This window comes from Achroia grisella, unplaced genomic scaffold (genome assembly GCF_030625045.1).
Source record: "Achroia grisella isolate CSIRO2021 unplaced genomic scaffold, CSIRO_AGI_Agris_v1 utg146, whole genome shotgun sequence".
Lineage (NCBI taxonomy): Eukaryota > Metazoa > Arthropoda > Insecta > Lepidoptera > Pyralidae > Achroia > Achroia grisella.
Genome location: NW_026712636.1, coordinates 5,352,869 through 5,478,095, shown reverse-complemented (window position 1 = coordinate 5,478,095; position 125,227 = coordinate 5,352,869). Strand labels below are relative to the sequence as shown.

General features: G+C 40.2%; 8 protein-coding genes and 1 long non-coding RNA gene across 9 annotated transcripts; 4 read left to right on the top strand and 5 right to left on the bottom strand.

The window, feature by feature from the left end:
- Positions 1-1,546: 1,546 nt before the first annotated feature.
- On the bottom strand, positions 1,547-3,742 carry LOC131855568 (uncharacterized). Its single transcript, XM_059206843.1, has one exon. It carries the CDS (start codon positions 3,740-3,742, stop codon positions 1,547-1,549), a length of 2,196 nt encoding a protein of 731 aa, XP_059062826.1.
- An 838-nt stretch (positions 3,743-4,580) lies between these two features.
- On the bottom strand, positions 4,581-4,877 carry LOC131855567 (uncharacterized). Its single transcript, XM_059206842.1, has one exon. It carries the CDS (start codon positions 4,875-4,877, stop codon positions 4,581-4,583), a length of 297 nt encoding a protein of 98 aa, XP_059062825.1.
- An 18,896-nt stretch (positions 4,878-23,773) lies between these two features.
- Positions 23,774-27,923, top strand: LOC131855638 (uncharacterized). The gene is made up of 2 exons (XM_059206933.1): positions 23,774-24,147; positions 27,454-27,923. Exons 1-2 carry the CDS (start codon positions 23,788-23,790, stop codon positions 27,583-27,585), a joined length of 492 nt encoding a protein of 163 aa, XP_059062916.1. The 5' UTR covers positions 23,774-23,787; the 3' UTR covers positions 27,586-27,923.
- A 4,036-nt stretch (positions 27,924-31,959) lies between these two features.
- LOC131855583 (26S proteasome non-ATPase regulatory subunit 8-like) lies at positions 31,960-35,129 on the top strand. Its single transcript, XM_059206861.1, has 5 exons — positions 31,960-32,125; positions 32,308-32,483; positions 33,025-33,232; positions 33,940-34,110; positions 34,908-35,129. Exons 1-5 carry the CDS (start codon positions 32,018-32,020, stop codon positions 35,049-35,051), a joined length of 807 nt encoding a protein of 268 aa, XP_059062844.1. The 5' UTR covers positions 31,960-32,017; the 3' UTR covers positions 35,052-35,129.
- A 6-nt stretch (positions 35,130-35,135) lies between these two features.
- Positions 35,136-56,443, bottom strand: LOC131855566 (nuclear RNA export factor 2-like; the record flags this gene model as incomplete). The annotated part of the gene is made up of 14 exons (XM_059206840.1): positions 35,136-35,289; positions 35,372-35,487; positions 40,492-40,636; positions 40,669-40,712; positions 42,174-42,337; positions 42,658-42,847; positions 43,644-43,780; positions 44,421-44,641; positions 48,261-48,384; positions 51,172-51,424; positions 52,034-52,129; positions 52,572-52,643; positions 53,957-54,188; positions 56,328-56,443. Coding segments are annotated over 14 exons (2,004 nt in total), but the record flags the coding sequence as incomplete, so codon positions are not given.
- On the top strand, positions 36,060-39,175 carry LOC131855581 (nuclear valosin-containing protein-like). The gene has a single exon (XM_059206860.1). The coding sequence runs from the start codon at positions 36,149-36,151 to the stop codon at positions 38,750-38,752; it is 2,604 nt and encodes an 867-aa protein (XP_059062843.1). The 5' UTR covers positions 36,060-36,148; the 3' UTR covers positions 38,753-39,175.
- Positions 56,444-57,466: 1,023 nt separating the features above from the next.
- LOC131855655 (uncharacterized) lies at positions 57,467-60,583 on the bottom strand. The gene is made up of 4 exons (XR_009358116.1): positions 60,498-60,583; positions 59,223-59,240; positions 58,386-58,457; positions 57,467-57,526 (listed from the first exon to the last, which is right to left on the bottom strand). It is a non-coding gene; the product is annotated as an uncharacterized LOC131855655 (long non-coding RNA).
- A 540-nt stretch (positions 60,584-61,123) lies between these two features.
- On the bottom strand, positions 61,124-63,482 carry LOC131855660 (uncharacterized). Its single transcript, XM_059206958.1, has 4 exons — positions 63,365-63,482; positions 62,908-63,225; positions 62,221-62,333; positions 61,124-61,450 (listed from the first exon to the last, which is right to left on the bottom strand). Exons 1-4 carry the CDS (start codon positions 63,418-63,420, stop codon positions 61,227-61,229), a joined length of 711 nt encoding a protein of 236 aa, XP_059062941.1. The 5' UTR covers positions 63,421-63,482; the 3' UTR covers positions 61,124-61,226.
- Positions 63,483-67,038: 3,556 nt separating this feature from the next.
- Positions 67,039-74,090, top strand: LOC131855591 (insulin receptor-like). The gene is made up of 8 exons (XM_059206872.1): positions 67,039-67,117; positions 68,008-68,255; positions 69,601-69,814; positions 69,992-70,132; positions 70,498-70,703; positions 71,121-71,267; positions 71,757-71,919; positions 72,122-74,090. The coding sequence occupies exons 2-8, from the start codon at positions 68,230-68,232 to the stop codon at positions 73,967-73,969; spliced, it is 2,745 nt and encodes a 914-aa protein (XP_059062855.1). The 5' UTR covers positions 67,039-67,117; positions 68,008-68,229; the 3' UTR covers positions 73,970-74,090.
- Positions 74,091-125,227: the final 51,137 nt, after the last annotated feature.

Genomic DNA, 125,227 nt, shown 5'->3' with positions numbered 1-125,227 from the left:
TGGCGATGGCGTCCTTGATCTCCTTTATAATAGTGCCCTTCAGGTTGCCGGATACTTTGACCGCGGCAAGAACCTTCCGGGCACTATCCTCGATGGTGGCGCCGAGTTCATCAGCGCGACGGACCTCTGTTACTGAGGCGGAGACGGCTCTGGAGGGCCCAGCGTCAGACGCCGAACCCTCTGTCTCCATTCGGGTGGCACGCTTGCTCTTCCCTTTCCCCAGTTCGGCTTTCGGGCTCGGGACCCGTTTCGCCACCTCTACAACCTCGACGTCGTCGTCGGAGTCCAGGTCTTGCGGCCTCTCGACGACGCGCCTCTTCCGCCGAACACGTTTGGGCGAAGTGCTCACCCTTACGTTGAGGCAGTCCTCAGATGTTACGGACATGGAATTGAGGCAGTCCTCCGACGCAGCCGACAATCCGGACTCCGTGCACTCGGAGTCCATGCCGGCCACGTGGATCTCAAACTCCTCAATCCCTTTCACGGCCTCAACGCACCTCCTAACTTCATCCTCCCACTCCTTTCTCCGGCTGTCCGCGTCCCCCCCAGAATACTTGGGACGGCCCACCCCCGGCAAACCCGGTGCGGTGGGGGAGGATTCTCCGGCCGCAGAGCGACCGGTACCTCCCTGGGGTATCCTTTTACGTTCAGCCATTCATTTTTGTCCTTTTTACGGGTGTGGTCCCGACCTCCTGCCACGAACGACGAAAAAAAAGAAAACGAAGAAACAAAACCAAAAAGACAGAAAAGACAAACAGACAGACAAAGACAGATAAAAACCAAAGACAAACTAAAACCCGAATAAATTAAAACAAAACAATAAAAGAAGTAAAAACCCAAACAAAACAAAGAAGAAGAAACGAACAAAAAGAAGACTAAAACAAGAAGTTGGGCGGGTTCCTAACTCCGGGATCCTCGACTTTTGTCGAGGCATAGGAATCCTAAACCCGCCCAACCTGCCGGGCTACTGGCCGACATAGTAGCCGTATCCCGAAGGAACGACTACTATCCCGCCCGGGGCGTACCAGAACCAAACCATTGCTCGGCCACCGTTCCCCGCGGACGTATCCACGAGGATGGGGAAGCCCCCCAATGGCAGGCCCATACTAGGAGGTTGCCCGACCCACGCCCCAACCTAACCTAACCTAACCTAACCTAACCTAACCTAACCTAACCTAACCTAACCTAACCTAACCTAACCTAACCTAACCTTTTTTTTTTTTTTTTTTTTTTTTTTTTTTTCACGTCAGGAAAATCCATCATGGAGAACCATTCCCTTAGGGAAGAATGGATACTGCCGGACTCCTACCTGCTAAAAACCTGACGACTGTTCCTCCTCGACATAATCGCCGTGGCCATGGGATACGCAAAGCATTCACCAAGACCACCGGCATGGTTCCCATCGAAGGGACCTCCATCTAGGCGTGCAGGGAACAGTCTCTGCACGCCACCTCCAGACCCTAAAACCTCCCCGGCGAGCTTCGGATTGCCCTAACAATCCTCCACCCTAGGGTCAATTTTGGAGTCGATGCACACCTGATTTTACTCAAGTGTCCATCGACTCCCCCCCCCCACCTGTGGCCCGTGCCGCGGCTCGGGCCTTCGGCGGGCGACACAAATTTGTGACGCCCACTCTATGGTCGGACTTGCGACCCGCCGCGGCACAGTACCGGCAGTGCGGTGATGGCGCGGCGCACCGTGCGGCCTTGTGGCCGGGCTCGCTGCAGCGGAAACAAATTCCGCTGCAGTCTTCCCCGGCGGTGCATCGGATGCCCACATGGCCTGTAAGAAGGCACCGATAACACCGCTGAGGACGCGGGTCCAGCGACTGTACCCGCGCCATCATCCACCCGATCTTCAGCCGGCCGGCCTCGGCCAACTTCTTGGCGGCGGCCACAGGACACCGCACCCAAATTGAGCCCGTACCCTGCGGGTTGCGCCGGATTTCCCCGGTTTTCACCGAGGACTCCCGGCACTCCCCGTCCCGCATGATCGCGACTACCACGTCGGCCACCGACACCGAGTCGTCCAGGTCAACGAGCCTAAGTTCAGCCGTTTTGACCGGTCTCGAGACCCGGACGTCCTCGGGTAGGACCTCCTCTATCTTGGCGGCCAACGCGTCCGCCTTGTCGCCTGTGTCTTTGCCGGGAATCTCCAGGATACGGGCCCCAGTTCTTCCTACCCTGTACCTAAGGTCGGTGATACCGAGCTGGGCCAATGAGATATTGGCCTTCGCATCGGTGAGCACCGACCTATAGGTGACGCCCCTCTCCTCGGCTCCCGGACTTATGGTTAAAACCACTGCCGATGACCGAGGGGGACGTGCCTTCACTTTACGCGCGGGCTTACGCTGCGGTTCCTTCTTTTGGCCGCTTGGCCCCTTCGTTGGTGGCGTATTGGCAGCGGCTGCCTTACGCCTCTTGCGTCTCACGACCGTCGACCAGCCCTCCTTGTTTTCCGACGACGTCGACGGCTGTGGAACGTGTCCACCACTGGGCTCCCGTTGCGGGGCCCTGTCATTCCTTGGACCGGATGATCCGGCAGTAGGCACACTCCTAATCTTTGGAGACCGTTTCCTCTTCGCCGAGATCCGCTCTTCCATCTCGGCGAAGCGGCTCTCCATCATTTCGCCTACTCGCCGGATGATCCGGTCTTCGGCGTCCTCCTTCTGTATTCGAGGTGAGGCGCCTTCCGGCGCAGCCTCCGTTGTTCCCGCTATGACGACTGGCGGGAGGTCCGCCGCGGTCTTAAGCTCCTCCACTGTCTGTAGGGCTCTTTGGAGGGCAAGGCGGTCTAGAGCGTTCTGTTTCCTCATATCCTCTAGTTTTTGGACGCTCTCCCGCCTTTGCCTCTCCCACCCCTCTCTCTCCGCCTTCAGCGCTGCTAGTTCGTCAGCAAGCGCGGCGGAGGACTGTGACGCCATTTGTAGCTGTCGGAATTTCTTCCGCTCTTCGATTGATTCCTTCAGCATGGCCGACTTTATCTCCTTCACTTCGTCCAGCTCGGAGCGAAGCTTTCGGACCTCCCTCCTGAGGGCGTCCTCCTCTGAGGAGCCAGACCTCATTTTCAGGGTTCTGGAGGCCGAGCGGATGGTGCCAACAGCTATCTTGATGTCCCTGATTATTGTGCCCTTCAGGTTGCCGGACTTTTTCACGGCGGCTAGAACCTGAAGGGCACCGTCCTCCACCTTGTCTCCGAGTTCGTCGGAGCCCAGCATATAGTCCTCCTCGGTAGCTTGGCAGACAGCAGCCACAGTACCGGGGGATTCCGCCTCTGACGCCGACGCCTCGGTCTCCATTCGGGCCACGGGTTTCCCCTTCCGTTTCCCCTTTCCCTTCCCCTTCCCAACACTCGGGCTCGTGTTTCGCTCTGACGAAACCTCCACTACATCGACGTCGTCATCGTCGGAGTCCAGTTGTTGGTGGATCTCGACTATTCGCCTCTTCCGATACTTTTTCGGCGAAGTACTCCTACGAAGTGCGAAGAAATCGTCCGAACGCATCGACAATGAGGAACCCGTCCGCTCCGAGTCCATCAATGCCTCATCCTCGATCGCGCTCAGAAGTCGCAACTCCTCTTGCGTTCTCCTAACCCTCTCCTCCATCTCCAAATGACATACCGTGTCCCCCCCAGAAAACGTGGGACAGCCCACCCCCGGCAAATCCGGTGCGGTGGAGGAGGATTCTCCGGCCGCTGAGCGACCGGTACCTCCCTGGGGTAGTTTGCTTTTGCGATCTGTCATTTTCATTTTGTTCCTTTTTACGGGTGTGGTCCCGAACTCCCGCCAACGACGAAACAGAAATAGAAATAAAACCAAAATGATAGAAAAGGACAAAGACAGAGAAAGACAGACAAAACCCAAGACAAACTAAAAACAAATAAATTAAACCAAAACAAAAGAAGAAAAAAAACAAACCAAACAAAGAAGATGAAACAAACAAAACGAAGACAAAAGAGAAAGTTGGGCGGGTTCCTAACTCCGGGAACCTCGACTTTTGTCGAGGTATAGGAATCCTAAACCCGCCCAACCTGCCGGGCTACTGGCCGACATAGTAGCCGTATCCCGAAGGAACGACTACTATCCCGCCCGGGGCGTACCAGAACCAAACCATTGCTCGGCCACCGTTCCCCGCGGACGTATCCACGAGGATGGGGAAGCTTCCCAATGGCAGGCCCATACTAGGAGGTTGCCCGACCACACGCCCCAACCTAACCTAACCTAACCTAACCTAACCTAACCTAACCTAACCTAACCTTTTTTTTTTTTTTTTTTTTAACGTCAGGAAAATCCATCATGGAGAACCATTCCCTTAGGGAAGAATGGATACTGCCGGACTCCTACCTGCTAAAAACCTGACGACTGTTCCTCCTCGACATAATCGCCGTGGCCATGGGATACGCATAAGCATTCACCAAGACCACCGGCATGGTTCCCATCGAAGGGACCTCCATCTAGGCGTGCAGGGAACAGTCTCTGCACGCCACCTCCAGACCCTAATGCCTCCCCGGTGAGCTTCGGATTGCCCTAACAATCCTCCACCCTAGGGTCAATTTTGGAGTCGATGCACACCTGATTTTACTCAAGTGTCCATCGACTCCCCCCCCCCGCGTGTGGCCCGTGCCGCGGCTCGGGCCTTAGGCGGGCGACACAAATTTGTGACGCCCACTCTATGGTCGGATTTCCGACCCGCCGCGGCACAATACCGACACTTCGGCGATGGCGCGGCGCAGCGCGCGGCCTTATGGCCGGGCTCGCTGCAGCGGAAACATATTCCGCTGCTGTCCTCCGTAGCGGTGCATCGCACTCCCACGTGTCCCGTAAGGAGGCAGCGATAGCACCGCTGGGGACGCGGGTCCAGCGACTGCACCCGCGCCATCACCCACCCTATCTTAAGCCGGCCGGCCTCGGCCAACTTCTTTGCGGCGGCCACAGGGCACCGCACCCACACGGATCCCGTTCCCTGGGTGTTGCGCCGGATCTCCCCGGTTTTCACCGAGGATTCCAGGCAACCCCCTCACGCATCACGGCTACGACCACGTCGGCCACCATTACCGAGTCGTCCAGATCTCCAATGCGCAGCTCGGCCGACTTCACTGGCCTGGAGACCCGGACGGTGTCCTCGGGCAGGACCTCCTCGATTTTGGCGGCCAACGCGTCTGCCGCCTCGCCTGTGTGCGTTCCGGGGATCTCCAGGATACGGGACCCGGTTCTCCCTACTTTGAACCTCAGGTCGGTGATACCGAGCTGGGCCAAGGAAATCTTGGCCTTCGCTTCGGTGAGCACCGACCTGTAGGTGACGCCCCTCTCCTCGGCTCCCGGCCTCATGGTTAACACCACTGCCGATGAGCGAGGGGGGCGTGCGTTAACCTTCCGCGCGGATGCCTTCCGCTGCGGGGGTGCCTCTGTTGGCCGCCGCGTGGCCCCTTCGCGGCGGACGCGCATTGGCGGGAGCCGTCTGGCTTGCGCCAGCGCCCTTGCGCTTCCCGCGCCGTACCACCGTCGACCATCCCTCCTGGTTGGCTGAGGTCGACGGCTGCGGGTCTCCTCCCCGGCTGGGTTTCCCGGTCTGTGGGACCCCATCGGTCGCCGGCCCGGACGATCCGGGAGCAGGCGCACTCTTAGCAGCCTTTGGTGGCCGCTGACGCTTCGCCGAGATCCGCTCCTCCATCTCGGCGAAGCGGGCGTCCATCATCTCGCCTACTCGCCGGATCATCCGGTCTTCGGCGTCTTCCGATGGGGTCCGGGGTGCGGCACCTTCCGGGGCTTCCGCTGTTGTTCCCGTGATGGTCACGGCGGGGAGCTCAATGGCATTCCTCGCCTCCTCCAGCTCAACCTGGACCTTCCGCAGGGTGGCACGATCCAGAGCATTGGCCTTCTTCAGCTCCTCTAAAAGCCGCCTGTTCTCCTGTGCCTCCCGCTTCAAGACCTCATTCTCAGCCTTGAGCTGAGCTACTTCCTCGGCCAAGTTGGTGGAGGAGCGCGCCGATTTGCGGAGGGCGAGGATCTCCCTCTTATCCGCCAATGCCTCGTCCAGTGCTCCCGCGGACATCTCCTTCGCATGAGCAAGGTCGTCTCTTAGGCGGGCGTTCTCCCTTGTGAGAGTCGCCACTTCGGAGCTGACCGTCCTCTCCTTCAGAACCTCCGACGCTGACCGAATGGCGGCGACGGAGTTCTTTATCGCCTTGACGATGGTGCCCTTCAGGTTGCCGGACACCCGCACCGCGGCAAGAACCTGGAGGGCACCCTCCTCAATCGAAGCACCCAATTCGTCAGCGCCCATCTCTTCGACGCGCCGCACCTCACCGCCGCCAAATGTTCCGCGGGTGGCAGTCGCCGGGGCGGAGACGGATCTGGAGGAACCGGCTTCAGACGCCGATCCCTCTGTCTCCATTCGGGCGGTTCGCGCCCCCTTCCCTCTTTGCGATGGGCTCATAGCCCCTCCTGTCCTGGGTGTGGACACCTCTATTAAATCGACGTCGTCGTCGGAGTCCAGGTCTTGCGGCCTCTCGACGACGCGCCTCTTTCTCCGGAACCTTTTGGGCGAAGTGCTCACCCTTTGGCACTGTTCCTCTGATCCCAACGATAGCGAGGACCCCGTGAATTCGGAGTCCATGTTCGCCACGTGGACCTCATAATCGGATATGTCCGCCACCGTCCGACATATCGCCTTCACCTTCTCTTCCCACTCCCTCCTAAGACTGAGCGTGTCCCCCCCAGAAGACGCGGGACAGTCCACCCCCAGCTGATCTGGTGCGGTGGAGGAGGATTCTCCGGCCGCAGAGCGACCGGTACCTCCCTGGGGTATATTCTTCTTTCGTTCAGCCATTTCATATTTTTCCTTTTTACGGGTGTGGTCCCGATCTCCCGCCAACAACGACGAAAAAGAAACAGAAAAGAAAACCAAAAAAAAAAAAAAAAAAAAATAGGACAGACAAAAGACAGAAAAAAGACAGACAAAAACCAAAGACTAACTAAAACCCAAATAAATTAAAACAAAACAAAAAGAAGTAAAAACCCAAACAAAACAAAGAAGAAGAAACAAACAAAACGAAGATTAAAACAAGAAGTTGGGCGGGTTCCTGACTCCGGGATCCTCGACTTTTGTCGAGGCATAGGAATCCGCAACCCGCCCAACCTGCCGGGCTACTGGCCGACATAGTAGCCGTATCCCGAAGGAACGACTACTATCCCGCCCGGGGCGTACCAGAACCAAACCATTGCTCGGCCACCGTTCCCCGCGGACGTATCCACGAGGATGGGGAAGCCTCCCAATGGCAGGCCCATACTAGGAGGTTGCCCGACCCACGCCCCAACCTAACCTAACCTAACCTAACCTAACCTAACCTAACCTAACCTTTTTTTTTTTTTTTTTTTTTTTTTTTTTTTTTTTTTTTTTTTTTAACGTGTGGAAAATCTTCAAAAGACCGTCACCCCGCCGGAGGGATGGCGAGGTGGTGTGTGAGACTTGACTCACTAAAAACCACACGGTATACCTCGAGGTGCCTTTGAGCCGAGGACAGGGGTTCGCATTTGCATTCCACCCTGACCCCGGCGGCATGGCCCGTCCTGTAGATGTTGTAGGACGGGCCCCTCTCTCTGGTTAGGGTGCTCTGGACGCACCCTACCTACTCTTGGAGGCGCGTGGGTACACGCGCGCACCTCCAGGGGCCTGGCTATGGGGCAACGCCTCCCTCAAGGCATCGCCCCGGCCCCTGTGGGGGGTAGAGTCAGGACGGAGTTGGGCTCGTCCCGACGTCTACGCCTGGTCCTCCGGCGGCGGATCACTGGGGCGGATGGGTCGTTCTCACGCTCCCTCTCCGCCGCCTCCTTCTGCGACATCACTGCTTCGCAGAAGGCCACCATTGCCAGCCACGACCTCTCGCTCCTGACCATTTCCCGAACTACATTCGGCAGCGAGAGGTCGTCCCCCACATCCGCGACCAAGACGCGGCGCTCCTCTGCAAAAGCAGGGCACTCCTCCAGCACGTGCTGCGCCGTGTCCTGGTCGCATCCACACTGGTGACAGCAAGTTGTCGGCTCTCTCCTCGCGACGTTACACAGGTACCGCCCGAAACAGCCATGTCCGGACAGCACCTGTGTAAGTCGGTAGGTCAGCGGTCCACGCCGCCTGCCCATCCACTTCTTGAGTACAGGACGGACAGCTTCGACGGTCCTCAGGCCAGCCGTTGGATATGCCAGCCTCTCCTGCCATTTCTCCCTGAGGACTCGCCGAAGATGGGATTTCCGTTCCGCGATTTCCACTCCAGAAGGCTCCCCTCCCTGGGCCTTGGCCTCCGCGCGCCAATGATAGAGAGACGCGCGGGATTCTGCCTCTAAGTCCCAGGGCGGAGAGCCCGCAAGCAAGCACGCCGCCTCACCCGAGATGGTGCGGTACCCTCGGATGGCCCTCACAGCCATCGCTCGCTGCGGACGCAGGAGCGTGGCTGTGTTTTCCCTGGACAGGGCCCCATGCCAAATGGGGGCCCCGTATAGGGCCATCGACTGCACCACATTCAGGTAGAGACGGCGGCAATTGCCACCCGGCCCCCCGATATTGGGCAACAACCAGCTTAGAGCGCCGGCCGTCGCCATAAGACGAGGAGCCAGGTTCCTGAAGTGGAACCGGAAATCCCAGCGACTGTCGAGGTCAAGCCCGAGGTACCTGATGTACGGCCTGACCTCCAGACTGTGGCCGCTGACCACGAGACGGGCTCCTGGCGGCGGCGCTCTACGGGGCCCATGAAAACACAGGACCTCCGTCTTGTCGAGCGCCACCTCGAGCCCCAATCTCCTTATTCTGCCGACAACTTGCGTCACACTGGCGGTAGCCAACCGGGCAGCCTCCCGGTAGTCCTGGCCCCGAGAGGTGACCAGCGTGTCGTCCGCGTAACATACGACGCTGGTACCCCGGAGCAGAGCGCCCCGCAGATTCCAATCGTAGCCGATGTTCCACAGGACCGGACCCAGAACCGATCCCTGTGGAACACCGCGCTGCATCTCCCTCTCTACCATCGCGCCATTCCGCCCGATGCACACCACCTTCCGCTCTTGAAGGTAGGCCCCGATCACGTCCCTCAGGTAGGGAGGCACTCTATGATGTTTTAGTGCCTCCCTTATACACTCGAAGGGGAGGGTGTTGAAGGCATTTTTGATATCCAAGGATACCGCCAACAACACCCCCTCTTTGGAAACCACATTCTCCGAGAGGGCACGGACTTGCGCGATCGCATCTATTGTGGACCGGCCCTCTCGGAAACCAAACTGATTCGGGGAAAGATCGGGACCCACTTCGACCAGGTGCTTGACGAGGCGGCTCACTATAACCCTCTCAAACAGTTTGCCGACCTCGTCAAGGAGCACAATCGGGCGGAACGCCGAGGGAGAGATGGAATCTACGGGGCGTCCCTCCTTACGGAGCAGGACTACCCTGCCCGTTTTCCATTTGTTGGGAAATCGTCCCGACTCCATGCACTCGTTAAAGAGGCTATGGAGTCGGTCCCCAAGGGCACCGAGGGCCAAGTAGAGAGCGAGGCCGGGAACACCATCGGGTCCCGGGGCGGTGTTTTTGCCCCGGAGCCTGTCCACGGCCGTGGAGAACTCCGCCGTCGTTATTACCGGCACCCCAGCATCTACGGGGCCGCCGCCGTCTTGTTGACGACCGCGCGGCCCCATTGGGGGGGGTGTGAACTCCGGCTGCTCTGGAAACAGAGCTGTCAACACCCCCTCCAATTGCTGGGGCTGGAGGCTCTCTGCCACGGGGGGCGTCCAGGGGCGTAGTTTGCCCCTTACGCTCCTGTATGGGCGCCCCCATGGATCTTTGTTGAGAGTCTCCAGGAGTTCCTCCTTGGCTCTCTCTTTGGCCCTGCTGATGGCGAGCTGCAGCGTCTTCTTCTTCTGCGTGTATTGCGCGTGCAGCTCAGCTTCTATAGCGGCGTCGCGGCCCCGCCTGAGACGGCGGTGCCTAGTGTACTGGCGTCTAGCGGCCATGCTTTCAACTCGCATGGCCGCTATCTCTTCGGACCACCAGTACACTTGACGTCTCGGAGGGGGAGGGCGGGCCCGGGGCATGGCCGCATCACAGATGCGAGCCATGGCTTCCCCAAGCCAATTAGCTTCCTCCTCTACCTCCACAGGCCTGGATGGAGATGGTGACCAGGCCTGCACTATAGAAGCCTCCACCAGCAAGTCTCTATTGAGACGCTTCAGTGCCCATTTGGGGAACGTCGGAGCGTTTCTCTCCGGGCGATCCGGGTGCGGAGCTCCGGACGGGGGGAGAATGTCGAACCTGATATAACGATGGTCCGACAGGGTCTCCACCTCGTCCATCACCTGCCAGCTCTGCACCCGACGTGCGATGGATGGAGTGGCAAGGGAGACATCCACTATAGATTCCCCCTGCCATCGCACGCATGTGGCGACCGACCCAACATTTAAACTGCGAGATCGGACGCCACCGCCCAATCCTCCAGGACCGCGCCTCGCGCACTAGTACTGGGGGAACCCCAAGCCATGGATTTGGCATTGAGGTCCCCCATGACGAGCACTGAACGGGCCGAATGGACACTTATAACGGTGGCCAGCCCGTTCAGATACTGTTCGAATTCGGCGACGGTCCTGTTGGGAGAGAAGTACACTCCGACGACGACGATTTCCCCCCAACTCACACCTACGTAGCCCCGGCCCCTGAAAAGGGGCGAACAGGGAGGGGAGGCAGAACTCCCCCCGACTCGGATGACGGCAACCAGGCCGTCGGAGTCGCCGAACCAATTTACAGATGGCGGAACTCTGTATGGTTCGGCGACTACGACCAGATCCACGAGCCACTCAGCCGCACTCTGGAGGAGAAGATCCTGAGCTGCGGCTGCGTGGTTCGCGTTTGCCTGAAGGAGACGGAGGGACCTGGGAGCCATTAAGCGGCCGTCTCCTCTTCCAACCCTGCGTAACTATTCGTGGTTACGGCGGCGGCGGTCGCAGGAGGTGCGGGTGCCGGCCCCTTCTTGGCGATCTGCTTCCGTGAGGAGCAGCTTTTGCTCCCCAGCCAGTGGCCCGCCGGTTTTCCTGCTTCGGAGCAGATCGCACACCCCGGTGCAGCAGTGCAGTCAGCAGCCTTATGACCTGGCTTGCTGCACCGGTAGCAAAGGCCGCTACGGTCCCCCTCGTGCGGGCACCGAGTTCTTACGTGCCCGTTTTGGAGGCACTTGTAGCAACGTAGCGGCCTCTGCTTGAGGAGCTCCGCGGGGGCCGACACCCACCCAATGCGGATGCGGGCTGCCGTGGTGATTTTCTTTATCACCAGGATGGGAGCCCGCACCCAGCAAGTGCCGAGACCCGAGGCGTTAACGCGGATTTCTCCTGTTTTCACGTCCTCGGGTCTGCATTGTCCATCCCTGGTGACCGCCTCCACCACGTCCTCTGTTGTAACAGAGTCGTCCAGGCCCATGATTCGCATTTCTGCTGATTTAGTGGGCCTGGAGACCTGTACGGGATTGTCCCCCAGAACTTCGCGGAGCCTCGCTGCAAGGGCGTCCGCTTTCCCCCCGCTCTCGGAGCCAGGAATTTCCAAGATCCTGGCCCCCGTTGCGGCGGATTTAAACCGCACCTCCGTAATTCCCAGAGATGGGAGGTCAATGTTGGATTTGGCCTCCCTGAGAATGTTGGCATAGCTTGCCCCTGAGTTTTCTGCTTCTGGGGAGGGCGAGTATTACCGCCGCAGAGCGGGGAGCCCGAAGTTTACTGGGGGACGGGACCCCCTTCTTCTTCTGGGACCCGCCAGTCTTCTTGGATTGGGCCGCCGGATGGGCCCGCTTTGGTCTCAGGTCGAACCGTGATGCGTCCGTTTTTCTTCACTACGGTCGCCCACTTGTTCCTGTAGGGGCGGATTTCTGCGATCCGGTCCCCGGCCTGGTTTCTTTGAGGCAGACGGCTCCGATTGGGCCACCTTTTGGCCTTCTTGGTTTTCTTAGCCCTGTTCTTCTTCGCTGCAGGCGCAGAGAGCAGATGAAGCGGGTGGTTCCGATGTTTCGGGATGAGTTCCATCCATCGGCGCCGGGATCATTTCGCCATCTACCACTCTGCTTCTGCGGTCGACTGCCTGATGGTAGGCTGTCTTGCCTCCCAAGCGTCGAACCTGAGCTGCATGACTCGGATGACCTCATCCGCAATGGTGCGTTTAAGGTCATCAGACCCGCTTGAGCTCGTCTGCCGGGTCTGAGTCTGCAGCGCTTGGGAGGCCGCTCATTCTCCGCTTTCAATTGGGCGACTTCAGTTCTTAGGTCCTCGAGCTGTTTGCGGAGAACTTGCACCTCTTCTCGAGACGGGAATTAATTCTTTAGGCGCTCGTTCTCCTCATTGGCAGTTCTTTTGGCCAGGACCTGGGCCGCCTCACTGATGGAGGCCGCCGACTCCTTCAGGGCATTGACAAAAGTGCCCTTCAGGTTTTTCGACTTGGAGGCCACGCTGAGCACCACCTGTATGTTTTGTAACACCTGCCTCTGCAGGCCTTCCACCGTCACATCGTCGGGGTTGGTGTTTCCCCCATCTAATGTTACCTTGCTCAGCCTGGCCGCCCTTGTCTCCGCCAGCAGCTCCTTCTCCGCTTCGTTCTGAAGCATTTGGCGTTGGACCTCTGCCAGTTCTTTTTTGGCCTTAGCCAACCCTACATAGTCCCCGGTTGTTGGTGGTCTGCCTCTCGCTCTACGCAGCGGCCTGGTCTTATTTGGCTGCGAATCATGTATCGGCGATTCCGGCTCAGAGCGAGCCGACACCAAACTTGACTCGGAATCATCCGAATCCTCCTCTAACATCTGATGTTTTGTTGTTTTTACTTTTTCCATTTTGTTCCCACGAGCGTGGGGGATAGGTTGCGTAGGCAGCGTGGCCCCCTGCTACTACCTGTACTACGGTCTTGTACGCCGGGAGGGCGACAGGTGCTCCCGGGTTTTACGCTAGCGACAGGTTTAACGCCCCTGCCACCACTAGGCACTCCTCGGCACGTAGACCTTAGAGTGGACGGATTTTTTAAAGAGGTTGTCTCCTCGCGGCCCGGGCGGTTAAGCCAAGGCCCCCGTTCCTGACTAACTAGGCTGATAGACATGACATCAACACCTAGCGTCAGGGTTACGGTTTGCGATCGGGGGCACGATTGTGCCTGCCCGGCTGCGCAGTGAAGCACCCGCCGGGCCCGACCATGTCTCACTCAACGATGTCCCTCTAACTTGTAGAGGGCATGAAGAGGAGAACAATCGACGACGCCAGACGGCGACGACGAAAACACAACAGTGTCGACGAGGACTCAAGAACGGAACGTAGACGACGACATAAAATGTCGACAGAAAACAACACGAACGATGCCAACGACGACGGACAAACACTATATATACAACACAACATTAATTTCACATATAACAAATATGGACAACACAGTCTATGTACAGTTATGTACAAGGTGGAGATGTGCCAGAGATGACACTCACACCCCACTCGACGGACCATTCGGGGCTCCGGTGTCCTCGGCTGAACCGAGGTATGGGAGCCCGCGAACTACCGACACCTCTGCCTGGATGGACATCGATGGTATTGTCCATCCCCTTCTCGCCGGACTATCGGCCGACATAGTAGCAGTATCCCGAAGGAACGTCTACTATCCCGCCCGGGGCGTACCAGAACCAAACCATTGCTCGGCCACCGTTCCCCGCGGACGTATCCACGAGGATGGGGAAGCCTCCCAATGGCAGGCCCATACTAGGAGGTTGCCCGACCCACGCCCCAACACGCCCCAACCTAACCTAACCTAACCTAACCTTTTTTTTTTTTTTTTTTTTTTTTTTTTTTTACGTGTGGAAAATCTTCAAAAGACCGTCACCCCGCCGGAGGGATGGCGAGGTGGTGTGTGAGACTTGACTCACTAAAAACCACACGGTATCTCGAGGTGCCTTTGAGCCGAGGACAGGGGTTCGCATTTGCATTCCACCCTGACCCCGGCGGCATGGCCCGTCCTGTAGATGTTGTAGGACGGGCCCCCTCTCTGGTTAGGGTGCTCTGGACGCACCCTACCTACTCTTGGAGGCGCGTGGGTACACGCGCGCACCTCCAGGGGCCTGGCTATGGGGCAACGCCTCCCTCAAGGCATCGCCCCGGCCCCTGTGGGGGGTAGAGTCAGGACGGAGTTGGGCTCGTCCCGACGTCTACGCCTGGTCCTCCGGCGGCGGATCACTGGGGCGGATGGGTCGTTCTCACGCTCCCTCTCCGCCGCCTCCTTCTGCGACATCACTGCTTCGCAGAAGGCCACCATTGCCAGCCACGACCTCTCGCTCCTGACCATTTCCCGAACTACATTCGGCAGCGAGAGGTCGTCCCCCACATCCGCGACCAAGACGCGGCGCTCCTCTGCAAAAGCAGGGCACTCCTCCAGCACGTGCTGCGCCGTGTCCTGGTCGCATCCACACTGGTGACAGCAAGTTGTCGGCTCTCTTCTCGCGACGTTACACAGGTACCGCCCGAAACAGCCATGTCCGGACAGCACCTGTGTAAGTCGGTAGGTCAGCGGTCCACGCCGCCTGCCCATCCACTTCTTCAGTACGGGACGGACAGCTTCGACGGTCCTCAGGCCAGCCGTAGGATATGCCAGCCTCTGCTGCCATTTCTCCCTGAGGACTCGCCGAAGATGGGATTTCCGTTCCGCGATTTCCACTCCAGAAGGCTCTCCTCCCTGGGCCTTGGCCTCCGCGCGCCAGTGATATAGAGACGCGCGGGATTCTGCCTCTAGGTCCCAGGGCGGAGAGCCCGCAAGCAAGCACGCCGCCTCACCCGAGATGGTGCGGTACCCTCGGATGGCCCTCACAGCCATCGCTCGCTGCGGACGCAGGAGCGTGGCTGTGTTTTCTCTGGACAGGGCCCCATGCCAAATGGGGGCCCCGTATAGGGCCATCGACTGCACCACGTTCAGATAGAGACGACGGCAATTGCCACCCGGCCCCCCGATATTGGGCAGCAACCAGCTTAGAGCACCGGCCGCCGCCATGAGACGAGGAGCCAGGTTCCTGAAGTGGAACCGGAAATCCCAGCGACTGTCGAGGTCAAGCCCGAGGTACCTGATGTACGGCCTGACCTCCAGACTGTGGCCGCTGACCACGAGACGGGCCCCTGGCGGCGGCGCTCTACGGGGCCCATGAAAACACAGGACCTCCGTCTTGTCGAGCGCCACCTCGAGCCCCAATCTCCTTATTCTGCCGACAACTTGCGTCACACTGGCGGTAGCCAACCGGGCAGCCTCCCGGTAGTCCTGGCCCCGGGATGTGACCAGCGTGTCATCCGCGTAGCATACAACGCTGGTACCCCGGAGCAGAGCGCCCCGCAGATTCCAATCGTAGCCGATGTTCCACAGGACCGGACCCAGAACCGATCCCTGTGGAACACCGCGCTGCATCTCCCTCTCTACCATCGCGCCATTCCGCCCGATGCACACCACCTTCCGCTCCTGAAGGTAGGCCCCGATCACGTCCCTCAGGTAGGGAGGCACTCTATGATGTTTTAGTGCCTCCCTTATACATTCGAAGGGGAGGGTGTTGAAGGCATTTTTGATATCCAAGGATACCGCCAACAACACCCCCTTTGGCAACCACATTCTCCGAGAGGGCACGGACTTGCGCGATCGCATCTATTGTGGACCGGCCCTCTCGGAAACCGAACTGATTCGGGGAAAGATCGGGACCCACTTCGACCAGGTGCTTGACGAGGCGGCTCACTATAACCCTCTCAAACAGTTTGCCGACCTCGTCAAGGAGCACAATCGGGCGGAACGCCGAGGGAGAGATGGAATCTACGGGGCGTCCCTCCTTACGGAGCAGGACTACCCTGCCCGTTTTCCATTTTTTGGGAAATCGTCCCGACTCCATACACTCGTTAAAGAGGCTATGGAGTCGATCCCCAAGGGCACCAAGGGCCAAGTAGAGAGCGAGGCCGGGAACACCATCGGGTCCCGGGGCGGTGTTTTTGCCCCGGAGCCTGTCCACGGCCGTGGAGAACTCCGCCGTCGTTATTACTGGCACCCCAGCATCTACGGGACCGCCGTCGTCTTGTTGACGACCGCGCGGCCCCATTGGGGGGGGTGTGAACTCCGGCTGCTCTGGGAATAGAGCTGTCAACACCCCCTCCAATTGCTGGGGCTGGAGACTCTCTGCCACGGGGGGCGTCCAGGGGCGTAGTTTGCCCCTTACGCTCCGGTATGGGCGCCCCCATGGATCTTTGTTGAGAGTCTCCAGGAGTTCCTCCTTGGCTCTCTCTTTGGCCCTGCTGATGGCGAGCTGCAGCGTCTTCTTCTTCAGCGTGTATTGCGCATGCAGCTCGGCTTCTATAGCGGCGTCGCGGCCCCGCCTAAGACGGCGGTGCCTAGTGTACTGGCGTCTAGCGGCCATGCTTTCAACTCGCAAGGCCGCTATCTCTTCGGACCACCAGTACACTTGACGTCTCGGAGGGGGTGGGCGGGCCCGGGGCATGGCCGCATCGCAGATGCGGGTCATAGCCTCCCCGAGCCAATTAGCTTCCTCCTCTACCTCCACAGGCCTGGATAGAGATGGTGACCAGGCCTGCACTATAGAAGCCTCCACCAGCAAGTCTCTATTGAGACGCTTCAGTGCCCATTTGGGGAACGTCGGAGCGTTTCTCTCCGGGCGATCCGGGTGCGGAGCTCCGGACGGGGGGAGAATGTCGAACCTGATAAAACGATGGTCCGACAGGGTCTCCACCTCGTCCATCACCTGCCAGCTCTGCACCCGACGTGCGATGGATGGAGTGGCAAGGGAGATGTCCACTATGGATTCCCCCTGCCATCGCACGCATGTGGCGACCGACCCCACGTTTAAGACAGCGAGATCAGAAGCCACCGCCCAATCCTCCAGGACCGCGCCTCGCGCACTAGTACTGGGGGAACCCCAAGCCATGGATTTGGCATTGAGGTCCCCCATGACGAGCACTGAACGGGCCGAGTGGACACTTATGACGGTGGCCAGCCCGTTCAGATACTGTTCAAATTCGGCGACGGTCCTGTTGGGAGAGAAGTACACTCCGACGACGACGATTTCCCCCCAACTCACACCAACAAATCCCCTGCCCCTGAAGAGGGGCAAACAGGGAGGGGAGGCAGAACTCTCCCCGACTCGAACGACGGCAGCGAGGCCGTCAGAGTCGCCGAACCAATTTGCAGATGACGGAACTCTGTATGGTTCGGCGACTGCGACCACATCCACGAGCCACTCAGCCGCACTCTGGAGGAGTAGGTCTTGTGCAGCGGCCGAGTGGTTCGTATTCGCCTGTAGGAGACGGAGGGGACGAGGAGCCATTTAGGTGGCCGTTTCTTCTCCCAACCCCTCGTAACTGTTCGATGTTACGGTGGCGGCAGCCGCGGGAGGTGCGGGTGCCGGCCCCTTCTTCGCTTTTTGCCTTCCCTGGGAGCAGTTCTTACTACCCAGCCAATGTTCCGCCGGTTTCCCTGCGTCGCGGCAGATCGCGCAGTTGGGCGCCGCTGTACAGCCGACGGATTTATGGCCGGGCTTGCTACATCTGTAGCAGAGGCCACTGCGGTCCCCCCTCGTGCGGGCACCTTGTTCTCACGTGCCCGTTTTGTAGGCACTTAAAGCATCGCAGTGGCCTCTGTTTGAGGAGCTCCACCGGGGCCGACACCCAGCCAATGCGGATGCGGGCTGCCGTTGTGATCTTTTTGACCACAAGGACCGGAGCCCGCACCCAACATGTACCGACACCCGAGGGGTTAATTCGGATTTCTCCTGCTTTAACGTCCCCGGGTGCACAATCACCATCTCTAGCTACTGCCTCCGTAACGTCGTCCAGGGTGACTGAGTCATCCAAGCCCATTATCCGCATTTCTGCAGACTTTGTGGGCCTGGAGACCTGTACCCTGTTTTCCCCCAGCACTTCGCGGAGTTTAGCTGCAAGGGCATCCGCTCTATCCCCGCTCTGGGCACCTGGGATTTCCAAAATCCTCGCCCCAGTCGCCGCTGATTTGAAGCGGACTTCAGCTATTCCCAGGGAGGGAAGGTCTATTTTAGACTTTGCCTCCCTGAGAATGGCGGCATAATTTGTTCCCGCCTTTTCCGCTTCCGGTGGCAGGGCGAGAACCACTGCAGCAGAGCGAGGAGCTTTAAGTTTACTGGGGGAGGGAGCCCCTTTCTTTCTTTGAGCACCGCCTCCTGTTTTCCCTTGAACTCCAGGGGCCTTTGTCTGGGCTACACCCTTCGTTCGTCCGTTCTTTTTGACGACGGTCGCCCAGGTGTTCGCCGTGGAAGTGGAGTTTCGAGATCCAGTCTCGGGCCTAGTCTTTTTGGGATGGGCAGCCTGTGTTTGTGCAGCCTTTGATCCCTTCTTTTTCTTTGGCTTGCCTTGCTTAGCAGTAGCTAAAGAGGAAGAGGCGGTTGGTTCTAAGGCTCCTGCATCTTGCATTGGGACCTCTTCGACCTCTTCCACGCTTGCCGTCACTATCGTCGGGACAACAGCAGGCTGTTTTGCTTCCCAGGCATCAAATCGCAGCTGGATGATACGTGCCACTTCTTCCGCAATTGTGCGTTTCAACTCTGCAGGCTCTATTGAGTTGGCCTGCTGCGATTGTGGTGCCCGGGAGGCCTGCTCGTACTCCACCTTAATATGGGCAACTTCGGCCTTAAGTTCTTCGACCTGTTTCCTTAGAGTTTGGACCTCTTCCTCAAGACGGGAATTTATTGTCCTGAGGTGCTCATTCTCCTCGTTTGCCGTTCTTTTGGCCAGGACTGAGGCAGCCTCGCTGATGGACGCCGCCGCCTCTTTTAGGGCGTTGACAAAAGTGCCCTTGAGGTTTTTCGATTTTGAGGCCACACTGAGTACCACCTGTATATTTTTCAGGACTTGCCTGTTCAGGGCCTCAACCGTTACGTCACTGGGGTTGGTGTTATTCCCGTCTAGAGTGACCTTACTCAGTCTGGCCGCCCTCGCCTCTGCCAGTAGCTCCTTCTCAGCTTCCGTCTGGAGCATCTGTCTTTGGGCTTCTACCAGAGCCCTTTTGGCGCTGGCCAGCCCCACGTAGTCCCCAGTTGTAGGGGGCCTACCTCTCCCTCTCCGCGCTGGTTTTGGCTGTGTAGCCCGCGCTCCTTTCATCGGTGATCCCGCTTCCGAGCGAGCCGATTCCATGCTACTCGATTCGGAATCCTCCGAATCCCTCACCTGCACTACCTGTTTAGTTGTTTTCAGATTTTCCATTTTGTTCCCACGAGAATGGGGGATATGTTGCGTAGACAGCGTGGCCCCCTGCTACTGCCTACGGTCTTGTACGCCGGGAGGGCGACAGGTACTCCCGGGTTTTACGCTAGCGACAGGTTTAACGCCCCTGCCACCACTAGGCACTCCCTCGGCACGTAGACCTTAGAGTGGACGAATTTTTTAAAGAGGTTGTCTCCTCGCGGCCCGGGCGGTTAAGCCAAGGCCCCCGTTCCTGACTAACTAGGCTGATAGACATGACACCAACACCTAGCGTCAGGGTTACGGTTTGCGATCGGTGGCACGAGTGTGCCTGCCCGGCTGCGCAGTGAAGCACCCACCGGGCCCGACCAGTCTCACTCCTTCGTGTCCCTCTAGCTAGTAGAGGGCATGAGGAGGAGGCAAGCTACGTCGCAGACGACGACGAACACACAACATAAATACGTCATCGTCGAAACATGTGACGTAGACGACGACAGAGTTGCCGACGAAAACTAATACAAGAACGACGATGACGATAAACACAGGACTATTTACAACACTGAACATTTAGACGTCACAATATTTACAACGCAGAATGTACGTTTATGTACACGGGCATGTGCCAGAGACGGCACACACCCCCTGCTGAGCGGTTTGTTCGGGCTCCGGTGTCCTCGGCTGAACCGAGGCTTAGGAGCTTCCGAAGTACCGACACCTTTTGGATGGACGCCGATGGTAATTGTCCATCCCCTACTCGCCGGGCTACTGGCCGACATAGTAGCCGTATCCCGAAGGAACGACTACTATCCCGCCCGGGGCGTACCAGAACCAAACCATTGCTCGGCCACCGTTCCCCGCGGACGTATCCACGAGGATGGGGAAGCCTCCCAATGGCAGGCCCATACTAGGAGGTTGCCCGACCCACGCCCCAACCTAACCTAACCTAACCTAACCTAACCTAACCAACCTAACCTAACCTAACCTAACCTAACCTAACCTAACCTAACCTAACCTAACCTAACCTTTTTTTTTTTTTTTTTACGTCAGGAAAATCCATCATGGAGAACCATTCCCTTAGGGAGGAATGGATACTGCCGGACTCCTACCTGCTAAAAAAAAAAAAAAACCTGACGACTATTCCTCCTTGAATCATATCGCCCGGGCCATGGGAACGCAAAGCATTCGCCCAAGACCCCGGCATGGTACCCATCGAAGGGACCTCCATCTAGGCGTGCAGGGAATAGTGTCTGCACGCCACCGCCAGACCCTAAAACCTCCCCGGCGAGCTTCGGATTGCCCTAACAATCCTCCACCCTAGGGTCAATTTTGGAGTCGATGCACACCTGATTTTACTCAAGCGTCCATCGACTCCCCCCCCCCACCTGTGGCCCGCGCCGCGGCTCGGGCCTTAGGCGGGCGACACAAATTAGTGACGCCCACTCTATGGTCGGATTTCCGACCCGCCGCGGCACAGTACCGACAGTTCGGTGATGGCGCGGCGCACCGTGCGGCCTTATGGCCGGGCTCGCTGCAGCGGAAACAGATTCCGCTGCAGTCTTCCCCGGCGGTGCATCGGACGCCCACATGGCCTGTAAGAAGGCACCGATAACACCGCTGAGGTCGCGGGTCCAGAGCCTGTACCCGCGCCATCACCCACCCGATCCTAAGCCGGCCGACCTCGGCCAACTTCTTAGCGGCGGCCACTGGGCACCGCACCCACACGGAGCCCGTACCCTGGGAGTTGCGCCGGATTTCCCCGGTTTTAACCGCGGACTCCAGGCAACCCCTCGCGCATCACGGCGACGACAACGTCAGCCACCAGTGTCGAGTCGTCCAGGTCTCCGATCCTCAGTTCGGCCGACTTAACTGGCCTGGAGACCCGGACGACGTCCTCGGGCAGGACCTCCTCGATCCTGGCGGCTAACGCGTCTGCCGCCTCGCCTGTGTTCGCGCCGGGTATTTCTAAAATACGGGCTCCGGTCCTTCCCAAACCTAACCTAACCTAACCTAACCTAACCGGAGGTTTTGTTTGTTCTCTAGGTTTTATATCACATTGTCAGATCGAAATATAATCGCCTTCTTCATTTTCTAGTGGCGCCATCTACCGTGTAATGGTGCGGGTGTAGTACTGTGTAGTCCTCTATGTTTTCTAGTGGTGCCATCTACCGTGCAGTAGTGTAGTTATAGTGCTGTAGTAGTACTCTACATTCTTTGGTGGCGTCATCTACCGTGCGCCCGGTTGTATATATGTGTACAGTGTATGTGTACTCATCTTCGGAAATGGGCCGCAGCCATGTAAATAAATAAATAACGATTATTAGTTTTTACGCCACGCAATCTTAACAACTTACGTAGGCACATAAGCATTTGTCCATATTCGCAGGCATCAAATAATCCAGTGCTGACGCGATAACTATTTTTTTTTTTTTTTTTTTTATACGATACGTCAATAGCTGTCTTTAATTACATGTCAATGGCTGCCTTTATCTGGCACGTCAATGACTACCTTTATTTGGCATGTCAATACTTGTCTCTAACTGTATTAACATATTATTACCAGTGTGTATAACATATTAAAAAAAAAAAAAAAAAGAATAGAAACTAGAGAGATGAGATCATCTCTATATTGGCTAGTCGATTCGCGTTGCTACGGATGCAAGTGCACTAGGTTACGGTACGGTTTTTGTTTTTTTTTTTTTTAGGGTAGTAACTATCTGCAGCGCCCTGAAAATTACACGAGGATCTCTTGCCTAGGGTAGTGCGCTGGTGAATGTGCCTACAGGATCGTGATTTGACGTTTGAATATCGTAAAGGTTAATTCATATCTCACGCATCGAAATCCTTTTAATAACCTCACGAATCGTAGTAGCATATGCTGCTGATGAGGAAACTACTTGTACAAGGGCAGTTGAATAGTTTGCGATATATAAAGAAAATAAATCTTAAAGAAAATAATTATTAATATATCTCTATAGGAAAAAGTCGCGATTATTGTTATATTTCTAAAGACTACGTGTTGACCATATTGACGTGGAAACGTTGTCGAGTTCAAATTAGTTGACGGTTTCAAAGTAGGGTCCATCTTGTAAAGAAATATTATAGGGCACGGAATTGTTTGTTTAATGTGTAAACATGTTACCTTATACCTTATATCACGTTCCTCTCCATCCAATGTCCAGGTCTACTATACTTTCAATACCTTAGGATGCAATACATAAAATGTAACAAATACAACATTAATTGAGAAATGTTTACGTAAGCATGGGGGGAGGGGTAAGAGCTTTGCTTACTTTTGCTGACAACGGGGGATGAGGGGTAAATAATTGTGATAAATCTGCTTACGTAATACTTGAACAGCCCCAAAGCATTATGTGGCTTCTATGTATACATGCTTAGATCAGATTTAGATTAGTCCTTGTGAGGCAACGTGATCCTACTTCCAAAATAAAATGCTTACCACTAACTTATGGTTCACAGGTTGTGAAGAGTCACTGTTGACTCGTCTCCGAGCAATAGCCCTGAGAATACCTTCAGCCTGGACAGAGCGCATAAGATTAGCAGTCGGACCAGACGACGCGCCCTACCCAGAAAGCATCGGGGACGATGCTCCGTCAGGAGAGGCCGTGTTAGGTGTAACTTCCTGTGGTGGCGCCACCGTCGTGCGGCGCGTCTATAAAAGGCTGCGAAACCCGGTGTGCGGCCTCTTTTGGTCGACAGACGTGCTCTCGAACGAATCTCCGTATCATACCGTATTTGCTTTATAAATTCTTGTACCGATTTTGTTAAAATTAAATATACAATTTGTTATAAATTTCTTTTATTTAATAAAATTTAGAGCATATTCCTAACAGTACCTTAAATACACATTGTCCATTTGATATAGATGAATATGGCCCTTTACAGCATGTAATTTAAAAGAATATTTCCGAAGATATTACAGATTTAAAATGCAAGACATACCGGTGCGGCCCGGCAGACGATATGTTTATCAAACGTAGTTTATAAGGATATTCTGTAGTAGGAACGTATATTTAGTATCGGCATTGCAACCGTGCGAGGCCGGGGTGGGTCGCTAGTAATTAAAACAATTGAAAAGGTTCTGGACCAATACATTACAGCCACAATCCTCGAAAAGGCTTCCCTACACATGAATCAACATACCTACCGCAAGGGACATTAGAATGTTAACATTAGAATCTCTGTAGACAGACACCGCTGTTGCAAACTCTTTGCACATTTTTATATATTCATTTTTCTACCAATTTTAAATGTATTTTCTTTTAGAATTGTCATATATTTTTATTGTCACTTTTTGCCTACAACCGTTTGTAAACGTATCTATCTTCATTATAAGTATTTTCCATTTTCTATCCATTGTTTGATTTACATTACACATACAGTCCACTCATTCTATCACCTACATTTTGGTCCTTCGAGGCAAACAAAAAAAAAAAAAAAACCATCCCAATATTTTCATTTATTGTTTCATTCGTAGTACATAGTTTCATACATATATTGTAATGCCATATCATTCATTTATGATCACTCGCAGTAGAAGTAAAATCATGGCATCACATAACGTTCCTACTACATCTCAGGCCGAATCATTATGTCATAGTCGCGGTTCATCGATTGTAGACGTAGTTGATAGGATTTGTGTAGACGACGGCGACGCCGCGTGTAGTTTGCGTTCAGCACAATCCAAATCTCGGGTTTCATCTTCATCCGTAAAGGCGCGTAGGGCTGCTGTTGAAGCCGCTTACAAACGACGGCAGTACGAGCGCGAGGCTATGCTTGCACAACGTCTTTCGGAAGTTGAAGATGCCGAATTTCGTGCCGAGATCGAACAAATCAATGCGGATGCGGACTGTGAAGGTAGCAGGCGAAGTAGGAGCACATGTACTCGTATGAGAACACAGCAATGGGTAAAGAACAATTTAAATACTAAGGTACGTGACAACAGTGAGGAACAACGCGAGGTCCCACAGCCTAGCTATCTGGCACCTACGGTACCGGTAGCCTCTCAGGCTGCTGCTTCACAAATAGCAGCACACCTCTCGTATCCGACACATGTAGGTTCTGTTCCCCATACATCCAGACAGGCGGCCATGCCACGACCGACCTCACACTCCATGGCAAATGTAGCGGGTGAACAACAGCATGTGCCAATATTAGGCAATAACGATGGTAATTCACATTTATTCTTACAAATTACCGCCAACATGGCTGATGCAGCCAATGCTTTAGCCACAGCTCAGGGCATGCGGAAGCACTGTAGGACAGAATTATTTCCGTTTACAGGGAACGCATTGCAGTGGCTACAGTTTAAAAAATTATTCAATGTTTCTAAACCGTCTTATTCTCCTGTAGAGAACGTTGCACGTTTACAAAACGTGCTCCCTGGCCCCGCACGAGAAGCCGTCTCATCACTTCTCGTCTCTGCAGAAGATCCCGAAGAGATCATGTGCGCACTCGAACGTAGTTTTGCGTCACCCGAGATGATCGTCTTCGGCGAAGTACAATCGTTGAAATCACTACCGCGGTTGGGTAACGAACTTAAAGAATTAAGTAGTATTGCTAACAAGGTACGAAATAGTATTTCTACTATAAAATTGTTAAATCGTAGGGAGTATTTACATTCTCCAGAATTATTTTACTCTATTTTAGGAAAATTAAATCCTAACATTAAATTAAGATGGACAGATTACGCGTCTGAGTTTAGTCAAGCGAACCCGGACCTATCTAAGTTAGAGGTACTGTCTGAATTTTTGACAAGAGAACACGAGCGTCATATTAGTTTCTGTCTATCTCCTGAAGGGGCACTTTCTTTAGCAACACAACAGACGCACATAAGTCATTTTGCTAATAAACAATTTAAACGTGAAAATATACATTCTACGTCTCATTCCAAATTAAAAAAATAAATAAGGTCGAATGCGTTTATTGTAAAAGAAGTCACAACATTAAATCTTGTGACGAATTTAAGTCACTGTCACTCGACGACAGATGGAGTTGGCTACGAAAATGTAAGGTTTGTTACAAATGTCTTCGACAGAGTTCACATTTATGGAAGTCATGCAAGGTAAATCCTTGTGGAATAAACGGCTGTTCCTTTCGGCATCATCCTCTTCTCCATGGTAGACAGGATACGTTAGTGTAGTCCCAGGCACCCGATACACTGCTCACAAATAATACAGTGTGTGCCACTGCAACTCAAAATGAGATGCTCACGGCAACGTCTCCTGACGTCATAGAGGAAGATACGGTTTTCATTAGCAACACCGGTATTTCGCAAACCAAACGAACCCTGTCAACGTATACAAATGTTTTATTAAAAATTGTACCTGTCACTGTTTTCGGATTAACTGGTAGTTATGACACATACGCACTGTTAGACGATGGTAGTACGGCCACATTAATTGATTCAGTCGTTGCCACTCAAATCGGACTAACTGGACCCAAGGAACCTATAACTGTCAATGGTATAGGTGGCCTACATAAAAACACTACCATTAGTTATGTAGATTTTTATATAAAAGGTAAGTATGCAACTAATATTTATTTTATAAAACATGCTAGGGCTATAACATCTCTTGGTTTACATGCGCAGTCATTGCACAAAGAGACATTGACAAGTTATAACCACTTACGCGATTTATCCGAGTTTTTGTCACATAATAATGCTACACCTACTATACTCATTGGTGCCGAAGACTGGCATTTGTCAATCTCTCGTGAAGTTCGTACAGGTAAGCGCAATGAACCTGTAGCCTGTCGTACGTTATTGGGTTGGACTTCATACGGAGTGGATTGTAGTAAAAGTAAACCTACTGAACGTATTAATTATTGTCAATTTTCGACTAGTGTGTTGTCCAATAACACAAGTAAACACCGATGCTATACGGAGCCGTCAATACAGTCTCCTAAAAAGTGGCCTATAAAACCACCTGTTCAGCCCGTTATTCAAACTGAACATGAACAACGCATTTATTCATTGGCTGTTCATCGGGTCATTACATCTAACTCTGCTCCATTCCATCACTGGTCACTTTTATATCGTGCCACTTCTCGTATTTTTGATCTTTTTAAATTTCGCTCGTTTATAGATAGCGTGATTCCTGGCTCAAAAATAGTGGCTCGAACCCGTCAACGTAAGACTTCTACGTCCACCACTTTATCAACTACGACAGCAGAACTGATAAAAACCACAGAAAGGCATATCTTACATCGCGTTCAACAAGATAGCTTCGAAGAAGATATCCAGCGTATCACGAGACCACAACCAACCGCGAAAACGAGTGACTTAATTAAACTTTTCATTTGTGATAGGAGAAGACAATGTCTTGCGCTCAGATGGAAGCATCAAGCTAATAACTTACGTGATACCGTCCGAAACGTAGTCTGTCGCTATCACTATCATAGAAGACGAGAAAAGACAGAGCCTAATGACTGGAGATGTTCTTCCACAACGGCCTGCTCATCATCGTCGATCTTTTCCATTCACTGGACAAGAATACTTCAGCCCAATGATTACTACTGTCGGCCGAAGACATAAAAACATATTGCTCTATCCACCTGATTAACATCTAGAGCTATTTATTTATTTATTGTTCGTCCACAACCTGTCTGCAGATTCAGCCACCATGAGTTGGTCTCCCGTTCCTAATTTTACTACCAACAGTGCTGTATACCAACAGCTGCCCAGTCTTTTGGAGGTTGTTGGGAGAGACTCGTCCTGCTGTACAAAAGTCGCTTCAAATTGACCGTCTATTGACGAAGCATAAGCCATAGTCACTCATCCTCAGTCATGGCTTAGTGGAAAATGATGACGAAGAAATCCCAACAGGTTTTATTTGGATCATCATTTACGGTACCGGTAGCCTCTCAGGCTGCTGCTTCACAAATAGCAGCACACCTCTCGTATCCGACACATGTAGGTTCTGTTCCCCATACATCCAGACAGGCGGCCATGCCACGACCGACCTCACACTCCATGGCAAATGTAGCGGGTGAACAACAGCATGTGCCAATATTAGGCAATAACGATGGTAATTCACATTTATTCTTACAAATTACCGCCAACATGGCTGATGCAGCCAATGCTTTAGCCACAGCTCAGGGCATGCGGAAGCACTGTAGGACAGAATTATTTCCGTTTACAGGGAACGCATTGCAGTGGCTACAGTTTAAAAAATTATTCAATGTTTCTAAACCGTCTTATTCTCCTGTAGAGAACGTTGCACGTTTACAAAACGTGCTCCGTGGCCCCGCACGAGAAGCCGTCTCATCACTTCTCGTCTCTGCAGAAGATCCCGAAGAGATCATGTGCGCACTCGAACGTAGTTTTGCGTCACCCGAGATGATCGTCTTCGGCGAAGTACAATCGTTGAAATCACTACCGCGGTTGGGTAACGAACTTAAAGAATTAAGTAGTATTGCTAACAAGGTACGAAATAGTATTTCTACTATAAAATTGTTAAATCGTAGGGAGTATTTACATTCTCCAGAATTATTTTACTCTATTTTAGGAAAATTAAATCCTAACATTAAATTAAGATGGACAGATTACGCGTCTGAGTTTAGTCAAGCGAACCCGGACCTATCTAAGTTAGAGGTACTGTCTGAATTTTTGACAAGAGAACACGAGCGTCATATTAGTTTCTGTCTATCTCCTGAAGGGGCACTTTCTTTAGCAACACAACAGACGCACATAAGTCATTTTGCTAATAAACAATTTAAACGTGAAAATATACATTCTACGTCTCATTCCAAATTAAAAAAATAAATAAGGTCGAATGCGTTTATTGTAAAAGAAGTCACAACATTAAATCTTGTGACGAATTTAAGTCACTGTCACTCGACGACAGATGGAGTTGGCTACGAAAATGTAAGGTTTGTTACAAATGTCTTCGACAGAGTTCACATTTATGGAAGTCATGCAAGGTAAATCCTTGTGGAATAAACGGCTGTTCCTTTCGGCATCATCCTCTTCTCCATGGTAGACAGGATACGTTAGTGTAGTCCCAGGCACCCGATACACTGCTCACAAATAATACAGTGTGTGCCACTGCAACTCAAAATGAGATGCTCACGGCAACGTCTCCTGACGTCATAGAGGAAGATACGGTTTTCATTAGCAACACCGGTATTTCGCAAACCAAACGAACCCTGTCAACGTATACAAATGTTTTATTAAAAATTGTACCTGTCACTGTTTTCGGATTAACTGGTAGTTATGACACATACGCACTGTTAGACGATGGTAGTACGGCCACATTAATTGATTCAGTCGTTGCCACTCAAATCGGACTAACTGGACCCAAGGAACCTATAACTGTCAATGGTATAGGTGGCCTACATAAAAACACTACCATTAGTTATGTAGATTTTTATATAAAAGGTAAGTATGCAACTAATATTTATTTTATAAAACATGCTAGGGCTATAAAACATCTCTTGGTTTACATGCGCAGTCATTGCACAAAGAGACATTGACAAGTTATAACCACTTACGCGATTTATCCGAGTTTTTGTCACATAATAATGCTACACCTACTATACTCATTGGTGCCGAAGACTGGCATTTGTCAATCTCTCGTGAAGTTCGTACAGGTAAGCGCAATGAACCTGTAGCCTGTCGTACGTTATTGGGTTGGACTTCATACGGAGTGGATTGTAGTAAAAGTAAACCTACTGAACGTATTAATTATTGTCAATTTTCGACTAGTGTGTTGTCCAATAACACAAGTAAACACCGATGCTATACGGAGCCGTCAATACAGTCTCCTAAAAAGTGGCCTATAAAACCACCTGTTCAGCCCGTTATTCAAACTGAACATGAACAACGCATTTATTCATTGGCTGTTCATCGGGTCATTACATCTAACTCTGCTCCATTCCATCACTGGTCACTTTTATATCGTGCCACTTCTCGTATTTTTGATCTTTTTAAATTTCGCTCGTTTATAGATAGCGTGATTCCTGTTTCAAAAATAGTGGCTCGAACCCGTCAACGTAAGATGTCTGCGTCCACCACTTTATCAACTACGACAGCAGAACTGATAAAAACCACAGAAAGGCATATCTTACATCGCGTTCAACAAGATAGCTTCGAAGAAGATATCCAGCGTATCACGAGACCACAACCAACCGCGAAAACGAGTGACTTAATTAAACTTTTCATTTGTGATAGGAGAAGACAATGTCTTGCGCTCAGATGGAAGCATCAAGCTAATAACTTACGTGATACCGTCCGAAACGTAGTCTGTCGCTATCACTATCATAGAAGACGAGAAAAGACAGAGCCTAATGTCTGGAGATGTTCTTCCACAACGGCCTGCTCATCATCGTCGATCTTTTCCATTCACTGGACAAGAATACTTCAGCCCAATGATTACTACTGTCGGCCGAAGACATAAAAACATATTGCTCTATCCACCTGATTAACATCTAGAGCTATTTATTTATTTATTGTTCGTCCACAACCTGTCTGCAGATTCAGCCACCATGAGTTGGTCTCCCGTTCCTAATTTTACTACCAACAGTGCTGTATACCAACAGCTGCCCAGTCTTTTGGAGGTTGTTGGGAGAGACTCGTCCTGCTGTACAAAAGTCGCTTCAAATTGACCGTCTATTGACGAAGCATAAGCCATAGTCACTCATCCTCAGTCATGGCTTAGTGGAAAATGATGACGAAGAAATCCCAACAGGTTTTATTTGGATCATCATTTAACCGAACTAAAACTGAAGCCTTACATGACAGAGACTCGTACGGTAAGCTAAAGAAGATATCAGATTCCATGTAACCATGTCTAAATAATAATAAAGAGCGCAATGCTAGACACTAGCGATTTGGTTGTGATCGTGGACGAAAACCTACCGAGAGTAACTTCGTGGATCCAGTACAGCGACTTTTCCAATGAAACAAAAGTGTTGTTAGGGTGGTGGACGTAGTAGAACTACTGCAGGGGTTTGCTTCGCCGCCTCTTCAAAAAGTCATATCAAACTCTTAGATTTCGGTTTCTCCTTATTTTGGCTAGTTTGTGCAGTTCTGCACCAGGGGTCGGTATGTTGCAAACTCTTTGCACATTTTTATATATTCATTTTTCTACCAATTTTAAATGTATTTTCTTTTAGAATTGTCATATATTTTTATTGTCACTTTTTGCCTACAACCGTTTGTAAACGTATCTATCTTCATTATAAGTATTTTCCATTTTCTATCCATTGTTTGATTTACATTACACATACAGTCCACTCATTCTATCACCTACAACCGCCTTGCTCGAACTCAGCGACGAGGTAGAGAAGGCCTATTTCATATATATGTAAAATCTTATTCGAAAAGATTTAAAAAAAAAAAATCTTTGTCAGTCATTTCTCATTTTCAAGTCTCTCTATTTAGGTAAAATAATAACTAAATTTAAGATAAAATAAATGCCACTGGGAAAGTAATAAATAGCAAAACTGGAAAAGTTAATGTTTAAAAAATAACAAAAATATTCATAACGACTTGGGAAATTCCGATACAGAGATCGCGGATACTTTCGAATCTTATTTCTACTAATCTAACAGACAGTGGTAAGAAGTTATCAGCTGTATTTAACTTCAGACATATAACATCCAGTGGCGGCGTTAGGCGTCGCGCGTCGCCAACGTTCACAAAGTCTCACAAAGTTTTTAATTATTTAAAATTTTGTTACTTATTTTCATACAGTTGAGAGAGTAAAAAGTGTGAATAGAACTTTACAGGATTTAAATATATCCAAATGTTTATATAACAATTAGAATCATGGTCACAGTTCCCGTCAGTACAATTTCTGCTGAGAGAAGCTTCCGAAAGTTATAATTGATTATGACCTACTTGAGAGGCACGATGAGTCAAGAGAGAATATCTGCGTTATCAGTTGTATCAATTGAAGCTGAAATAGCGACTAGTGTTAGCTATTACATAATGCTGAAAAAGTTTAGTATTTCCAAAAGCGTAAAAGTTCGTCTATTTTAATAATTGTCATCATGAGTTTGTCATTAGCAATAAATTTCGTTTACTCATACATTAGTTTAAGTATAATTCGGCTTATGTAATTTAACGTTCTTGACTTGAAAAGGAGGCCTCGCGAACCCTAATTTATCTAATTCGTCTAGCACCACTGATAACATCAGTAGAAGGAATGAAAATGTTTAAGAAAAAGAAAAAAAAAAAAAATGCCAGGGAGTATCGATATGGGTCTATCATTTCTTGGGTCACTCCTATTTCCAAATTTCAAAAGTGGTATGATTTTACCAATTTTCATTATGCAGTCGTTACAGCTTAAGATGCATGTTTTCCAAATTTACATGATGGTAACTTTTTACCATCAGATGACGTATACTTGTCTCCCACCATCGTAGTATATGGGCACTTTTTTTAATAAATTTACAGTACATTTTACAACTCAAAGGAATGTTAATTGTTTTCTAAATAATGTGTACACAAATATTTAAATAAATAAGTAAACATATTTTTAAAATTTCTAGTAATTTATCTATCTATTATTATTAGTAATTAATCTATCTATTAATTTATTGTCTAATTATTTACAAAAATAGAAATGTTGCTGTACGACTATTGTCAACTTAAAACTTTTTAAGGTTGGCAACCCTGACACTTTCTCTATTTAGTCTGTGTTCGCGTTACTGTTTCTGTGATTAATACTGATCAAATTGTATCTGTGCCAATCACGGTTTAAAAAAAAAATATATATCATTGTTACAATTTTCCTACAAGATTTTATTAACAAAATATAAAACAATAAAATGGCTTCGGTAAAAGACGTAGCATCTCTGTATCAAAATTTGAAAACGGAATGGGGAAAGAAACCTCGCAAACTTGACAAATGTGCAGAGTTGTTAAATAAAATCAAGGTACGTACAACTGTACTGTTACGATGACTGGACAAAATTTCTAAGCGTCTGTTTCATTAGATTATTTTTTAGTAATTACTTCCATTCATCGTTAATTGCTGATAACTCTCATACTGTTTCTTATGAGCATAATTATCTACATGGGTATTGTTTCTCTAACAAGTTATTGTTCCGTTTCCCAGGTCGCCCTTACGCAGTTGACGTTTCTCCCCAGTAATAACACTGCTGCTAATCAAAAGGAATTAATTTTGGCGAGAGATGTTCTAGAAATAGGTGCTCAATGGGCCGTGGCTGCGAAAGACGTGAAAGCTTTCGAGCGTTACATGTCACAGTTAAAATGCTATTATTTTGATTACAAGTAAGTTGAATTGTATCATTTTCTTTTGATTTTTTATTATAATGTACAGATCTAGCTTCAATTTTCTATCACTTTTGTAAATCTTATATATTGGCGTTAGTTAGATTAGAATTAATGGCAAAGTGGCAAATCATCTATACATATAAAATAAAATTGGAGTGTCTGTTTGTAATTTTGAAATAATCGTTTTATACTACATGCACATGTATGCATATGAATATAAATATGGTACTTACACCAAATTCACATTTTTACAATTTTTGTCTGTCTGTCTCTTTGTTCCGCCTAATCTCTGAAATGGCTGGACCTATTATGACAGGACTTTTATTGGCAGGTAGCTGATGTAATAAGGAGTAACTTAGACTACTTTTATTTTAGAAACATAAAGTTAAATTCCACAGTGACAGTCGGGTGTACAGCTAGTTGTCAATATAATTGATGTTCGTGTATGTTGATGCCAGGGTATGGCGCTTGGTTGTTCTTGTTTAGGTGTTAATTTAAGTCACAGGTACAATAAAATGCATACCATTTTTAATTTCAGAGATCACCTCCCAGAATCGGCCTTCATGTATCAACTGTTAGGTTTGAACCTGCTGTTCCTTCTGTCACAGAACAGAGTAGCCGAGTTCCACACTGAATTGGAGCGTCTGTCAGTGGATGTGATCAGAGCCGACCCGTATGTGAGGCATCCACTTGCATTGGAGCAGTACCTTATGGAGGGTAGTTACAATAAGATCTTTTTAGCAAAGGTACATGTCATTTGTGTTACTCACATGTTTTTTTTTTTTTTGCCGATCAGACATTGTCATTTATCAGATACTAGCCAGTCTTTGTACAAAGTAATAACGATACCATGTTCTATTTGTTTGCACATGATTTGTTCACAGTAACGTTATAATTTTGTGACATACAGCCCCTGTTGCTCATTTAGATTCGAATAAAATAATAATATTAATACATTCATGGAGGTTCCCTCACTGCTGCAGTGCTTGCAGCTGTAGTGTAATCTGCCATTTCACCTGTTTGATATATTCTGTGTAAAAAAAAAAATAACTCACAATTAAACCCTATATGTGCAGCTTTGTGAATATGTTCATATTCACCTGTCTACTGCTGTACAATGAATCACTTTTATTTTAAAAACATAACTTATAATATTTTATCTACGACCACAACCCCACATTATGTCTGTATTGTGGAAGTCAAAGCAGGTGAACTTAACATTTGTGCAGAATACAATGCATCTATGTTTAATGGGTATAAATAATATAGCTTTGGTTTCCATATTCCCTTTGGCAAACACATTCTCCATTTACTACCATTATAATCCTGTCTAGAACATTACCATGGTGTTACTTATGCCATTTTGACACATTTGTGACTAGCATCTTCTCTTCTAAATTATTTATTTAAAAACATAATGTATGATTGTTACTTATGCTGTTTTAATATTCAGGGTAATGTACCAGCTGAGAGTTACACACTATTCATGGACACATTACTGGAGACTGTGAGGGGAGAGATCGCTGCATGTATTGAGAAGGCATATTTAAGTATCCCTTGTGCCGAAGCTGCCAGGAGACTGAATTTACCGTCACAGCAAGCTGTGCTTGACTATGGGAAGAGAGTAAGTATCTTTCTATTTATTAATTTATAAAAAAAATATAGTTATTATTAGGGCTACTGTTTTTATACAATCAGAGACCCTACTAATATAGTCTCATTAAACAATAAACTCAATATATTGTCTATATCTAAGCAAAGCCTATTCCTTACTAAACAATTACTTGAATGACGAGTGTGCATGGCAATAGTTGTTCATGCACTGGATTTTCATTTAATGTTAGACATAGACTATATAAAAAGTAATTCAATTGAGTTTCTTGCTAGTTCTTCTCAATCGGATCTATATACCGAACTGGATGAAATAATCCCATACCGAGGGAAGAAATAAAAATTATAATGTAAAAATTTGATGTTCATAAGCAACTAAAATGTCCTACATAAATAAATGCTTTTTTAATTGTATTTATCTGAGACTACATTATTTAACACTTGTTGATTTTAACAGAAAAGTAACTAGGTTTGTAATTGTACATTATGGTTCACAGTTATTCACAGTTCCTTACATAATCGAAATACATTGGATTTTATTGTTCAATAAAATTTATTATTAGCAATGTTTTTATATGATTAACTTACTGCATTCATACTCCATCCGAATCAACAAAAGAAATTAAGCTTATCAACAAAAACTAAAAAGATTACTAGGTAGGTAGGATGTACATTTTCGTAATTAATTTCATATTAATCTGCAAAAATAGTATTGCAATATCCTAATGTAAAATCAGGGTGCACCTATACACAATAATATTACTGTTAAAATACTTTGTGTACTAATCAATGATATGGTTTCTGTTTCAGCGCAATTGGGTTTTAGGTCCAGATAATTGTTATCATTTCAATGCCGCCGAAGAGAGCTGCGCCGCTGCAGCTGGAGTGTTGCCGTCTTCCGAACTTGCGGAACAAACGATCGAGTATGCGAAGCATTTGGAGATGATTGTTTAGATTACATAAATATTTTTAACTTCATACCCTTTGTCCATATTATTAAATAAATAAATAAAAAAAAACAGTATAAAATTATTTTGCATAAAGTTGTTTTATTACATTACTGTTGCGGTACATAATTAATGTAGGTACTAATTACAATCAATTGTACAAAGATGAGAGATCATCCAGTTTTAATAATTGTATAAAATGTTCTAAGGCAGTCTGCAAGTTCCAACTTTTTATTTCTAAGCATCTGAAAAAAGATAGCAATGAATAATATTTAAAAAAACACATTAGGATATACCGTAAGACAATGGATGTACTAAAAAAACTACCTTTCACTTGCTTTCTTGTCTAACTCGGTCAAATTAATAAATATTTCCATCAATTTTTCTTTAAGATAATCGTCTGGGGCCTCATCCAATTTAAGACTTAATGCATTGGATGGAATCTGAAAAAGAAAATCAAAATTAATAAGAGTCTCATTGATTTCTTTATTAGTGTCGTAGTGGTGAATGTAACAACAGACCATTTGCGCGAAGCATATTAAATTCTCGCGGGAATAATGAGTATTCACGTCCTAGTGTTGTACCGGCTCTGTTACAGAGTAGCATTTGCATATTATGGGTACGGTCGTAGCGTAATAAAAAAAAGAGTAGTAATTAATACTTATAATTATATTATGTAATGTAGATGCTTTTAAATGTAAATAGTGTTATAATTTTCGTGCATATTGATTAAGTTTTCTTTACTTTGTCAAAACGTATGTAGCTCAATTTTTTATTAATTAGTCTATGAAACAGTACTAGGAAAATGATCACGATGATTATAGTGTTATATTCTTACGTTTCTATTATAAAATATTTAATATAAGGAACATACGAATATTACAAAAACAGTAAGTTACTGTTATAATCTAAAAATATATATTTTTAAAAAGTTTTATGCGATTCCATTCATAGAATGGAAACAAAGACAATATTTATTTTTGGTACTGGAAACATTTCATTGATTTACCGACGCCGCTGTCAAAAACACTGCATTGCTATATTGCTATTTCCGATTTATTAGAAAATCAACATAAATATAATTATTACGTCGTACAAGTTAAAATGAAGAAACATCAAACGCGGCAGAAGACGTTGAACGATCCAGTGATAGTATCTCGTGTTAAAAACTACTTGGCTGAGAATGTGGACAAAACGTTCGTCGATGTGAGCCAAATGGCGCGTTCTCTCAAAGAGCGCTATCGCGAATATAATAATCGGAGTGATACTGCATTCTGCCAGATGGTCGAGGGCGCCTATAAAGTCGTACTACAGAGCTACGGCCTCGACGGGGCCTCTACTTCTGATGGTTCAGAGGAAGAATCCGATTTGGAGTTACTAGATGAAAACAACACCGCCCTAAACGACCGATTGCTCGCTATGTACAAATTACAAGACAAGAAACGGCCTGCTGCGTCTCGCCGAGCCACTGACAAGTCGGGGGAGCCGATAGACATCCTTAGCAGTGATGAAGATGGTTCTGCCGCACCCAAATTACCGAAAATCAATGATCAGATTACTATAACCCCACATATACCGACGCGGAATACAAGCAGCACACCAATGGAGAATCCTAAAATGCAGCTAGGAGTACACATAGCTGACAAAAGACGAAAGCTGGAGAGTAATAAACATGCAAGTACAAAGAAAAAATATGATACTCCACCAAAAAATGTAAAGGTTAGTTTTGAAGACATCGGTGGCATATCAGAAATTATAACCCAAATATGTGATCTGATACTGCATATGAAACATCCTGAAGTGTACAGTCAGTTAGGTATTAAGGCACCTCGAGGTGCACTGCTGCACGGCCCGCCCGGCACAGGTAAAACACTGTTGGCACATGCTATTGCGGGTAAGCTGCAGTTACCACTTATTGCTGTTTCGGGCACAGAGTTAGTTGGTGGTATGTCTGGAGAGTCAGAGGAAAGGATCAGAGAACTATTTGAAAGAGCAGTGTCAGTTGCACCGTGTGTTTTATTCATAGATGAAATAGATGCAGTCTGTGGCAACAGAGTGCATGCTCAGAAAGACATGGAGAAACGGATGGTCGCCCAGCTATTGGCTAGTTTAGATGGTTTAAATGACAGTAGTGCTTCAGTCCTTATTCTCGCAGCAACAAATAATCCAGATGCCTTAGATCCTGCTTTAAGACGAGCAGGACGCCTTGAACAAGAACTCACCTTAGGTATTCCGTCATTAAAATCTAGAAAAGAAATCCTCTCAATCTTATGTAAAAATATATCTCTAAGTGAAGATGTTGACCTGAATGCTGTTGCTCAAATAACACCAGGTTTTGTTGGTGCAGATTTACAAGCTCTTGTTAATAAGGCAAGCACTTATGCCGTTAAAAGAATTTTTGCTGAAATGCGTGCGGAATCTTTAAAACAAGAAAATTCTGGAAAATTGAAAAATGATGCACCTCCTGCTGTAACTAATGGAGAAAAAGTACCTGAAGAAACAGCTCCTGAGAGTGACACCTCTGATCAACAACCAGAGGGATCAGTTCCGCAACCAGAACAAAACAGAGAATCTCCAGCCCAAGAGGCACCTATTGAAAATTCTGTTGTTGTGGACACTAATCATATAGAAATAAAAAATAATGTAAAAACTGTTGTATTAGATCCTGTAGATGAAGTACTTGGCCTTTTGGAAGACACCATGCCATACACTCAAGAAGAATTGAAGGGACTCGCAATCAGACAAGAAGACTTCCTAAAAGCTCTCAAAACAATTAAACCATGTGCTGTGAAAGAAGGTATTGTAACTGTACCCGATGTTACATGGGACGATGTAGGATCATTAAATCAAGTTCGCAAAGATTTACAATTAGCTGTGTTAGCACCTGTAAAGTATCCAGAGCAACTTAAAAAACTTGGTTTGTCCGCATCAAGTGGGGTTTTACTTTGTGGCCCACCAGGTTGTGGTAAAACATTGCTAGCAAAAGCAGTCGCAAACGAAGCAGGTGTGAATTTCATTTCAGTTAAAGGCCCGGAATTGCTCAATATGTATGTTGGTGAAAGTGAAAGAGCCGTGCGAACATGTTTCAGACGCGCGCGTAATTCGGCCCCATGCGTTATATTCTTTGATGAGTTTGATGCTCTGTGTCCTAGGCGAACCTCACAAGATCACAATGGAGCAGCCAGAGTTGTCAATCAATTGCTCACTGAAATGGACGGCATTGAAAGTCGGGAAGGGGTATTCGTGTTGGCTGCATCCAATAGGCCAGATATTATAGATCCAGCTGTACTGAGACCTGGCCGTTTAGACCGTGTTATGTATGTTGGAATGCCAGAGAGGGAAGACAGATTTGATATACTTAAAAAACTTACAAAAAATGGCACACAGCCTCAACTGGGGCCAGAAGTTGATCTGCAAGTTATTGCAGAGCTGACTGCGGGCTATACAGGAGCTGACCTGGCGGGTTTGGTGAAGTCCGCAGCCACTAATTCATTAACGATTCACATTTCAAACGGAACCATAAATGAAGATATTTTTGTTTCATTTGAAGATTTTAGAACGGCTCTGACTAAGTGCAAACCTTCAGTTTCATCAAAAGAACAATTGCATTATGAAAAACTGAGATTAAAGTACGCGTCCGGGGCGGACGACAAAGACATGGAAATGGAGACCGAGCCTACAAACGAGGAATCCATGGACACTGTTTGAGAATCATTTGAGCTTTGGTTTCTATGTTAGTATTTGTTTCTGTAATATCATGTCCCTTAATATTGTAAGTGTGTGTATTCTATAGTGCCAAGTTGTACTCTCAAACAGACGATCAGAGAAATTGCTAGATTAATAGATATTATTTTTTAGCTGGTCCTTGAGTACTGTGAACTGTTCCGGTCACAGTCCAGTACTATGAGGTATTAAATTAAACTGTACTCTGATATCCCAGGAACATAATGTGACATGCAATGTAGGAACAATTATAATGGGATAACATATGTATGCTCCTAAGGCCATTTATAATTACTGCACATTTTTTGCACATTGAATTTGAATGAGAAATAAAAATATTTTACTTATTGTGTTGTTTTCTCTGTAGCCTGTTGCAGCCGGCACCTACTATTACTATTTTTGTATTATTAATATTCTACTACTATAATATTATATATATAAATAAATAGTTTACAATCGTTGTGTTTGGAAATATTATTTTCAACCAACTTCAAAACGTAGGTGGGTCTCAAACCTTTCAAAGGACTTACATACAAACCAAATTATGTGTAGGTCATTTGATAACTTTGTCATTTCTGCGCCAATTATGATGATTCTTTCATATTGGCTGATTCATCATGATTCATGAAAGAATCAATATAATTGGTGTATAAATGATAAAGTTAAGGACAGACTTTGTACAAGGTTGTGAGCCTCCAAACAACTTGCTATTGTATGCAGTGTGTCGGTTAAAGGGTGAGATAGGGTAGTGAACAGGCCGGACAGGTGTTTTCATTATAATTAAATAAAAAAATAATGATTGCATTCGATAAAATAAATATTATGTTCTAGCAGGCATTACTTTATCTATTACAATATATACCACACTTGTCCACTTCGAGGTAAATGGAGACTACTTGAACTAATCCATTAATAGAACATAATAAATATGCTATTCTTAATAAATATATAGTCGGCAAATAGAAGATGTTCCGCCATTTATATTTGGTTGCAAATAATCTTAATGTATATTAAAATGTAATTATACACTTTTTTAAAATTTAACGTGAAGCGTAGAACCTCGACATTGTTTTTTTTTCCTTTTATAAATTTATATACTGTTCTCGAATATTCCATTGAATATATTAAGTGTACAAAATGATTCTGTCAACTTTTAATTATCATAACTACAAACATTACACATATTTTTCCAATGTTTGGTGACTAGTTCAGAAATTTCAAAACCTGTCAATGCCGAGAAACAATTCGGTAAAGACCGAGTTGGACATGTACACCGAAGGTGCCGAACAAATAATATAAATAGGTTTTATTTTCTTTATACTATAATATATCACATCATAATTATATTTATATATAGCCTGTGGGCGTTAGGATTTCTTAGATAAAGGACACATCAAAAATAAAGTAGTTTTTTTCTAAATTATTTAGGTGTAGTAGTATATACATGTACCTTGGTGAGGGTGAAGGCGGTGGCTAATAATATATTTATATATAGGGTGAAGGCCTGTGGGCCCGGAACTGACCTTGTTAGGATTTCGGTGGCTGCGAGGGGCCCGGAACTTGTTGTGAGATAAAGGAGGCCCTGACCTAGGGTGAAGGCGCATTTAATCCGAAAAATAAAGTAGTTTTTCTCGTTCTCCTCGTTTACATTTATAGGCACATTCTTTTTTGCATGAAATTCGATTCGTGTATGATAGAGCGTACAAGTATGGTATGGTATGTACCTTGGTGAGGGTGAAGGCGGTGGCTGCGAGCTGTGGTGCGGGCTCGTCCCATACTGCCAGTTCTCCGGCGATGCGGTACTCGCCTCCGGCCGCATGTCGCAGTACTATCGTTTTGGCGAACGACACCTTGGTGAGGGTGTTCCTCCTCCGACAGGGTGACTCTCCGACGTCCCATACTGCCAGTTGGCGACGCCCACAATGTTTAATATGGTCGTTGAGTCCTAATGCAAACGAAAATTACTTCTTAGTGATAAATAGCCACCCAATAACAATTTATATAATCGATATAGGTATCGTATCCGAAGGAGTGGAGGAGTGTGGGGTGGGGCCGCACTCACCGCGTGGTGGAGGACGTCCACGCTGCACGCGTGGGGGTCGTGTGTGGGGTGGGGCCGCACTCACCGCGTGGTGGAGGACGTCCACGCTGCACGAGTGGGGGTCGTGTGTGGGGTGGGGCCGCACTCACCGCGTGGTGGAGGACGTCCACGCTGCACGAGTGGGGGTCGTGTGTGGGGTGGGGCCGCACTCACCGCGTGGTGGAGGACGTCCACGCTGCACGAGTGGGGGTCGTGTGTGGGGTGGGGTCGCACTCACCGTGTGGTGGAGGACGTCCACGCTGCACGAGTGGGGGTCGTGTGTGGGGTGGGGCCGCACTCACCGTGTGGTGGAGGACGTCCACGCTGCACGAGTGGGGGTCGTGTGTGGGTTTGGGCCGCACTCACCGTGTGGTGGAGGACGTCCACGCTGCACGAGTGGGGGTCGTGTGTGGGGTGGGGCCGCACTCACCGCGTGGTGGAGGACGTCCACGCTGCACGAGTGGGGGTCGTGTGTGGGGTGGGGTCGCACTCACCGTGTGGTGGAGGACGTCCACGCTGCACGAGTGGGGGTCGTGTGTGGGGTGGGGCCGCACTCACCGTGTGGTGGAGGACGTCCACGCTGCACGAGTGGGGGTCGTGTGTGGGGTGGGGCCGCACTCACCGTGTGGTGGAGGACGTCCACGCTGCACGAGTGGGGGTCGTGTGTGGGGTGGGGCCGCACTCACCGCGTGGTGGAGGACGTCCACGCTGCACGAGTGGGGGTCGTGTGTGGGGTGGGGTCGCACTCACCGTGTGGTGGAGGACGTCCACGCTGCACGAGTGGGGGTCGTGTGTGGGGTGGGGCCGCACTCACCGTGTGGTGGAGGACGTCCACGCTGCACGAGTGGGGGTCGTGTGTGGGGTGGGGCCGCACTCACCGCGTGGTGGAGGACGTCCACGCTGCACGAGTGGGGGTCGTGTGTGGGGTGGGGTCGCACTCACCGTGTGGTGGAGGACGTCCACGCTGCACGAGTGGGGGTCGTGTGTGGGGTGGGGCCGCACTCACCGTGTGGTGGAGGACGTCCACGCTGCACGAGTGGGGGTCGTGTGTGGGGTGGGGCCGCACTCACCGTGTGGTGGAGGACGTCCACGCTGCACGAGTGGGGGTCGTGTGTGGGGTGGGGTCGCACTCACCGTGTGGTGGAGGACGTCCACGCTGCACGAGTGGGGGTCGTGTGTGGGGTGGGGCCGCACTCACCGTGTGGTGGAGGACGTCCACGCTGCACGAGTGGGGGTCGTGTGTGGGGTGGGGTCGCACTCACCGTGTGGTGGAGGACGTCCACGCTGCACGAGTGGGGGTCGTGTGTGGGGTGGGGCCGCACTCACCGTGTGGTGGAGGACGTCCACGCTGCACGAGTGGGGGTCGTGTCTGAGTTGGGGCCAGCAGCTGAGGGCGCGTGCTGCTGCTGCTGCTCCCTGTATGGTGTCTTTGTCGTCGTCGTCGTCAGAGCTGCGGTCGCGGGGCGCCATCTTGCGGAAGTATCTGTACACTGGGAAGTCGATGCGTTCTCGTTACTCGCATTTCGTCACCTCAAATACTGGCAGGGCTGGTTTTAAATTGTTGTACACATTACTCAAATAGACATAGTAAACACTGCGTGAGTGACGCGCCTCGGCGTCTTCCGTTTCGATCGTCAAACAATTTGCTTTTGTAAATTTTTTTGGCTGTAGGGTGATGAGTTATAATTACAGGATATAGAGGCGTAACATCTCAGTTCTCTGGAATGATGCATGAGAGTTATCAGCGAGCACGTATTCTACGAACTGTGTACGTGTGTGTGCGTGGGTACGTACATATATTCATACTTACAGTATTTATGTTTGTATGTGACAGTGACCAACGTGTTCTTGTCATAGAGGCGTTTGATGGAAAGGCGGCGAGCCTCCAGCAGCGGGAAGTACACCTCCAGGAACTTCTCCACCAGCGGATGCGCCTCCTCGGGGCAGTAGTTCTTTACGGACGGAGGCAGGTCGCCTTTCAGCGTTATGGGAACATCGTCCTGGTGGGAAATAAAGTTTGTTTAGAGAGTTCGGGCCGAGGGTTGATGTTCTAGATGAGAGGAACGCGGAAACTTTGTAAAGTTAAATATGTAAAATAAAATATATAATATAAAGTGATATCAATATACATGTTTTACAAGTAACATAATTTATAAAACAATAGTATATTTCGTCAAATAGGTATTTGAGTATAAAGTTGTGTTCAGTTTGCGATTAGGTGTCGTCTTATTTAATTATTTGTTCTTATTTATATTTCTTGTCGTGTCGGATTATTTACAGAAAATTTAAATATGATTTCTTTATAGATGTATAATAAATATACAGAGTGTGCACCTCAGACCAGCGAAATCTACTCGCGTATCGTGCTGGAATTGAAAGCGCGAAAGTCGGACGCACGGCCCGGACCGGGACGACGGACACGACTGCGACACAGTCCGATGTAGGGGTCGGCGATTAACGTCGTTTGTATCGGTGTTTTCTATGTATAATATACATATGTATGTATTTAAGAAAAAAAAATTATGTACGTATTTCCCGTCCGACGGATACGACTTCAGTCTGAGGGTGCCGCTAGGGGTGGGAACTTCGGTTCGGGCCGTCGCGGTCGGGCTCCTCGCGATCGTTTCCGACGGTCGTCGTGTTAAAATTCGTCAATATTTTCTACGTCGAGTCGACGTCGTCAATTTCATCACTACGGTGTCGGACATTCGAGAGCGGCACTCACGAGGAGGGCCAGCTCGGAGAACCGCGTCCGCACGAGGCGCAGGTAGCGGCGGGGGTGGGTGCGGTACTCACGAGGAGGGCCAGCTCGGAGAACAGCGTCCGCACGAGGCGCAGGTAGCGGCGGGGGTGGGTGCGGTACTCACGAGGAGGGCCAGCTCGGAGAACAGCGTCCGCACGAGGCGCAGGTAGCGGCGGGGGTGGGTGCGGTACTCACGAGGAGGGCCAGCTCGGAGAACAGCGTCCGCACGAGGCGCAGGTAGCGGCGGGGGTCGGTGCGGTACTCACGAGGAGGGCCAGCTCGGAGAACAGCGTCCGCACGAGGCGCAGGTAGCGGCGGGGGTCGGTGCGGTACTCACGAGGAGGGCCAGCTCTGAGAACAGCGTCCGCACGAGGCGCAGGTAGCGGCGGGGGTGGGTGCGGTACTCACGAGGAGGGCCAGCTCTGAGAACAGCGTCCGCACGAGGCGCAGGTAGCGGCGGGGGTGGGTGCGGTACTCACGAGGAGGGCCAGCTCTGAGAACAGCGTCCGCACGAGGCGCAGGTAGCGGCGGGGGTGGGTGCGGTACTCACGAGGAGGGCCAGCTCTGAGAACAGCGTCCGCACGAGGCGCAGGTAGCGGCGGGGGTGGGTGCGGTACTCACGAGGAGGGCCAGCTCTGAGAACAGCGTCCGCACGAGGCGCAGGTAGCGGCGGGGGTGGGTGCGGTACTCACGAGGAGGGCCAGCTCTGAGAACAGCGTCCGCACGAGGCGCAGGTAGCGGCGGGGGTGGGTGCGGTACTCACGAGGAGGGCCAGCTCTGAGAACAGCGTCCGCACGAGGCGCAGGTAGCGGCGGGGGTGGGTGCGGTACTCACGAGGAGGGCCAGCTCTGAGAACAGCGTCCGCACGAGGCGCAGGTAGCGGCGGGGGTCGGTGCAGGCCGCACAGAGGGGGTTCCCGTGGAGGCGCAGCGCGCGGAGGGGCAGGCCGCGCGCGGGGGTGAGGGCGGCGAGGGAGGGGAGCGCGTTGTGCGCGGCGTCCAGCGAGCGGAGCCGCGGGGCGGCGCGGGGCAGCTCCAGCCCCTCCAGGCTCCTGCGACAGCGACCGCCTTTAATGTTTACCCGTAGACTCTTATATCGAAGTAAAATGTGTATAGACTGACTTTAAACGAAACGGTTGAATTTCTTCTCGATTCGTCTCTATTGTCGACCCCATGTGACCCTTTCTCTCTATTTATATTTAAGGGAGTCTTCCTATGTGATGGGTTGAAAAAATCGATTTTTTTTTTTCATAAATTGCTCCCTTAACATGTCTAGAATACGGTAGTAAAGCGATTTTAGAAAATTCGAAGTCGTTTTAAAGATACAGCAGGTAAAAGAAAGAGCGGTTCGGAGCGGTGAGTTGGCAGTTAGAGACCGGGCCTATTGTGTACCGTCGGCTTTATACCTGGCCTCCCTTTTATTAATATATTTGTTTATACAAGTTTAGACACGTTTCTACAGACTTAAACAGAAATTTCTATTGTTATAATATTTTACCGAAGTTATTTTAGTCTTGGTTGAACTTCGAAGAGAGCAACAGCTACAAATTATTTTTTTTCATAATGAGTGGACGGAAAGGAAGTACGAGTGGAAATGTTCATCCTGGTCGTATGAATTTTGTCCAGAAGGCGAAGACAGTTGGTGTAAATGGCGTAAGGCTGAAGCTAATAATGAACTGGACCAATTTCATCACGATAAACCACCTCTAATTCCGCAAGTCCAAGAAGCTATCAAACCGGTTTTCGAAGATTTATCGAAAGACGAATTATTAATTCGTTGTTTAGGAGCAGAGACACAAAACAATAACGAATCTTTGAATTCTTTGATTTGGACTTTCGCTCCTAAACATCTTCATTCTGGTCCCAAAGTTGTTGAAATTGCTAGCTACTTAGCAGTTATTATCTTTAATGAAGGTTTTCAAGGTATTTTAAAAGTTATGTCGATTATGGGATGCCCTGTTGGTCGTGAAGCCCAAGCGTATGTTGAGAAACGGGATGAAAAGCGAATCTTACGCTCTGAGCGGCGCGTAAGTGATGTCGTTAAACAAGCCAGGATTGACTCAAGAGCTGAACAATCTGCTTTAAAAGAGTTTCACGAGGAAGAGGAAGGAATACTCTATGGACCAGGCATCGCCGATTGAGAGTAAGTTGATATTTTAATAGTTTTTAACGATAAACTTTTAATTTTGCAGTTTTTAAAAGGATACATAAATTATAATTTTTAAAATCTTGTAAACCACTTTTCAGGCAAAATAAAGATTTTGTATTTGTATTATTTGTATTTCTCAAAACTGTGTTTTTCAAACTTTCCTCCATTGTATCTCAGAAACGGCTGGACCGAATTACTTGAAATTTACAGGGCACACTCAATATATGTAAACGCATGGAATGAACTATTATCAATCGAAAATTTTCAAAACTTCGATTTTTTTATAGCAAAAAACAAAAAAAAAAACGCCTAATTTGCAACTTTTATTTCAAATGTCTATCAAAAATCCAATTTTTTTTATATTCATTTGATTATAGGTCATTCCGTGCTTTTAAGCCTACAATTTTTTTTTTTTTTTTTTTTTTTTTTTTTCAGATAAGCCGATCAGCCGGAATCGTGGAGGAAGTGGGAGCTCTTTTTTTCGAGGCGGGGGTGTTCAGAGCGCTGTAACTCTAGTTTGACTGAATATTTTTAGCTGAAATTTTATATTTATACTGTCCAAATATGTGTTAATAAATGATAAAAAACTTGAAGCTCTAAATATTTACTGGTCGTAGAAAAAAAATCCTAAAATATCCCTAAAAAACAGGCCGTCACATAGGAAGACCCCCTTAATCGACAGCTTAAAATGTAAACATCGACCTCTCAACTTTCAAAACGACTATATTTTTATACAAACTTTCATCTCCTCTTTCAACTCCTCGCGAATTTTAATTACCATTATGAAATAGTCACCGTCCTTTCTTAGAATCTAAACTATCTGTATACTAAATTTCATTTTAATCAGTTCAGTAATTTTAACATAGAAACGAGACAAGCAGACAGACAAAGTTACTTTCACATTTATAATATTAGCGAGGACGACACCGTACTAAAGTAATTCATTTTATATATATTTTTTTTTATTTCATTTTAACCTGCAATCGGCTTACCAAGCCTTTAACAAATTGGTTGTGGGACTGTTGACGGGAGAGAACTATACCTCCAGTGAGGAAACTATCTCATCGGTGAATAAGATCCCATGCATGGAGTCTCTATTTCTTCTCTGATTGTTCTCATTCCTGTGTACTCATGCAATTCTGTTGTTCTAATGAATAGAGGTACAGCAGTTATGGTTTTGAGTGCTTTATTCTGAAACCGTTGCAAAATCTCTATGTTGGAATTCTTTGCTGATCCCCATAACTCGATACCGTATTGGCTTTATTATGGTTTTATAAATGAGTATCTTGTTTTCCATGGTTACATATGATCCTCTGCCCGTCAGCCAGTTCAGGTTTCTGAGCCGTGCATTTCATCGCGTTTTTTTTGGATGTGTGTTTTCCACGTTTGCTTGCTATCAAGATGTATGCCCAAATATTTTGCCGAGTCTTGATGGGGTAAAATGTCATCTCCAAGTTTAATCGGTGGGCAGTTGTCTTTTCTCAGGGTAAAGGTGACATGTACTGATTTGCTGGAGCTCACTTTAATGCGCCACTTTTCCATCCATTCATGTACCTTATTCAGGTGACTGCAAAACCATGGACGCAATGTTCGGATTTTCATTGTTGCAAAGTGCGGCAGTGTCATCGGCAAACGTAGCAAATAATATATTATCCGATCTTGGTATGTCTGCAGTGTACATAAGATACAGAATGGGACCCAAAGTGGAACCCTGCGGTACTCCGGCTTTTATATCTTGAAAGGTAGAGTAGGTGTCATTGATTTTGACTCTAAACAATCTGTCCTTTAAATAAGATTTTAAAAGTATGTAAAAGTTATGTGGAAGGTGTTTCTTCAGTTTGAATAGCAGTCCCGGGTGCCAAACCTTGTCAAATGCCTGTTGTACGTCAAGAAAAATAGCAGAGCAGTATTGCTTCTTCTCTAGAGCTTCTCTCATTTTGTTGACAACTCTATTGACTTGTTCAATTGTTGAATGGCCAACTCTGAATCCAAACTGATGTTGAAGGATAATTTCTTTTTTATTTAATACCTGTGTTAACCTTCGTAAAATTATCTTCTCAAATAATTTCGATAAGGTTGGAAGTAAGCTTATTGGTCTGTACGAAGACACAAGGTGTGGAGGTTTGCCAGGCTTGGGAATCATGACTATCTCTGAAACTTTCCATAGCTTTGGCACATGTCCAATCCTAATTATAATATTGAACAGTTGTGTTATACCGATAAAAAATATAATTAAATTTTAATACAACAATCTTATACTTGTTAATAGCTACAGTTTATGAAGTCTGTGATGATGCGATTTAAATAAAAATCCACACATTACTACTGGAGTAACTTTGTATATTACTTAGAAATGAATCGGTAATTGATATTAATCTTTGCTAGAGTTACAATATTATTTCATTTTTTAAATTAGCAATTTCACTAATATGTAATCCTATAGACTAATTTCACATCAGTCTACGGAGTGCAAAACTGAGTAGGGTGGTGGTGGTGGTGGTGGTGGTGGTGGTGGGACTCACGTGATCCGGTTGTGCGAGATGTCGAGGTGCGTGAGTCGCTCCCACCGCACGTGTCCGGCGACCTGCATCAGCTCGGCCTGGTTGGTGAGGCGTCGCAGCGGGAAGTAGATGAAGTGGCTCACGTCTGCAGCACGTGAATACAAACTACCGATTAGCACTAATTCATTAATAAGAGGAAATAAATCATAGTGATTAGAGCAGACCAGTCTCTACAAGCAGCACCCGTTCACGAGTATGACGGACGAGCCAGCCACCACTGCGCTCGACCATATTTTAGGGAGCCCAATGACCCGGCCCACCACGTCGCCACATGTCTGGACATTGTAGTGAGCGTGACTACTCAAACCAATACCTTTACCGCGGCGGTCCCCGAATGCCACATGTTTTTTATTTATTTACTCTTTTACACACAAATGTATACATGGCGGACTTAATGCCTCATTCTCTACCGATCAAGCGCCTTGTTGATCAGAAATAGTAAGGCGGTGCACTTTAATAATTAATTAAAAAAACATTAAACAAATAAATATTTATTATATAGATGATAATGGAATGATGCTCCCGCCTGCGCTAAGGATGGGGCACCAGTGGAGGATGAGTATATAATGAATATAAATTTAAGTCAGTTAGCCCATCGTGACGAATTCATTAAGAATGAATGGTTTCCAGGGAGGACCGCGTGCAGGTCCACCTAACATGGTAAATTGTTAACAATACCACCCATGAAGACAGCGGTGTTCCGTGTAAAGCAATCGAGAAGCTTAGTTCAGAAATTTAGTTTCGCAATTAATATGGAGTGTCATTTTAAAATAAAATAAAAAATGAGTACCGCTGCATGTACGGATTATTTTTGAAACTTCCGTATATAGTGTAGTAAATGAAACACGTCCGTAACCAGTGATATCTTATTTTAATGAGAGCGTCACACAAACCTACATATTTAGTTACAAAAAGGAATCACAATTACCAATATTACATCTCCACCAATATCTAATACTACATACTAGACTTATATACTATAACATCTAAGTACACAATTTACATAATAACACTTACCAAAAAGATACATCATGTATTTATAGGTAATGCTTATAAATAACCTTTATATTTAATATTTACTTCAACAGACATAAACATAACTAATCGAATTCAATGCCATATCTGCGAGTCGGTGTAGGGTTACGGTGCGGCCTGCGCCTGGGCATCTCCGAAGCGGAGGGTGAGGTCGCCGCGTCCGCGTCCGCGCCGCCGCCCGCTTAAATTCCGCACTCGAAAATCCGGATGGTAAGGGGACCCATTGTCGCTAACGATTTTTTTTTTTTTGGAATCCCAAAACGTGCCCACATTGTTCTTAATATGCCTATAACACAGTTCGCTGAGGTAGAGGAAACTTTTGATATTTCTATCCACTTAGAGTAAGAATCGACCGTAACAAGGTAAGTAGCTCCCTCTAGCGGGCCTAAAAAATCCAAATGTAAACGAGTCCAAGGTCACTCTGGCCACGGCCAAGAGCGTGGCGTATGCCGCTCTGGCGCATCAGCCACGCTCGCAGGCGCGGCATACCTCCACGGCCTCGTCCACGCCGGGCCACCGCACATAGCTGCGAGCTAACTGCTTACTTTTATTTATGCCCATATGAGCATCATGCAGTTCGTTTAAAACTCTTTCTGTACACGCTTTTGGAATCACAACCCTGCGGCCCCACATTATACAACCCAGTTCCTCATAAAGTTCGTGAGGTCTATTAAAAAAGGGTTTCAATTCTTTTATTTCAACCTCAGACGGCCGGCCGTCTTTTAAGTAACTTAAGACTCTGCTCAGTGTCGAGTCTCTTGCCGTCTCAATTTTTAATCGATTATAATCAAGCAACAGAGCCTCAGATGCGAAATGTAGATAAGTTTGTTCTGGACACTCCTGCCCGTCTCCTGAGCCGATTTCCTTGTAGGTCATTATCATTCTAGACAAGGCATCAGTCACATTTTCACTAGAACGGACATATTCAATATCAAAATCATAAGCGGTCAGTATGAGCGCCCATCGCTGTAATCTGCTCGCAGTCATGCTAGGTATATCGTGCTGTAGTCCAAAAATAGTAACTAATGGCTTGTGATTCGCAATTTAAACGGGCGACCATACAGATATTGATGAAATTTGTTAGCAGCGAACACTACGGCCAAGGCTTCTCTCTGATCTCTGGAGCTGAGTGTAGTCGAGGTCGGCTGGCGTGAGCGCCAGCACCGCGGCCGCAGCTCGCCGCCACTACGAGCGCGGCCTCCGGTCCTAGTGCGTTTTACTTCATCGAATGCGTACTGTTGCCGTTTACCCCACTCCCATAAAATATCTTTTTTTAACAAATAATAAAGTGGATGTAAGTCCATACTTAAATTCTTAATGAAACGGCTGTAAAAATTAACCATACCTATAAACGATCTCAATTCCGATATATCCCTCGGGATAGCCATATTTAATATAGGGGTCACCTCGTCCGGATCTGCATGTATACCGTCTTTATCAATTATATATACCAAATATTTAACTTTGTTGACAAAAAATGAGCACTTTTCTTTTTTTAATTTTAATCCGTGCCCTTTTTGACCTACTTAATACTTTATGCAATGTAAATGCAATAGGTGACTTTCTATTGAGTCCTCTCGAGTAGCTATCGACACATCGTCCAGGAAAGTTACGACACCCGGTATATCCTTGAATAGTTTTGCCATAATACGTTGAAATATTCCCGGGCTAGAGGAAAGGCCATAAACTAAATCTATCATAAACAAACAGCCCCCTATGTGTGTTTATTACCGTGTATTTTTTTGTATCATCTAATTCGATTTGAATATACGCTTGAGATAGGTCAATTTTGCTAAAATATTTGTACATAATTACTGTAGGGTGCGTTCTCACTCACCGGGCTGCAGAGTGAACGCCTGGAGGTTGAGGGTGACGTCTCCGTTGTCGTCGCCGTCGTGATAGCCGAGGGCGAGCCTCTTCCTCAGCATCATCTTGGGGACGAAGTCGAGCTGATACAGCGTGAGTGTGGTCACGGAGATGGACACGGCGAGCTGTACGCCGTCCACGTGTACCCTGAAGGCCAGCTTGTGTAGAGCCACCAGCGCCGCAAGGGACCGCACCACCAGGAACTTGCACTCCGCCGCCGAGAACTGACCGCACAGACACACACAACTCATGTCCACCAATTATATCATTATGATAACAGATCGGGATGATTTCAATATATATCATATCAGTACAGTAAAAAAACATTGAATCGTGTTTCCAGTGTATCAGTCGCTCCTTCAGATAGTGCTGCAAAGGCAATTCGCGCACCGGTGAAATGAATTAGTTATTATGTAAGAACGTATGTGGCAAGTAAGTATATAAGTATTGATTATGACAGTAAACAAGCAGTACCTATACACGGAAATGTCGTGGCTATCATTTACCTAACGAGAATGGCGACCCTGCATATATAATACATACAGTTCATAAAACATACAGTATGGATAGTAATGTAGGCCATGAGATCTCTAAAAAATATTTTAATAAAAAAAAGAGATATTTAGAGCTATAATTAACGCTTAGGAACCAGACAAAGAAAAAAGTAAAACAGACAACTAAGTGTGTTTAAGAAGTATTGTAGTGGTGTTACAATACTTCTTAAATATACTTAGCTGTCACATGTGGACACAATACTTAAATTAAACAGCAAATGAACCAGCGGGGTACTGCTAACAGCATACAACTACGTCGACACCGTCGGCAACTCTCACCTCTATAAAGCACGGTATAAAGCTCTTCCCCTCCAGATTGTCCAGAAGTCCGTCGAGCACCATTTCCTTGGTCCACGTGGGAGGGTAACCCTGCACCTGCAAACAAAGCAATACATAATCACTATTCACTATGTAACTTACTACACATCTTTATAACATTGTAAACGCGAAAGTTACGTATCCGTTTCTGTCGTATCCTTACATTTCAACGCTAGTTCCTTTAAACTGATTTCTTTATACTTCTTTATTTTTAATTAAATCCACAATTATAATCTCGATTGTTTATTTGATTCTTCACACAATAAGGACCGCTGTGGCCTCATGGTTTAGTACAATGCCTCAGTTCTGAAGGTAGCGGGTTCGCACGGTACAAACATTTGTATTCAAGAGTACGACTGTTTGTATCGGCTTCATTTATTTTATAATTGATACATTTCATTATTTATTTGTTTATTATTAATTTATTGAGATAATATTATTACTCAAACGGAGTCTGTTGTCACACGTCGCTATTTAGTGTTCACTTCTTAATACTTACAGTGACTTGAATGAAAAGGTTTTCCCGCTCGTAGTACTCCTCCATTTGTTCTTGTTCCAATATCATAACCGACTGTCAAAAATAACAATAACAAGATTAAGATATCATTGAGACAATATTAAAAACCAAATAATTAAGACGCAGGAAATTGATTGTACAGTATAAAACTATTACATCGTAACTGAATACTAATATGTCATTCAGTGTAGTCCAGTAAAATATTAAATTTAACATCATGTGACCAGGTTTGGCGCCATGTAAAAAAATAAGGCCGCAAATAAGATTTTTATTCTCTACAACTTTTATTTAATACTAGAGATGTACAAACATAACTCGAGTTGAAATTGAGGTAACTCGAGTTGAAACGAAATAGTTTATTTTTTTAATTTTTCGAACACTTCTAATGTTTTTGGCCGCATCAAGCCTTGAAAGTTTCACCGCACTTTAAGGGGCGAGTAGAAATGACACTTCAAAGCCGCGGAAGGTCTTATACAACGCATAATCATTTTAATAATAAAATAACCGGACGAATATGCGAAAAAAAAAATGATAACGATCTCAAATCAATATTGTGACGAGTGAAAATTGTATGATACGAAATGATTGGAAAATTTCATGTCATTATCAGTTCGATGACAGAATCATGCTCTCGCTCTTTCACTCGATTCGTTCATTTACCAGTTGAATACTTCCAACTCGAGTTGGCAGAAATCAACTCGAGTTAACTCGAATTCACCGCAACTCGAGTTAACTCGAGATAGTAACTCGAGTTGACACATCTCTATTTAAAACATTTTTCATATTTTTTACCGTTATTTTGAAATGAGGCGTTTTTCAACCATTTTTATTTTTTCATGCCTTTCTCGTCAACTTAAATCGAAATTTCTTTCTGAATATTATTATTTACGTATTTGCGGATTTATTTTTATATATTGCGCCAAAACTGGTCACATAATTACTAGATTGTAGACTGCCTGCTATTTCTGATATACATAAAAGTTTTGAACGTTAAATCAAATCAAAATATCTTCACTCATGTAGGTCTATTAGACTCTTATGATATGTTAAACCAACCGTCGATTCGGAATTGAAAAAGACGTTAGTGTCGTTTTAAAGATTTCTTTGAAAAGTGATTTTAAAGAAATCTTTATTCAAATAAACTCATTACAAGCACTTTCGAATAGTCATATGTTTGATTCTACCACTCATTCGCAACGCAGATTCGTTACAAGAAGAATGAGCGAGAAACTCGTGTGTTGCTCTTTTGAATAAAAGTGGGATTCAATAAACTCACAGGGAGATATATCATAGAAAGTAATATGGGAAACGAGATGTTGAAGCGATTTCCGAGAAGCCGTAGTGTTGGTATGGTGCAGAGCGGTGACCTTGGAGCTCCTGGCGGTGACCGTCTTCCGCAGCTGCATCGGCTTCTTCCAGGGCCACAGCGCCAGCTTCCGCACCACCATCTCGTCCGTGCTGGTCGTCAGCTCGGGCCGCTCGTGCACCGGCAGCTCCTCACGCTCGCCACTCTCACCACGCTCACCACTTTCCTCACGCTCGCCACGTTCCTCACGCTCACCACGTTCGCCACGCTCTCCTGCACCCGCCACCACCTCCCTGTAACAGTCAATTTCTGATATAATACCACATGCCGTGACGTAGTCTACTAACTCGGATGTAGATATATATAGATTAGGGTTCATGATTTCTCGAGCTTTTCAATTTCTCGGGTCTCGAGAATTCTCGAGGTCAATTTCTCGGGTCTTCTCGGGTTGTCGTGAAATTTACATTTACGTACGTTTTCTCATATTATTTGGATCCAATAACGTCAAAAAATTCAGTGGTTTTCCTCACAAATAAAAGTATCAAATTAAACTTTTATTGAGTATATTTAAAAACCTTAATATTACATATGAATATTTTTTTTTTAAATAGAGAAATAATATTAGATCCTTACATATGAAATTGGCGATTTGTCGTACTGGCCACTTTGATCTCAAATATCTCCTCTTTGGTTAGGATTTCCATTTCCAAATTTATACAGCTATTCACTTTGGGTCACTCACAGCATACAAAATGAAAAAACTTAAAATATCGCGTTATTTACGAGTACGAGTTCCGCTGTGGCACCAGAGCTACCCGGTGCTAAACGGCTCGAAGTATTAATGATGTGTATGGCAGTGGTCTCGCAAAAGAAAACACGTGCATTTTTGGTTCCAACGTTTTCGTTTTGGAAATTTCGACGAACCAACCAAATCCTGCCCCAAGCGAAATATGGCTCAAAAAATGTTACTTGTAAACGTTTGGTGGACTATTTACGGTGTTGTTCACTTCGGCTTTCTTAAATCTGGCCAGACGATTACGGCAAATGTGTATTGTCAGCAATTGAGAAACCATGATGGAAAAGCTAGCTGCTAAACAACCGAGGCTGGTCAATCGCCAAGAACGCTTAACCACATATTGCACAACAGACAGTTACCAAATTAAAAGAGCTTCAATTGGAATGTCTAAGACAACCACCGTTCTTTCCGGACCTTGCACCTACAGATTACCATTTTTTTTCGAAATTTGGATAACTACTTGCAAGGGAAAAAATTACACTCCGATGGGATAGTCCAAAGTGCAAAAACAAAAGGCAAAAGTGCATAAATAGAAATGGTACATACTTTGATTAAATAAATATATTTTATATATTATTTACTTTGATATATTTTGAAAAAAAAAAAACTTTATTTATATTCCCTTACAAAACGCCAATTTAAATTTTTTAGGACCTAATTATTCAGACTTATATTTATAATAATAGCACCATTTTTGGCTGCTTATTTAGATAAAAAAAAAAACAATGTAAACAAAAATAGTTTCTACAAAATAAAAAAATAACACGAAAGAAAACAAAAACGTTAATATCTTAAATTATTGCGCCGCCACGCAACAAAACAAAGGGCAATTTAATTTCTATATAGGTACATGATTTCTCGAGTTCTCGACTTTTCTCGAGCTTGATTTCCCGGGAACAAAACCCATGAATTTCCCGGGAATTCTCGAACCGAGAATTCCCGGGAATGAACCCTAATATAGATACACGAATTTCTTAGCATTCTTTGACTGAAGGGGCTACATTCATATTACACTGATAAATGTAATTATGGGAAGACGGTTTTGAAGAAAGAATTGTATATCAAAATGTATTTAAAGTATATAGGAGGTAAAAAAAGAAGAATAACAATGGTAACATACAATGTTTTTCTATATAAAATAATAGGCAATATAAAACATCATTATATAGTATAAAACAAAGTTGCTCGTCTCTAGTTGATTGTCTGTCTCTATGTATGCTGAAATCTTTAAAACTAAGCAAAAGTTTTTTTAAGTAGATTGATTTAAGAGGAAGATTTATATATACAATACATGTACGCCCGTACCAAGTCGGGGCGAGTGGCTAGTAAATAATACGTCATATTCTCTCGAGCGGCAGTGTGCCTGCACGCGGCCTGTGTCCCTAGCGACTTACTGGTGCGAGTCTGCTGGTGCAGCTTTACATTCATATTCTAGTATGGAACTTACTGCAGTCGTTTAGAACGTACTAGAAACAATTCGCTGGTATACCTCTCGCTCCCGTTGAAATCGCATATAAATAAATCATATAACTAACGGAATTAACGAAAAACGTATAATACATATATCGTTACCGGCCGATAGATATAAATGAAATATTAATGTATAGAAATAAGAGAGCCCCGCTCACGACCCCACCTGACGGAGTCCTCGTGGTCGCACAGCAGGTTGATGGTGAGCCGCGGCTGCTTGTGGGGGGCGTCCGCGGGGAGGCCGCCCCCTGCCGCGCCCCCTGCCGCGCCCCCTCCCGCTCCCCCTCCACCCCCACCACCCCCGGGGGGTCCGAGCCGTGAGAAGGCGCTGGGTCTCTTGCGGCCCCGCTCCACTCCCGCGCCGCACTCTGCACGCACACACTAAGTATATAAAACATATAATAATGTGACGTTTTAAGCAAGTAACAAACAAAACATTAATTACACGGCCTCGATGACGACTTCGCTGGTCTCTCAAATTAGCTCGTATGATGTACACATTTGAGTACGACTGTTTTGATTGCTTTGGTTCTTTTCTGTGTGTATGTATTTACAAAAACAAATGTATTGATGTATAGTAATTAGTAGTTGTGTAGTACTCGTAGCATAAGCTCTACTCAATTCGGGGCTTTGCTAGACGACGCTGTATGAATTGTTCAAGGTTGTTATTATAACAAAAGCAAAAACTATAACTATCGGCCAAATGTACCAAGTTTAATTCTATTTATTTTAGTATTAGTTTTTATTTCAATTAAAATATAAGTACAAATAATGCTGTGAAGGTTGGATCTCGGAGCGAGCCCTTTTATCCGGTACATCAACTCCGAGTAACTAGACTAACAACCAACCTCCTGGTGCGGGTGAATAAAAACGACTTCAATTAAATTACGAATTATTATAAGACAGTTTATATTATAAGAAATAAACATTATATTAACTCCAGAAGTACTCATACTTGAAGATTGATAATTTTATTTTCTATATTCTTTTGCCTGTTTCTTTGCGATAATATACTTTTGATAGTCCTTCAAGTATGAAATTTTCATATTTACTTAAGCTTTTTAATTTCCTGCCTGTCTATTTCAGTAACATGAGTACATAAGTGACCTGCGTGGTGGTCGTCGTCGTGGTTGTCATAGAGGTCTGAGGGCGAGTACGGACGCGACACGTCACCGAGCGGAGCGGCCACGGGCTGCGGAGACATCATCACACCATCACCGCCACCATCACCGCCACCTCCACCGCCACCACCATCACCACCACCGGCGGCAGGCGGGAGCGGCTGCCACAGCTCCGCCGCCGCTCCGGGCTGGGATCCCCAAGCGAACGAATGCTGGTACGGTTGCGGGACTTGTGTGTATTGTTCTAGAAATAAACAAGAAATTAATAAACCTAGACAATTAACACAGCGTCAAATTAAAAAATAATTTATTCATGTAGGACATTTTAGCCGCTTATGAACGTCAAATTTTTTATATTATAATTTTTTCCCTACAGTCCAGCTCATAGATCCAATTAAAAAGAATTGGCAACGAGTTTGTTGCCTATAGAATTTTTTTTTTAAAGCCATTTTATTTACAATGTTAGGTGTCTCTCTCTGTCTAATATAAAATGAAAATCCCGTGCATGAACAACTATTGCCATGTACGCTATCATGGTATGGGCATGTAATGCGTAGGAATGAAGATCATATCTTAAGAAAATGTGGATAAGGGCAGAGGAAGGCCGAAAAAGAGATGAATAGACTGTGTGAAAGATGATATGGTAAGAAAGGGAGTAAGTAACGAGATGACTGCGAACAGAGCAAAACATATTACGCCGACCCCAAATATAATATATTACAACACAACACCACGGTCACATACATCCACTGGTGCCTCGCCAGCGTATCAAATTGCTATTAATTAATACCTATATTATATTATAGTTTTATCTTCGAATCTTGGACTTTGTATTAAAACAAAATCTTAAAAATGTAATTAATTTATGTAAGCGAACAATGCGCAAGTTACTTGTTCGTTCTTCTTATGATGAGTCTGTTTTCCAAATAAGTGGTCGATAAAAAAAGAGTTAATATTAAGTCTACTAAAATAAAATAAATTTCTATTTGCATATATTTAGGATTATCTAGCCGTCGCTCACAGCCGAGCGAGAACTCAGTTGGTTGAAATTATCGAAATCTTTGTTAGCACTTTTTAGCTAAAATCAGACATAATAGTCTCACCGTGCGACTGCGGCAGGGGCGGGCGGGTCAACGACTCGTGTTTCTGAGCCACCAGGAAGCTCCTCGGGATGCCTGCAAGCAAACCATTTGAAAAAAACATCATTCATAATGTTGCACGACAATTCACACAGTGCCATCTAGTCCGAAGTTAAGCTAGCTAAAGCTTGTGTTATGGGTACTAGACAACTGATACAAATACATAGTTTTTTTCCCCGTAAATACATACATATTATACATAGATAGAATAAGACCCAGACCCATACAAACAATCATTCTCATGAATACAAATGTGTGCCATGCGAGGAATTGAACTTGCGACCATCGGAAGTAAAATGGTGTGCTAAACAAGGTCGCTTATGTGTGATGATGATGGTCTAGTGGTATAACATACAGCTTCACTATCCGATGGTCGCGGGTTCGAATCCTCGCACGGTACAAACATTTGTATTCATGAGTATGATTGTTTGTATCAGTCTGGTATCATCTATGTATAATATGTATTTATTTAAAAAAAAATGTATTTATGTATTTAAATCAGTTGTCTAGTATCCATAACACAAGCTCTGCTTAGCTTGAGACTACATGGCGCTGTGTGATGTTTTCTGTATTCGTTGTCTTGCATGTAGCTGGTGTGGTAAATAGACCGACTGTCCACTTCCAAGTAAGTGACGACTACGTCACCTATTGTAATACCTCAATATCCTGTAATTTCACTAACTCGTCTCATTCTTCGACCCGAAAATAGCTACAAAGCAAGTTGCTTGTCGACTAAAATAGGAGAGACTGTGGTTTAGTAGTTTTAGTCGATGCATCTATTTAATAAAATTAGTTACTCACCTTTAGGGATTGCCATCTCTAAAACAGAAAAAAAGACATGATTATTATCAATAACATTGTACGGGCAACCGCGCATGTCTGCTTACTGTGCAGTACACAATTGTCGACACATGCAATTTCACCTCATTACATTTCTTTTAGCTTAAAAGTAACACTCAAGCGAGGCTGTTTTATTTAGCAAAACCCCCTCATCATCAATCAATATATCAACTAATATCATTATCACGAAACTGTGGGCTTACCCCCACAAATATACTAGCTAAAATACCAGCAGTGCCTGTTTGAATTCGAAATAAAATCATATGCACTAATATTAAAATGGTAAAGTTCTGCATGTTACGTTTACACGATTAAATACCTGAACGGATGTCAAAGAAAGGCATGCAAATATATTGTGTTATGACCTATAAAGCAGATGAATTGGTGTGAAACAACCACTAGGTTCAAATATCCTGTTTGCCACGTTCTGTTTTATTTTCTTTTGCTAAGTCACTGAAAATCTGTTTTTGGCGTTCTCTAGATATGTACTGTTGATTAATGTATTAGATTGTAAGCTGTTGGTTTTCTAATAAATAAATAAATAAATATTCAATTTGTAAAAAGTCACACAGTCAAGTCAGTGAAGAACGCAAACATATCGGTCAAAACATTAAATTTCTGTGACTAGCTGGCAGGAATATGGACGAACATTCTAAATATCAATTGCCGACTTTCGTAACATAAGTACAACTGTATTTTATTTTTTTATGTACATACATGCTCTTTTTGGATTTTCTATATAAGTGGCAGTCCACTATTGCATCGCACGAGTGCAATGTGCACTCAATATTTATTAACCTTTTGTACACTTATAACCATGTATAACAGAATTTTTAAAACAGCATTAAAATATCTGTTGCGTAGTTTAAAAGATCTAAATGTACAGACAGCGACTGTCTGTCGTCTGTTTTTTACTATGTAAAGATATCATAATATTAAGTGGAGCTCTGTTCGTCCGAGTTCAAGACCGGAGAAGACAGAATCAAGGTATGCTCACAGGAGTGAGCACTTATCAATCATCATTATCAACATCGCCTTATTTTGTTACATTCGACGTGCTTTTATAGAAGACAATTAAAAAAATCATACAAAAACAATAATAATATAATCAACCAATATGGTGTCTTCTCCTTCCTATACTTATATGTTGATGATGATTCATGAAGATGCCTCGTTGTCGTGAGTAGTAAGTAATGATTGTTAGCGGTGTGTGTATTGTCAGTAGTTAGTACGCACCCGGCCACGGTTTCCATCGTCGGGGCTGCGTGGGCTGCGAGGACTGCGGCGGAGCGTAGACTGCGCTCGGCTGCATCACTGCAAATATACAATCATATATTATAATAATATGCAATGCGACATATCTATAAGAGAAACAATATTATATCATAACGAATAATCCTTATATAATGAAATATCTATATGAAATAAAGTACCCAACGCTGTCTGATCACTTCTATCTTTTAAATTACGCAACGGATTGAAAATAATACGAGTTGAGTTTCTTGTCAGTTCTTCTCATCTCGATATCATTCCGAACTGACGGTAGATTTGACATATCATAAGAGTCTGTAATAGACCTGAATAAAGATATTTTGAAATTTGAATTTGAATATAGTTTTCATCAATAGATAGAGTGATTTAAGAGGAAAGTTATATGTATAATACATTGCGTGTTATAGTATAGAACAAACAGTGAAATTTAAAGAAATGAAATTTATTTGTAATGCATTCGTACGAAGCCGGGACGCGGCGCTATTTTAATAATAAAGAATAAAGAATAGAATAGAAAATCATTTATTCAAATAAACTTACATTGAAGCACTTTTGAATAGTCCTTACATTTTTTTAATCTACCGCTCCTTCGGAAAGCTGTCTCATCACAAGAAAATTAGAAATGAAACCTATTTTTCATATATTTGATAATATGTTTCGTAATTATTTTCATAAAATGATACGCCACGTTGCTTACCGAACATACTGCTGAATATTGTATTTTTTAGCAGTGTATAAGTATATAGTGTAATAGTGATATAAAACATTTTCATAAACAAGTAACACATGTAATCCATCAATAACACATAACAAATCACCTGAAAATGTTGCAGATGACTGTGGGATGGTGTATAGAACAACGGGATCCTTTCCACTGGCCGCTGAGCTGGATTCCTTGTGCGGTTGAATGGTATTGACTGGAACAGAAACAGTTCCAACGGCTCAATATTTAGACAAATTAATTTAATTATATTTAGTTAAAATGTAAAAATATTAAATTCTTGTGTGTTATCACACTCTGAAATGGCTCGACCAATTCTTATAAAATTTAGTGTGTATATTCCATAGATCCAAGAATAGGATGTAAACTATTTTCATACCCTTAATCCATTTATTTATTCAAATTATACAATATTTATTCATATTATATGATATTTATTCAAATTATATACTTAATATTTATTCAAATTCCATAATATATATTCAAAATTTTATTTTATTTTTTTATGAGTCTGCATCAAATATATCTAGGACACTACATTTTCACCCTTCTGCCATCAACCCCTATTTTGAATGCTGATATTTAGATGGAATTTATAATAGCAAAACAATGTTTGCAGATCAGCTGGTAATATTGGTAACAAGATTAAACTTGATGTTGAATACTCTAAAGAGTATGTTTTCTTTTATTTATACAAAACAAGGAAAAATTTAAACAATACAATAAATCACTTTAACATTAATAGTTTGTTCAAATTTTTCACATTGTAGAATTACAGACCTATACACCACAGAATAGAAGTCAAAGTGTTAAAACATTTTTTTTCACAGTACACAAACCAATCATACAGAACACATAAAAACAATACAAACAGACAAACAGTAGGAAGATCTAAGCCATAGTCATAGGATGACCAGGCAGTCGGAGTGTGGCATCACCATGGTCATCAGGAATATGTTAATTTACCTTTTTGATTATCAATGTGTGGTTGTGGCTGGGTGTGGTCAGTTTTCATTTCATATTGTTTGTGAATGTCCTCAGGTGTACTGGGTCGTTCTCCCTCCGCTGCACTCTCACCACTATATAGAATCAGATAAAAGTCATTCTTTTGTTGGATATACACTATACATAACCACAATCCACTTTTCACTTTTACGGCTGATTGCGAGATCTGCGCTGGACTAGTTTTGAGTCAGTGTAAGACCTGTCTACTATACAATCATATTGGTTAGTAATTATATGTGTGCTGCTGAAATGCTGATTATACTAACATTCAAAATTGTATACTATGAGGGAGACAAAAATTGTAATAATACATAATTCACTTTTGTGTCTATGATTTCTTACACAAATTACTCATATATTATTTTGATTTTTACTTAAATATACAAGTATTGATATCTATCGTTCTATTGCCTAATTTTTAGTGACATCTAAAAGAAAATTCTCAAAGGAACTTATAATTGTGTCATAACCGCACATAGTACTTTTATTGAATTATAAATTTCTATACATGGTTTATTTTTGGCATGGTCACATTTACTAGTTAACCTGAAGGACGATCAGATAATTGAACACACACAGTGTTACTACATTCAGGTACTACTACTACCAACTGAGCCCAACCCAACAGGACATGAAGAGATCACTCACATGTGGACCGTAGCCGGTGTGTTCCCACCACAGCTTGTGGATGTCTCATTGCTACTTCCTGTATTGTTAGCTGTGGGTACATTAGGTTTACTGTCAATAGCAGGTCTTTTTGTAAATTTGTGTTTTTTCTTTTTTTTGGGCCTCACGTGTGGAGGCACGTACCCGCCAACTTTTACTGAGTTTGGGTATGGCGAGAGCTCGCCGGGCGGGCTAGCTGGTAATTCGGAACTCTGAATAAACTGAGCATCTAATGGTATATCTACGTCCGCCCAGAATTTAATTGAGGTAGATGTCTTCGGTTCTTTTTTTTGGAATGCCCTAAAAAGGAGGATTGGATAAATAGAAATTACATGTTATACACGGATTTAATGTAAGTTCTTGATACAGTATATTTTAATACAATAAACAAAGGCATAGGTTATGTGACAAAATGTAGGTTTTAAATAAGATTACATACGGATGTGACGGTTGCTGATTATATTTGATATTAAGTAAAGTTCGATTTCTATTCATTGTAACAATTTTATTAAATAGAAAAATTTAAGTAGGACTGCGAAAACTGAACTTGTTATTGTTTTGACAATATTTACAAGTGACAACTGACAATTTAAATGAAACAAATTAATGACATTTACGTCAATCACATTATTACATTTGGTAGGTTTTTTAAAGTGATAAACGACTTAAAATAGAAGTAAGGTTCCAAAAGCTTTAAACCAAATATTTATTTATGTATGATAATGGCATGGTGTGTGTACGAAAATCGTTAGGGTAGTAGGGGACCCTAACGATTTTCGATGGCGGGGCACCAGTGCAGGATGATAAAATCAGCAAAAGGTCAAGTCAGTTATCACATCGTTCAAACCTACATTTTGTCACAATTCACCTGATTACAATGAATTAATAATCCCCTTCCCACCTGGAATGTATGTATGTAGTTGTGTTGGCTATCAGATAGTACCTAATCTACCCATTTTCTAAACATCATCTTATGTGACTATTTGATTTATATGTTTCTGGAGTAGGTAAAATTTCAAGAACATCATTAAAAAATTAAAAGGTTTTATAAAAGACTTATAGTTATTATAGAAAAAAACATGGAATTACTGCGTAAATGATTTTAATGTCTTGGTAAACGGTTACCTGCTTAAGAGAACAGTGAATGTATTTAGATGTGCTTCTTTTATTAACTATTGCTGTTGGCGTATACATACACCTACGCCGAATAAAAATGGGGGTGACAGGGTACATTAAACCCGTTAAAAACTTATGAAGCGTAAGCCATCTCTTGCCTGACGAATACCACTTTAGTGTGAGAGCCTTTGTTGAATAATGACAATAAACTTCAGTCATGATTAATTTTATTTAGTATAAAATCTATCATGATACAATTACCTACCTAATACCGAGTGAGAACGGCTTGTTATACTCGAACTTTATCTTTTTATATATAAAATTCTCGTGTCACAATGTTACTTACCAGACTCCTCTGAAACGGCTTGAACGATTTTTATGAAATTTTGTATGCATATTCAGATTCGGCTACTATCTATTTTTCATACCCCTAAGTGATAAGGGTTGTCCATCTCTGATATTATTTTTTTATTTTTTGGGCAACATTTATTATTTGTTTTTATTATGTGTCATTAAAAATACATACAACCCTAAATTTTCACCCTTCTATCACCAACCCCTATTTTTTTATAGTGTTATTAATTTCTATGACAAAACAACGTTTGCCGGGACAGCTAGTATCTTAATAATATTATAAACGCGAAAGTTTGTGAGTATGTATCTTTGTTACTGTTTTACACAAAAACTACTGAATGGATTTTAATGAAACTTTACAGTAATATATGTAGCTTATGCATCAGAATAACATATAGGCTTTTTACTGAAATTTATATATTGAAATATAAAGCGAGTAAAACCGCGGGCACAACTAGTATTATCTATATTTACAAGCCAGTAATTATATAATAATAAGATATAGTAACAAGATATAAATGATATCTACTATTTTTTCTTTTTTTTTTGTAAACTAGCTACGCGCCCCACCTCTCACGGGTGTATCTACATTATTTTATACTTATAAACCTTCCTCTTGAATCACTATCTATCGCTAATAGTGAAATCCGTTGCGTAGTTTAAAAGATCTAAGCGAACACACAGCGGAAGCGACTTCATATGTATTATATTTATTGTACTGTGTAATAATAATAATAATAATAATAATCTCAGGACAATTCACACAGCGCCATCTAGACCCAAGCTAAGCTAGATAAAGCTTGTGTTATGGGTATTAGACAACTGATACAAATACACAGATATTTTTTTTCGTAAATACATACATATTATACATAGAAAATACCCAGACCGATACAAACAATCATACTCATGAATACAAATGTTTGTGCCGTGCGAGGAATCGAACCCGCGACCATCGGACGTAAAGCGGTATGCTAGACCGCCTGACCACTGTGTCAGTTGCCGTGTGTAAAGATTTCAACTTACAATAAGAGAAGATTAATTAGTATGCTTGTTCTTAATCATTGTTTGTGTACGGGACAGTGGCGGTGTCTGCTGTCGTACAGTAGGCATGTACTAGCAGCGAGCACACGTTGCAAGGGGGCACAGCATGCACTCAGCACTCAGCACTCACCACCCGCCGCCACTCAGCCCGGCCGCTTATAAAATGCAATATTGCTCGTTAAACCCACTTGACCTACGGTTCCCATTCACAGGCTGTTTTATTATTTCACGTTGTAAAAATATCGTGAAATATTACCTTGTAGCCTGAGGTTAAATAGGTAGGTACTCGTATACTGTTATACTGTGATACTGTTGCTGCTGTGTGCAAATAGTATTTAGTACGTTACATACCTATATTTTGCACGCTTAATATAAATACAGTGTGAATGCGTTAGGAATTTATCTGTTGTTAGCATAAATTTCTTGTTGTTGCGTTACTTTAAAATGACCTAAGTTTGTAATGTACAGTGCGGCATGAGGTACCCATGACATCTGCTTACAATTACTTATTACAGTTGTGCATTTTTTATTTTAATAACGTTTTTATGTGCATTACTAAAGAACCGATTGATTCTGCCTCATTCATACTTTCATTACCTAGATCACTTTCTGATTATTTTTTAATTAAAATGTAGCTTATGTTACACTGATAGATAGGTTTATTGCTACCTAATATCTGTCTATTATTATCTGTGCATACGTCAAAATTTATAATGATCTGTTCAGCCGTTTAGTCGTGAAATGAAACAACAACAAAAGAACGTCTGTTCTTTCAGTCTCGATAGTTTTATTACTAAGTAATATAGGGATTGTTAGTAATGTGGACACGATGATCTTAATGCTGACAATTTACCACGTTAGATTGACCTCCACGCGGTTCCCCCTGGAAAACATCGTGATAAATTCTTTGTAAATTTGTCACGATGGGCTAACTGACCTGACCTCATGGTCATCTTATCATCCACCACTGGTGCCCCGCCAGCGTCAACCGTTAGCGCAGGCGGGTGTACCGTTCCATTATCATCCATAAAAAAAATAGACTATATAACTGAGGTATTAGGTATTAGGATATTAGAGTAGGTATAGAAACATTATACACAGATACTAGCAAAAAGCAATTAAGTACATAAATTAGTTCGCGTAGTCATAGCCCTGACAAATTGCTAGTTGAGAATATTTTTTTATAAGTATAATAAATGAGAGTTTCTCTGTTTGTTTTATACTTTTGTGACTTACTTTTGTTACTCCATATTGGCGATCGTCGTGGTGATGTGAATCTTCCCACCGTTATTCTGAGTAAAGGTCTGGTGCCAAGAAGTGGGGCACCAGGTTGGTATGTGTTCTATGATGCCTTGCTACGCATCTGTATATACGACTATACTGTATACATGTATACTGTATGTCTCGTATGTATGTACATATACATGGATACACTATTTAACGGTATCAAGGTATGGGCCTGTACGAGAACATAATAATTGTAGCTGCCTGTGTTATTGAAACACGTTAATATGTAGGTCGTGATCCCGAATGTATCGGTGGCCGAAGAAAATTAAATAATAAGTATGAACTGTAACTAAGTGTCAGTACTAGGATTGAACTGGTGCCAACCGGGACATTTTGATAGTGTGTGCTAATTAAATTAAGGAAAATAAAACTATATTTAATACATAATATTGTACGTGACGAGTATAACGTGTGATAAAATAATACAATTATACAATCCCAGTTTCACGTGGCTCGCTCGGATCTTATGGCGTCTACTCGATTCTGTGATGTTTGATGAAATAAAGTTTTGTGAGGTTTCATTTTGATGTAGTCAAGAAATGTTCGCACGACCATCATAATATTAAAAAGTACATGCATTCTAATGAATAGGCTGTTCTTATATTTGTAGTACCACGAAAAAAAACTGATAATGTTATATTTTTGTTATGTCAACACAATTTTTATTTTTGTGTCACATATTTCCTATTCAATGTTAGAAAAAGCATTACAAAATGAAGTGTGATGGTAGCTATTCTTCTATCTTTATTTAATATAATCACAGATAAGTGTTGTACATAATAGAAATCAGTACAATTCTTTAAATTGTTAATCTATATGCCAATAAGTAGTACGTGGCCGGTCACACTTAACAAGTCCGCGGAACCCAAAGTTCTAGCCACGGAACTACAGAATTTTTCGACTGAAAATCACTACTTTTACGTTGTTTTAATCAGAGGGCGAGTGAGACTTCCCATGCTTTTTGATTGAAACATGAAACAAGTCGCAATCTATCACTGGGCTGTGTCAGGAGCCTTTATGTAACGCGTTTCGTATAGTTCGACCTAAAATCTTTGGTGCCACGTTCTCGAATGATTGGCTAGGTGTGTGTTGAATCATATTTCTAGCAGATTTCAAAAAGAGAATCATCCTAATGATTTTATACAACGAATTGTTAAATTATTACCGTTTCGTTCTAAGTGTTCAAGCAATCGGATTTTTTTGTGGAATAAAATACAATTAAGTATACTCCAACTGTTATGTACTTGTTTAATGTTAAATACTTTAACTGCGATTGCATAGGTATCTACGTTTAATCGATACAAAGAAGAAAAAACTTTTGTTCAACAAATATTATGCGAGTGACTTAAAACATTGGAAATTGTTAGAAAAGACAATGTGTTTTTCTTTACGAGTTTCAAGATATATATATCTGAAGTTATTTAGAAGTTTTATATTGAAGAATCGTATCACTCGATCACGAAAATACAAGAAGTTTGGCAAGTCAAAGAAACTGAAAGTGTCATGGCGGCGACGTTAGCTCTCACATGGTATTGTTTTGTGACTTCTAATTAACGTTACGAAGTACGACTATGTCTATACTACACATACCGCTTAATGAACACTTGCTTCTCACACACACACACACACAAACACACGCACACATTCACACGTATTGGGTATATCCTGCAAAATGTTATTTTATCTTCAATACTCTGTTTTTATGTGACTGAGTTTCAGATGGATTTATATAAAGGAAAATTCCAGTGCCAACACGTGCATACGGTACGAGATGTCGGAAATGTACCGCCAATTAACATTTCATATTTCATACCTACATAACAAGCCCATCCGTATTTATTTTACTTATATTCTTTTGCAACTTTTCTGATTTATTTTTTACTAGCTACTCGCCCCGGCTTCGTGCAGGTATATGTATGTATTATATATATAAACCTTCCTCTTGAATCACTCTATCTATTAAAATTAACACCTTCAAAATCCGTTGCGTTGTTTTAAAGATTTAAGCATACATAGGGACAGACAGCGACAGCGACTTTGTTTTATATTAGGTAATGATTTTTTTTATACTACGTCTTCGGCAAATAGGAATACGATCTATCTAATGGTAAAAGGTTACTGTAGCTTATGAAAGCATAAGATACCAGGGGTATCACGTGCCGTTGCTAACCTTTCAGAAACCTGAATATACCCTTCCTGAAACATCCTATGCTTTAGTCTTGCCAGAAAACCTTGGTATGGAGTTCATTCCAAGAAATGTAGTAATACGGTAGGAAGATCCTCCGAAACCGCACTGTTCGGGAGCACTTACGAGCAGGTTCCAGTGTCATTCCTATCATCGTTTTCATTACATGCCTTCGTAACATTCTTGCTATGTTCTTCTTTTTCATATGTATCGTCACATTACTATTTGTACGTAGGTATGGTATATAGATATGTTATATGTGCGTTATTGGCTAGAATAAAGCTAAAATAGTGACGGAGGGCTCAACTTTTAGATAAACCTAGATATTGAAACGAATGGTGTTCGGTAATATTCCTCTGTTCAATATTTGGATTGTACAATTTGCTCACGCTTCATCTTTTATCAAATTTGTTATTTTTCGTTTTGACTAGACAGTAATTCTGATATTTCAGAATTGTACATTGCTATTGAACGCATTTTCTGAATGTTTTCGAACTTTAAACAAGATTTCACGTATTTCTGTGGTACAAGCGGCTCGTTCACACTTTGTGTTCCACAGCAAAGGGTGCGATAATAGAAGAGAAATGACTGATTGTTCAGTTATTTGCTTATGGTACTGATGATATACTTCCTCATAGAGAGATGATTTTAATAATGGGTACACTACTTTAAAACTCTGTCTCTTCCAGGGTTATTCTGTTTAGTGCCTGCCATGTGTTTGGACAAAGTCTAGATAGCATGCCGTTTGAGAACAATGGTGTATGCAGCAAAATGATCTGCAACACATTGGAGAAATTGAATGAATTAAAGAACTGCATGGTAGTGGTTGGAAACCTTCAAGTTTCGCTTTTAGAGAAAGCGAAGAGAGACGATTTTGAGGGAATATCGTTTAATCTCAGAGAGGTAAGTAGAAAGTCTCGTGTACTTTTAAATTCAGGCCTGAGCGCCTCAGAAAATGTATATAATTCACAAAGAATATTTTTTGCCGACTAAACTGAGTAAGAACAGTTGAAGCAGCTTTTGTTACGTACATTTTGTGAGATTTCCAACTGTCATTGCAATAGAGATGTTTTTGTACAGGTTACTGGATATGTGGTGTTCTATCGAGTGATTGGTTTAGAGTCAATCGGACAGTTGTTCCCGAACCTGACTAGAATACGAGGAGCACAATTATTGAACGACTATTCACTGATCGTTTACGACATGCCCAATCTCAAAGAGGTTAGTACATTCTAGCTTCGGCCTAGGCGGCCGGTGACCTAGCGCTTTAACACACCACCGCTTCACCTACTTTCGACTGTCTCGGGTTAGATTCCTGTACAGTACAAATATTTTTATCTATTGTAAATTGTTTAAATTTTTTCATAAATTATCTAATTTCTATTGCAGCCTTAGCCCTTCTCAACAGATTAACTTAATACGTTAAATTGATTTTTCTAATTTCTTTAGGCAACTATGTTATGCGTTAAAGACTTATCTTCTATATAAGATTCTATTCTATTTGAACGTGGTATATGTTTAGTTTTCATTAATACGTATCGATTTAGTTGCTGTAGTTGTGTGTAGTTGTGTGTCATGCGTTTCAGATCGGCTTGTACAGTCTGTTGAGAATAGATCGGGGCGGGATAATAGTGTGGGCCGCGCCGCAGGCCTGTTACCTGAACACGATCAATTGGAAGATCATAGCGCCCAGGTCCCGCCACGTGCTTGGCTCGTCCGACGTTAAGATGCAATGCGTCTCCACGTGCAGGTGTACTAGTGATGTGGAAACGAACTACTGCTGGAATTACAAGTCGGTGGACCATAATGAATATATAATTATTTTTTTTATACTACGATGGTGGCATACGGCCCATCTGATGGTAAATGGTTACCGTAGCCTATGAACGCCTGAATCACGAGAGGTGTCGACCGCGTATAAATATAAAATAAATAAGTTCGTTTTATACAATTTTAATTGCAACATTTTATTTTAGACACAAGTTTTTGTAGACTAATCTCTCTAAATATATAAAATGTATTGTTTTGCTACAAAATATTGCGAGTAATGTATTGTTGATAATTAAAAATCTTGATACTTTTACATAATGAATAAAATATTTAATAAGATTCTGTTTAATTATATATAAATGTAGCTTATCTGTGTAGCATTATGCAACACATTATTTTTGATGACTATTTAATAAGAATGATAATAATGTGTGTACAGAAAATGTCAGCGTTACGTAGAGGGGCCTGAAGCAGACAAATGCAGCGAACAATGTCTCGGCTGTAAGAAGACCAACGGAAACAGTTGCAGTGTTTGTCGAAATTATACATACAAAGGGCGCTGTCTGTCCAAATGTCCAAATAATACGTTAGTATTACCGTCATTTTTTTATATATCCAGATGGTGGTAAACAAACATACGTCCCGTCTAATGGTAAACGGTCACCGTAAGTTATGGACGTCTGAAACTGAAAAACCAACAGGGGTATTATTTGCACGTTGCCGAACCTAAGAAACCTTAACATTTTTTTTGACAATACCCATGCTGTAGTCTCTAAAGAAAACTACAGCAGGTACACTACATTCCACAATATAAGTGTACGCGGGAAGATGCGCCTTTGAAACCGCGCCGTCCGAGATCACTTAGGTGTAGGGATAACATCCCTGTCTGTATATTCAGGCCACAGTTATCGCTTACAATTAGGTGGGACCTCAGCTTGTTTACCATTGTAGGTACATAAAGAAATGTTGTTATATAATTTTAGCATCTTCTATTTTAATAACAATGAATTTCTTAATTTTAATGTCACAATGCTCTGTACACATGTAATTGAATAAGACATTTATATTATTTCAGATTACTTCTATCAATGAACAAGTATTGTTTAGATAAAGAAGAATGCTCTCATTTAAAAGGATGGCCATGGAACAACACCTGTGTCTTTGATTGCCCACTGGGCTACGTCGTTTCTAACATCTCAAATAACATAAGCTGCAGACTCTGTCCCAAATGTCACAAGGTTAATTATAACTTTTATTTGAATAGTATCTAACAATGGAGAAGCGACAACTCAAATCTTTATTATAATTGTAAATGGATCAGTTAGTTTGAATCATTTTAAATAAGTTGCTAATTTTAAATTAGCGTCTAAGATGTACTGAAATGTTGTTATTTACTGTGAAATTTACTTGGTGGAAAATAAATGTAGTGTTGAATTTCAGACTTGCAACAGTTTGGTTATACAAGCAACGAGCGCCATACAGGCCGCTCAGAGGTGCGTCTACATCAACGGCTCCCTCACAGTACACATCAGAGCGATTCCAGAAGCAATGGATGAACTGAGAACATACCTCGGTCAGATAGAAGAAGTTTCAGACTTTATTGTCATTTATGGATCACTCGTTATAACGTCCTTAGAATTCTTATCCTCTCTTCGGTATATCGGTGGTAGAAATTTAAAAGACAATAAATACAGTCTCGTCGTAGACGGTATGGTTAATCTTCAATCGTTATTCACCCCAAACGTGACGAATAATCTAAAAATTGGCCGCGGCGCGCTTAACTTCTCCCGTAATCCCGTTTTGTGTATCAACCACATAGAACAATTGAATCGTTTGTTTCCAGTGAAGCCTGACAATTCTGATCTACTGCACAGTAACGGTTACAGCGGTGGCTGCAAGTACGCGTCCGTGGGCCTTCAAATACGAGTAGTGAACGAAAGTTCTGCTCTGGTGATGTTCACTCCAATGGAGGAGCCGGACGTACACTACACCATATTGTACATACGGCTACCCATCGGGTCGCACAAGATGTTTGTGCCTGAAACTTGCAGTGACTCTGAATGGCATGCTATAAATGTTCCAATACATTTTGGTAAAAATGGTCTAGTGGAACTGACATCTTTGCGACCAGCGTCCACTTACGCACTATGTATAGAAAGTTATGACGCTCCACGAAAATATCTTGCAAGAAGCACCATTTTCAATTTTACGACACCAGTTGGCAAACCAGAGCCACCTTTTATTTCTGAACTAGTCGCAAATTCTTCAACGCTTGTAGTTTTGAGATGGGTGGACCACAAAGTGTACCGTCCGCATATAACGCGATATGAAATTGATTTAACTATTATAGATATTAATTTAAAAAATGTGGGGATTCGAAATCATTGCAAAGACGACAATATACCGGAAATAGACTACTTTCGCCACGCCGTGGTGATGAGACCTCCATCTGATTATGATAGAAGCTGCGAATCAATGTGTGGAGTTCTGTCGACTGTCACCGCGGGTGCTCTAGTTGAAGATTACCTTGATTTTTGTAGTGACGAAGATTCTGACTGCAATATTGATGAGGAGAAGGCTCCTACTAATACAACGTTAGGAAGGTTTGTTCGTACCATGTTTCTAAATATTAGTGGACCACAGAATGACTTTCAAATCGGTGGCTTAGCACCGTATAGAGATTATAGATTCCGGTTGCGCGCTTGTGTTGGAGATATTTGCAGTCGCTCTGCACGAAGTGTGGTTAGAACTTTGTATTCAGATTATGCGGATGTACCTAAGTTAACTTATGCGAATGCGAACGACGACGGTGAGATTTCGGTAAAATGGAAACCGCCTGATTTTGTGAACGGCATTGTACTGTCCTACTCTGTGCAAGTGCTCATTCCAAAAATTACAGAGACTGATGACATTGAATTCTCACCAAATGTGTGGTGTGTAGCTGCTGAGAAATTTAATTTAGTTGTTAAGTATATAGTAACGAAAAAATACTACGTCAGAGTTTGTTCATCCAGCCTTGCACAGAGCAATGCGTGTGGTGAGTGGAAAACTGTCATTGCAGTCACAGAGTACACTCAGAACTGGTGGTTTGCTGTTCTGTTCGGGCTTTTGTTATTTATAACTTCGATTGCGGTGTGTGTATATTGTAAGAAAAGAGATAATACAGACCAGGTTCCTCTTATAGACATGACGCCTACATATAATATGACCGATACTGAACCGCCTTTCATGTTATCAGACCTAGTGCCTCTCTCCGTGTTTGTAGATCACAATAATTATACAATGTAAAATTTTAAGAGACCTACAATAAAATATTTTATACATAAAACTATTATCATTGTAATTCATACCATACTATATCATACCAGCCTGTTATAAATCTGCCTGAAAGATTTAAATGTCATATAAAACACTTGCTTTGTAAAAAGCTTACCTACTATAAAATTGAAGAGTTCATTAACGATAATAATGTTTTTATAGAAAAACTTAAAATCCATAGCGCTGACAATATTATCTGATTGCACTAAGAATGAGTGCGTAGCGGTTTCCATGTTGATTATCGCATGCCTCTTATATCTTATACTGTAATTATTTACATATAAAAAAACCTATTCAAAAGAGCAAGCTTCTTGCTCATTCTTCTTGTGATGAATCTGCATTGCGAATGAGTGGTAGAATCAAAATATGAGTATTCAAAAGTGCTTGTAATGAGTTTATTTGAAAAAGATTATTTCTATTTCTATTTATTCTGTTTTTTTTTTAATGATATAGAAAAAGAATATAGACAAGAAAGAGAAACTGCTCACATTTCTCGGTGCATTTCATTGGATGCCTTCAGACACCGCCCCGTCTAGGCAATTTCCTATGGGTGGAGTATAAATCTATATTAAATTTACAACAAACTAAGTGGTTGTTACGCAGAGGATATTACTCACTAACCAATAGATATTTCGAGTTTTATTTTATTACTTTCCTAAAAATTTTAAACGTATAAAATTCTTTCCCTAAACTCGGTGACAGTCAAACATACAGCTGTATTTCTTATTAATATTATAAATGCGAAAGTTTGTGAGTATGGATGTATATTTGTTACTCTTTCACGCATAATCTACTGAACGGATTTTGATGAAATTTTACAGTAATGCAGCTATCAGAATAACATATAGGCTATAAATTTCACAGACACGGGTGAAACCACAGGCACAGCTAATATAATAATATAATCGGTCGGTACTCACGGAACGGTGAACAACAAACTTTTCATTCATAACTGATTATGAAATTCAGTTACCAAAATGGACGAACGGAGTCTGTTTAATAAATGACAGCTCTCAATTCGTGTAGTGATGAAAAGCCGTAATAATATTTACTCTTGCTTATTTAAATTCGACGAACAACAACTACGAAACGAAAGGGAACATTAATTAATTAGATTCACGACGGACACAAAGTAACTGCTGGAAGTGTTTATATTAATATACTAGCTGTTCCCGCGACTTCTGCCGCGTGGAATTTAACTTTATTTTTCTAAAATAAAATTAGCCTAAGTTACTCCTTATTACATCAGCTACCTGCCAATAAAGGTCCCGTTAAAATAGGTTCAGCCATTTCAGAGATTAGTCAAAACAAACAGACAGACAGATAAAAATTGTAAAAAATATTATTTTGGTAAATGTTCCGCATTTTTGTTCATATGCATGTATTAAATAACGGTTATTTCAATATTACAAACAGACACTCCAATTTTATTTATATGTATAGACCGTATATGTTTATCTTAGTTAAGTGTTTAAAAATGTTGCGAGTACAATTATTGAACATCATTAAGTCATCGCCTTTATTAATTAGTGCCTCAAATTAACAATTTCGCATTTCGTTGCTCATCATTGGGTTATATTATTTTTGCGTATTTGATATAATATAGATAGATAGATAGAATATACTTTATTTCGAACATACAGTAAAGAAGAGGCACAAACAATATAACAAAGGATATGTATCGTTACAATAAGGCGGCCTTATTGCTGAAAGCAATCTTTTTAAGGCAACCTTTGGGAAATGGATTGAAATTTTTTCAATTTGATTATTTAATTGAATTAGTGCTAATTGGCAGTTTGTATTCACACACTTAAACTTAAAAATGTAAAATAAGAATAAAATTATTTAAAAGAGCAATACGCAAATTTCTCGCTCGTTCTTCTTGTGATGAGACAGCTTTCCGAACGAGCGGTAGATTTAAAAAAATGTGATGACTATTCAAAAGTGCTTCAATGTAACTTTATTTGATTAAATGAATTTCTATTCTTTTTCTAAATGAAATATCGAACAGGTAGGTAATATGACATGAACAGGCGTAAACTAAAAATTAACAAAATATAATGATGATGAAGGAAAATAGTAAATAGTATTATATGATATAACTATTGGAATATTCCAACATTTGGTGGTAATGAATATGCGGTTTCAGAGGAGCTTCCTCCCGCGTACACTTACATTGTGGAATGAACTTCCTGCCGAGGTTTTTCCACGAGACTACAGCATGGGGTTTACAGCGTCCATAGGCTACGGTAACCATTTACCATCAGAAGGGCCGTATGCTTGATTGCCACCATCGTAGTATAAAAAAAATACGTTTGATTTAGTTTTCGTTCAATCTTCAGTTCAAGTACATCATGTGTTCATTTAGAATTAGTAAATTATTGCATATTTATTGTCATAGAGTTTCGTTAGTGTACCGGTAGCGCCGCCCTCGCTCTGTGTACGTACCTGCCCATTATCTCCCGTTCTCGAGGGAATTTAGAAAAATTCTTTCCTCGTACAATTTTATTTCACATCTAAGGAGCTTTTATGCAAACTCCATGTTTTCAGATTCACTATTTTTTGTATTGAGAAATTTCGTTGTTCTTGTTCAGTTTCTACTTCTACACGACTGATTTAATCTTACTTAAAAAATTAGTGCTGGTTAGTAGTTTGTATTCACACGTTTCGACTTGTAAATGTAAACTTACAAGGATTATTTAAAAGAGCAACACACAAGTTTCTTGCTCGTTCTTCTTGTGATGAGAAAGATTTCCGAACGAGCGGTAGATAAAAAAAATTGTTATGACTATTCAAAAGTGCTTAAATTAAGTTTATTTGAATAAATGATTTTCTATTCTATTCTATTTTATCTATTCTACAGAGGTGCTCATTCAGAATAGTCTAAATAAATTTCATTTGAAAACTCTGTTTAATCACACTATCTCTTCCAATAAATTTTCTTTCCGCTATCCTTCCTTTATACTAAACTAGCTACTCACCTAGGCGTCGCCCGGGTGTACATGTATTATACATATAAACCTTCCTCTAGAATCACTGTATCTAGTAAAAAAAACCGCTCAAAATCCGTTGCGTAGTTTTAAAGATTTAAGCATACATAAGGACGGACAGACAGCGACAGCGACTTTGTTATATACTATGTAATGATTGTCTCTTTCTTAATTGCATATTAAATAATTACCGAATACATATATTTCTTTAATTTTAAATGATACATTTTATGTGTTTTATGTATAAGATATGTATATATATATATATTACTATTATTATTTATGTTTATTCATTCCATCTTGCGCCTTCCACCACCTTCTGTCTTTTCTCTTCTACCCAAAGTATGTCTGGAAGAGATTCCCCTTTAGTACCTACATACTATAAAGGTACAATAAAGAGTTATAAATAAGTTAAAAAAATATATATATAATTAACAAATAATTTACCTAACAAAATACAGGATCTACCTTGGTAGTATCGTGAAGTACAGACAGACGTACAAATTTCTGTTGTGAAGCTACAATTCGTGCGGTACCCTGACAATAGTGCAATTGTTGTCACAGACAGTACAATGGTAGTATCACCGTCACGTGTGACGTGATGACACTGGGATACGTAATATTTGATGTCCAGACCTTTCTGTTACTATCAAATAACCGCAACAAATTATTGTGTCAAGCTTATACGTAAGTATGGCGTCGAAAGACTAGGTACTTACTACTTACAAACCTTTAAAAGCTAAAGTTTAGTATAAAATAAACGACTACTTATATATACGATATCGAAACCTTCAAGAAATGAGCTTATTTCTTTTTAAAAGCCCGACAACGTACTTGCAATTTCCTTGGTGTTGCGGGTGCTCATGGGCGGCGGTAATCACTTACCATCAGGTGATGCGGCTCACCTGATGGTAAGTGATTACTGCTGCTCATGAGCAGCAAAGAAATAAGTTCGTTTGTCCCCTGTGTTATAAAAAAACTTAAATTACTGCAATGCGTGGACTTAATTACAATTTTAACTTTTGTTCTGAGGCATATAACTTTCCCATTGACATAATAATCACTGTATTAAACGTCACATAAACTTATTATAAAATTATTAATGACATGTTGTAATTTAAATAATATAAATTAAATATTGTAATGGGTGAAAACTGTGATCGGTACAGCCTATGCTGTAAATAATATAAATGACGTAGTGGAGTAACTTGAAACAGTCATGCTCGCTATAAAGTTCAAACTTGTGGCGGCGTGGTGGGCCGGGTCGATGTGCTCCCTCTAATATGGTTGAGTGCAATAATGGCTGGCTCATTCGTCATACTCGTGAACTGGTGCTGCTTCTGGGGACTGGTCTGTTTGGGTTACGAACACTGATTACACTATTTGTTTTTGCAATAGCATATGCTGGTGGTCACTCTATTTTCCAAAATTTGAAATTTAATGACTGTGTATCATTATAAACATGTACAACATTTATTTGAGAAGAATACGAGTTGAGTTTCTTGTCAGTTCTTCTCATCTCGAAATCATTCCGAACTGACGGTACATTTGACATATCATAAGAGTCTGTGATAGACCTACATGAATAAAGATATTTTGAATTTCAATTTCTTATTTAATTCTGTTTCATAACTCATATCATGTATACAGGACGGTTCCGTAGCCTTTTGATTAATTATAATTGCTTTACAAAACTAAAGTACACACGACGGTACGTTACTAAGTGCATACTTATATATTCCGTGCTAGCAGCTCCACAAAAATAATTTGAAATTCATCAGCGACAAGTGCTCTACGTTTATTTTACACTAGCCGATACCCGCGACTTCGTCAGTCCGTGGAATTTAACGTTAATTTTCTAAAATAAAATTAGTCTAAGTTACTCCTTATGACATTAGCTATCTGCCAATAAAAATCCCGTCAAAATCGGTTTAGCCATTTCAGAGATTAGCCGGAACAAACAAACAGACAGACAGACAAAAATTGTAAAAAGTGTTATTTTGGTGTATGTACCGTATTTATATTCATATGCATGTAGTAAAAAACAGTTGCTTCTATATTACAAACAGACACTCCAATTTTATTTATATGTATAGATTTACAAGTCCATTGTCGCGGCTTGTTATATACTTAGCACTTAATTTATTAATTGCGAAGTCTTCAGCTAGGTAGTAATTATATTTGGGCAAACGGAACGTTCAATAGGAAACTAGAGAGCAACAATCCCAGCGCCACTATCAACACGAACAAAGCATAAAACCAACAAACAACTTTTCGTCATTCCGCTTCGTTTCGTAACTTTCTATAATATAATATTGTAGTGAGACAACACGCGACGTATTATAGATGTGCACAAGTGTAGCACACTTGGATCCAAAAATATATTAGGTATACTAGCTGCACCGACGACTTCATCCGCGTGGAATTTAACTTTATTTTTGTAAAATAAAACTAGCCTAAGTTACTCCTTATTACATCAGCTACCTGCTGAAAAAGTCCCGTCAAAATCGGTCGAGCCATTTCCGTGATTAGCCGGAACAAAGAGACAGACAAAAATTTTAAAAATGTTATATGGGACGGTAGAAACTTTAAATGATTGTTTTGTAAAAATTTACATTTTTAATACTGCCATGTTTCTATTTAACCGATGATATATATTTATATTTTATTAATATATGACCAGTAATAAGATTTTTGCATACTGATGTGATTAAAGTATGTTTTGGACTAAGTCTATTCTCAGTACATGAAATAGTCATATTAAACCATATAACAAATAAGCTTAGTATCACACTAAGCTTATTTGTCAAATATTATTTTATAATGTATTTCAGACCGTACCGTATTTATATTCATATGCATGTAGTAAAAAACGATTATTTCAATATTACAAACAGACACTCCAATTTTATTTATATGTATAGATGTACATAGCTCGCACAAAACACTGGGACTACCGCGGCGCGTGGAAAGATTTTTAGACCATAAACATTCGCGGTTTTCTCGGGATCACTTGGGATTAGGTTCTAATCTACTGTAGACTACTTATGGATAGAATACGGAGGATCTCCGTGAATATATATCAACATAAAAATATAGAAATATATTTTGATTTAGTATTACACTACATCAAAATATATTACTATAACTAGCGACCCATTTGCATATCATAATCATAATCCCTCTGGTATTCCGTACGAGGGTAATTTCGATAGGAGACCTTGATGCCACCCGAATGCCTTCGCTATTTCAAGGCCTGCCAAAGTGACTGCCAAGTGACTGCCAAAGCCACACCTTTACTCTCGATGGCAAGAGCCCAGCGGTGTGTGAGATACGCTAAAAGATCATGAGTTGAGCGATTATGGCGGAAGCCATACTGACGATTGCTCAATAGATCGTGATCCTCTAGGTATCCAAGGAGCTGTGTATTAATTACACGCTCCATCACCTTGGAGAGTGGAGATGCGATTGGCCTGTAGTTCGACGGATTTGATCGCCCTTTTTTGGCACAGGGTGCACAAGGCAAGACTCCATACAAAGCGCCATAAAAGACTATTCCATGGCGACGGAAATTGCTGGGTTTTGTATTTAGAAGTTTCGTTGCTTTTGTTCAGTTTCTACTTCTACACGACTGATTTAATCTTACTGTATATTTATATTTGACCCAAAAAAATTAATGCTGGTTGGTAGTTTGTATTCACACGTTTCGACTTGTAAATGTAAACTTACAAGGATTATTTAAAAGAGCAACACACAAGTTTCTTGCTCGTTCTTCTTGTGATGAGAGAATGAGCGGTAGATAAAAAAAAATTATTTTTTTATTTTAGATAATCATGACTATATAGTATTACAAAAATGCTTCAATTATTTGAAAAAACAATAAATGATTTTCAAAAGTATTCAATATTTGAATAAATGATTTTCTATTCTATTCTATTCTATTCTATTCTATAGTCTGTATGCGTACGTATCTGTATATCTGTATTGACCTGAACATAGTCATTATTGGTCAATACAGAATAACAAGTACATATACTCGTTCATTGATAATTTAATAATAATAATAATAATCACATATTCAGCATCATAGTACAGAATAAAAAAAAACATTTAAACTAATATTTCGCTATGAGCCGAAAGGGCCTCCACTCAGCTGGTGCCGCAGCGTGTCACTACAGCGCTGATTTTTCTATCACACCTATGAGTATCACCTGGATATATAGTTCTACTTAACTTTCAACGGAGAAAACTTTAAATTTCATCCCTTTAATAGTATCTCAGTCTCAGAACACAATGAACACTTGAATCGTTTGACCGTACTTAACCGTTGTTAAAAAGCAATTCAACAAGACAAACGGCCGGGAGGGATTATCTCCCCTACGCAGGGGGTACGTACGTACCTACGTGTACCCAACATAAATCTATGTAATCTATGTACAGCCACGACTATCAACTCTACTCCAAAATCGACACCAATCATCACACTTGACACACTCCGACGCTGACCCCACCTGTCGCTATGGCAACATTTACAACAGACTTCATAAATTTATTTATTTACAAGCTGTACCAACCCGCGACTTCGTCCGCGTGGAATTTAACTATTTATCTGAAATAAAAGTGGCCTAAGTTATTGCTATTACATTAGCTACCTGCCAATAAAAGCCCCGTCAAAATCGGTCCAGCCATTTCAGAGATTAGCCGGAACAAACAGACTGACAAAAATTGTAAAAAATGTTATTTTGGTAATGCACCGTATTTATATTCATATTATGCATTCAATATTACAAACAGACACTCCAATTTTAGTTATATATATTACTAAAATAAATTTATTTAATTAATTATTTATTTAATTCAGGCAACATGGCCCATATTATAAATACCTTATAGACTAACATACATAAGAAATAATAATAAAATATGTAAAATAAAATTGTCTCTATGGTCACGTCACTGACGATGGCAATCTGCCACGGTAGTCCCGCGCCGGTACACCACGCCCTTCGGCCAGTAGTCCTCCTTCATGAAGGTGGGCAGCATGTTGGTGGGGACCTGGGCCACGAACGCTTTGAAGCTCGCGTTGCGACTCGATGTGCTGAGATACGGAGGTACCTAATATACGCCTTCGTATTTTGTGTGTATGCGATACAATTTTGGCATATAAATGATACATACACATTCCTAATAAAAAGCTTTTCAAAATTCATCCGAGCTGCTTGCAACGGGCAATATACGACATTTGTGTCGTTAGAGATTTAAGTAGTCGCCCGTAGGTACCATTGTTTGTTAGCGAGAGTTGGGCATGTATTTGTAAGGAAGCCAATGAAAGTAGAATAAACGGCACTGAAATGTGAGTCTCGAGGGTTTAAAGCTTGCAGACTGCATTCGTAATACAGTACTGGAGACGGTCGGTTTGAATGAACGTGTATATGTAAAAAATAGGTCGGTCACGCTACGAAACAATATCAGATGTAGAAATGCGAAGACAGAAGGAGGCAGGTACCGGCGGAGGCCCAGAATGATCAGCGACAATAATAATCTCAGGACAATTCACACAGCGCCATCTAGACTTAAGTTAGCTAGCTAAAGCTTATGTTATGAGTACTAGATAACTGATACAAATAGAAAAAAACCAGACACAAACAATCATACTCACGAATACAAATATTTGTACCCTGCCAGGAAACGAATACGCGACCAGCGGAAGTCGACCGAAGTCATCAAATGTATACATACAAAACTATATAAACCAGTATTTTGTCTTTACCAATAAATATGTTTTATTATTATATTGTTATTTGTAAACAAACAGTCGGCCCACATGTCTCCACTGAAGCAGTACCTCTCAAGCGTAATGATCGACTTTTGTACCAGTTCTTACCTCATAGTTGACAACACACATTTATATAGTCACAGGATAGGCTGTAGCGCCACCATCACACAGTATACAATAAAACTGTTGAGAGTCATCGGAACGGATTTGTAGGTGCGCAAAGACACAAACGAAGCTGTAGTTATATCCTTGTATGTATATCTGTATGTATATCCATACAAGCCGATGGCACTGCGTTCACCGCTCTGTTTGCACCGCTCTAGGGACCTGGCGTGTCAAGAGATAGCTGTATTAGTTAAAGATATAGTTTAGTCTTGTTACAGGTTCTTAAATTGTTTTAATTCTGAAATCACACATTACTCAATAGTAATTTAAAAAAATAAGTAACATGTGTTCTTCTTCATCATCATTGATGATGAAGTAAAACAGGAGCGGATCCACCTAAGGGCTTTTTGGGCTGCAGCCCAGGGCCCCGAGGATGCAAAGAGCCCCCAGTCCCCGCTGAAACGATATTTAGAATATTAAAAAAATATCTAGAATGTTAATTTTCTTTGTAAATTTCTGTTTACTTGTTTTTGGTCGGTGTATTTTTTAGTCGAGTAATATAATTAGGTAGGCCTCTATGTAGATTTAGCCCAGGGCCCCACAAATTCACGATCCGCCCCTCATCATCAACAATAATTTCTATTCAACTTTACGGAGAATCTATTCTTCATAATTTCCTTATGTTTGCGTTTTGAAGCCTATTATATAGGTACATATATACATATAATATATTGTATAATAGAACAAACCGGATCATCGAACTGAGAGAATGTTACCCCAATCACAGATGTCCTAACGTAAACAAACTAAACGGAGACATCGCTTTGATCTGTAGCGGGGTAATAATTTTATTAAAGACTGCGGTGCGGTGCGGTGCGGTGCGGTGCGGTGCGGTGCGGTGCGGTGCGGTGCGGTGCGGTGCGGTGCGGTGCGGTGCGGTGCGGTGCGGTGCGGTGAGTGGTTGGGTAGAGTACCTACCATTACATTATATTATATATTATTACTTCAACAACCGTCCTTACACACTTACACAGGTCAATATGAATAATTTCGAATTATATAGTCCGTCCTTACACACTTACACAGGTCAATATGAATAATTTCGAATTATATAGGTCACATCATTTCTGTATCTGGAAATTAATGGCCGTTGAAACTTTTGATGTTTCAGGAAATGTTTCATTGAATAAACATTATAGGACTCCACTTCACAGATATATTTGTAATGCTTGTTTATTCGCCCCGGCTTCGCCCGGGTGTACTTGTATTGTACCTTTCTCTAGAATCACTAGTTGCGTAGTAAAATTTAAGCATACTTGGGTATGGACAGACAGCGACAGTGACTTTATTTTATACTATGTAATGATATAAAGAAATGAACATCAATAGCCCAAGAGCCCACGACTGCCAGACATACGTCATTTTAATAAACGTGAAAGTTCTTGTATGTGTGTCCCCAACACAGGTAAGAACGATCCCCAAATATGAAACCTGGATCGTGGTTCCTTTGGCAGGTACCAGGTAACAAAGGTGTAAAAAAAATCATACCAAATTCGTTATTTTAAGAAACTCCATATTTTCATATATTGTTCGTAGCACTATTATAACTTGCGCTGCTCATTGCCAGACACGTAGTGTGGTTCCAACCCCTCGCCGGACCCCCCTAAACTATACTATTTTAGAAATAAACTTACGTCATTTTAATAAAGCTGAAATTTATATATATTATTGAGAGTTCTCTCAAACTGAGTTTCCTAAATTGCCAGACAGTTTTCTTGGTTCCTTATCATACCAGACTCATTGAAACCGTATATTGGGTAACAACGGTGTATACAATTTCATATCAAATTCGTTATTTTAAGATGCTCCATTTTTTCACATATTGCTCGTAACAGTATTATAACTTGCTCTGCTCATTGCCAGACCCTTAGTGTGGTTCCAACCCCCCGCCGGACCCCCCTAAACTATACTATTTTGTAAATAAACTTACGTCATTTTAATAAAGCTGAAATTTATATATATTATTGAGAGTTCTCTCAAACTGAGTTTCCTAAATTGCCAGACAGTTTTCTTGGTTCCTTATAATACCAGACTCATTGAAACCGTATATTGGGTAACAACGGTGTATACAATTTCATATCAAATTCGTTATTTTAAGATGCTCCATTTTTTCACATATTGCTCGTAACAGTATTATAACTTGCGCTGCTCATTGCCAGACCCTTAGTGTGGTTCCAACCCCCCGCCGGACCCCCCTAAACTATACTATTTTGTAAATAAACTTACGTCATTTTAATAAAGCTGAAATTTATATATATATTATTGAGAGTTCTCTCAAACTGAGTTTCCTAAATTGCCAGACAGTTTTCTTGGTTCCTTATAATACCAGACTCATTGAAACCGTATATTGGGTAACAACGGTGTATACAATTTCATATCAAATTCGTTATTTTAAGATGCTCCATTTTTTCACATATTGCTCGTAACAGTATTATAACTTGCGCTGCTCATTGCCAGACCCTTAGTGTGGTTCCAACCCCCCGCCGGACCCCCCTAAACTATACTATTTTGTAAATAAACTTACGTCATTTTAATAAAGCTGAAATTTATATATATTATTGAGAGTTCTCTCAAACTAAGTTTCCTAAATTGCCAGACAGTTTTCTTGGTTCCTTATCCTACCAAACTCATTGAAACCGTATATTGGGTAACAACGGTGTATACAATTTCATATCAAATTCGTTATTTTAAGATGCTCCATTTTTTCACATATTGCTCGTAACAGTATTATAACTTGCTCTGCTCATTGCCAGACCCTTAGTGTGGTTCCAACCCCCCGCCGGACCCCCTAAACTATACTATTTTATAAATAAACTTACGTCATTTTAATAAAGCTGAAATTTATATATATTATTGAGAGTTCTCTCAAACTGAGTTTCCTAAATTGCCAGACAGTTTTCTTGGTTCCTTATCATACCAGACTCATTGAAACCGTATACTGGGTAACAACGGTGTATACAATTTCATATCAAAATCGTTATTTTAAGATGCTCCATTTTTTCACATATTGCTCGTAACAGTATTATAACTTGCTCTGCTCATTGCCAGACCCTTAGTGTGGTTCCAACCCCCCGCCGGACCCCCCTAAACTATACTATTTTATAAATAAACTTACGTCATTTTAATAAAGCTGAACCTTATATATATTATTGAGAGAACTATTAAACTGAGTTTCCTAAATTGCCAGACAGTTTTCTTGGTTCCTTATCCTACCAAACTCATTGAAACCGTATATTGGGTAACAACGGTGTATACAATTTCATATCAAATTCGTTATTTTAAGATGCTCCATTTTTTCACATATTGCTCGTAACAGTATTATAACTTGCTCTGCTCGTTGCCAGACCCTTAGTGTGGTTCCAACCCCCGCCGGACCCCCCAAACTATACTATTTTATAAATAAATTTACGTTATTTTAATAAAGCTGAACTTTATATATGTTATTGAGAGAACTATTAAACTGAGTTTCCTAAATTGCCAGACAGTTTTCTTGGTTCGACAACGATCAGAGCAAGTTATAATACTGTTACGAGCAATATGTGAAAAAATGGAGCATCTTAAAATAACGAATTTGATATGAAATTGTATACACCGTTGTTACCCAATATACGGTTTCAATGAGTCTGGTAGGATAAAAAACCAAGAAAACTGTCTGGCAATTTAGGAAACTCAGTTTGAGAGAACTCTCAATAATATATATAAATTTCAGCTTTATTAAAATGACGTAAGTTTATTTATAAAATAGTATAGTTTAGGGGGGTCCGGCGGGGGGATGGAACCACACTAAGGGTCTGGCAATGAGCAGAGCAAGTTATAATACTGTTACGAGCAATATGTGAAAAAATGGAGCATCTTAAAATAACGAATTCGGTATGAAATTGTATACACCGTTGTTACCCAATATACGGTTTCAATGAGTTTGGTAGGATAAGGAATCAAGAAAACTGTCTGGCAATTTAGGAAACTCAGTTTAATAGTTCTCTCAATAATATATATAAGGTTCAGCTTTATTAAAATGACGTAAGTTTATTTATAAAATAGTATAGTTTCGGGGGGTCCGGCGGGGGGTTGGAACCACACTAAGGGTCTGGCAATGAGCAGAGCAAGTTATAATACTGTTACGAGCAATATGTGAAAAAATGGAGCATCTTAAAATAACGATTTTGATATGAAATTGTATACACCGTTGTTACCCAGTATACGGTTTCAATGAGTCTGGTATGATAAGGAACCAAGAAAACTGTCTGGCAATTTAGGAAACTCAGTTTGAGAGAACTCTCAATAATATATATAAATTTCAGCTTTATTAAAATGACGTAAGTTTATTTCTAAAATAGTATAGTTTAGGGGGGCCCGGCGAGGGGTTGGAACCACACTACGTGTCTGGCAATGAGCAGCGCAAGTTATAATAGTGCTACGAACAATATATGAAAATATGGAGTTTCTTAAAATAACGAATTTGGTATGATTTTTTTTACACCTTTGTTACCTGGTACCTGCCAAAGGAACCACGATCCAGGTTTCATATTTGGGGATCGTTCTTACCTGTGTTGGGGACACACATACAAGAACTTTCACGTTTATTAAAATGACGTATGTCTGGCAGTCGTGGGCTCTTGCTCTACAATGTCTTATGTTTGCTTTCGTTGACAAGGAGTGAAGATTTTTTTACAGTTTTAACCATAATTTGAATACTGTGAGGAGGATAGTAATAAAGATAGTAGAAAAGTAGCCTAAGTAACTTCTTATTACGTCAACTACCTGCCAAAAAAAGTCCCATCAAAATCAGTCCAGCCATTTCAGAGATTAGCCGTAACAAACAGACAGACAACAGTCTAAAATTGTAAAAATATTATTTTGTTGTATGCACCGTATTTATATTCCTATGCATGTAGTAAAAAACGGTTATTTAAATATTACAAACGAACACTCCAATTTTATTTATTTATTAGATGAATGTCGTAACACGTTACGTAATAGTGATTAAAGCTGGACCAATTTAGTTAGTACTTTTTTACATCATTAATCCCTCAGCTCACGTTCCGAGCTCAGTGAATTAGCATTCAGTGATGTATTGAGAGACCGTTTTAATTTAATTGTAGTTTATCCTTAATTTCGTTCATAGTTATCAACATTTTGTTCGGTACTTTATTAAGGACCTAACTATATTTGATTGTTCTCTATTTATTGTTTTACGATGGTATAGCGAAGTGAGAAACTGTGGCGTAATATATATAGGTACATATATGTGGGATTATAGCGAGCGAGACTTGAAGAAATAATAATAATAATAATAATATCAGGATCTAGACCCATCTTAGCGCCATCTAGACCCAAGTGAAGCTAGCTAAAGCTTGGGTTGTGGGTACTAGATAATTAAATACTAAAAGGCGGTCTTATCGCTTAAGGCATTAAGCGATCTCTTCTAGACAACCTTTGGGTAGAGGAGAAAAGACAGAAGTTTATATATATATATATATATTGAAAGTGGTTAGAAAAATATTATTTCGTTTGCAATTAAAACTATATTACTTTATAATTCGTATGATAAATGATACTTTAGTATTGTCTGTGGGTGAAGTTCGCGACTCAATTGTATTTCCGCATTTTTCCGTTAGGTAAACGTTCTCGACTGAGTCATGATTATTACGTGAAAGTTCATAATGAGCTCAAAATTTCCAGCCCCTTGTTGTATCCGGATGCTGTATTTGCCTCGTTAGAATATTTTACTTGAAAAACCGCAACGTTCACGTGACGGCCGCTGTGTGCCTCTTTGAAAATAATATCAACACGAATGTACATATTTGTAATATTTTAATAAAACGAAAGAATAATATATTAAATATTACAAATATTATAAAGAAACATATATAAAAATATATATTTTTTTACCATTTTATTTACTAATATAATATATATAGTATATAATAATAATAATCTCAGGACAATTCACACAGCGCTATCTAGACCCAAGTTAAGCTAGCTAAAGCTTGTGTTATGAGTACTAAATAACTGATATAAATACCTAGATATTTTTTTTGTAAATACAAACATATTATATTAAGGAAACATCCAAACAGGTACAAATGATCACAGTCATTAATACAAATGTTGTACCGTGCGAGGAGTTGAACCTGCGACCGTCGGAAGTTAGGCGGTGTGCTAATCCACTATACCACCGAGGCTGTCAAAGAAATACAAAAGGAATAAAAATATAAAACAAAACCAGCTGGAAGCACAGCCGCAGTTTATATACCTGCTTAATATTGTACACAGAGCGCCTTATGTGACTTAGGTTCGGTAGGTAACCTAAGTTTTAGAACTAAGTAAACGTTACGAGTCCCACGGGAACACATTCGTTTCGCCCGCTGTAAACACTGAACACCAATAAATGAAATACAAAAGTAGTTTCACTACGTTTGGGTATCGGCCTTTAAAAATTATGTTATTGTACAGAAATTGCAAAACCTACTATATCTGTTGGATTCCTCGTGGTTGTAGGATCACTAGATAGATACAAGTGGATAAGCAACTTATTTTGTTAGTCATGGTTCTGTTTAAATGTGAATCCGTCCGTGAAATCGGTCATACTCGCGAATTGGTCTGTTTGGGTTGCGAACACTGATTAGTCTATTTGCATTTGCAATAGCATATGCTGGTGGTCACTCTATTCTCCCAAATTTGAATTTAAAAATGAATCTGTATTGTTGTAAACATGTACAACCTTTATTTGAAAATAATACAAGCTGAGTTTCTTGTCAGTTCTCTTCTCGAAATCATTCCGAACTGACGGTAGATTTGACATATCTTTCGAGTCTGTAATAGACCTACATGAATAAAGATATTTTGAAATTAAATTGAATTTAAATTTGAATCATAGCTAGGTAGTGTCTGGCTGTGGAAATCTAACGGCTCCGTCATCCGACATGGCCAGCAATAGCATGTAACGTGTTCATATGTAAAGGCTACGGTTATTAATCTTTAGTTCATATTATTAACAACTTTGTCTGCATCGTTTATTCGACTTTTATCATTTATATATTTAACCCAAGTTACATAATATCTTTTAAAAAAATAGCCTAAAGTTTTATAAAAATTCGTAGAGTACTTTTTGCGTCCATCCATATTCACTAACTTTCGCATTTATAATATTAATAATATTTTAACAGATAGATCAAATCTTTATTCAGGTGGTTGAGATCATTACTTCACTTTCCATGGTCGCGGCATCGATTCCTTAAGTATGCATTTAAACATATGTTTTTAACAATTTTTTTTAAATACATACTTAAGAAATCTAGGTACCCATAACACAAGCTCTGATTAGCTTGTGACAAGATAGCGCTGTGTGCATTATATTGGGTTATTATTACTAATATATGAAATACACATTTTGTGACAGGTACAAGTAGACAGCACACGTTCTCCATAATGTATGTATGTATAATGCTGACACCAGGGGGAAGGGGATGGCCAGTAATGTTGACTAACAATGTACCATATCAGGTTGTTCTCTACGCAGTTCCCCCTGGAAACCATCGTGATAAATTCCTGGTGAATTTGTCACTGGTGCCTCGCCAGCGTAAACCATTAACGCAGGCACCATTCCATTATTATCCATAAAAAAATGCTGAAAGCATTCAGTATTAAGTGTGAAAATGATTATCAGTACCAACTTCTACATAGATACGTACCGATCTGTCTACCGATTTATCTAAATGTATATAGTGACAAATGGACATCACTGTTTTCTCAACACACTTCAATTCCCGGGAGCATTTTAGTATTTTTTCTCCGTAAAATGACGACGTTAAAAAAACTTTACGAACCGTGCTCTCTCGTAGATCTAATCGTCAGTCCATTTAACTTTTACGTCAGTCAATAGCGTCGGCATTATAAAATTACTGCGGCGGAATGATCGGTTTTGTTTAAGCTTTTGCTAACAAATGCATCGGAAAATTATTTAAGGGAAAAGAAGTTCTTGTGCCCTGATGTAAAGTAGTTAAGTGCCATTATTTCGGTTCGATTCTGGATACACATATTATTATATTCATACTACTATATATTTTTATATAGTGGTTTAATGACATAATTCATCACATTATTTACAGTTTATTAATACTTTATATGTTACTAGCTTTTGCCCGCGGCTTCGTTCGCGTTAATTTAACCCCTTAGGAATTTATCAAAATCCTTTCTTAGGGGATGCCTACGTCATAACATCTACCCGCATGCCAAATTTCAGCCCGATCCGTCCAGTGGGCAACTATGCGTTGATAGATCACTATGTCAGTCAGTCACATTTGAGATATTTATATCGATAGTTTTGATAATATGCAATTAAAGAGCTCGAAGTTTAATACATATGTATTTTTTAGTAACAAATATAGTATATCAGCGCTGCAGAGTTATCTGTAGCATTATGCTGAGTTGTCTGCCTTTTCACTTTTGCGGCACATAAAGTTACCTACATTTCTTTTAATTCGTGTTTTTCTGTATCTCATGTATGTTATGTGTTGTAATTGTTGAATAAAGAATTTATCTATCTATCTATATCGATGATATCTATAGGATGTCGTGGACCGACGGTCCAGTTGATGTGTGCTGTGTTTTGTTTCGGACTATTATTAAATCCTGTGACTACATAAATGTGTGTTGTCGACTATGAGGTAAGAACAGGTACAAAAGTCGATCATTACGCTTGAGAGGTACTGCTTCAGTGGAGACATGTGGGCCGACTGTTTGTTTACAAATAACAATATAATAATAAAACATATTTATTGGTAAAGACAAAATACTGAATGATATAGTCTTTGTATGTATACACTTGATGACTTCGGTAGTTAACATACCGCCTTACTTCCGCTGGTCGCGTATTTGATTCCTCGCAGGATACAAATATTTGTATTCATGAGTATGATTGTTTGTGTCTGGTTGTATAATATGTATGTATTTACAAAAAAATATATATATCTATGTATTTGTATCAGTTATCTAGTACTCATAACACAAGCTTTAGCTAGCTAACTTGAGTGTAGATAGCGCTGTGTGAATTGTCTACTAATGAGCACACATTTGTATTCATGAGTACGATTGTTTGTATCGGTCTGGGTGCTTTATATGTATAATATGAATGTATTTATGAAAAAAATATACATAACACAAGCTTTAAGCGTTAAGTCTACATGCCGCTGTGTGATATGTCCTAAGATTATATTATATTACTAGCTACTCACCCGGGCTTCACACGAGTATACATGTATTATATATATAAATCTTCCTCTTGAATAACTCTATCTGTTAAAAACCCATTTCAAAATCCGTTGCGTAGTTTTAAAGATTTAAGCATATATAGAGACAGACAGACAGCGACAGCGACTTTGTTTTATACTATGTAATGATATTATAGGTAGGTACATGATTGTGCTGTAGGACCTACAGACCTATAAGATTTGTAAAGAAAGCTTATCGTTAATCGGTTAACGATAACGATAAACGTTACCGGGCTAAACTTAAAACTTTCCCTTATTAAACTAGCGACGGGACAGTGAAAAACTTGGGTCGTTATTAGCCTTGGATTTGCATAGTTTAAAACTTTACGCGTAAACTTTTGTACTTGGCTGTTTCTTTTCAGTAATTTGTTTCTATATATACACCTAAATATATATTTATTTGTCTTTACAGAGGCAGGGATGGGAAGATGTTGTTGTTAGGGACATGATAGAGAGTGAGGTCTCTGACGACAGGATTAAGTGGCGGACAAAAATAAGGAAGGCTGACCCCACCACCATGCGGGATATATAGCTAGGAAGAGAGACAGAGAGAGAGAGAGAGAGTCTTTTTTTACGTATAAAATTAAAATTATCCATACATAGAATAAAATGAAATCTTTAAAACTACGCAACGGATTTTGATGCGGTTTTTTTAATAGATAGGGTGATTCAAGAGGAAGGTTTATCTATATAATACACTAGAGACTTGCCCCGACTTCTCATGGGTGTACATGTATTATATATATAAGCCTTTCTCTAGGATCTATCTTTTTAAAAAAACCCGCTTCAAAATCCGTTGCGTAGTTTGTAAGTATTTTGTAAGTGTTTTTTATTATGTAATGATACATGTACGCCCGTGCGAAGCCGGGGCGAGTAGCTAGTTCGAAATAAGAGTATTAAATCCTACAAGTCACAGATAAATAAAATGAAATATGCAAAAACAATTTTCATATGTGATCGTGTTTCATAACTGACATTCATTTAGATTTATGCAGACCTACAGTTTCTACAACACAATAACGTAAATTTAATAATCTAGTACGTTTGAAAGGTTACTTTTGTAGATAGTTAGATAATATATTGGCTTTTTATATATTATATATGGATTTGCTCTAGATCTTACCTTATCTGATGGAAAATAATAATAATAATAATAATCTAAGGATAATTCACACAGCGCCATCTAGACCCAAGTTATAATTTTTTTTTATTATTGACTCCAGTATCACTTAGAAAACTTTGACGCGTTTACAAATTGGAATAAAACAGTTTCATTATAAGTTATCTTACTGATATTATATAATACAAACCACTTATATTTTAAGTATAAATAAGTACTAAATTATTTAAGGAATTCCACGACGGACACATCGATACTGCAATGTAAATTAGAAAAGTCATTCAGTACTACTTATTTGACTGAGATATATAGAAACTTTTAAAAAGCTTTATATTATATTATTTAAATGAACTTAACATTATGGACTGCTTATTTAAAAGCTCTACTAGGAATGACCGGGATTCTGTTTGTACATACACACTGCTAATATTATATAACTGTATTACTAACAATCCCCATTTCCCCCTTACGTGAATTATTCAAGATTATTATAATAATTATATTAGGTCCTATGAAATTGTCGTTTTGTCGTAGTGGCCACTTTGATCTCAAATGTCTCCTCTTTGGTTAGGAATTACAATTTCAAATTTATACAGCTATTTACTCATGCATTTGTTTTTCGAAAACCGTATGTTCATCCATATATTTATTCCCAAGAAGATGCATTATATAGTCGCATTGCATATGCACTTGTTTTTTGTATACCTGCATAATTTTTATTTATTTTTTCTTATATAGACGTTCGTCAATTATTGAGTTCACTTCTTTTGTACTAACCTAATTTGAAAAACGTTGTCGAAATTAAAATACTTAAATATATAAATCTGGGTTTCATTAGAAGCTCCATTATGTTATACAAGACACCGTAATCCATATGTTTATTCCATATTTGCGTTTTGTCATTCAGTTTACAAAATGGAAAACTTAAAATATCGCGTTATTTGCGAGTACGCGTTTCGCCTTACAAAACGCCAATTTGATATGTTAGGATTTCGATAGAATAAAATATTATAGAATAGAAAGAATAAAAAATCATCTATTCAAATAAACTTACATAGAAACACTTTTGAATAGTCATCACATTTGTTTGTAATCTACCGCTCCTTCGGAAAGCTGTCTCATCACAAGAAAAACGAGGAAGAAACTTGCGTGTTGCTCTTTTAAGTAATTTTATTCTTACTTTACAATTTAAGTTTAAGTGTGTGAATACAAACCACCGATTAGCACTAATTCAATGATTATATTTGTTATGACTATAGTTGTGAGATCCGAAATAACTTTAGTTATCCGGGATTATACGAGCGTTCGTCGCCTATTGTGCTGCTTTTAATCCTGGCCATGAGTTGCAACTTTGTCCACAAACTCAGTACCGGGTAGCGGCTTCGGATACGTCCATTCACTTCCCTTCTCTACATAATTCTGTAGTATATTTACTAGTATTCAGTTCATCATACAAATTTTATTATCATATAATTTTAATTCTTACTTAACTGAATGTATTTGTGGAAATTGTATAAATATTATATATATGTGCATGATGGATTCTTTATATTATACTAGCAGTCCCACCAAACGTTGTTTGACCACATAATTTAAGCACTAATATCGTTATCACAAATAGGAGTTTGTGGTAGTAGGATGAATATTTGCGGTTGCAATTTTTTTATTGTCAAATCATAATAACAAGAAAAAACATTTTAAAAAGGAAAAAAAAGTATTTAGGGATGGGTCACACTTATCATTGAGGGGTATGTAAATTCGATATTGGCCGACACGATATATCCGATATGCACATAAAATTTTATAAAAATCGGTCGAGCCGTTTCGAAGGAGTTTAGCAACAAACGCGACACGGTATTTTATATATTATATTTAAATGAAGGTATAGGACAGTTCACTTTTGAATATATCTCGTTAAATATAGAAAAAGTGAACTGTAGTCATTCCATTTCCAGCATTGTGTGCTTGAATACTGTATGATGCTCTTTTAATTTATTATAAAAAATAAAACATTATGTTATATCAAATATTCATCTAATTGACACGAGTATTCCACGATTCAATTTATGATTCTCTACTTTTTTAAATAACTCTTTACTCTATATATTGTAAAAGTAGGTGCCAAAATATGTAGGTAAGAGTATTTTGTTGTGCAACCCTATATTACCAAACATAACATGACTTGTATCCAGAGCCGTAAAACATATTAATAAAAAAAACATGTTTATCTGTTATATTGCGTGCTTGTGATTTTCTGCTGTTTTGGTCTTAATGTGATGCCTTAATTATACCAGTCGACGTTAATTAATCCTATTGTTAATGTAACAATGCTTTCAGACATCCATAATCTGTTACCTGATACTAGATTTTCTGTACACGCGAGCGCTACGAGTAGAGGGCACATGTCTAACGCGTGACGCGTCACAGACCGTGGCCACGTCTCCACTTATATGTAGCTTAATATTTTTCTTAGGCGCACTTATAAGTAAGTAGGTACTTCAGTTTTAGGGGTCACTTTTAAATCACACAGTTTATTGCCATAATATTTATTACATTCCTAGCTGTACCTTTTCATTTAAAAGAATAGAATAGAATAGAAAATGATTTATTCAAATAAACTTAATTTAAGCATTTTTAATAGTCATTTAAAAAGTTATATTTGACGACCTCGGTGGTCTAGCGGTCTAGCACACCGCTTTACGATCGATGGTCGCGGGTTCGATTCCTCGCACAGCACAAACATGTTGTATTCATGACCTAGTACACATTATCTAGTCCCCATAACACAAGCTTTAGCTAGCTTAACTTGGGTCTGGATGGCGCTTTGTGAATTGTCCTGTGACTATTATTATTATTATATTTAGTAGTCCACATATAATATACCTCAGTATCAAATACAAGAGTTATTTCAATTACGACTTACTTTCAGAGATTATTGCATACAAACAAAAAAGCGTCAACATTAACACAACAAAATACTTCGTGTATGCATGTATGTCTCCTTGGTGGCTATTAGTGGAGCCGATGCGGCGCCAGGTAACTTCAACATCTATACATATAAATAAAATTGGAGTGTCTGTTTGTAATATTGAAATAACAGTTTTTTACTAAATGGATATGAATATAAATACGGTACATGCACCAAAAGAGCATTTTTTACAATTTTTGTCTGTCTGTCTGGCTGTTTGTTCTGGCTAAGCTCTGAAATGGCTGGACCGATTTTGATGAGACTTTCATTGGCAGGTAGCTGATGTAATAAGAAGTAACTTAGGCTACATTTATTTTAGAAAAATAAAGTTAAATTCCACGCGGACGAAGTCGCAGGTACAGATAGTTTCTAATAAAGTGTAGTGTGGTCTGATTTATTAGTAAATCGAGTTGTTTATGTGTTGCGCAAATAATACAGTTTACTTGGTCGTGTCATAGTATGGCTGAGCTGTGAACGCAGTGACGTAGCTATCTAGGGGCTAGGCGGTGCAGTGCCCCGGGGCCTTCAGCTCAGGGGGCCCTCGAACCCTTACCAAAAAATCTCGATCGAACTAAACTTTTGAAAAATTCTCCCATTTTCATAATAGATTTGACAGGTTGCAACTAAACTTTAATCATGGCAACTCAGTTGAAAGAAATTCGAATGTTGTACCTTCGGAATTTCCCTAAATTCTTTCTGTGGGTTGGCAGTGTTGACAATTTGACAGATAGCGATATGTGCGTTTTAATAAAACTATAAAAGTAAAGGAACAACTAGAACATTTTCCTATAAAACAGACAACTATGAAACAATCGATACGCGACAGCTATACAAGTAAAATAAAAGTACCTGCAATAAAACTGTCTATAACACAAAAAAGTCAATTTTGTATGGCGAAATATTTAATAAAATATTATTTACTTTACTCTCTGGAATATTATTTAGAAGAAAACTGCATGAATAGGTAGTTTCCAAGTGTTTTTACTCAATTAAAGAGTTCATGGAATCCTAAAATAATAAATTGTACCTTATGACATTTAGATTCATATATATAATACAAATATATATAATAATACATAATATATATGATACAAAAAGACATATACAATAGTTAATAATTATATAAAAAAATCGATAATTTAATTAACTTCAAATCTAATAGTTGCGCTGCGTTGGTACGCTTGATATAAGCAGATTTTGCAAGGGCCATGTTTTTGTATAACATCATATACGTAGGTACCCAAAATCTACAAATAAATTTAATATTATTATTATCTTCACTATCGTCTCATTCTCTCGGCTTTTGCTGGTTTTTTCCACTAATTTATTATTATTACTAGTTTTTGCCCGCGGCTTCGCTCGTGTTAATTTATCCCCTTAGGGATGGAATTTATGAAAATCCTTTCTATGGGGATGCCTACGTCATAGTAGCTTTATGCATGCAAAATCTCAGCCCGATCGGTTTAAAATTGACAAAGTTTCATACAAACTTTCATCCTCTATTTTATCCCCTTGGGGGTAGAATGAATCAAAATCTTTTCTTAGCAGATGCCTACGTCATAACATCTACCTGCATGCCAAATTTCAGCCCGATCCATCCAGTGGTTTGGGCTGTGCGTTGATAGATCACTATGTCAGTCACCTTTGAGTCATATATAATTAGATTATTATTATTATAAATCCAGTTTTTTGATTTGCCCCGGGGCCCTGGTTACCTGACTACGCCACTGTGAGCGTATGATTTCCGTTCGCCACTTGTCTACGGGGACACAACAACACCTTTGTCTGTCTTGTCGGGCATTATTGTTATTAATGAAGCTTCGGGAGATGAAGTTTGTTGTTTATTAGGTACAAATGACGACCTCCCTTGTGGTGCGGTAATCATATTGTTATCTGTACGATTACATACTCGATTTAAGACATTTAAGAGTACAATGTAAATCAGAGGTTTCTTAATTTTTTGTATCGTAGACCCCTTGTCATATTTTTCGGTTTTGGGTAGACCCCCCATTCTTACCTGGTATTGATTTTTTTGACAATTTCTAACTATAGTAAAGTTTAGAGTTAAAAACATAAAGTAAAAACAACAAGATGACTGCTATCGTAGACCCCTTGCAGTTTGTCACAGACCCCTGGGGGTCCATATAGACCACTTTATAGCCCTGGGGGTCCATATAGACCACTTTATAGCCACCATGTAGACCACTTTGGGAATCACTGATATAAATAGTATTTATTTATGATACTAATATAAGTACTTTTAAATATTTAAAATCAAAATATCTTTATTCATGTAGGTCTATGATATATTTTGAGATGAGAAGAACTGACAAGAAATCAGCTCGTATTCTTTTCAAATAAATGTTGTATTTTACTTTATTCTACTGCTGTTAGGACAAATTCAACGGGAGCATAAAGTTGAGAAATTTTGGTTTTGGTTGGCTGGTCTTTCTTTATTACCAACACGTACAGGGTCCAGGGGATATATACACTTTTACAGCCACACTAGTACACTTAAATACACTTATTGTTGCACTAGCTGTACCCGCAACTTCGTCTGCGTAAAATAGTGACTTTGATAAAGTATTGAAAAAATATTTAATAATCTAAACAGCTTAAAAAATAAGTTTCAAGCTTCTAGCTTTAAAAATGACAATACTTCTATACGAACTTTCATCTCCCATTTCAACCCCTTACAACCCTTTTTTCGCATTAAAGCCTATGTCCTTTCTCGGGGTCTAGAAAATCTGTGTACCAAATTTTATTCAAATAGGGTCAGTAGTTTTGTCGTGAAAGCGAGACAGACAGGCAGAGTTACTTTCGCATTTATAATATAAAGTAAGGATTGTATTGTATGTTGGAGTCTGATTCCGCATTTAGCATACCGTTTGGGTCGTTGTTTGTGAAGGCTACTAGAGAGGCCAGCCAAGTTCCTCCTAGAAACGTCTTCACAGACTTCATGGAGCGACATCACCGTGGCCTCTATTATGCACTCCAGGATTACGTGAGCGGCCGTTTCTTCGGCCTCAAAGCAGCCACGACAAAGAGTGACATCAACGTGACATGGTGCATTGCTAGCAATGGGGTTAGTAAGCCACATTACTAATTACCCCTTCCCCCTAACTAAACCAAATCTAATGATTTGTTGAACAGTCATGTTGGGGGACGGAGAGAATACAAAATCTTGAATACCTGCCATATTTGTAATTTAGATTCAGTCAAGAAGAAATGCCAAGAAACTTGAGATAAGATATGTCTTTTAAAACAAATGTTGTTGTACAACTTTCCACTGTTACGGTTTTGTTCGAATGCAACAATCACATCGGTAGAAAGTAAACACAAGAGTTAAGGAATTGAACTTTTGTAAAGTGTCTCGAGGTTCGAGTCATGACTCTATTCTATTTGTTGTCTAATGCCTTACAATTCAGAATACGAGTATTATAACTAGTTATATTTATGTTAAACTAGCTGAGCCCACGACTTTGTCCGAGAGTTATATGTCGCGTTATATGTGTTACTACCTTATGTCCGCGGCTTCGCTCACGTTAATTTATCCCCTTAGGGGTGGAATTTATCAAAATCAATCGCATGGTATCCCCTAATGCCTACCTCATAATAGCTTTGTGCATGCAAAGAAGTCTCAGTCCGATTGGTTTAAAATTGACAAAGTTTCATACAAATTTTCATCCCCTATTTTATCCCCTTGGAATAAAATAGGAAAATGGGTAGAATTAATCAAAATCCTTTCTTAGCGGATGCCTACGTCATAACATCTACCTGCATGCCAAATTTCAGCCCGATCCGTCCAGTGGTTTGTGCTGTGCGTTGATAGATCACTACGTCAGTCACCTGTAAGCTATATATATTTATATATGTCAAACGAAGATAAAACATTCTATAATCTAACCCAAAAATGGCAAAGAAAAAAATTTCATCGATATTAAAAAAATACGATTTTTCATACAAACTTGCATTTCTAAATTATTTTACCGTCTAAGGGTAACATTTTTACAAACTTTGAATGTTATATTTATTAATAGCCTAAAATATAAGTTTCAAGCTTCTAGATTTAAAAATGAAAATACTTCCATACAAACTTTCATCTCCCCTTTCAACCCCTTACCTTTAACCCTTTTTTCTAATTAAAAAGTAGTCTATATCCTTTTTCAGAGTCTAGACTATCTGTTTATCAAATTACATTTAAATCGGTTCAGTAGTTTTCGCGTGAAAGCGAGACAGACAGAGTTACTTTCGCATTTATAATATTAGTAAGGAGTAAGGAAGTAAGGATGAAGGGCTTGTGTAATATATGATTATTATCAACAAATATAAACACAAATATCTTTATTTTGCCTGAAAAGTGGTTTTATTGTGGTTATATTAAAATGGTTATATTAAAATTCAAATTTGGGAGAATAGAGTGAAAGAACAAAAAAACGCTTGTTCGCTACCTGAACAGACGAATCCCCACAAGCAGCCCCGTTCACGAGTATGACGGATGAGCCAGCCATCATTGCACTCAACCATATTAGAGGGAGCACATCGACCCGGCCCACCACGCCGCCACAAGTTTAAACTTTATAGCGAGCATGACTGTTTCAAGTTACTCCACTACGTCATTTATATTATTTACAGCATAAACTGTATCGATCACAGTTTTCACCCATTACCTATAATATTTAATTTACATTATTTAATTTTATTGTCATACAATAGGCATTTCTGCTATACAAGGTATATTGTATGGGAGAATGAGATTATTAGCAGGGATGTTAGGGAGCTCAGTAACCGTAACCGAAACTATCGGATATCCGATATAAAAAAATATTCGTAACCGTAACCGAATCCGAAATAAAAGTTTCGGATAATATCGGATTGGGGCGGAGTCTAATAGAGACACGATATGTAACCAGCGCAGGACCGATCGTCGTGGAGATCTTTGGGGGAGGCCTATGTCCAGCAGTGGACGTCTTCCGGGCTGCGATGATGATGATGATGATGATGTAACCATTTTATTAGCTATTTGTATTTTACTTATGAAATTCCTCAAAAAATTAATACCCGTAACCGAAATTATCCGAAACTAACGGATGATCTGAAATAATTTCATATCCGCATCCGTATCCGTATCCGGTATAATAATCATTCCTATATCCGAAACCTATCCGTATTCGAAATTTCATTTCCATAACATCCGTGATTATAAGACACACAAAACGCGCGTGACATGGCGGAGGTCTGGAAGTCAAGTAGTGTGAGAATTAGTGATGTTGAAGCTAACGGAACCCTCGTTGTAGAGGGGACATTATTCTTTACGATATTGCAGACATATCTCGCGCCGTATCTGTAGCCGCCGGCTGTGGAGACGCTCTCGATAAAACATGTCTTGTTCGCCTTTGAACTGAAAATTGGGAGGCCGCCCGGCCGCCTCCAACTAGAATTTACAATGACGTGACGGTGCCTCGATACCTCCGTATGCCTTCCAGTACTTTTTTATTGATTTTGTACTTGATATCCGAGCGGCGAAGAGAATAGGCATGTTCAAGTGATATACGTAGGTACGTATACAATATATTAATGTTGCCAAGCCCAAATTCACCAGGATTAACTAAACTAATTACTAATTAAGATAACTAGGACTGAAAGTTATAAAAACCAGGACTATCCAGTTTAAAAATAGACCGCAGTAATAGTGTTGCCATAGTGATATTAATATGTAGTAAAATTTAAGTAATTATTATAATCAGATTTTTTATAAAAAGTATTTGAAAATTATACTGTTGAAAATCAGTAATTAAGAGGCATATTTAAGCATATTTTAAAAACCCTAAAATCTATTTAGGACTTCCCAGGACACTTCAAAAACGAACTAACTAACTCTATCTATGATATATGTTTAACATAATATGTTTCTACGTATGTGCTTGTAATCTTTCTATTAGTTAACGTGGAAAATAAAATTTAAGCAAATTTAACCGACTCCAAAAAGCGAAATGAGTACATTTGCTTCAACAATTCTATTTTGAGTGTTGAGTTAATGACACTAAGCAGTATTTTTTTGTTATTTGTGAAATGTTTTGAATTTCTTATGAATTGCAGATTTAACTCCCATGCCACAGTGTTGGTTGCCATACTTCTCCGAAACGGCTTAACCGTTTCTGATGAAATTATATATGTACCTATACTCAATAGGTCTGTGAATAGGTTGTTATCTATTTTTTTTTAATCCTTATTGGTAAGGGTCCCTCACCTAAAATTTGAGATTTTTGTTTATAGCCAAAACTTTTGATTAAATTTTTTTATGATTCGGAATTAAAAATATATTTAACCTTAAATTATTACCCTTCTACCATCAACCCCTATTTTTTAATACCGATATTAATTCATATAGCGAAAGAATATTTACCGGGTCAGCTAATTCTAATCTATACATATAAATAAAATGGAGCGTCAGTTTGTAATATAGAAGTAACTGTTTTTTACTACATGCATATAAATATAAATACGGTACATACACCAAAAAATCATTTTTTTTCATTTTTTTCTATTCATTCATTATGGTCTGTTTGTTTGTTCCGGTTAGTCTCTGTAATAGCTGGACCGATTTTGACGGGACTTTTATTGGCAGGTAGCTGATGTAATAAGGAGTAACTTAGGCTACTTTTATTTTAGAAAATGAAAGTTAAATAAAGTAATATATGCAATTTATAAAAAAAAAACGTAATCTAAGATCACGATAGGCGAATTCATATTTTCCTAGAAATCTAAACTGTTTTTAATTGGTTGTTCCCGCTCAGAGATCTTAAGCAGGGTTGGTGAATTTTTTACTCATGTTTTTATCCGCTTTTTATAAAAGCCTATACCTACCTATATATAGCACCTGTCTTCATTACATAGTATAAAACAAAGTCGCTGTCGCTGTCTGTCCCTATGTATGCTTAAATCTTTAAAACTACGCAACGGATATTGAAACGGTTTTTTTAATAGATAGAGTGATTCAACAGGAAGGTTTATATGTATAGTACATAATATTATGTATAGTAACTAATATTATAAAGATTTTATTTCTTCTTTGATCCAAGTAATAATCATCCATTTAACTCCCTCTTCACTTTATATATTTAAAGTCAATAATAGTATCGTCAAGAAAGCTATTTATTTTTTTCGAGTGGCTCCACTGAAAATCAGCGCTGCAGTGACACGCTGCGGCACCAGCTGAGGGCAGGCCGTTTCAGCTCATAGCGCGATATTAGCTTTTAAGTTTTACTATATTTTTACTCTGTATTATGATACTGAATAAATGATGTTGATTATTATTACTTTATATATGTATATATCTCCTTTTTTACGGGGGTAATTATTATTATTTCCACAGTTTTATAATATCGGGTCGAAACCAAGAAGTGCAGCGCGTGTGCATGTGTGTGTGTACATTGTGAAACTTTTAATTTACGTGACAGGTGTTTTGTCATTTATGTCTATTTATATATTGTTACTAGCTGTCCCGGCAAACGTTGTTATGCCATATAAATTAATAATTCTATAAAATAATAGGGGTTCGTGATAGAAGGGTGAAAACTTAGGGTTGTATGTATTTTTAATGACACATAATAAAAAAAGAATAAATAAAAAAATTTACCCAAAAAATAAAAAAATTATGTTAGGGGTGAAGAACCCTTATCACTTAGGGGTATGAAAAATAGATAGTAGCCGATTCTCAGACCTACTGAATATCCATTATCCAATCCTAAATTTTATATTCATTTCTGTTCGGATTGTCGCTTATAAGTCGATCTATAGCTATTATTATTTCTATAATTTTGTTTAAGAGCTATTTTATTTACCCTAAGGGCTCCGCTGAAAACCAGCGCTGTAGCTTCGGCTGCAGCAATATGCTGAGCGGAGTCCTGTTTAGCAAATATTTGTTAGTAGTGTATCGGTTTTAATTATTGTTTACTATATTGGAGTGGCGGTGAATATATATATATATGTATATGTGTTCATTCATGTATACATACTGCAAAATTAATTTAATGTAGGTATGCTAATGTTGACTTCATTGCTAAATATTATTATTATTATTAAAATTTACGATATTTTCAAATACCGATATATTTGAAAACATCGTAAATTTGGTAGGGATTGAAATAAATGTATTTAGCCTACACTCGTGCGTGTGTGAACCGTCAAATCAAATGAAATGATATCTAATGAGATCATTAATTATGTTCAATGTTCATGAATGCATATCAATATATTCGTGTTGTTGGTAATATCAATAATTTAAGTATTGGCATACGGGCTTTGTTTAATTATATCTCCGTACAGTTACAACACGGTGGCAGCTACAGATATGCTGACTCGTATTAAACATGACTCGAGATAACTCGAGTTGAAATTCAGGTGACTCGAGTTACCTCGCGGAAGGACTTATGGGACGCATAATCATTTTAATGATAACATAATCGGACGAATATGCGAAAAAAAAATGATAACAACCTTAAATCAATATTGAAATATTTGTGATATAGTGAAAATTGTATGATATAAAATGATCTGAAAAAATCATGTCATTGTCAGTTCGATGACAGAATCATGCTCTCGCTCTTTCACTTGATTCATTCATTTACCAGTTGAATACATCCAACTCGAGTTGGCAGAATTCAACTCGAATTAACTCGAATTATGGGCAACTCGAATTAACTCGAGTTGACACATGTCTAGTGGCAGCGGTGCTCGGAGCAGTGGCAGCTGGTATACTCGTATACCACACGTATAAGATTTGAAATAATATTTATTATTATTATTATTTATTATTATGCATTATTTATTCAGGATACTTCCCTTTGCCAATGTTAATTTAGATTTTATTAATTTCATATTTATTATTCGGTTTTATTTATTAAGTTGAAATTTGATTTTAATTGTAATTTATATAATGCTAATACTATAGAATGTTAATTAAAATGTTATTAAATTAATACGAATAGAAGAAATAATAAGGGTACGGACCGCTGTCTATGAAAATAAATAAATTAAAAATTAACACTTACCTTTGTTATGTTGATGATCAAGATGTAGCTTAACTTCTACAATATTTTATACTAGCTGCGTTACACCCGCGAAATTTATAGCTTATACGTTGTTCTGATGTATAAGCTATATCACTGTAAAGTTTTGTCAAAATCCGTACAGTAGTTTTGCGTGAAAAAATAACAAACGTCCATCCATACTCACAAAATTTCATGTTTATAATATTAATGAGGTTTCCATATTAAATACATTTTACATATTTATTATCTATTTAATATTTTATTTAATTTACCCATAACAGAGGCTCTGCTTAGCTTAGGACTAGATGGCGCTGTGTGAACGGTCCTATTATTATAAAACTCGATTACTTATACATTAATAGTAGTTACTTGTTTAGTATGTGCTAATACTACTGTTTTTTTTTAAACTTTACATGCATTCTTGCCGTGTGTTATGGAAACACGGCTAGGTAAGATAATAAGTTTGTCACTAATTTATAAATGATTTTAATTCATTCATTCATAATTTAAGAGCTACGCTCTTGTCGGTGGAGCTCTTTCCGCGATCTTCCATCATGCTCTTTAATTCTTGATACGACACGACTCACATTTTGTCCTCAATTTGTTTGATGTAGCTATTCCTTGGTCTTCCCCTCCCCCTCTTTCCTTCTATTTTCCACTCAATAATAATTTTCATGAAATCATCGCGCCGTATCATGTGCCCTAGCATTTTTCCTCGTCTATTTTCTATGGTGTTCAATATTTGTCTTTTTTCTTTTACCCTGTGTACTACACAGGGTAAAATGATTTTAATAATATAAAATATTTTATATAGTTGATACAAGCACTGTATTCACATTATCTAAAACATGTTAAATTCTGTCTATTTAATCTTTATATAAAATGTATCTATGTATGTAGACTAACTATATAATCTATAGGTACATATAAATAAAATTGGAGTGTCTGTTTGTAATATTGAAATAACTGTTTTTTACTACATGAACATGATTGTAAATACGGTACATGTACCAAAATAACATTATTTACAATTTTTGTCGGTCTGTTTGCTCCGGCTAATCTCTGAAATGGCTGGACCTAGTTTGACGGGACATTTTTTGGCAGGTAGCTGATGTAATAAGGAGTTACTAGGCTACTTTTATTTTAGAAAAATAAAGTTTAATTCCACTCGGACGAAGTCGCGGGAACAGCTAGTCTATAATAAAAATATTCCATCACCAAAAACGTTGTCTGGCAATATAAATGGAGCTGATTGTAGCTATTATAATTTCGTTCGTTGAACCTTTACATATAGAAATATCAAAATGCTTAGTGTTAAGGTATAATCTGTGGTGATACAGAAAGATTTACTAATCTGTAACTCATTGTCTGTGCATTCTCTCTGGTTTCTGTAATGTAGGTAGGTAGGTAAGTACCTAGTTGTTAGTAAAATGATTAAATAAAATAATTAGAACAAGTTAAACATCTTTATTATATATTAATTCACTGCACTCTGCAATAATAACCACAGAAAACATCACTTAGTATAAGAATATATTTATAATACTCTTGAAATTCAATTAGCAACATCAAACAATGGATACTACAGTTAAATTGAAAGTATTCTGAAATCACAACCGGTGAGCGCTGTGTTACTTATTGAATTATTGTTTGCCTGCTATCAGTTCTTGTTTTATCTATTTTTCGAATGCTCTCTACTTATCTCGCGAAGAAATTAGAGGGAGATGTTTTTTTTCTATTTATAATATTTTAAAACTAGCTACTCGCCCCGGCTTCGCACCGGTGTACATATATTATACATATAAACCTTCCTCTTGAATCACTCGATCTATTAAAAAAAATCGCTTCAAAATTCGTTGCGTAGTTTACATACACAGGAACGGACAGACAACGACAGCGACTTTGTTTTATCATTATTACATAGCACAAAAGCCGGGGTACCCACCCCTGCTTCGCGCGGGGAACTAGTTATAGAAATAAAACAAAACAACTTTCTCACCTTAACTTCAGCAATCTCCTCAAAGTACTTTGACACTACCAATTTTGTAAAAAGTTATCAACTTGACTGATTTCCGGTAGTAAACTTCGCTGTGGTAATTTGTCGCCAATACAATTAACGTTGACCGAAAATAGGCACCCATCAATATATTGAACAACAACCAGTAATATAATTACCACAAAATTGTTTGAGAGCCACAGTTACAATTACTTGAATTAATATTATATACTGAGTGATGTACTCCGGCGTTACTTCTTTGTAGTAACACAGTAACACGGGCCTATATATTTTTTTTAAATAAATGAAACATATCAATAAACATGTTGATTGAAATATTGACTTTGTGATTATTCTTAGACAGTGAGAGATATGCGTGGCCTATTCTTCGACAAGCGACTGTTGAAGGTATTGTGACACTAGTCTGATAATCAAATATATTGTTAAGTTACTTATATTGTGTAATTACACCTAGTATTTAAGGTACATGTTTACATAGAAATCGACTCAAGCTCTACCTTTACATTCAAAGATTGTTCTAAATAAAACAACACTTAGTGACCTAAAATACATAATAAGTTATCTAAATACTTGAAGAGCCTTCCCAATAATGTATTTAAAAATAAATTAAAGAGGTTGTTGATTGACAAATGTTATTATAGTATATCAAACTTTTTAGATGATAAATTTGACGAAATGTTTTATTAATTTTATATTGTTGTGCATATACTTAAGTTGTAGTTTTTGTATTATTATGACATCATTATTTTTTATTATTGTTTAACATTTAAATTTAAGATTTTGTTGTAGCATTTAAATATATTGTATGCCATCTAGGCTAAACATGTCGGACAAATTCCTTGTATGTATATCATCTACTTATGTAATCACGCATGTTTTACAAATAAAGAATCTTGAATCTTGAATCTTGAATCTTAGTAAAAGCTGAAGTTTCAAGCTTTCAAATGAAATATCATTTTTATTAAAATGTTGTATGTACACTTAAAACAATGTTTGAATGCAGAGGTAGCGCTTGAGTCGATTTGGTTGGTCGCGAGTGTAGTATTAAATAAAGTCGTTTTCGCTGTCTGTTCGCGTAGATCTCAAAACTACGCAACGGATTTTAATGCAGTTTTTGGCAATAGATAGAGTGATTCAAGAGGAAGGTTTGTATATACACGTGCGAAGGGGTGGGTAGCTAGTATGTTATAAATATAAATATTTCGATATATTAAATATCTCTATTCATATTTTTACATTATATTTCATTTTGAGTCAGACACGTTTTAAATTACCCTTAAATGTAATTTGTACCAAATAAATTGGCCAATCTGCAATGTTGCCTGTTAGGGAAATAAATTCAATTTCAACTACACACCCTTCCCGCTGTGATTAGACGATATTCCAATAGCAATACCCCGTCATAATTGTGTTAATAACATCACTTGTAATTTTCATATTTTTATTATCACGCCACTCCAGCTACTGATAATGTTATCTATACATCTATACATATAAATAAAATTGGAGTGTCTGTTTGTAGTATTGAAATAACCGTTTTTACTACATACATATGAATATAAATACGGAACATACACCGAAATAACATTTTTTACAATTTTGTCGGTCTGTTTGTTCCGGCTAATGCAATGGCTCTGCAATGGCTGGACAGATTTTGACGGGACTTTTATTGGCAAGTAGCTGATGTAATAAGGAGTAACTTTATTTTAGAAAAAATCTCTTATTTTAGAAAAATGAAGTTAAATTCCACGTAGACGAAGCTATCTATCCATTATATTTTCACTAGCTCCGTTCCAGGATTCGCAGCGAAGCACTAACAAAGATAGCTAGAGGAAAAATAGAGTTAAATCTATCAACAAGTATTTAATCCAAAATTTCCACTTCCATTATTTAATAATATTATAAATGTTATATATTTTGAAAAATGTGTGTTACACCTTCACACAAAAGATACGCACCGGATTTTGAAGAGGTTTTTTTATTAAATAGAATGAGTGTTATTTAATTATAAATTATCCATAAATGTTTCGAGATGAGATCTTGTGAAGATCGACTCGATCAATGAACCATTCATTGATACCCATATACCCACTAGTCCCCAATGGTGTTGTATTGTATTATAGATATTAATTGTACTTGCACATGGTCTAAAGTTGAGTTGACAACGTGTCGTGTGAATGTAGTGTATGTGGTCGTCCATGAATGAATGGAGGGTGTTAAGGTGAGACGACGGTGGTGCAAATCACAAGCGTGTTCATAATAATAATATATACATAGAAAACATCCAGACCGATACAAACAATCATACACTTAACATATAAATGTTTACATCGTGCGAGGAATCGAACCCGCGACCGTTTAAAGTAAGTTGGTGTGCCAAACCGCTAGACCACCGAGGCTGACTACAGCGTTGATAGTATTCATATAGCATCTAAAAGAGTCAGTAACATCAGATTTGCAGTAAGACTTAAATCACCTCGAAAATCATACTTATATTTATTAATTTTACGCGAAAGTTTAAACATTAAGAAAGTATATTCAATGCTTTAGAAAGAAATTCAAAATATCCTGAGAAGGTAACACGTTAAATATTTTTATTATTACCAATGTTATGTACGAAAGATTGTGAGTATGGATGTTTGTTATTCTTTCACGCAAAAACTACTGAACGGATATTGAAACTTTATACTAATAAAGCTTGTACATCAGAATAACTAGCTATAAATGTCATGTGAAACCGCGGGCACAGCTAGTAGCTAATAAATAAGGCGACATTATAGTTGAAGTAACGTGTAGATAAATGTTTCTTTAATTCTGTGAAAAGGAAAGCATCGTATAAATTTATATAAACTCAAGGAAAGATATACATTTCCAGATGATATCCTTCAAAGGGCCTCCTCGCAAGCAAATACAAAATAATCCGGCAATAGGACGCCGTTTGATGCTCCGTGCTTAAAAAGGTTTGAATAGATAAGCATTTTCACGATAACCGTCCAACATTAGTTGAATACAACAAACATTTTATAATATTATATCACATTTAACATATACAATATTATATTATATTATAAAATCTTTGATCTCGTCAAAATGATACTCATAAGACATAATAAAAATAGATACCGAGCTGCAAATATAACTATATAAAAATAAATAAAATTGAAACGTCTGATTGTAATTTCGACTTAACAACTTTTCACTAAATGCATATGGATGTAATATATAGTACTTACATAAAAAAACTATTTAAAAAAATCTCTGTCTGTCTGATTCTTCTTCTTAATAACTGAAAAAGCTGGACCCAATTAGACGGGACTTTCACTGGCAGATATCTAATTTTATAAGCAGTAATTTAGCCTACTTTCATTTTAGAATCTGTATTTATTTTAATAAAAAAAGGCAAATTCATGTGTCTGTTTCTAATATTGAAATAACCGTTTTTTACTGCATGCATATGAATATAAATACGGTACACTAAAATAACATATTTTTTTTACAATTTTTGTCTGTCTGTCTGTTTGTTCCGGCTAATCTCTGAAATGGCTGCACCTATTTTGACGGTACTTTTTTTGGTAGGTAGCTGATGTAATAAAGAGTAACTTAGGCTGCTTTTATTTTAGAAAAATAACGATGAAATCCACGCGGACGAAGTCGCGGGTACAGCTAGTAAATAATAAATTGTATATTAGTAGTAAACTGAAACGCTTGAAATAATTCACGTTACAAGACCCTATATATCCATTCTAAAACTATTTACAGCAACAATATTGTAGCCCCAAACCATGGTGTAAACCTCGGCAACGACCACGCCACAGAAACCTTCTCCAAAACCCGAACCCTGGAAGCAGCCAGCGTTCACGAATGCACAATATATAAAAACACCAAATGTGATCAGCCTATACAAAGTCAAATATACCAACACGCTTCAAAGATATATATATATATATATACCAATATCTCATTTTCAGTAGACACTCCAATCAATAGAATTAAGCTTGTGAAGAACATCACAGAGATCACGGGCGATAAGAGAAATAGATAAGTCAATACATCCAGTTTACTGATATACGTGGTTTTCCAATCTTGGAAGTTGATCACTATGGACATAAAGAATACAAGTCCAATGATTCCGTCCAGCATCCCGAATATAGCGACCAAGGCGGAGCCAGTCTTCAAAGATGTGCACAGAAGGTATTCATCAATTGTGCTCACATCTTTCCACCTTATTATGTTTTATATTATAAATAATGAATAGATAAGCATTTTCACTCAATATTAGTTGAATACAAAAAACATTTTATAATATTATATCACATTTAACATATACTATATTATATTATATTATAAAATCTTTGATCTTGTCAAAATGATACTCATAAGACATAATAAAAAATAGAGACAGACCTACAAATATTTTTTTTTATGATACAAAGGACAATCGAGCATGCGGCTCACCTGATGGTAAATACAACAAACATTTTATAATAAGGTTAATATCGTAGTACAAATACCATTGCTGGAAGGTGATTCCATGTGGTTGTGCGATAGAAAACAATTCATTATATTATATTATAAAATCTTTCAAAACACTCCCCGTTATATACATATGTCAAAAATGCATACTCAAAGCCAATGGGTCGAAGACATAATAAAAAAATAAGAGCTGGTATTGGCCTGAGAACATATGACTATATACAAATAAATAAAATTTGGCTTATACAAATAAATAAAATTTAAGTATGTTTGCAATTTCAACTTAACAGCTTCTCACTAAATGCATATGGATGTTATTATCCTTCATCATGTTTTATATTAATTTTTGTATTGTTTGAGATGTCTCAGATCGTGTTGATCCGTGGCAGCCATGTTTAATTATTGTCAAACTCAATTTGCCAGAAAAAAATTTAAATATGTTATAAAACATTTTCTTTGTAAAAAACTTATTAAAAAATTGAAGAATTTATAAATGATAATAATGTTTTTGTAAAAAATATCTAACTTGAAATTCATGCTGACAATGTTATCTGATTGAACAGAGATTAAGTGCGTAGCGGTTTCTATGTTGATTGTCGCATGCCTAATCCTTGTTGTTAATTAAATATAAGTAAATCAATATTTATTTAAAAGAGGAACACACAAGTTTCTTGCTTATTCTTCTTGTGATGAATCTGCATTCCGAATAATCGGTAGAATAAAAAAACTTGACTATTCAAAAGTGCTTATATTTAGTTTATTTGAATAAAGATTATTTCTATTTCAAATTTACGTCACATGTCAATGTGAAACCTTTCATTCTGGATCTAAGAACAATAACTTGGCGCGAGTTTTTAATTAACTATGAATATGAAGCCGTTTCTCATCTCGCGTTAATGTATTAAACAGTGGCAATGAACTATTGTTCGTGAACTTGAAACAATATGGAATTCTATATAATAAATTTATACATTACTATCTGTGCCAGCTTTTACTCGCGTGACAATTATAGCCTATAAGTTACTAGCTACTCGCCGCGGTTTCGCACGGGTATACGTGTATTATATATATAAACGTTCCACTTGAATTACTCTACCTATTAAAAAAAACCGATTCAAAATCCGTTGCGTAGTTTTTAAAATTAAACCATACATAGGGACGGACACACAGCGACAGCGACTTTGTTTTATACTAAATAAAGTATAAATAGTTAATTAAATAAGTTAGAACAATATAACACCTGGCACGGATAATCATTACATAGTATAAAACAAAGTAGCTGTCGCTGTCTGTCCGTCCCTATGTATGCTTAAAACTTTAAAACTACGCAACGGATTATGAAGCGGTTATTTTTAATAGATAGAGTCATTCGAGAAAAAGGTTCATAGGTATATATAATACATGTACACCCGTGCGAAGCCGGGGCGAGTGGCTAGTATATGAGTATAATTATGTTAATACGTCACATTGATACATTTAGTTGAGGTCCCGGTCTACGTAAATAGTTATTCTTAGCCCTCATCCCAATCTAGGCAACTATAAAATGCTTACCGACCTTTAGCTGCGCCGTAAATAGTTTTATTAAATATCTAAATATCTCCTACTACCTGCAATACCTGCAGATTATGTATGTACAATTATAATATAACTAACTTTTGCCCGCGGCTTCACTCGCGGTAATTATGGGTGGAATTTACCAAAGTACTTTCTTAGCGGATGCCTACGTCATAATATCTACCTGCATGCCAAATTTCAGCCCGATCCGTCCAGTGGTTTGGGCTGTGCGTTGATAGATCACTATGTCAGTCAGTCAGTTCCCTTTGAATTATATATATTTAGATATATATATATATATATATATACACACAGTAATGTCAATGTTCTCGTACATCCAAAAACCGAACCAAATATAGATAAATTGCGAGGAGCTCTGTCGCCAGGAGGACAACAAAGAAGATCCACTAATACCATCATGAAAGCCACGACCATTCTGTCAAGATTGTAAAGAAAGAAAGAAAGAAGGAAAGAAAGTAAGAAGAAGTAAAGACAATGATAATTGTACAAATGCGTGCGTAATATCAGTTTATGTTGTGCTCGACTCGACTATGGGGCAACAGTATTGTTTTTATGATGATATTTTACAGGCGAATAAATACTTTACGACCACTTTTGCTGAATGTGTATTGAAAATTCAATATAGCAGAGTCTTATATTCGGAATTAGGTTTTTATACCTTTCGTTTTTTATGCTCCTACATTTCTTCCCATCAAAGTAAATGTATATGAACTTATTTAGAGGTACGTGTAATAATATAGTCATGTAATTATTGCAGTGCAAGTACGACGCCTCGATGATTTAAATTCAAATTCAAAAATCACATTTTAGCCGCTTATGAATGTCAAATTTTTACATTCTAATTTTATTTTTTTCCCTACCGTCTAGTTCAGTATATAGATCCAATTGAGAAGGACTGGCAAGAAACTCAATTGAATTACTTTCTTTTAAAAGCCAGTTTATTTACAATGTATATTTATATAGGTGTCTATGTCTAACATTAAATGAAAATCCCGTGCATGAACAACTATTGCCATGCACGCTCGTCATTCAAGTAATCGTTTAGTGAGTAATTCGTAAATGGTAATATGTTTGCATAATCATCATTATTTGGGATAAAAAATAACTTATGATCCTTCCCTAATTTAATTTCTTAATTTAATTTATTTAATTCCTTTACTAATTGCCTGAGTATAGTTACGTATGCCAAAGTTCATGGTGTTTGCTTAAGCCGTTGATATGTGAAAGTGTAACGACAAACACCTTTCTAATGGGGTAAATGGGATTATTAGTAATGGGGACTGATGACCGCTTTGCTAGCAATATTACATATCAGGTTAATTTCCATGCGGTTTCTCCTGGAAACCATCATGACAAATTCCTGGTGAATTGGTCATGATGGGCTAACTGACCTGACTTCAGCGTAAACCGGTAGCGCAGGCGAGTGTACCATTCCATTACCATCAATTAAAACACGTTTCAGTTTCACAATATTAGTTATGGTAACGTTAATAATTTCCAGTGTTATTTAGGGTAGTTTCCAATGACTATTCATCGCTAAGATTCAAAGGTTTGTTGGTTGTCTTCTACTGTTAAAAGTTTTGATCTATCATCTAGATTGTGACAAGATAACTTTCTCTAACTTAACACTGGAGGGGTTGTTAGTACTGTGGATTAATGACCCCGTTGCTAGCAATTTACCATGACAGCTTGACAACCAGCTTCCACGTGGTTCCTCCTGGAAAGCATCGTGATATATTCATGGTGATTTTACCACGATGTGCTAACTGACCTGACCTCATTCTCATTCTATCATCCTCCACTGGTGCTCCGCGAGCGTAAATCGTTACGTATTGGGTGCAGCATTACATTATCTATATAAATAAAATTGGAGTGTCTGTTTGTAATATTGAAATAACAGTCTTTTACTACATGCATATGAATATAAATACGGCATATACACCAAAATAACATTTTTTGTCAGTCTGCCTGTTTGTTCCGGCTAATCTCTGAAATGGCTTGACCGATTTAGACGGAACTTTTTTGGCAGGTAGCTGATGTAATAAGGAGTAACTTAGGCTACTTTTATTTTAGAAAGATTCTTTCATTTTAGAATAATAAAGTTAAATTCAACACGGACGAAGTCGCGGTTGCAGCTAGTCATTCATAAGAAAAAAAACAGCACTAGATGATGTCATGATCCAACTGATGACTGACCATTGTCACAGCATTTCTTGCCTCGTATTTACTTATTTAAATTCAAATGTTAATAAAGTTAAATTTTCTGCAGCAATGTTATCTGAATTAGATATCCGTTGAAACCATTCGTGTAGTGACTAAATCTTTACTGTGCCCTTATAAATAATGGTTTGCTATTAGTAAGGTTCCCGGTATGTGGCAATAACACTGTACCGAATGTTCGCAATTGTCTCTTAACACGCATAAAATAAAGTTGAGGATCGTTTGAGTCGGTAACAAATCGAGTTTAGAAGCGTGACCCAAAAGACCCGGATCAAGCGATCGATTTAACTGTGGCATGAGCGTTCAAATTTCGCGACCCATGTCACGTACAGCAGACATAATAAGTAGGCACGTCGCTGAGATTTTCATTATAACCTTCGCACTGGCCGCCGCTCGCCGCTCGCCGCTCGCCGCCCGCCCAGCCTCCGCTCTCGCGGGCCGCGCCGCCCGCCGCCGACTGCTGCGCCCATGCGTGATATACTTTTTCGACGTTTTACATTATTTACGTTCTTGTCAAAACATAATTTTATTACTTTAAATATCACATTACAAAGAAGAAATAAAATCTTTATTATATTAGTTACTAGCTACACGCACTGGCTTCGCCCGGGTATACATGTATTATACATATCAAACCATCCTCTAGAATCGTTCAATCTATTAAAAAAAAACCGCTTCAAAATCTGTTGCATAGCTTTAAAGATTTAAGCATACATAGGGACGGACAGACAGCGACAGCGACTTTATTTTATACTATGTAATGATTAGTTTAAAATGCAGTTTTGTCTATATTAATGAAAATATCTAGTGTGTTAGCGTCTCAGGATATTTTCACAGTATATAAATTTAAATTAAAAATAAACATAATGCTTATCACGATGGATTTCCTGATGAAGATATAAAATAATATAAATGATAATGTGTTTTTTTTTATAAAATATTCTATATTCTATTCTATTCTATAAACTGTAGATGTTTGAACCTGGTTGAGGAATTGAATGATGATTGTTCAAATTAAATTATATTTATGAAATAAAAATGCAATGTAGCGATAATATCTCTGTTGATTTGAATTTTATTCTTTTTTTCAACTTTCTTTTTTATTATGTTTTACGGACATGGCAACGCACATATTTGTTGGCTAGTTCTGCCAGTTACATTTACTTTTTATATAGATCTAGCTTGTGCCCGCAGCTTCGCTCGCGTTAATTTATTCCCTTGGGGGTAGAATTAATCAAAATCCTTTCTTAGGGGATGCCTACGTCATAACATCTACTTGCATGCCAAATTTCAGCTCGATTCGTCCAGTGGTTTGGGCCGTGCGTTGATAGATTATTACGTCAGTCAGTCACCGTTGAGTTATATATATTTAGACTTAGATTATACAGTAACATAAAAATGAGCCCTGTTTTTATAAACAAATTTTATAAATAGAATTATATTCTACACATATTTTTTTGTTGTTAAAACAAGCGAGTAAGCCACATAGATATCTTTACGCCTATTCCTCTGAAGATAGCCAGAGATCATCTACTAAGCATTTTTTTAACAATGAGTTTGCGTTGTTATGTTTCTTACGCCACATATTACTAAGTACTCATCTTTATAGACATAATAGAATTAGTGAAAGGAAAAATACATATCCATTTATGTAGGGCGGGATTTTTATATCCATATAATAAATATAAAACAGCTCTCGCATGCGAGTACGATGGCAGCGAAGCGTAAAGATTACTGAGTCCCTCAACGTCTGCTATTAAATACAGGTTTATCTACCATGTACCATGATTATCACAAACACTGAATATCACTAAAGATTGCCTTCCTATAGTATGTTGAGTATATATATTCTAACTTTGTTCGGCCACGTGGCCCGTCGGAAACCAGATAATTTGGAAAAATATATAATCTATACATATAAATAATATTGGAGCGTCTTTTTGTAATATTGAAATAACTGTTTTACTACATTCATATGAATATAAATATGGTACATACACCATATATTTTTATCACATTTTTTTACATATATTTTGTCTTATATGTTTGTTCTGTGCTAATCTCTGAAATAACTGCACCGATAATTTTGGTACTTTTTTTTGTACAATAGGTAGCTGATGTAATAAGGACCGGTGTAATTACCAGCTAATATTAAATATTTTATATACTTTATATAATTTATTTCCGCTACAATTAATTTTGAAAAAAAAAAAAAATCTAATATTTTTTAAAAGATTTTTTAAAGAGGGCCGAGTGCAGATGGCACAGACATGACATGACATATGTAGCGGCTGAAAGCCAACTCTCGCCTGACGGATACGACTTTAGTCTCAGGGCACCGCTAGGGGTTCGAACCTCGGCTAAGGCCGTCGTAATTTCGATCCCCGTTTGAATCGGACGGGAAAGCGATCGGAGGGGATTACTTTGAGCCATGTCTGTCATCCAGGATACATACAATTTGTGATACAAATTGAATGTATCCTGGATACAAATGTATTTACAATTGCGTATATTGTCGACTACATATGAATGAGCAACTACTGATATTTATACATAAAATTAAGAGAATCACGGGATCTTATCACGTTTTATTTATTTTTATTGAGTTACACATATTTCGGCACTGTTACAACCGCCATGATAAATATGCAATATGCATAAGCAAACTGAAGAGCAGCGGATAATATTAATATTTAATACCTCGGTGGTCTAGCAGTCTAGCACACCGCTTTACGTCAGTTGGTCGCGAGTTCGTTTCCTCGCACGGCACAAACATTTGTATTCATGAGTATGATTGTTTGTATCGGTCTGGGTGTTTTCTATGTATAATATGTATGTATTTACAAAAATAAAATCTATGTATATCAGTTATCTAGTATACCCATAACACAAGCTTTAGCTAGCTTAACTTTATCACTTCCATTGTTAACAAATCTATCCTTACCAATTTTGTACCACATCAATGGAAACATGCGCTGGTTTCTCCCTTACCCAAAATTACTGATCCGGCTGAATACAACGACCTAAGACCGATAAGTATATTACCGTTCCTTTCTAAAATATTGGAAAAAATTGTACACAAACAGTACGCTAAGTATATAGAGAGAAACAACATACTACCAAAACTCCAGTCAGGATTCCGTAAGGGACGTAGCACAGTGACAGCATTATTGGATGTCACAGACAATATTCTCGCCGATGAAGATACTGGCTGCGGTACCATCTTAACATTACTGGACTTTTCGCGTGCCTTTGATTGTATTAGTATTCCGCTTTTACTTGCTAAGTTGACTTATTATGGTGTTGATCCACAATCGATTGGGTGGTTCGAAAGTTACTTAACCGGTAGGTTTCAGTCGGTTAAACTCATTAAATCAAATGGCCATTGTCTAGTTTCGGAATCAAGACCTGTAAGTTACGGTGTTCCTCAGGGTTCCATTCTGGGCCCACTGCTTTTCTCAATATACTGCGCGGACCTTGTTAATGTTATAAAGCACTGTAGATACCATTGTTATGCTGATGATGTTCAGTTATATATATCTGAACATCCTGAAAATATATCTCAAGCAGCGACAGTGATAAATGAAGATATGAATAGAATTGCAGAGTGGTCGAGTAGAAACTCCTTGTTACTGAATCCTGCTAAATCTAAGTGGATGACTTTAAGAACGAAAAGTCAGATTCTTAATATTATAGGCAGATGTCCTGTATTGTCCATAACCGGTATCAATGTAGATCGTGTAGAAGAGGCTAAAAACTTGGGCATTATTTTTGATGAACAGTTAAGATTTGAAAAACATATCCTAAACATTGCAAGAAATTGTTTCTATCGTCTAAAAGTCTTATACAAAATTCGTCACTTGCTTTCTGTTGAACTTCGTATAACAGTATGTGAATCTTTAGTATTATCTAGATTGAATTATGGAGATTTAGTATATGCTCTACGTCTAAATGCGCGGCATTTCGCAAAACTCAGCGCCTAATACAACGCGTCCAAAATGCTTGTTGTCGATTCTGTTTCAATATTCCTCCTCGCAGTCATATCTCATCTTACTTAAATAGGATGTCGATACTTGATATAGAATCGCGGCGACATTTACATCTGGCATGTTTGTTATTCGGTCTAATGAAATTTAAAAGTCCGGAATATCTATACTGTAAGTTGAAATTTTCTACATCTTTTTATTAGCGGTACCCATGTAGGTCTATTCGTCCACCTTTGTCGCTTCAATGTCACCAAACTGTAGCTTTTTCTGGCGGCTTTCGTAACCAGGCAACTAAATGTTGGAACAATATTCCACCACCCATCAGAAATATTACATCTCAAAATACAATTAAAAAACATATAAAAACACACCTATTACAGCAACAAAAACTAAGTTGTTCTGGTGACAGAGTGCAGTAACATTCTAATTGTTTTCCTTTCCATTAATACATTTTTCACTCCTTCATGGCTATAATTATTTTTTTTTTACACATTTATTATATTCCTATTCATAGTATTCAAATATATCAAATTAAATTATAGTACCTCGGTATTTATAAAGTTCTGGTACTCTAACTGTAATTCCTACTTTCCAAGTTCCTTTATTACTTATTTATTTCACATTATTTCGTTCAGTTCATTTTAGTTTATAAAAAAAAATACAAGGTACATTATTCACATAGCATAGGACATAGCTGAAAATCAGTGTTTTGCTCCTTGAGTGATTCTCTATACTGTGCTGTGTACCAGTTTTGTATTGCTGTAGCACACACGTGTAGGTTTACCCTTATTGAATTGTTATATTGTAGGTACTTGTCATTTGTTATAATTAAGCTTATATGTGTGTATTAAGATACAAATAAAAACTATTACTATCTATCTTATCCATCTATCTAACTTGGGTCTAGATGGCGCTGTGTGAATTGTCCTGCGATTACTATTATTAATTGCATATGTATTGTCTATTATATGATTTATTTATATGTTCACCGCCAACAATTCTCATCACCACACATTGCTGACTGGTAGAGAATACCGCATGATGTTAAGTCCGCCATAAGTTATATAAATGACTAACCAGGCATCTCTAAATTTTACAATCCGGATAATAACAAATATTCCGATGTAGAATCCATTTCTATTCTCAATAGTCTGACTATTACGTAGATCACATATTTTAACAAGACGACATCTATACGATCCGCTCCCGCTGATAACTCGTTACCTTAATTTTCGTTGAAAATTTTAAAAAGTTTTCTGAATGCATACGTCATGCATGTACTTTGTGTAATAGATTTATTTTTAGATTCCAATATGTGCTCAGATTGTCTCTAAATTATATTTAAGTATTATTAATTATATACAATTATATGTATGTTAAATCACATACGTATTACCTATACGTATGTGAATATAAATATACAACTATATCATTACATAGTATAAAACAAAGTTTGTCTGTCCCTATGTATGCTTAGATTTCTAAAACTACGCAACGGATTTTGACGCGGTTTTTTTAATAGATAGAGTGATTTAAGAGGAAGGTTTACATGTATAATACATGTACACGGGCGAAGCCTGGGCGAGTAGCTAGTCTATGTATATATTAATTTGTTCTGTGCAGTTTATGTATCCATATATATATAGATATATATATATATAACTAACTATATTTTAAATATATATTTCTATATCGTATAGTTATTATTATCACACTTTGTCGCCATCACTACTCGACGATGCATTTTATTTCCATCTCAATGTTAGTTCGCCGAGTATGCCATATGGCATAAGCTTTTTTTGTGCAAAATATGTATTATTGCAAACATGTACAACATTTATTAAAAAAAAAATACGAGCTGAGTTTCTTGTCAGTTCTTCTCATCTTGAAATCATTCCGAACTGACGGTACATTTGACATATCATAAGAGTCTGTAATAGACCTACATGAATAAAGATATTTTGAATTTGAATATACAGTCAATATACTACATATAATGTAGTAACTAGGAACAGAGAGGTGTAATTGTATTCCTTGTGAGATTAAATTCCACTTAAAAGTTATGGAATAATTATCAGGTGTACAGCGGTTGCTAAGTTTCAAGCAGCTGCACTAATTATCCCTTACCCACAATAAGTTTCTGCAAAAGATATCTGTACGGAACACCGTACTATAATAAACATATATAAATTATCACTTACGTAGCATATATCATTTTACTATACATATACTACGACAAAAGAGGTGAGATCTAAATGGGTGCCAAGTTCAATGGTCTGTCCTGAAATGTATTTATAACAATATAAAATGGATGGACTGTGTGAAAGATGATATGGTGAGAAAGGGAGTAAATAACGGAATGACTGCGAATAGAGATGAATGGAAGAGAAAAACATATTACGCCGACCCCAAATAAATGGGATAAGGAAGAAGCAGATGATGATGATGATGATGATGATAAAATACCATTTCTTCTTGTAACTTAGGATAATATATTGTAGCTTAAGGTCTAACTTGGCTCGTTTTCATATACGAAAAATACTGTAGCCTTTGCAAGTTCTTAACATGTTACTTGTCGGTTCCTATTTTATTATTAGTAGTAACTAGCAATCGAAAGTAATAATTGGTATATGAGAACTGGCCAAGTCAGACCTTAGGCTACAGTATATTATCCTAAGTTATAAGAAGATATGATACTTTATATTGTTATAAATACATTTCAGGACATACCATTGAACTTGGCACCCATTTAGATCTCATCTCTTTTGTCGTAGAAGTCAACAATCAAGGCATATATCATAATATTAAACTCGGCTATCATTTCACATTTATGTTTTTGATGGGATTATCTTTAATTATATATTTTGCATAGTTACGTGTGTTTATTATCTGGTCTTGTATAGTGATCACGAAACCTTCTGTTTATTATTATTATTTTATTATTATTATTCAATATGCTGTGGTAGATATATATTTTTTTTCTTTTATAAAGTATGGTCGGGCTGATACGCGTTTGTGGAGACCACAAATAATCCTTATAGCTCGCTTTTGCTGCCCGAGTATTTTGTTTATATTTGTAGCATTGACCCAAATTGTCAATATATAAGTAATTAAACACTGGATATATCATTATCAACAAGTGTAGGAACAACCTCTACAATATCTATTGGTCGGCAACGCGCACGTGACACCCCTGGTGCTTCAGGCGTCCATAGGCTACGGTAACCATTTACCATCAGATGGGCCGTATGCCTGTTTGCCACCATAGTAGTATAAAAAAAAATCTATTTAGATGAATATAGTCAGTCTTTTTATATAACAACGTGACATCTTTATCAATTTGGTTGCGGTTCCATTAATGGTTTTTTATTGGAAAGATTATAGACTAATTGAATACTAAATATTTTAATTTTAACAGCGTTTAACAGCGTAAAAAAAAAGAGCAGTTCACTATGGTTTCGCATGAGTCCAAATATTTGATCGATTTTTATGAAATTTTATATGCATATTCAGTAGATCAGAGAATCGGCTACAATCTATTTTTCGTACCCCTAAGTAGTAAGGGATATCCACTCCTAAATATGTATTTTTTATTTTTTCGACATAATATTTTATTTTCATTTTATTATTATTTAGGATTGAAAAATACATGCAACCCTAAATTTTCACCCTTCTAGCACAACCTATTTTTTAATATCAATTTTAATGTATGTAGCAAAACAAGTTTGCCGGGACAACTAGTCTTAATATAAATACAAATCATATTAATCCTTGATGATAACTTTCTACACTTGAAGCATTTTTTTAAGTTTTTTCTCTACCCAAATCATGTCTAGAAGAGATTGCTTGCTTGCGATAAGACCGCCTTTTATACATTAACTAGCTACTCATCCCGGCTTCGCACGGGTGTACATGTATTATATATATAAACCTTCCTCTTGAATCACACTATCTATTAAAAAAAACCGCTTCAAAATCCATTGCGTAATTTTAAAGATATAAGCATATATAGGGACGAACAGACAGCGAAAGCAACTTTCTTTTATACTTTGTAGTGATATCTTGTCAGTGTAATTCTGGTGTAAAATTGTTAGAGCAATAAATGTTTACAAAAAAAATATTTTGTAGCCTCTATTAAAAAAAAAACAATAGATTATTCCAAAAGGACGGTAGGTATTAGTTTAAATATCATTTAGTAACTAGCTGACTGCCGCAACTTCGTCTGCATCACACTTACTTGACACTTATCATTATATTTCGCCCAATTTACATAATATATTTTAAAATTATAGCCTATGTATTATACTGATGTATAAGCTATATTACTGTAAAGTTTCATCACGATCCGTTCAGTAGTTTTAGCGTGAAAGAGTAGCAAACATCCATCCATACTCACAAACTTTTGCGTTTATTATATTAATAGCTGTGCCCGCGGTTTCATCTGCATTAAATTTCAAGAAAAAATATAGGATCAAAGCTATAGGATCAAAATTATGAATCTTTACATTAATATACCTTATGCATCCGTTCTGTAGTTTTTGCGTGACAGAGTGACAAACATACTTACAAACTTTCATGTTTATAATATTATTAAGATTAAAATTGCATTAAAGTTGTAGAGAAGTGTCTAGTGATAGAGCATCAGTGTGTAAGTGAATGTTATGTTTGTAATAGTCGTGGCTGGAGCTGCCTCGAGGGGGCGAGTGCTCGTCCGTTAAATAGGGTGCGAGCGACAGTTCCCGACTGATACAAATAGCGGCTTAATCCAACGATTGAGCGTGAACTATGGCCGTCGTTACGGGAATCCAGCCAACGTAATATTCCTTCTTTGTCGCTAATGTGCCATAAAAGAGCGCTGTCCTCGCGAATGCTTTACGGATGATCGGGTTAGTTTGACAATTAGGTGTCTATTGTGTTACAATTTTTATAGATTTGCCTTTAATATAAAGAATATTTTAGTTCAGTAGCGGTGTAAATTGTTCAAATTCAAAATATCTTTATTCATGTAGGTCTATTACAGACTCTTATGATATGTCAAATGTGTTACAATTTTTATAGATTTGCATTTAATAAAAAGAATATTTTAGTTCAGTAGCGGTGTAAATTGTTACATTATTAAGAATGTTGTACAATATAGGTTTACGGTTGTACGCACATGTACATGACATATATAATAACTTATTTCTTTATTATTATTTTCTCTGTCATAGTTTATCTGTTAATTTATAACTTAATTACACAACAAATAAAAAATAAAATGTTATAAATAAAATATATTATTAAAAGGAGTACCTTTAGGCAATTTATTAACTTGCATAACATCTGTTAAATCATATTTATTGACTAACTATTATATAGCGACCAGCCGCCTGGAATTCTTTTGATATTTTTACATTTATATTTTTAGAACTGATCGTTTTATATGACTAGTTCTTTGATATGTAATTTATTTTTTATTGTCTTACAATTACTATCGAAATATACGTGTTTCATTATTTAGACACTAATACAGTCCGCCGATCTATGAGACTCAATAAATGATTAAAAAACGTTCTCAAACGTGCATAGCAATAGTTGTTCATGCACGGGACTTTCATTTAATGTTAGACATAG

What these genes read in the sequence shown, in the direction of transcription:
- LOC131855568 (XM_059206843.1), bottom strand. Translation starts at nt 3,742, where the DNA reads ATGACAGATCGCAAAAGCAAACTACCCCAGGGAGGTACCGGTCGCTCA.
- LOC131855567 (XM_059206842.1), bottom strand. Translation starts at nt 4,877, where the DNA reads ATGGCGCGGGTGCAGTCGCTGGACCCGCGTCCCCAGCGGTGCTATCGC.
- LOC131855638 (XM_059206933.1), top strand. Translation starts at nt 23,788, where the DNA reads ATGGCATCACATAACGTTCCTACTACATCTCAGGCCGAATCATTATGT. An exon ending in GTATGAGAACACAGCAATGG is followed by an intron (nt 24,148 to 27,453) that starts GTAAAGAACAAT and finishes ATTCTCCTGTAG; the next exon opens with AGAACGTTGCACGTTTACAA.
- LOC131855583 (XM_059206861.1), top strand. Translation starts at nt 32,018, where the DNA reads ATGGCTTCGGTAAAAGACGTAGCATCTCTGTATCAAAATTTGAAAACG. An exon ending in AGTTGTTAAATAAAATCAAG is followed by an intron (nt 32,126 to 32,307) that starts GTACGTACAACT and finishes TCCGTTTCCCAG; the next exon opens with GTCGCCCTTACGCAGTTGAC. An exon ending in TGCTATTATTTTGATTACAA is followed by an intron (nt 32,484 to 33,024) that starts GTAAGTTGAATT and finishes TTTTAATTTCAG; the next exon opens with AGATCACCTCCCAGAATCGG.
- LOC131855581 (XM_059206860.1), top strand. Translation starts at nt 36,149, where the DNA reads ATGAAGAAACATCAAACGCGGCAGAAGACGTTGAACGATCCAGTGATA.
- LOC131855660 (XM_059206958.1), bottom strand. Translation starts at nt 63,420, where the DNA reads ATGAATAGAAATCGAACTTTACTTAATATCAAATATAATCAGCAACCG. An exon ending in AATCAGCAACCGTCACATCC is followed by an intron (nt 63,226 to 63,364) that starts GTATGTAATCTT and finishes CCTCCTTTTTAG; the next exon opens with GGCATTCCAAAAAAAAGAAC. An exon ending in ACACATTGATAATCAAAAAG is followed by an intron (nt 61,451 to 62,220) that starts GTAAATTAACAT and finishes TTTCTGTTCCAG; the next exon opens with TCAATACCATTCAACCGCAC.
- LOC131855591 (XM_059206872.1), top strand. Translation starts at nt 68,230, where the DNA reads ATGGCGGCGACGTTAGCTCTCACATG. An exon ending in TATCGTTTAATCTCAGAGAG is followed by an intron (nt 69,815 to 69,991) that starts GTAAGTAGAAAG and finishes GTTTTTGTACAG; the next exon opens with GTTACTGGATATGTGGTGTT. An exon ending in TCTGTCCCAAATGTCACAAG is followed by an intron (nt 71,920 to 72,121) that starts GTTAATTATAAC and finishes GTTGAATTTCAG; the next exon opens with ACTTGCAACAGTTTGGTTAT.